A 144,179-nucleotide genomic window follows, 5' to 3' on the forward strand; every position below is an offset into this window, starting at 1 on the left:
TTACCATGTGCTTGGCGGAGGAGGACTAGAAATGTCCTTGAACAGTAATAATAAATACCACATCTAGTTATTTTGATTAATATTTCCATTTTTAAGGAGTGCTGTTTTCTGACCTGGTTCTCAAATTAAGGGCTCAGTCACTCAACAAATACTTAAGTGTCAACTTTTTCAGTCTACTTTGCCAAGCTCTGTGGAAGATACAAAGATGAAAGAAGTATAGATCTAAAGACTGGTATAGAATAGAGTACAACAGTCTTCTTAATAGCACTTGGTACTTCTGCTTCATAGTCCTTAGCAAGTGGTGATTAATTATTTCTATAACTATTTGTGTAATGCTGTCTCATCCACTAGATTATAAATTCTATATAGGATATGGGCTGTATCTCTTTTCCTGTCTATATTCTCAAGAGCAAGCACCACCATGCCTGATACCCAGTAGGTGATGTTTCAATGATTATGTACCGAATATATTATAAAAGAGGAAAATTCTTGTGGAAGTCAAAGAGGGAGACATTACTTCCAAACAAACTTATTCCTTATTTAGATCTTTATCTCCCTTTGTACTGACAGTATTGATCTGGTCACATTTTTGATTTGCAATAATGTCCTTACACAGGACAGACTATGCCTTTTTTTTTAACTTAATGTTATAACCCCAAGCACTAGCCCAGTGCCTGACACATGATAGGAGCTCAGTAAATATTTGTTGACTCAGTGAAGCAAAGGAGATAAGCCCTGAGGATGACTGAAATAAGTAATTGCCAATAGGCAAGCCACAGTTTTATAGCAGTCACTAGAGTGTACTTCCTTCAACCAGTCCATTAGTAACATATGGTTTAATCTTCTAAAGTGTGAGTGTTACACACAATTGCTTCTGATAATTTAGCAGATGAGTGTTTTTGTAATTGGACAAAATTCTGATTGCATCGAACACTAACTGGGCAATGGAGCTTTAGCAGATGACCTCCAGTGGCTGGAGACAGACCCTCTGCTGGAGGCCAGAGTGAAGGGTGATAAGAGGGAGGTTTGTCACATTCTATACATTTGGGGTTAGGTTTGTAACATGGATTTGTAACTCAATTCATATGTACTCTTTTAAGTTTTGATATTCTGTAATTTCTCTTAACTGAGGAGATGTAAAAATGTGTACAGTCAACCGTACTGTAATGAATACTCCTTTCTGAAGATGAGCATAGCACACAGATTATAGGCTTTTCATGCTAACGTGAAACAAATGCATAGATCACTCTGTACATGGGGTCAAGATGTTACTTATGGTTTAAATTTAATTGAGGAAATGCAAACTACCTTCTAATAGGCTTTTATAATATGTTGAACATATTTACCGTGATGATTCTCCAAGGAACATTAATCCTCTAAGACCTGGTTACATTTCCAAGATGATCAACCATTTTTCAAGGTCCAGGACAGCAATTACACCAAGTACAAGTCTGTAAATTGTTGTGCCATAAAAACCTCTACATATTACCTGGTTTAACAAGAGATTTTCAATATAAATTGCTAAATCATCATTATTATGAGCTTAGTTATTAAAATTCCAAGAGATTGAAAAAAATCTAACCATCTAAAGTCTTTTATTATTTTTGAAAATTTATTAGAGGTATTTATATGAAGTCAACCAAAATATTTTTTTAACCTTGACTTTAAATAGTAGGAATTTATGAAGATAATAGGATTGATTTTTCTTTTAAATCAAGGAACAAACGAAAAGAAATGCTTAAAAACATGAGACAATTAGACAATAACCATTTATATGAGCAGTGGAAACCTGAATGTGGTTACTTAGGAATAGTTCAATATCAAAATAAAGAATGCCAAATATACTACTTATTTATTGAGACACAAAAAAAGGCCTAGCTGAACAGGAAATTCTTGAAGCTCTGCCCAATTGCTTGGCATGGACATTGGAAAATTCTAAATCTGGGAAGTTTTGTATAATAATTTTTTAATATAAATAATAATTTGTTTTTATATAAAATAATTTGTTTTTATATGAAATCATGTATATATAAGTAAGAACCAGTACATTTGTTATTGTTGCTAATGACTAACAGGAATAAATCTATTACAATCTCTTTCAATTGGAGAATGCCTATTAGACGTATGGCAATATTCTTTTCACCCCTTGGGTTAGGATTTTGAAAATACTCTTGGAATCTTTCAAATACTAAAAAATACTAAGAATGCTAAAAAATGCTACTGGGATTTATTGTATCATAAATGCAGCATTATAAGAAAGGGAAGCCTGGGTTCAGGCTACACGATTCATGGACATCATAATTAGAAGGATACAAAATAAGCTGTCCAGACTGAAAATCAGGAGATTGGAGTCCTACCCCAAAGCTCACATAATCCTCTTCTGGGATCCTGGATAGGGTCACATCAAAATGATCCTTGGTCCTTTCATCTTCTACTCCTTAAGTCCTCTTTCCCCCAACTATGACAACCACAGATTGTATGGAATCCTCTTTTGACTGGAGTTCTTGAAGAGGACTGCCGTGTGGTGGAGAGGAAGGATCCTCCCGGGCAGGAGTGCTGGGTATTCCTTTATCATCAATATAGTAGCTCAGTGACCTGAAGCAAGTCACTTCCTCATTTCTGAGCTATTTCCTTCATTCTAAAACGAGGTAATTGGACTAAATGGTCTTTAAAATCTCTTTCAGGATAGAAAGAGACTAGGCAGTGGCATTACTTTCAAAGGTAAATGATTGTCAGCTGAGCATTTGCTGATGTCCCACTCAGAGAAGCAAGCTGTCACTAAATTCTGCTACACAAACTGTGGTCTAGAAATCAGCAGCATGGGCATCCTCTGGGACTTCGCTGGAAATGCAGACTCCCAGGCCTCACCCCAGATCTACGGAATCAGAATTTACGTTTTTGCATGATCCTCAGATGGTTCACAAGCACATTCAAGTTTGAGGAGCAGCTCGATCAGGTTTGTGAATGTTGATGCCTGCTCAGCTCTGCTTTGTGTCAAAGGTGAGAGCGAGAGAAGGTAGCCCAAAGCCCCAGCCAGTTTCCCTTAACCATCTGCAGGTCTCCCAGCCTGAATCCTTTCTTGTTTGATGTGACAAATTAAGCAGAGTTGAGTCTGCTCTGTACCTGGATAAGACCTCCTGGAAATGTCAGGTGAGGGTGGCCTTTAGTTCTCAAAAGACACCAGCTCTTGTGTTTCCTCTGGATCTTTACACTTGCTTTCCCTCTACCTGGGGCACTTTCTTTCACTCCCCTTTTCACTTGAGTAACTCATATTGTTTCTTCAAGTCTCAGTTTAGATGTCATTTCTTATTTCTAACTGCCCTCTTTTCCCACATGCCCATCTGGGATAGATTTCTCTTCTGTATGTTCCAACCTATCTCATTAACAGAGAAATTGGGGTGCGTGCATGCATGCGTGCACACACACACACACACACACACACACACAATCTATTTACTAGTGACGCTGTTAACTTACATGGCTCATACAGACCTACTCTCAGACTTTTCAGAGGTCCTTCCATGCTGAAAGCAAGAGCAAGAAAGAGACTCCTCTACCCCATCCATGGGGCTAGGACATAATAGATGGAACCAAAGCATCCTAGTGTTCTATAACATTATTTTATCATTTAAAATTTTATAATAAATGTTGGTATTTTGGAATCTTTTAATGCCAAATCTTAACATAAAATATAAGATTGAAACATACTTTAGTTGATCTACTGGGGGTGATGCAGGTGTAATTTTATTTTATTTTATTTCACTTATAACTATTATTATTTTTGGCTGTGTTGGGTCTTCACTGCTGCACGTGGGCTTTCTCTAGTTGTGGTCAGCAGGGGCCACTCTTCATTGCAGTGCGCAGGCCTCTCGTTGCAGTGGCTTCTCTTGTTGTGGAGCACAGGCTCTAGGCGTGCAGGCTTCAGTAGTTGCAGCACGCGGGCTCAGTAGTTGTGCCACGTGGGCCCTAGAGTGTGCAGGCTTCAGTAGTTGTGGCGTGTGGGCTCAGTTGTTGTGGCTCGCGGGCTCTAGAACTCAGGTTCAGTAGTTGTGGTGAACGGGCTTAGCTGCTCCGTGGCCCGTGGGATCTTCCCAGACCAGGGATCAAACCCATGTCCCTGCATTGGCAGGTGGATTCTCAACCACTGTGCCACCAGGGAAGTCCTGTAATTTTAATTTTAGTTCATACAAACTTATAAGTTGATATTTTCCTGAAAGAAATATGCGAATGAACGGATGATGAGAGATGGGGAGAGGGATACAGCTGCAGAGGGTGAGAACTAAGAAATGATGGGTGGGATAGCAGTCATATGGAGAGAATTTCTGGGGAAAACCAGAGATTTTAAAAGAGATTTTAAAAGGATGTTTTCCCATGCAGTGTAACTGTCTCCTTCACATCCTCACAGATCCATAGTTTTAGCTATGTATGTAGCAGTGCTTTTGGAATTGGATATGTTGCCTGCATTTTGCTTTTGTTTGAAGTGGGAGTGAGCTGGGAATGTGATAATTTCCTACAACTGTTTTTAGTAGTACAAGGAGAGGGCACAGGTACCCCAGGGGTGGCCCAGTTACATATTTTCATAATAATGGCTAATATTTATTGGGCAGCTACCACGTCCTGGACCGTGGGCTAAATATTTTAACGCATTTTCTCATTTAATTCTTATAACTCTACGAGGTAAATGTTAGTGTCTAGGAATTGTCAGCATTTTACAGATGAAGAAACTGAGGCTAGGTGGTCAATAATTTATCCAAGACCACAGAGCCAAAGAGTGCCAAGGGAACAGGAATTCTCACCCCCAAGCCATGCTGCCTCCTTGTGATAGTGCACCAGAGACCTGCACTCAAATGGCATCGATTAAACAAGCTATGCTATTTGGGTTCATTTCTTCAGGCAGTTGTGATTCTATCTAACTTTCCTGTTATCTCATGTACATTAGAAAAGTCTTTTCCATAGCAATATTGAGTAAGGGTTAACCTTTTGAGAAGAGTTAGACCCCAGCAGAGTCATGGCTCTACTAATCTTATTTTGCACATGGAGTTTGGAATTAGCCAAGAAACTTAAAAGATTAACCCTAGGAATCATACTTTAACACTATATATGCTCATGCTCTGTCTACCCAGCCACAAATTTTCTATCGCAGGTTTGTCAAAATATCAGAAGGGCTTAAGGAAAACAGACAAACAAACAAACAGACTTCTAGGTGTTTCCGTTTTCTATCATTTGGGGGAATTGTGATGGTCTTTAACAGACTGGAGAGAGTCCTCAAGATTACTAAAATAATTTTGCTGCTAGATAGATGAGAACCTTGATTAATGAAGTATTTGTTTAACAGGCAAGGACAAACCACCTGGGTGAAATGTGTTTACTTATTTCCATTTTAGAAAAGGCTTATCAGCTGCTTCTAGGAGATTGTATACATGAGAATATTCAGTCCTTTTTGAAAGCAAGTGGGACTTCCCTGGTGGTCCAGTGGTTAAGACTGCGCTTCCACTGCAGTGGGCACAGGTTTGATCCCTGGTCGGGGAACTAAGACTCTGCATGACGTGCGGTGTGGCCCAAAATAAAAAATAAAAAATAATAAAAAGACAGCAAGTTCTTTATCCCTTTACAGATATCTCTAGAATATTTTTTCAGTATCATGCTGAAATCTAGACATACTATGCCTATTTCATGTCTTTGATAGTGCCAAAGAAAGAAGCAAAGAGCTTTAACCATTTTTGAATTAAAATTTTTTAAATTTTTTCTTCCAAGCTGAACTGATTTACTTGCAAGCAAGAAAACTCATATCAGTAAAGAAATTCACTGCATAGTTCATAGTTCACTGAGGGGAAATGTCATGGTTTCTGAAGTGTTAGAAATGGAGTTTCCTGGTTATACTCTTTAAGTATTGAAAACATACCCTTTGGATAGGACAGAATGAGTCCCGTGTTGGCTGATGTTTAAAGCAGTCCATTGTCATTGGTCAGGAGAAATACTTCAGTTACGAACAGTAAGGATCTAACGTGCAACGGCTCCTCAAAGTTCATATCCTTCAACAGTTTTAGCTTGTTTCAACTAATGCTGAACAGCATTTGACTTTAATATTCCCTAAGTGCTGCTGTAAGTGAAAAATTTCCCCTTTATAATAGCAATTCCTATGACAAAAGAAAATTGAGGTTAATTTGGCATCTTTTTTTCTTTTTTCATTTTTGAGTCCATGTTGGCTTCTAATAATTAATATGTCTGCTGGAGGTCCAGCCATCTCAACTGAGTTTCAGAAGAGAGGGAAGGGAAAGAGAGTAGATCCTCCAGCTGAGTCTGCCTTTTTCAAGGGACTTTCCTGAAACCCCACCCAATGACTTTCTGCTTACTTTCTTCTTGGCCACTTCTGGTTGTAAGAAGTCTGCAGCCTTTCACTTCTATAAAAGTAAGGTTCTGTTAGTAGGAAGAACAAACTGGACATTGGATAGGCAAGTAGATGTTTTTGTCTCAGGGAGAAAGAAAGTGCAAGGATTTGCAGATGTGGATATATTTTTTGATGTAAGAAAAGGACATTGAATCGGTTAATATTGAACAGATTTGGAATTTCTGTGACAAGTTCATCATTAGAGAAAAAAGATATCTGCAGAGTCTAAGAAGAATGGTGGACGATTTGGAAGAGTGCTACTAGAAAATGAGGAGAACCGCATCTAAGTGGGCCGGCATGTAAAAGAATGTTGAGCAGAGCTAAGGGCTTAACAGGAGTTGGAGATCATTAATTTGTCCTGGTATAAAACTGAGTAGCTGTGGGATTTTTTCTGTTGCAGTGCTCAGCAAATCAGATACAGGAGCATGGCTAAATTCATTTAACGCTGTGTGTATGTTGGATGTGGGGTTGCAGGAGCTAGTAAAACTCAAGGAAAAGAAAAATTATTTTGGTAGAAATGGACAAGGAGGTTCTAAAGGAGGTACGGGATTTTTATTCAGGCCTCAAAATGCAGGCAGAAGTCTGTTGGGAGGAGAAGGAATACCAAGAAAAAGCATGGCAAAGGAGACGGGATCAGAGGTGGGAATGAACAAGACCTATTGGAGACACAGTAAACCTATTTGGCTGAGTGAGAGGGTTAACATAAGGCAGTAATGGGAGGAGGATGTTGAAAGGGTACATCTGATAAAGATCGGATAAAGTGCAAATTTTTCGTCTTGAATTCCAAGCCGTATCTTCCAGGCAATGAGGATCTGTTGAAGGTTATTGTGCAGGAGAGTGATTTAAGATTCATGGGGTGCCAGTGTGCGGTAAGGATGGGAAGGAGAGTGGCTGTAGGCAGGAAAACCGGTTTAGGAGGCTGGCAAAGGAATCTAACATTTGGGAAACAATGCGTGGAAAAAAGGGGACTAAGAGACAACAGACAGAAAGTCACTATCCTTTGTGGTCCCAGCTCTTTTCACGCTCTTTGCTCTCATTCGTGAACACTTGTACACGTGTTTATCTTACCCCAGTGGCTCCTTCCCTTCCCTTCCTTCCCCTTCCTTCCTTCTTTCCTTCCTTCCTTCCATCCTTCCCTCCTTCAACAAATACTTATTGAATATTTACTGCTTACATACTGGACATTGTACAAGGCACTGAAGATTCCAAGAAGGAAATTTTATTCTCCTGGGGAAAACAAACAAGTAAGGGTATCAAGTGGAATTTAATAGGAGACCAAGTAGAAGTGTGTGTGCCAGGTTTTAGGGGCACACAGAGTAGAGGCCCCTAATCTATTATGGCAGAGAAGGTGCTACTTGAACCTGCCTGGAAAAATCACAAGGAAGTCACCAGGGGAGCAGGTAGAGAAAGGAGCAAAGGTGCAGCAGGAAAGAGGGCCTTGGGCTTCAGGGGCGGCTGGTGGCTTGGTGAGCCTGCATCACAGTGTGTATATGTAGGAGTAAAGGGCCGAGAGGTTCGAGAAGTTACCAGAGCCTTGTGTGTCCTGATAAAGACAGCAGGTTCTATTCCAAACATGTTGGAGGTCCCTGAAGGATTTTACACAGAAGAATATTAGCCTTTTTTTAGAGTCATTGAAACACAGGAGTTAAAACCTCAGACTCTGGAGTCAGATTGAGACCAGGGTGTTACTCATGGTTCAGCCACATGGGGGCTGTGTGACCTTGGGCAAGTTACTTAACCTCTCTGCTTCAGTTTCTTCTTCACTGAAATTAAAAAAAAATACTACCTGCCTCACAGGTATTGTTGTTTTTTATTTTCTGAGAGTTAAATGATGTATCATTTGTAACATTCTTAGCACAGTGCCTGGCACATAGAAAGCCCTCAAAACTGATAGCTACTTTTACTAGTACTCATATCACCTCTGGCATTGTTACTATTATAAAAACTGCTCTGGGAGTGGTGTGCAAGATGAGTCAGAAATACGAGATAAACTGGAGGAAAGGGGATTAGTTACGAGCCCTCTGGAATAATCTAGGGAAGAATATTTGTTTTGTTCAACACCCAGCTGTCATTCAGAAGGAATAAAAAAAATGTAGAATAAATGGAAAGACAGACAAGTGGAATTTAGTGATTGATTAGCTCAAAGAAACCAGGGAAAGAGTAAAAGATGACTGCAAGGCTTCAAGCTTGGGTGGCTGTAGAATTCTGGTGCTATCGACACAAGGAAACCCTTTCTCTCCCCACCCCTTGCCTCAGGTTTCTCAGGCCATTGCTTACCTGATGTCTTTGGATGGCTGGTTTCTTTTTTCAATTTCATTCACTAGCTCAGTGACTGTGCTGTACAGGTCTGCCACTGTCTTTTTCTGGAATGCCTTGTCATAACCATAAAGGAGGCATATTTGAATTTAGAAACTTCAAATTTCTTAAGTCTTAAACTCCACTTACAAATTGGTTTTGAATACATCTCTCTAGTTGCTTCCAAATCTTATTTCATATTCTAGATCATGTAGATATCTCTGGAAGGACTTTAGCATCTATGCCTCTGTTTAGGGGCATTAATAGGATCCTACACTTGTTACAATTAATGTTGTGTTTGGAACAAAATATTCTTATGGCTTCTCAATATTATATAATCATTATTTTCTCTTCTGTTTTATATTGGAATTATATTTTCGGTCCCATATCACAAACAAACAAACAAACCTGGCTTGGCTTTTGGCTTTTCTCTTCCTGCCAAATTAGTACTTTCTACTCTGACTCTGAAGACAGTTGGAGAAACCTAGAACATGAGATCTTGTTTTAACCAAATGATCTGTCTGCCATGAATGCCTGATTTTAGTACAAGGAAATAGCAGGAGGGGCTAAGGCCATGGTCCTCAGGTTGTCTTTCTTTTCTTCTTTTTTTCTTTTTCTTGAGTTCAGTTATTCTGATTACTAAAAATGCCTTGCTATTTGACAAAGAACAGGAATTTTGAGTTTGTACTGGGGTTAGGTTAGCCAGGTTAAAGGCTCCAGCAACATTTAGAGAAATTGTTTTTAAGAGAGCAACTTGGTAATAAAGGCCTTATACCAAAAGAAGTGACACCTCATAAACAAGTCTGCAGGGTTCTCTACTAGTGAAAATGGCCTTGTGTTGACCCATCTAAACTTACTGCCTAGGTGTTCTTTGGGATCCAGGGCACCCATTTGTGAGACAGCTGCCCTGAACTAGGGGAAGTAGAGCAAAACTCACTGCCTATCGCGATGGCTGCGCTGATGTCAACTTCATTAGTTCCTGAGCTCCTGCCAGCGAAGTTAGCAAGAACTAGTGCAGACCTGGAGTCAGAGTTGAATAGAAGGAGCTTCCACAGCAGCTCACATGCAGCCCTCCTACTCTTTCTCTCCGCTGGTCACCTAGTCTGTGCGTGTGCGTGTGCGTGTGTGCGCGTGTGCGTGTGTGTGTGTTTCTGAAATAGTACATGAAGGATGGGAAATTACATGTCTTTGTGGGAAAATGCAGTGTTTCGGTTTCTCACCGTTTTAGTCAGCTGCTCTTGTATTTTTCCAGACTGTAAATGTATTTTGAGGCTATTAAAATCTATTCACAGTGATTAAAAAAAAAGGTAGGAACTCAATGGCTCTTTCCCAATTGCCCTTTTGTCCAGTAACAAATACCCACTTTAATTTTCCATTTTATTCCCCTTAGTGGTGGCAAAACTATCCTACTCGTCCTTATGGAAGAAAAATATCTCTGCCTTTAATTTCTGTGCTGGTAGCATAGCAGGACAAAATGCTCCCTGTGCTGGCCTATCTGTCCAGGAGCATGATTTTTTTTTTTTTTTGCAATACGCGGGCCTCTCACTGTTGTGGCCTCTCCCGTTGCGGAGCATAGGCTCCAGGCGCGCAGGCCCAGCGGCTCCGCGGCATGCGGCATCCCCCCGGACCGGGGCACGAAGCCGTGTCCCCTGCATCGGCAGGTGGACTGTCAACCACTGCGCCACCAGGGAAGCTCAGGAGCATGGAATTTGACAGCTGCTTTTAAGAGTTTGGCTCCCTGGTGAGGGCGCTAGTCTCTCGGGTGTGGGAGAAGGGAGAGGTAGAGAGGACGGGAATTCCATTTAGATCACAGACACAAAAGAACCAGGAAGTAAGAAGAAATTATTACAGTCTGTTCCTAGCTCAGGATGTTAAAGGCAGAAGCCTGGGCCGGTTGGTTATTCATTGGCAAAAAAGAAAGAGCAGTGGGGGTCAGGACTGGTCAAACCACAGAGACAGACCTGACGCGGGAGAGAGCTGCTGGCAAAGGTAAGACGTGGAGATCTTACCTGGAGTTCACCTCTTTCGCTTGGTAACTTTTTCTTGGGACAAGAGGCAGGAGGACTCTTTTCTGTTCTCAGACGTTTGTCTAAATAAAGCCCTCTCAAATTTATTTTTGTGGTGGGATTCCTAAGCAGACAAGAAGAAAAGTCACTCTCTCACCGAGCAGCTGCCCAGCTCCCACCAGGTTTTGCTCTAGGGCAGCAGCTACGGGCACAGAAAGCAAGCCGGTGAGCCTCTCCAAGCAGGTCCGCCGGACTGCTGGGAACCAGGGCTTGGTACACGCTCCCCAAACCTGGAGGACTGGTGCTGATTTCAGAGTTTCCAGGTGGAGGAAGAGAAAGTGGATCTGCAGAGAGTAAGGGGAGAGGGAGAAGCCCCTCTCCCCCACTGCCCACGGGGGCGCCATGGGTAACATCTGCCTGAGGCTCCGGACGTACCTGGAGCCCTGTCTCCCCTGCTTGTCTCAGGAGGCAGACAAGTCGGTGGTGATTCAGAACCCGTGGACTGTCTGCCCCCCCAATCCTCCCCGGCCGCCACGTCCGGAGCCCGAGAGAAGCCAGGGCCAGTACTTTGTGGCTCTGTTTGATTACCAGGCTCGGACCCCAGAGGACCTGAGCTTCCGCGCGGGCGACAAGCTCCAAGTCTTGGACACGTCCCACGAGGGTTGGTGGCTCGCCAGGCACTTGGAGAAAAGGGCAGACGGCTCCGACCAGCAGCTGCAGGGCTATATTCCTTCTAACTATGTGGCTGAGGACAGGAGCCTCCAGGCAGAGCCGTGAGTAGTACACACATTTTATTTCTCAGCTCTCTGAGGGCGGGTAATGAGGTTTCCTTCTTACCTATCTGCAAACCCACTAATTTTCAAAGAGCTGCCTAGAAAGCATAAGGAAGTACTGGCAAGAATCTTCTAATTGAAACACACCTCCCCTGCTAGGTGAGAGTGAAACTGGAAGGTAGCTGTTGAAATGACTTCTATTAACAGTTTGTATACCCACAGGCCCTGGGTGCATTTTCATCAACATAAACGAATGGTGCATTTAATGCTCTATCTTTTCTTTGGCTGTAAAATAAGTCATGCCTCACTTTAACATAGAACTGCATCTCATTTGCAGGTATATCATAGATCTTCCTTAAACTACACTTGCAAATCTAAAGTCCAGCTCTCTCTTTTTTTAAACTTTTAGAAGCATCACCTCCAGTTCTGATAGGCACACACAGGGGTAACTAATGTAGAAGGTCACATTTAGAAGATGCTACATTTTCCCAGTGAAATCATGACTGGATATTTTTCTTTGAGTCCCAGATATGGAGTTATGCTACCCAAATTATGATATCTTTTGGGTTTTATTATGATTAGAAACTAGTCAGCTACAGATGTTTAGGAAGTTTTAACAAGAAAAATAATGACATTATTTCTCCAGAGAAGGAGATTAAGACTTTACCCTGATATTTGAATAAATCCTATGAGTTATAGTGGAACCAAGGAAGAAAACTTTATGTACTTATGCACGTATCCATCCGTCCATCCATCCATCCATGCAAGTGTCAGGTGGAGTAGTGGCATGGGGGGAGAAGGGGCAAGGTTATGCTAGTGGTAGTTGAATATAAAGTAGATAAAGCAAGATCTTGACACCATTGTCATACTTGGGGTCTGGTGTGTTGAGAAGCAGGCTCAGACTGCTACTTACACTAAACTTCTTGCTGCCTGGTTCCAGTGAAACCTAAGACTGGGAATGTCTCTCAGGACTCATTTTATAGAGTGGGTCCTTAGTAGAGGAACCTCTGGGGATTCACTCATTTTCTCATGTGTTTTTTCTTTTGATGTGAGCTGCAGCATCCCTTACTGGCCCAGGTAATAAAATTGTAGGAAGAGCCATGGTGCATTGTTGCTGATTTCCAAACTCAAATTCAAATACAAAAGGGGGTTGGGGGGCTTTTGAGATTCTTTCCAACACCAAGGGCCTGTAAATGTTAGGAAGTGTCTTATTTTACACCTAGATAGAAATCTCTTCCATTCCTATACACTAACAATGAAAAATCTGAAAGAGAAATTAAGGAAACACTCCCATTTACCATTGCAACAAAAAGAATAAAATACCTAGGAATAAACCTACCCAAGGAGACAAAAGACCTGTATGCAGAAAACTATAAGACACTGATGAAAGAAATTAAAGATGGTACCAACAGATGGAGAGATATACTGTGTTCTTGGATTGGAAGAATCAACATTGTGAAAATGACTATACTACCCAAAGCAATCTACAGATTCAATGCAATCCCTATCAAACTACCAATGACATTTTTCACAGAACTAGAACAAAAAATTTCACAATTTGTATGGAAACACAAAAGACCCCGAATAGCCAAAGCAATCTTGAGAAAGAAAAATGGAGCTGGAGGAATCAGGCTCCCTGACTTCAGACTATACTATAAAGCTACAGTAATCAAGACAGTATGGTACCGGCACAAAAACAGAAATATAGATTAATGGAACAGGAGAGACAGCCCAGAGATAAACCCACACACATATGGTGATCTTATCTTTGGTAAAGGAGGCAAGGATATACAATGGAGAAAAGACAGACTCTTCAATAAGTGGTGCTGGGAAAACTGGACAGCTACATGTAAAAGAATGAAATTAGAACACTCCCTACACCATACATAGAAATAAACTCAAAATAGATTAAAGACCTAAATGTAAGGCAAGACACTATAAAACTCTTAGAGGAAAACATAGGCAGAAAACTCTATGACATAAATCACAGCAAGATCCTTTTTGACCCACCTCCTAGAGAAATGGAAATAAACACAAAAATAAACAAATGGGACCTAATGAAACTTCAAAGCTTTTGCACAGCAAAGGAAAACATAAAGAAGACGAAAAGACAACCCTCAGAATGGGAGAAATATTTGCAAATGAAGCAACTGACAAAGGATTAACCTCCAAAATTTACAAGCAGCTCATGCAGCTCAATATCAAAATAACAAACAACCCAATCCAAAAATGGGCAGAAGACCTAAATAGACATTTCTCCAAAGAAGATATACAGATTTGCAACAAACACATGAAAGGATGCTCAACATCACTAACCATTAGAGAAATGCAAATCAAAAGTACAGTGAGACATCACCTCACACCAGTCAGAATGGGCATCATCAAAATATCTACAAACAATAAATGCTCGAGAGAGTGTGGAGAAAAGGGAACCCTCTTGCACTGTTGGTAGGAATGTAAATTGATATAGCTACTATGGAGAACAGTATGGAGTTTCCTTAAGAAACTAAAAATAGAACTAGCATAGTACCCAGCAATCCCACTACTGGGCATATACCCTGAGAAAACCATAATTCAAAAAGAGTCATGTACCACAATGTTCATTGCAGCTCTATTTACAATAGCCAGGACATGGAAGCAACCTAAATGTCCATCGACAGATGAATGGATAAAGAAGGTGTGGCACATATATACAATGGAATATTACTCTGCCATAAAAAGAAATGAAATTGAGTTATTTGTAGTGAGGTGGATGGACCTAGAGTCTGTCATACAGAGTGAAATAAGTCAGAAAGAGTAAAACAAATAACATATCCTAACACATATATATGGAATCTAAAAAAAAAAAAAAGGTTCTGAAGAACCTAGGGGCAGGACAGGAATAAAGAGGCAGATGTAGAGAGTAGACTTGAGGACACGGGGAATGGGAAGGGTAAGCTGAGACAAAGTGAGAGAGTGGCATGGACACATATACACTCCCAAATGTAAAATAGATAGCTAGTGGGAAGCCGCCGCATGGCACAGGGAGATCAGCTCTGTGCTTTGTGACCACCTAAAGGGGTGGGATGGGGAGGGTGGGAGGGAGACGCAAGAGGGAGGGGATATTGGGATACAAGTATACGTACAGCTGATTCACTTTGTTATACAGCAGAAACTAACATAACATTGTAGGAATTATACTCCAGTAAAGATGTTAAAAAAAAAAAAAAGAGAATCGGATCTTGTTTTTGTCCTGATCCATCGTGGTCACAGAGTGGCCTTTTCTGATGTTGGTATTCTGTGACGTTGTTTGTGTTCAAGAGGAGAACACCCAGGCCTAGTCATAAGTGCCAGGCAAACTCCTGGACGCTAGGGTCTGCTTTTCTCTTTTTCAGCCAGCATAATACAGATGCTGCTAAATGCTGTAGAGTCACACAACTGTCTGTCATGTAGCATGCACTTAAAAATAATATCTTGGGCTTCCCTGGTGGCGCCGTGGTTGAAAGTCCGCCTGCCAATGCAGGGGACACGGGTTCGTGCCCCGGTGCGGGAAGATCCCACATGCCGCAGAGCGGCTGGGCCCGTGAGCCATGGCCGCTGAGCCTGCGCGTCCGGAGCCTATGCTCCGCAACGGGAGAGGCCACAACAGTGAGAGGCCCGCGTACCACCAACTAACAAAAAAAAAAAAAAAAAAAAAAAAAATATATATAAATAAATATATATCTTAATGGATGAATGAGGAAACAAATACGTGGCTGAATGTATGCAGACGTAGAAGAGACAAGTCCTGCTTTGGGGATAATCACACCTTTCTTTCTTTCAGGGTTCAGCTCTCATGACCCCCTTCCAGCCTGCCTCTGGAGCTTGTACTTTTATCGTATAATGGCTAGTTGTACAACTTCTCTCTTTCATATAAGACTGTGAAGTCTTTGAGGGCAGGATACTTGTGTTTCCTGTATCATGCCTGGAAAACTATTTAAAGCAGTGCTTGTGCTCCAGCGAATTTATAATCTCAGGAGGTGAGACTCTCTATTTCCTCTTGAAGTTGTAGATTCTGTGTAGTAGAAGCACTCTCCCATTCAGTTTTACTCAATGCTTATTGACGGGACAATTCAGCACAAATTGTTGAACATGGCAGAAAGGAAGTAAAAGTATATTCAGGGAATGGGAAGTTGTACAGTTTAGTTGAAGCATTTACGGAGAGAGCAAATAGAAATCTGGAAAAAGAGGTTGGGACTAGGTTTTGGAAAAGACCATGTGTGCCACGTTAAAGAGTTTGGGTTTTGTCTGATAGGGAATAGATGGAAGTAAGAACTTTGAAAAGGCAGTGATGAGGTGAGAATGGAATGGAGAGGAGAGAGGCTAGGGAGGAGTAGGGAAGTTGTACCAAATGTCTTCAGCATGAGGTTGTCAGGGTTTAATTTCTAATTGTGGTACTGTTAAAAAAAAAAGAAGAGTAGGAATATGAACAATCTCATGAATGAAAAATCAAGAGGACTTAGGGGAAGGGAAATAATTAGCACTTTTAAGTACCTTTGATGTGCTGAGCACACAAAACCATATATATGAGCTAATTTAATCTTTATAATAGCCCTGCAAGGCAGGTTTTCTTATCACTGTTTTTAGGATGAGAAAATTGAAACTCAAATTTAAATAAATCCAAGAGCATTCTTATCTGGTAAACAGTAGAGGCAAAACTACAAATTAGATGTAGAAGAGAAAGAGAGAGAATTAAAAATGTTATTTGGGACCACGTGAAATAGTAAGAGAAATATACATTTCATAAAGTACTTCTTATTAGGGGGTGTGGTTGAAACAGAAAAGCTGACAACACATTCGCTTTTAGGCATGTTGAATGTGAAGTACTAATAAGTCATCGCAATGACCATGTCCAGGAGAAATGTAGAAATACAAAACTTTGGGCAAAAAGAAAAGTCTATTCCGTGAAGATAGATTTTTGAAGGCATTCACACCGAGGTGTTGTAGATATTACAGGAATATAAGAACTGCAGGGCATTGTAGGCTTTGCAAGGATTATGAGAACCATAGTGTGAGACTCTAAGAAACAGAAGGGGCCAAAGATTAACTCTTTAGAAATGCCCGTCATTTATGTGAGTAGATGCGGTGAGTAGATTGTAGTAACGGCCCAGTTTTTTATACCTCCTTACTACACACTCTCGGGTAGTCTCCTCCCACACAAAATCTTCGTTGACCACGGAACTTGCTTTGGCCAATGGGACGATAGTAAACGTGACAAAAATAGAGATTGAAAATGTTGGGGCTTGCTTTCTTATTGCTCTTGGAGTTCTGTAACTACTATGAAAAAACTCAAGCAAACCTCCTGGAGGAGGGAAGACCATGTGAAGAGAAGCCCTATTTTGTCCCAGCTGACTTACCAGCTGAGTGGAGACTCATGATCCCAGCTAACGTCAGTGGAGCCCATCCCAAAGTGCGCACCTTTAGATTCCTGAGTTAACCAAACACAGTCAGTTCTTCATATCTATAGGTTTTGTATCTGTGTATTCAGCTAAATGTGATAAAAACTAGTTGGAAAAAAAAAATCCAAAAAGTTCCAAAAAGTGAAACTTGAATTCACCACATGTTGGCAACTGTTTACATAGCATTTATGTTGTATTAGGTATTATAAGTAATCCAGACATGATTTAAAGTATCTTTAAGGGATGTGCGTAGGTTATATGCAAATAGTACACCATTTTATATAGGGGCCTTGAGCCTCCACAGATATCAGTATCCTGGAACCAATCCCCCTCAGATAAGGAGGGAAGACTGTAGTTGTTATGAAGCAAAACCTAACTCATACAGGGAAGAAGAGCCCCTGAAGGAAACAATGAGCATCTTACTCAAAATAAGAAGATAAAATGTCAAGAAGGATGTTTTAGGTCAAATGCTAAACAAAGGTCAGAGTAATGAGGAAGAGGTAAAGACCATTAGATTTGCTGGAAGATTACTGGTGACACTAAAAAGCAGTTTTATAATGTAAATACAGATGATGTCATTCAGTAAAGAGAGTGAGTGAGTTATAACAAGGAACTTCATGCTGTGTCTGGGACTCTGAACTGGGAGGTTTAGGCTGGGTTGAGCCATAGAAAAAGTATTGTATGATAGGGCTCTACACGTGGGACTTGGGTCCATCCTGAGAACCTGAGCCGAGGAAAAGCAAAATTAAAAGAGGCGGTGGAGCTTAGCTGCCTCCGTCTCTGAGCAGAGTATACAGGGTCCTAAGGACTATGTCTGTTTGGTTGGGATTTACCAAAAATTTCACCTTCTCTAGGGCATCAAAGTTGGTAGCTTTTAAACATCCTCTGATAAGTTTAGATATTTAGATTTAGAAGTTGGGGCAGAGTGAGGATAAGTCAAGGGTTTATCTTTAGTGCAGTTGGGCCTTCCCAAAATTGTTGGCAAAATTAAAGAATTTTTCTCTTGAGTGCTATCCTCCCCAGTTTTGGGGTCATGTGGAAAGACTGAGCTTAGTTCAAGGTCTTAAAGTACAGGCAGCAAATATATGTAACTTTTAAAGAAGATTGTCTGTGAAGGTAAGCCCTGTTGTCTTCTATGATATACTGTAGTTATAAGATATTCCTCGGTTTAACTTCAGGCTATTATCATGCAGAGAATACAATGATGTTTCAGATAAAAACAATAGAAAAGTGACTCAATATCTTGTATCTGTGTTAGGCAGTAGTTTATAGGAATCAGGCACACATTGGTGTTGATGCTGAATCACTCTGAACTCTGTACTACCTCTTATTAAAAGCCTCACTTTAAAAAGCAGTAGTTTAGGAAAATGGAGAGTCATGCTATTGATTTAGCAGGTCCTGGTAAAATGGTAGAAAACAAAATAGTTACATGATAATTAATGGAGATCAAAGGATCCCAGTAGACGATTTTTCTCTTATGATAATTTTGGTGCTTACTGAAACCCCTGATATCTTTTAAGGCAAAATTGTCCATTTTCTGAAAATTTTAATGTTAGAAAATATTCTAGTTTACCGATGGTTTTTAAAAAAACAACAACTTTATTTTTAAAAAAAAAAATGTTTGATAAATACGAAACAATATGTGCAACTTTAAGGTAAGATTTAAAGCATGATGCTTAATGAACGTCCATTTAACCAGCTAGCCTATGACCTAGACTATAACTAACAATGAGCCTATGAGTTCTTCCCCTCCCCCATCTCTATAGTAAAACCTTTTCCTACGCAATGTTGATAGCAATTCAGTTTCTAATAGTGAAAGGCTGGAATCAATCCAAATGTCCATTAATACGAGAGGGATAAATTGTGGTTTATTTATTCAATGAAATATTATACAATAGTGAAAACGTTGAAGTGAGTGGCATGCAACAGCATGGATATGTTTTTGAAATATGTTGAGTGGAAAGTAAATTTCAAGAGATGGCATATAATATGATTCTAGTTTATAAAGTCTGCAAATAAAACCAAATAATATATTGCTTAGGCATGTATATTAGTAAACTATAAAATAAAGTAGGTGAATGATAAATAGCTATTTGATTTATTTATCTGAGTATTGTAGATTCTATGCTTCTGTTGAACATTTAAAGAAATGATTAAAAGAATGATTTTCATGATTCAATCATGAAAAGTAAAGGTAACAAATATTCTGGCCAAAAGTTCAAATGTAGATATTGTGATTGATCAGATATTGTTTATGACTCTGCCCTCCTCACAATACTATTTTCACTGAATTATCCTTTAATATTATCCTCCTAATATAAGAAAGACATAAAAAAATATAGCTTTGGGGACTTCCCTGGTGGCGCAGTGGTTAAGAATCTACCCGCCAATGCAGGGGACGCGGGTTCGAGCCCCGGTCCGGGAAGATCCCACATGCCACGGAGCAACTAAGCCTGTGAGCAACTACTGAGCCTGCGCTCTAGAGCCCGTGCTTTACAACAAGAGAAGTCCCTGCAATGAGAAGCCCGCACACCTCAAAGAAGAGCAGCCCCCGCTCGCGACGACTAGAAAAAGCCCACGCACAGCAACGAAGACCCAATGCAGCCAAAAATAAATAAATAAATTTATTTTAAAAAAAAACACACATAGCTTTTGCAATTACTGTTGTCATTATCCACTCTGACTTTTTTTTTTTTTTGTGGTGCGTGGGCCTCTCACTGTTGTGGCCTCTCCCCTTGTGGAGCACAGGCTCCGGACGCGCAGGCTCAGCGGCCATGGCTCACGGGCCCAGCCGCTCCACGGCATGTGGAATCTTCCCAGACCGGGGCACGAACCCATGTCCCCTGCATCGGCAGGCGGACTCTCAACCACTGCGCCACCAGGGAAGCCCTATCCACTGTGACTTTTAAGATACTCCTTCCCCAAATTCCAGTGACAAGAATTCTTAACCTTAGACCATGGACTCCTAAAGGTTACAGAGAGGGGCTTGAGACAGTCTATGAACCCTCTGAAATTGCATATAAAATTTGTGTGATGTATATTTGTGCATTTTTTAGGATAAGGGGTTATAGGTTTTATGATATTCTAAAAGGAATGGTGTTTAAAAAGTGTAAGAACCTGTTGTAAAATTAGCACAGGCAAAGTTTGTTTGTTTCTCTTGAAAAATTGATTTACTTCCTTATAGCAGATAATAAATTATTAATTTATTATACACCACATTTTTATTCTTAGCTACGAGGAAGCTCAGAGTCCAGTTAAATGCTTGTTCACAATAACTGTATTTGACCTTAATTCTGGCTTATTTTCTTCCTTCTCTCTCTCTTTATTTTTTTGAATTCTTTTTTATTTCTACTTTCTAGAACATAATATTGAGTTTTGTAGGGGTCTGTTGTTATAACCTACTTTAATACGTAAATACTGATGATCAGTCTAGACATGTTTTATGATCTTAAATTATAAATAAAAATAATTTTATATCTTTATATACTAATTAAAGAGTACTTAAAAAAATTCTGTTTCTGAGCTTTGTTGAGCGACTAGTTCTAAGCCAAACTGACAGGTTGTTTGATAGAATACAATTAAAGACTGTTGGCCAAAAACCTACCTTGCTACTCCCTTACTTCGCTCCCACTTTGCTTTTCTGGCTCTAACACTGGTTGGTGCTGTTTCCCCTGCCTCTTACTTGTTTGTTTCATTTCTTTTCAATTTCAACCAAGGGCACACATCTTTGTCTGCTGGAGAATTTGATACAACCTCCCTGCCATTTCTCCTTGTTTCCGGGATTGCAGTCAGCTCGTGTTTGTGCACATGTGTAGGATTCATTCTGGTTATCTCTTGATCTGCAGAGTGAGGCAGAAAAATGCCCTCACTAGAGGCTTCAGCCCTGTGTAAGGCCCACATGCATTAGAGGAGAAACACACAAGGAGCCAAGAAAAAAAAAATAGAGACAAAAGGAAGGAAGGGACATAGTAGTTTAAAATGTCGGTAAAAAAGGCAGATGAATTTTTAATAAACATCAGAAAAGGAGATGTAAGGAACAAACCGAAGATCCCATAAGCTAAAATAAAATAAAATAAAGTAAAATAAAGTAAAGCTAATGTTTAAGGAATACAAAGTGAGAGTATGTGAGAAATTAGAGAGAATAGGAAAGAGGATTGAGGAGCAGACAGACAATATGGCTTGGTTTGTAGTTGAGGGAAGACTAGGCAAGGATACTTAGCATTTCCATGCTAAGAATGGAAGTATGTCAGACAAATGTGTTCTGTAGGGAAGTTCATGATTCTAGGCTTATAGTATTTAACTGTATTAAAATAAATATCCCTGGAGCTTTTGCTTTTGTGTTACATAAGCATTTATACTAAGGAGACTATAGCCAACGTAACTTTTCAAAGGCAGACTTTCTGTTGGGTCCATCCATAGTGAAGAAAATAAAATGCTAATCATTGTCACTGAAAGTGAGTTAAACCCTTTTCTTCCCTCATTCTGTACCCTCTTTCTACCACCCAAAAGATATGTTATGTTTTAGGGTTCATCATCTTTCACAATGTAAAAAGAAAAGAACCCACAAAAATATGCGTATTCATCATACAGAGAATGAAACCAAGTGACTTCATGGACCTAACAATGAATTGGCCTCCTGCCTGGACTGTGGGCAATTTGGATGAAAGCAAATTGATAGTTATATAAGAAGTCTTTTACATTCACTAATGGAAAATTGGCTGTATAGGCAAAGTGGTAAAACAGAAGACTTCTGTAGGGAATTAGAGGAAGTTAACAGCCTTGCTTGCTCCCACTGGTTGAGAAGGTCTCACAAAGAAAGTACTCCATTAGGGCAAACAAGAAGGATTTATTATTTGCTGATTTAATTGTCAAAGAAATACTATGTTCATAATAGTAAAACCAACTGTTGTTCTGCTGACATGTTCACATGTAGACTATGAAATCTTTTTTTGAGAAAATAAAAGAATAGATAGCTGAACATTTATCAGGGAAGGTTTACATAAGCTTCTGCACAGTTCCAATGATGACTTTTCCTAGGACAGAGGTCACTTACTTTGCTTACCTTATCTATACATTTACATTTGCAGTTAAGAAGACTAATATTTTTCTTGTAAAGCTATTTCATTTATTTAATGCACAAAATACTATTTTTTTCCTTTTCAAAGGAACATTTTCAGTTTGACTTTGAAATTAACTTAATAGAAGCTAATCTTCTTCAAATGCAAAGAAAGAACATCTCCCAGGAATCTTTGCTTAACAGTTCTAGGAAGATAAAATATTTCAAAAAGCATTTCGTTTTAACATTCTAAGTGCATTGTTGCAGCTGACAGAGATCACTGAACATGCTTAGTGGTTTAGTTTTGTATAGGGGTTGTTATGAGAAAAATGATCCCAACTTGTATTTCAAACCTATGTTCTTATCCATTCGACATATTTTAGTAACTTTTGGTTATTATAATTTTGTGCCATTGTAAAGAAATAGGAGTATAAATAATATACAGTTTAGTTTGATCCAGCAGAAAGTAAGTATATTTGCTAAGGGTAACCCAAGTAATTGGCAATGTTACTGCATTCCTGGAGCTTAACCCATCTGACGGATCTCAGTCCCAGCTGAAAGAGGGGAGCAAACTATCCTTATCACTGGAGGTTTTGTCATGGAGAGAGGCTTTGTCCAAGCTAAGAAGGTAACTTCGTCATTTCTTCTTAAACTGTTTTTCTATTTTTAGAAACCAAGTATTTGGTCAGACAAACTTATTGAAAAACAGCAGACAGATCTCCTACTGCATGTCCTTTTTCTGTCCAGACACTTTTCCTAGAATGGAAAATCGAAATGAAATCATGTTTAATGGAACTTAGAGGTAATGGTCATTGAGAAAGAGAGCCAGATGAAGAGAAAGAAAATAGATGGAATGAAGACAAGACAGAGGAGATGAAGGAGAGCATAAGGAGGAGAAGGCAATTTCTATTACAAAGGAAAGTAACAAGTGTCAAACAATCACTGAGCATGTTCTTCTCTACTGTTAATAGAAACCACAGAAACAGACATTCACCCTGCTCACTATTTATTTGTGAGAATTTGTTGCAACACAAAAATTCATTACCTGTTAGCTTAGCCACTAATATTGAAAAAAAGAAAATCAGTACAGTGAAGTATTAAGGAAAACCTTTAATAATAGCTCGATTAAGAGGTCAATGAGTTGGAAAGCTTGATTTTAATGAGTGGCTACACAATTTACATGACAATTTCTCTTGCTTCTACCTTTTTTGATTCAGTCATTTTGTTACATTTAGTTCAAATGTATTGACTATCATGCACAATACTTTGCTAATCAAATATGTTAGCAGATTATAACTTTGAAACAGAATTTTTCAATCAATGTTATTAGGTGAAAAGTTTCTGGTAGTATGTATTTGGTGGGTGCATAGGAGTGAATAACGGCTGAGGGGGCATATTGAAAAAGAATTAGCAAGTTTAGAATGTGCCTGAATCTTAAGCGTTCTGTAGGTTCAACTGAAATTGAATCTATGGATATTCACTTCTTATAAAAATTCTTGACCTCTCTTAAGGTCACCACTATAATTTAAATTCCAGTTAGTAAAGAATTAAATTATTTTTCAGAACTAATTTCCTCTTGGAAAGCTATGCAGCAGCAAGCAAATAAAATCAACATTCTTAACTCTTAAAAACAACCCTTAACTCCTCTCCCCCTCGGGCTATTGCACATAATCTCTTCTCTACAGCTAACCTTTGAAAAAGTTGCCTTTACTTGGGGTCTTTTTCATTTTTTTTTCCCTCTATCTCTCTCTCAACCACACTCCTTTTAATGTTTTTACTATATAAATTTTCCAACATATACAAAACTGTAGAAAACAGTACCCCGTGTCTCATCACTCAACTTCCACAAATATCCTTATACTCCTTTTTCCCACCTCTACTCCCACCCCACCATGGGTTATTTTGAAGGAAATCCTAGACATCATATAATTCTATCTGTAAATTCATTTGTAAGTATCTCTAAAATATATGAAATACTCTTAAACAAACAAACATAATTGAGTATAATGATCACTCCTAAAAATATAAAATAACCCTAATATCATCAAATATCTGGTCAGTGTGAAACTTCCCATAGTTTTATAAACGTTTTCTTAATATTTGGTTTGAATCTAAATTTTTGTGGATTTATTTTGTGATTTGTTTGTAGATCCAAGTAAAGCCCATACATTACAATTGGTTTATTTGTACCTTTTAATCTCTCTTAACTTGGATTCCTTTTCTATGTTCATCCTTGGTACATTCCTTGAAATGTATTTCCTTTGCTTCCGAAGCTGGATTTTGTGGACTGATTCTCTCTTAAATTGACTGCAATTAGACTTTATCACTCCAGGAAGCTGCTCTTATTAAAGGTCACCAAGAAACTCCACATTGCAAAATCCATTGGTCAGTTCTTAGTCTTCATCTTAGTTATCTTACCAATACTGTAATATTTAACACACTTGATAACTCCACCATCCTTAATACACTTCTTTTAATTGATCTCCAGGATACCCAGTCACCTGGTTTACTCCCGCATAACTGAGACATTTGGGCTGGCACCCTCTCTTCTCCCAGACCATTAAATATCGGAGTGCCCAGTCCTCTGACCTTGATCCTCTTCTCTATCTGGCCTCATTTTCTTGGTCATCTCGTTCAACTTGAGACATGTATACTTGACATCACTATATCCTAATGGAAGTTTCCAAATTCCAGGCATTTCCAACACTTCCAAAACTGAGCTCCTACATTCCTCCTATGAACCTGTCCCACTGTCTTCCCCAGCTCTGTCAATAACAACTATGCCTCCATTTGCTCAGGCCAAATATCTTGGAATCACCAACAGCCATTTTCCTTTCAGACCTCACTTCTCATCAGTCAGAACATCATTTTGCCTCTATCCTCAATAAATATCCACAAATCAGTACCTTACCAGCCCCTGCCATTGTCTGGTCCAACTCATCTTGATCTTTCAATCTGGCTTAGTATGATAGCATCCTAACTGGCCTCTCTGATTTGACTGTTGCCTTAAAATATAATCTATACCCAACCCAGCAGGCAGAGTGACTCTGTTAAAATGCCAAAAAATTAAAATTACTTCCCTGCTTGAAACTCTCCAGCAGCTTCCTGTCTCACTCAGAGCTAACTCCCAAGTCTCCTTGCAGTGACCCCCCCCATTTCTACCATTACCTCTCTGACTTCACTCCTCATTTCTTTCCCTTCTACCTCTGCCACATGACTTTTTTTGGGGGGAGGGGGAGTGTGGATCTAGCTGAAAATGATTTTGTAAAATTTTGTTTAGAGTCTGGAATTTGAATTATTATTGCTCATTAAACTTGTAAGACATAGGGAGAAATAAAGAACTTTGTAGGTGTTCTCATAGATGCAATAACTTGCTCTACCCTGAACCGTTGATATACAAGGTGTGGCCAAATTACTCCTAAATCATTAATTTTGATATTAAGGGAGAAGAAGTCTTTCTTGGTCCATGAATATGTATATTCATCCTAAGAATATTGGAGAACATAACCAGTTTCAGGTCTATTGATCGGGTACGAAAGACTATTATTTTCACTTAGATTTTGGAATTGAAGAGTGGCCTTTTAATTAGCTTGTGCTGATGTTTCATCTGTGTTTGGCATTTCAAACTGATTCTCTTTAATAAGGGACAGCCTATATGCCACTGTATAGTTTTGAGAACACAGTCTTTCTTGCTCATTGATGCTGAGGGCAAAAGGGGAAAATCTGGGAGTTGAACAAATTGGTCTCTTGTACTAACATCAGCAAAAGGCTGTGTTATTACTAAACAGGTATTTAGATTTCAGTCCCAGGCATTTTAAGATCCTTGACATTGCATTTGCTTTTCTCTTATTTATGTCTTTATAGGAGAATTTTTCTTAATGAATTCAATGCAAAGTATGCACATCTAAAAATAGCTCTAAACACACAAAAATAATGAGTAATTCTGTTGTCATCATGTAAAATTACCTTCTGCATCTCAAATGTTTCTCCTTCCCGTAAGAAATTAAACACAAACATGAAAATATAAATAAATATGTTCTTGCTGTAATGCTACTTGACATTTTAACTGTAATTAAAAGGACTTCGAATATTAACCAACATTAATTAACAATGTAAAGTGCCTTAAGCATGAAGTGTAATAACAATGCTGAGTAGATTAGGCACATTCATCAATACACTTCATGCTTATTAAAGATTTGTTTTTGAATGCTGCATTATTAAACAGGTTTATTATGCCTACTATATGAATCTTGAGTTTCTGCTATATTTGTTCTGTAGATATTACTCCTTCCTGAGGCTGTTGTGGTGTTGAGGACAGGCTCCATGGTCTGAGTATGCAGGGTGAGAGGCTGGAGGTGTGGTTCTGGGAGAAGCAAAGCTGCCTTGTTTTTGATTTTGGTTATGCTAGTATTTTATTTTTCTTAAGTCCCAAAGTGCACGGGAGAGTTGAGGGGGGAAGCAGAAAGGAGGGAGAATAATACCTCAGGAGTCCCACAAAATGCTATTTCTTTTGGTGTGGTATGCCTGGCACTCTATGATATTGCTAACTTACTTCCAGTGAATCCAAGAACTTAGCAAAAGAGCATTCCCCAGGTGGTGCTATTTGTGGATTCTGTTCACTTATAATGTCTATGCCGGTAGTTTTCATTCAAGCAGCTTGTGGCTAGAATGGCTTTGTGCCTTAGCTGCCCATCCTCTCATGACATTATGTTGCACAGTCCCTGCCTTGGACACTTTTTATGAATATTATAATGATTTTCAGTTTTCCTTTTTTGTAGATACTGGCAGGCTTCTCCCTCGACCCCTGATCCTACCTCTGAATAGTTCTTTTTGACCAGTGTCTCTAACTACCCTGACTCACTCCTGTACATTAGCATTAAACGAAAAAAAAAAAACCCTCAGAAGTTCTTGTTTCACTTTGAAGTTTTCTTCTAATTTTTAAAAATCTTAATCTTTTTAATCATATTTTTTCTTCTTTAAGCCATTAACATTTTTTTGTTTACTGAATCTGTTGCAGACCTATAATACTGGATTAAAAATCTTGTTTTCCCTTTTAATTTCAAGTACTTCTTGCTTTATGTTATTTTGATTTATACTATTTTATACATATTAACATATTTTAATTTATCAATTACAATGACCTTTTTATTCTGATGCTTTCAAAAACCTCCAAAGTCTACTTCTTCTAAATTAATATTGTTTTTTCAAGATTAAAAAAATTAAGTGGGGCTTCCCTGGTGGCGCAGTGGTTGAGAGTCCGCCTGCTGATGCTGGGGACACGGGTTCGTGCCCCGGTCTGGGAAGATCCCACATGCCGCGGAGCGGCTGGGCCCGTGAGCCATGGCCACTGAGCCTGCGCGTCTGGAGCCTGTGCTCCGCAACAGTGAGAGACCCGCGTACCGCAAAAAAAAAAAAAAAATTAAGTGGATAAGCGTCTATCTAACAATCTACTGTTATTATTTCTGTATCTTTTTACCTTTGGTGCCCCAAATAGTAAAACATGCAGTTATATTTGGTCTTTTAAACCAGTCTTAAATTCTATGACTTGATGGACCATTTAGGCTGCTTATATCCATTATTCATTATATAATATTCATTTGCTTACATAATATTTATTGTTATAAGTATTGTCATTTATCATCCTATTTGACACTTTAAAAATTATAGCTCCTTGTCTCTTTTCTATCGAGGGTCTTTCTTTGGGACTGTTTTTATTTTGCTCTACTAATATGACAGATGGAAGTTATTTCATCTTAAAGGGTAGAAGTGTTTAAACACTGCTAGATGATTTAAATATGTTTTCTCATTAGTCCTTTCATCATGTAATTAGTAATTATTATCTACGACACATCAATCAGTTTAGGGTGGCCCATGGCCAACTCTTTAAGGCCTGATCCTATCCCTGTGGGAGCACATCACTCTGCATAAAGCAAACATGATGGCCGTGTCCAATACTTTCTGAGATTTATTATGAACTCCTTATCATCTCTTCCCTACTCCATACCCTTATTTCTTGTGCCATATTGATACCTTTCCTCTGTTTCTCCAGGTCCCAAGTCATGGCATCCTTTACTTACAGGCTGCATTTCCCTTCTTCTGGTAAATCACTTGTGAGGATTATCTCTTTAATAGCTCACCTTTTGTCTTCTCAAGATCTTTCCTTTTCTGATTATTCTTGTGGGAAGAGTAGCCAGTTTTCTCTAACTTGAATCCCTGAGAACTTGGCTCCTTGAAGGACCCATTATTCACATACCTGACCCTTTTTCATCAGTGAAAACAAATCTTTATCTATCTGTCATCTATTATTTTCTTATGGTAACTGATGTTTGATCTACTCTGGCCCCTTTATTGTCCCTATTATGCTTTGACTATGAATGTGGGAACTACTTAAACGACAACAGCAACAACATCAAATTTCTGGGCACTGTTACTCAAGAATTACTCTAGGTGCATCTCTTCTTCAGTCACTTAGAATTTCCTTACTAATCAGTATGTCTTGCTTGTCATCTCACTGACTTCAAACATTTTACTGGAAAACTGGGGCACAGGAACTGGTGCCCTGTGGGTTTTTCTCTGTCATCTTTCCAGAAGTGCATGTTTATCTCCTCCTTGTTCTTTTTCTTTACCTTTTTTTTTTACTTTATCAGTATATGTTATTTTTGCTTGCTGTTCAAATTTGGTTCCTTGAAAAGAGTAGCAGCTCAATTTCAACTAATAATTTGGATACCTTTAAATATACCACACAGTTGATATTTTGACATCTTGTGCCACAGTAATTCATAATTGCTACAACCATTAATGCCTGCAGCATAGATAAAATAAACCTCAGTTTCTTCTTTCTAGGTCTTTTATTTATTAAACAAGAAAGCATATTAAATTATATACAAGTGGGATAACTGATTCCACTCTGAGCTTTAAGAGACTGGGCAATTTATAAACATCAGTTTTATTTATTTATTTTATTTTATTTAATTTTTTTAACATCTTTATTGGAGTATAATTGCTTTACAATGGTGTGTTAGTTTCTGCTTTATAACAAAGTGAATCAGTTATACATATACATAAGTCCCCATATCTCTTCCCTCTTGCGTCTCCCTCCCTCCCACCCTCCCTATCCCACCACTCCAGGCGGTCACAAAGCACCGAGCTGATCTCCCTGTGCTATGCGGCTGCTTCCCACTAGCTATCTATTTTACGTTTGGTAGTGTATAATCAGTTTTATTTTAATTGAAATAGAGTTGATGCTGTGCCAATCTCTGCTGTACAGCAAAGTGACTCAGTTATACACCTAGAGACATTTTTTTAAAATATTCTTTTCCATTATGGTTTCTCCCAGAAGATTGTATGTAGTTCCCTGTGCTGTATAGTAGGACCTTGTTGTTTATCCATTCTAAATGTAATAGTTGTAAACATCAGTTTTTAAGTTAAACATTTTATTTTGAGATAATGGTAGGTTCACATGGAGTTGATAGAAATAATACAGAGAGATTCAGTATATCGTTTCCCCTCTTTTCCCTAATGGTAACATCCTTCAAAACTATACTGCAATATCAGAACCAAAATATTGATATCGATGTAGTCAAGATTCAGGCGGTTCCATCACCACAAGAATCCCTCTTCTTACTCTTTTGTAGTCAGCCACTGCCCTGCTTCTCACCACCCCACTCCTGTTCCCTCCAGCTCCTGGCCCCGTCCCCTGAAAACTACTAATCTCCATTTCTTTAGTTTTATTTCAAGAATGTTACATAAATGCAATTATACATTTTGAGATTGGATTTTTTTTCCCACCCAGTGTAGTGCCCTGGCAATTCATGTAGGTTGTTGTGGGTATCAGTAGTTTGTTCCTTTTCATTGCTGAATAGTATTCCATGACGTGGATGCACACAGTTTGTTTAACCATTCACCCACTGAAGGGCATTTGAGTTATTTACATGTTTTGGGTATTATAAGTAAAGCTTCTATAAACATTCTTACTCAGGTTTTTGTGTGAACATAAGTTTTCATTCCTCTAGGATGAATGCACAAGAGTACAATTGCTAAGCATATGGTAGTTGCATTTCAGTTTTATAAAAATTAGCCAAACCGTTATCCAGAGTGGCTGCAGCATTTTATATTCCTGCCAGCAATGTATGAGTGATCCAGCTGCTCTGCATCCTTACCAACATTTAGTATTGTCATTTTTTATTTTAGCCATTCTGATAAGGGGTAATGATATCTTTTGATTTTAATTTGCATTTCCCTAGTGGCTAATGATGTTGAAGATCTTTTTATGTGTTTATTTGCCCTTTGTATATCCTCTTCCATGAAGTGTCTCTTTATGTCTTTTGCTCATTTTCTTAAAGGATTTTTTTTTCTACTGTTGAGTTTTAAGAATTCTTTATATATTCTAGACACTAACCCTTTGTCATATATGTGGTTTGCATATAATATACATATTTTCTTTCAGTCTGTAGGTTGTCTTTTTATAACCTTAATGGGATCTTTCACAGAGCAAAAGTTTTAATTTTGCTGAGGTTCATTTTATCATGTTTCCCTATTATGTATCATACTTTTGGTGAAAAGTTTAAGATCTCTTTGCATAGCCCTAGATTCTGAAGATTTTTTTAAAAATTTTACATTAGTGCATTTTAATTGGAGACTTACTTGCTGCACTCTTCTGAAGTGAAATCAGTAGTCTTGATTCCAAAGTCAAAAACTATGTAAATGAATAAATGTATGAATTAGCCATAGTCTATATCGCTGGAGTCTTTAAAAAATATTTTTGATGGTTTTAGCATTGTGAAGAAACACAAAGTGCCTCTACTGTAGGTACTGTCATGAAGGAAGAAGAGTATGGAATGATAGGACTCCTGCTCTCTGTGCCTTATAGAGTTATTGGTAGATTACCAGAATAAGAGGCATCCAATAGAAATGTAGAGAAGGAAGCTAAGGTCAGAGGTCATGCAGCATGTAAAACATATTCATTTCCAGAGAGTAAATGGCAGACTTTGGACTCAAGCATAAACCAAGAACTTTTAACTTGTTCTCCTAAGTGTGTTTACTGTCCTGTATTACAGAATCAATGTAACATGACTGATAACAACAAAGGATTATAACCCATGAAAGTTTAGTAATAGGTGAGAACATTGCTAAAAAATAGACTATCAGAGAAAGATATAATCGCATACCTTGGGTGTTTGGGCCTTCTAATAAGCCTGGTCTTTTAAAAAGGTCAAAATTATAAGGGTGTGGCTTGAAGCTTTATTATTTCTGAAAAGGGCTTGATTACTTTGAAAATATGTTCAAGGTTCAGGCATAAGTTCACAATGCCTTCATCAGTAGTGGTAGTTTCCTTTTAGAACTGAAAATTAAAATAATTTTTACAGTTAAATATGCATAGAGTTCATATATAGATTTTAAGATGAAGTTTATAGTCATTTTTCAAATAAAAGTGAAAGCAAACAATGTATTTTTGTTTACTTCTTGGTCTTAATATTTCCTTCCTAAAAAAACTAGCTAACTAGAAGCATAGCTTTGTATGACATATTGAAGATTAGATATTTACTTTCTTGACTTCAGGCTTTGAGCACCAGTTAGTCCCCTGAAAATGTGAGTATGTCTATACTGTCATAATCAAAGAAGCAGTGGCAGCCTGTGTGGTATCATTTGACAGATGTTATGAGGCTGCACTAATCCCAGCTTCTCCTTTTCATGGAGCCTGGAATTTTTTGCTGCCCTTTGAGTTAAAGCCATCTATGCAGAAGATCTTTTTTAAAAAGGTAAATATCTTACCAGGGAAGTAGATATTAATATCCTCAAGAGACTCACATTTCCATACCCATCCCTTACCTGAGAATAGAATCCTAAAGAAGCAGAAGCCAGGACAGTTATATTCATATGGGGCATCTAAAAAGGGAGGGTGGATATTTGTAGGTGCCCAAGGCAGCACAGATACATTTTATTAAAGGGAGATTTCTGAGGAGGTCAAACTTTCCAAGTGAATCTTTTTTGCAAATGTCAACCTACTTATTTTCAAGTATAACTAAGGAAATATTGGCATTATAAAAGCTACATAGTATGGGTTTTTTAAAAAGTAAGTTTTATGAAGTACAGATTACACACAGCAAAATGCATGGATCCTAAACTTACATTTCGAAGAAGTTTGATAGCTGTATACATACGCCCATATAAATAACACAACAATTAAGATGTAGAACATTCCCATTACCTCAGAAAGTTCCCTCAATGTCCTTTTCCAGACACTCCCTCTTCCCTTGCCCCTGGACAAACACTGTTGTGATTTCTTAGTTTTGCCCATTCTGGCACTTCACATAAGTGCAGTCCTACATTTATTTTTTTGTGTCTTGCTTCTTTTGCTCAATATAATGGTTTTGGGACTCAACCATGTTGTTATATTACCATTAGTTTGATTTTTAGTGTTAAGTCCTAGTTCACTGTATGCTGTACCACGATTTGCCTTTTCATTTTCGCTTTGATGGATTTTTGGGCTGTTTCCCATTTTTGCCCATCATGAGTAAAGCTGCTATCAGTTTTTGTTTTTTTTTTTGCGGTACGCGGGCCTCTCACTGTTGTGGCCTCTCCCGCTGTGGAGCACAGGCTCCGGACGCGCAGGCTCAGTGGCCATGGCTCACGGGCCTAGCTCCGTGGCATGTGGGATCCTCCCGGACCGGGGCACGAACCCGTGTCCCCTGCATCGGCAGGCGGACTCTCAACCACTGCGCCACCAGGGAAGCCCTGCTATCAGTATTTTTGTGCAAGTCTATCTGTGGACATGATTTCATTTTTCTTAAGTAAATACCCAAGAGTGGAATGGTTGTGTCATAGGGTCAATGTATGGGTAACTTTATAAGATATTGCCAAATAGTTCTTCAAAGTGTTGTACTATTTTACACTCTTACAACAACATATGAGGGATGCTTTGTATCTTGCCAGTGTTTGATATTCTTGGTCTTTTTAATGTTAGCCCTTCTACTGGGTATAAATATCTCACTGTGGTTTAAATTTGCACTTCCTTAATGACTAATGAAGTTGAGCACCGTTTCCTGTGGGTGTTGGCCAGTCTTATACCTCCTTTTGTGAAGTGTCTGTCCAAGTCTTTTGCCCATTTTTAAACCCAATATCTGGGCCTACTTGGAGTTCATTTCTATTGACCGCATTTTTTTCTTGAGTGTGGATCACACTTTCCTGTTTCTTTGCAATACTGCTAATTTTTGGTTGAATACAGGACATTCTTGCAGCTACTCTAGATCCTGTCACATTCTTCTGAGAATTAGTGGCATTCTATCTTAGTAGATAGTTAAACTTACTGGGCTTTAGCTGCACACTTTGCCTCTTACAAGGTATATAACTACTTGTATCTCTATCCTGTTCTTATTTCACCATTGACTGTGATGTTAGGTTGTGTAGTTTTTATTTTTAGTCCATTAACATGGTCAGTTACATTGAATTTTAAATATAAATCAACTTTCTTTATCCCCAAGTGGGAATAAGCCCCACTTGATTTGTGAGATATATATATATATATTTGGATCTAATTTACTAATATATTTTAAAGGTTTTGCATCTGGGCTAATGAGAGATATTTATCTGTAGTTTTCTTTTCTTGAAATATCTGATTTTGATATCACAGTAATTCTGGCTTTATAAAATAAATTGGAAAATATCCTTTCTTCTTGTATTTTCTGAAACGGTTTGTATGTAAGATTGATATTATTTCTTCCTTAAATTTTGGTAGAATTCACCTGTAAAGCCTTGGGGACATGGCGTTTCCTTTGTGGGAAGGTTTTAAATTATGAATACAATTTCTTTAATGAATGTAAGGTTATTAAAAGTTTATATTTCTCCTTGTGTTAGTTGGGTAAGATGTATTTATCAAGGGACATGTCTGTTTCATCCAAGTTGTCAGATTTATTGACATATAGTTGTTAACAATAGTCCTTTATTGTTATTTTAATGTCTTTGGGAATCTGTGATGGTCCCTTTAACTGCAGATATTGATAATTTGTTTTTTCCTTGAACAATATTGCTAGAGGTTTATACCTTTTATTAATCTTTGAAAAAAAATCAATTTTTGTCTTGTGGATTTTTTCTATTTTTTGTTTTTTCCACTGTTGTTTTTATTATTTCTTTCCGTCTGTCTCTTAGGTTCAATTTGTTCTTCTTTTTTCTATTATTTTTAAGGGGGCTCTCTGGTACAGTTTTGAAAAAGCACTAGGAAGATATGTATACGTTTGCTTAGAAAATTTATGTTAAAGAGTTTTGCAATCTTATTTTTGTTATCAGGGATTTCTTTTCAAGTGACATGATTACTGCTGTAATTTAATTTCAGTTAATTACATACAATGGACATGAAGATTGTAGGCAGCATAGAGAAATTATAAGGCAGAAAAATCCTTGTTTTTCATTTGTCAAATCAAACTCCTAAAAATAGCACTTTAATTTGAAAGTAGAAGTATAGTTATATATTTCAGGCAATATACAGCACTAGTCTTTTTTTTTTTTTCATCGTCTCTGCCTTATCAGCCACTATATGTGAAATTTTTTCTGCACCATTGACATATTGATCATACATGTCAATTATGAAACACTTCACAATACATTGCTCTTAAAATGTATTTCTCCAATTATCTGACATCAAAATGATGTATGATATGGTTAGGTAGTGTAAATGTTTTGACTTTTTTTTCTTTTTATACTGATCTACATGTATGTTTTTCCAATTATAATGTAAATTTGTAAAAGCAAGCATAGTCTCAGAGTAGGCCTCAGTAAATGTTTATTTATTTTAACGTTTTTCCTTTAGATATTTCTCAGCATTTAAAACATTTTAAAATTTATTTGTTTAGTTTCTAAAGAATATAAAGAATCTGATTTTAAAAGTTAGTTGATTATAAAATATCATTTTTAAAAACAACATAAAACCATTGAAATTTTTGTAGTTCTTTTTTTTTTACTCCAGTTTTCCCACCAAATATTGGAAACCCTGTGTTGAGTAAGTCTATTGGTGCCATTTTTCCAACAGCATTTGCTCACTTCGTGTCTCTGTGTCACATTTTTGTAATTCATGCTGCATTTCAAACTTTATTGTTATTAATACATTTATTACAGTGATCTGTGATCAGTGATCTTTGATGTTACTATTGTAATTGTTGGGGGCTCCACGTACCACATATAAAACAGAGAACTTGATAAACGTTGTGTGTGTTCTGACTACTCCACCAACCGGCTGTTCCCTCATTCCTCTCCCTCTCCTCCAACAAGCATCACTATTCCTTGAGACACAACTATATTGAAGTTAGGCCAGTTAATAACCCCATAATAACCTCTACGTGTTCAAGTGAAAGGAAGAGTTGCATGTCTCTTGCTTTAAATAAAAAGCTAGAAATGATTAAACTCAGTGAGGAAGGCACGTTGAAAGCCAAGATAGTCTGAAAGCTGGGCCTCTTGTGCCAAACAGTTAGCCAAATTGTGAACAGAGAGAAAAAGTTCTTGAAGGGAATTAAAAGTACTGCTTCAGTGAACACACAAATGATAAGAAAGCAAAACCACCTTACTGTTCATATGGAGAAAGTTTCAGTGGTCTAGACAGAGATCAAACCAGCCACAACATTTCCTTAAACCAAAGCCTAATCCAGAGCAAAGTTCTAACTCTCTTCAGTTCTACGAAGACTGAGAGAGGTGAGGAAGCTGCAGAAGAAAACTTTGAAGCTAGTACAGGTTGATTCATGAGGCTTAAAGAAAGAAGCCATCTCCATAACCTAAAAATGCAAGGGGAAGCAGCAAGTGCTGATGTAGGAGCTGTAGCAAGTTGTCCAGAAGATGTAGCTAAGATAATTAATGAAGGTGGTTGAACTAAACAAGAAATTTTCAGTGAAGATGAAGTAGCCTTCGGTGGGAAGAAGATGCCATCTAGGACTTTCATAGCTAGATAGGAGAAATGGTTTGAAAGGATGGGCTGACTCTCTTGTTAGGTAGGGGCTAATGTAGCTCGTGACTTTAAGTTGAAGCCAGCGCACATTTTCCATTCCAAATATCCTAGGGCCCGTAAGAATTATGCTAAATCTACTCTGTCTGTGCTTTATAAGTGGAACAACAAAGCCTGGATGACAGCACATCTGTTTACAACATGGTTTACAGAATATTTAAAGCTCACTTTAGAGACCTGCTGCTCAGAAAAAAAGATTGTTTTCAAAATATTACTGCTCATTGACAATGCACCTGGTCACCCAAGAGCTCTGATGGAGATGTACAATGAGATTCATTTTGTTTTCATGTCTGCTAATACAACATCAATTCTGCAGCCCATGGATCAAGGAGTAATTTCTACTTTCAAGTCTCATTATTTAAGAACTACATTTCATAAGGCAATAGTTGCCGTAGATAGTGGTTCCTCTGATGGATCTGGGCACAGTAAACTGAAAACCTTCTGGAAAGGATTCACCATTTTAGATGCCATCAAGAACATTTGTGATTCATGGGAAGAGATCAAGATATCAACATTAAAGGAGTTGGAAAGAAGTTGATTCCAATCCTCATAGATGACTTTGAGGGGTTCAAGGCTTCAGTGGAGGAAGGAACTGCAGATGTGGTAGAAATAACAAGAGAACCAGAATTAGAAGTGGGGCCTGAAGATGTGATTTAATTGCTACAATCTCGTGATAAAACATTAATTGATGAGGAGTTGCTTCCTAAGGATGAGCAAAGAAAGTGGAATCTACTTCTGGTGAAGATGCTATGAAGATTGTTGAAATGACAACAAAAGATTTAGAGTATTACATAAACCGAGTTGATAAAGCAGCAGCAGAGTTTGAGAGGGTCGACTCCAAATTTGAAAGCAATTCTGTGGGTAAAATGCTATCAAACAGCATTGCATGCTACAGAGAAATCGTTCATGAAAGGAAGAGTCCATCGATGCGGCAAACTTCACTGTTGTCTTATTTTAAGAAATTGCTACAACTGCCCCAGCCTTCGGTAACCACCACCCTGATCAGTCAGCAGCAATTAACATGGGGGCAAGACTCTCCCCCAGCAAAAAGATTACAACTCACTGAAGGCTCAGATGATGGTTAGAATTTTAAATCAATAAAGTATTTTTTAATTAAGGTATTACATTGTTTTTGTACACATAATGCTATCGCATACTTAATATGCTACAATGTGTAAACATAACTTTTATATGTACTGGGAAACCAAAAAATTCATGTGACTCGCTTTATTATTGTGATATTCACTTTATTTCAGTGGTCTGGAACCAAACCCTCAGTATCTCCAAGGTATGCCTGTGCTACAAGAAATAAGATTTAAAAAATGTTGATAATTATTAAAGTTGGCTGTTGGGTAAAAATGGGTCATTAAACTATTCTCTGCACTTTGGACTGTGTTTGAAAATTACTATAATGTAAAGTTTAAAAATGTTATGAGTATGTACATGGAAACTAAAGGAGGTGGGAAACTTGTGTCTTGTCATTGAGATTTTCTGTCTAAGAAAATATTTCTGAACATGGGTGGATCTAGGTTTCATGGGCCTATATAGCTTATATAGTCTGGAGGAGGAGGTTCTCTTTAAAAATAGAATTCAAAATTATGTAGACAAACTTTGGTAAGAAGGGGAATATTTATCAAGAACAGAAGGTGAAATCACTACAAATTATTTAAAGAAGCTGACAAATAATAAACATTATAACTATAGTAAGATATTAATGAACTACATTCTCTATAAAGTTTTCCCCTGCTTTTTTTTAACTTCATTTTCTTTGATTGGCTCTTCATGTGAAAATGATTTTGTAATATCATTTTCTATAGAAACAGTAAGTGATAATTTGGTTTTATTTTTGAGATGTTTAATCAATTTTTTGGTTGATGGTGTAGAAAAGCTGCTTTAAGCTTCATAATTCATTATTTGCAATCTCGTCTATAATTTTAGGATTGTTTTACTTATTTAAATATGTATTTGAATCTTATTTTCCTTTCCATTTTCTAGTTTTGATCCTTATGTAACCGAGCCTACCTCTGAACAACAAACAGGAATTCGTGTTTAACTTTAAAAAAGTATACTCTGTTATTCTGTGGGAACATTTTTTTAAAAGATTTTTTTGATGTGGACCATTTTTAAAGTCTTTCATTGAATTTGTTACAATATATTTTCTGTTTTGGTTTTTTGGCTGCAAGGCATGTGGGATCTTAGTTCCCTGACCAGGGATCGAACCTGCACACCCTGCATTGGAAGGCAAAGTCTCAACCACTAGACCACTAGGGGAGTCCCTGTGGGAACATTTTTAATAAGTTGGCTCTTAGTAAGTCAACACTATTGAAAGTGAACAGTACTTTGTATGGTATATAATATTTTTTAGGCAGAATGTCAAAGAAAGAAGGGTAAATATCCTCATGTGATTTTCTTTTTTTTTTTTTTTTGGTGGGAAATCAGTGAAGTTGAAGGGAAATTTAAAAAAGGAAAGTATATGATTTGTTACAGTAGTCCAAAGCAATGGTTCACTCTGTTTAGCATTCTCTCTGGGAGATAGCTACAAGAGAACTTATCTATTCACAATGAAAGGGGTGTGTCCCCAAACATCCTGTTTTCTACTAAGACCACCTTGTGGGGCAGTTTTCTAAGAATTTAGGTAAAATTTTTAAAATGTCTTTTTATAATAGTTTCAACCTGATACTCCTTTTTATGCAATCGTTTCTTTATATTTCTGACCCACTCTGTAGAGTAAAATTTTGATTTGAGAACAAGTCCACATTTCCTACTCCACATTCTGCACAGTTTTAGAGAGGTCATACCTAACTGCTTTGGACATCTACCAACACACTGGCACTGGTTGCTCTCTGCATGACCCGATCAGGTTATGCAATTTCTCCCGGCTCCAGTTTCCTCCTCCACAAAATGGGGATATTGAAGCACCTGCTCTGACGACCCCAAGATTTGCCGTGAGAATGAGTGCCATGACGTAGGTGATGACACTGTGAATTGTGAAGTGAAATCCAAATGTTATCCTTATGGTGATTGTTGTTATTGTCACCTTTTTTATAGGACTGTGATCATCTGATTGGCTATGAGGATATTCATGACTGATAAAATCTGACTTATTCTTTTGCTCTCTGTTCCAAACCTTCAGACAATTCTCTCTATAATAATGATCTATTTTTTGAAGTTATTTGGTCAGCTTTAACTTTGTAAGACTCACTTTAATTTGGTAAGACTCATATCCCCAAATAATAATTTGTTCATTCATTCATGGTATTTATTGAGAGTATATATATATATATATATATATATATATATATATTTTTTTTTTTTTTTGCAGTACACGGGCCTCTCACTGTTGTGGCCTCTCCCGTTGCGGAGCACAGGCTCCGGACGCGCAGGCTTAGCGGCCATGGCTCACGGGCCCAGCCGCTCCACGGCATGTGGGATCTTCCTAGACTGGGGCACGAACCTGTGTCCCCCGCATCGGCAGGCGGACTCTCAACCACTGTGCCACCAGGGAAGCCCTATATATATATATATATTTTATATATATATATATATTTTATTGCAGTACGCGGGCCTCTCACTGTTGTGGCTTCTCCCATTGCGGAGCACAGGCTCCGGACGCTCAGGCTCAGCGGCCATGGCTCACGGGCCCAGCCGCTCCACGCATGTGGGATCTTCCCGGACCGGGACACGAACCTGTGTCGCCTGCATTGGCAGGCGGACTTATTGAGAGTATATTTAATACCAGGTGTTGTGCTAGGCTCTGAGCATTGCAGTGATGAGCAGAAAGATAGGGTTTTGCTCTCTTGGCACTTACAAGTATTGTAAGGAGACAAGGATTTCCTAGCCCAAGAGGCTTGAGCTGCAATCCAAAGGAGGAGTAGGAATTAAATGAGAAGGAGGTGTCTCATATAATAAATCTACCATCACTCATTCTCGCCAAAACCTGCCCCTCATTCTTATTGAGGGCCCCAATCCTGAAGCTCTAGGGTATTCCTGTCCTGTGCTCTCATTCCAACAGCAAGTCTTTTCAAATGTGTAAGATTTAAAAATCTCTTTTCTGGGACACAACTGACAGGTCAGAGTTTAGTGTACTCTGTATTTCACTGAGTTCTTCAATTAATCCCAGGCCAAGAAGTTAGCATAGTGTTTTAGTAGCTGGAAAAGTCTTTGTATCACCCAAATTATGAAATGATACCTTATTGAATTGCAATTGGCTAATTAGTAAGGTGGCCATCCACGCAGGGCATATTTCAGCTTCTTAGAACACATACTTGTGTACAAATAGCTTATGTGCTATTTATAAGTAATATTTACATTGTGTATCATTGGAGTTTATCCCCTATGAAGATACTTTGAGACAGCAAATATTTTAACCTAATTCAAGAAATTCATTATTTTAATAAAGTTGCATTATTTAAAGCATAAATTGTAACTGGACGAAACTTTGCCCCTTCACCCTTATGCTTGGGTGTGTCTTTGTCAGCAAGAGAATGCATAACTACATCTCCACCCTCTGATATGGGCTATGGCGTGAGAGACGCTCTGCCCAAGGATTTGATGTGCTGAAAAAAATTCTATTTGCAAAACTCTGACTGTTGGTGCTGATGAGAATCAAGACCTGGAGTGGATGGGCCTTTATAGGACAGAATAATTTAATGTCTATTGGAGTATCCAGAAGGAGGCCCAGAACCAAATTGCTTTGCATACAAAAGCAGAGGGTATTTTGTTGTAAAAGCAGGTGGCCCTGGACCTGAGGGAAAAGAGGTGATGGGAAATTTTCTCCTCAGGGGAGAGGATATAAATTTCCAAGAACAGAGATTTCTGACACATGTTTGAACTTGTTTTCCATTCTAGATTGTACTTAAATCTTTGCTCTTCACAACTTTTGCATAAAGTTTGGACTGAATTTATAACTTGTTGGATGGGTTGAAAATGAGAGAGTGAAGTCCAGTGTGGGGCAGAGTAGACCCGAGAGAACAAAGGTTTGGGGTCGATGATACAGACATAAGAGAAAGGCTTTCCACTCAGAAAACAGGGCTGTACTTCTCAGACCATGGTACCTGGTTCCAAGCCTCTGAATTGTGGGCTGGGCTTTGGAACCTGCAGCATCCTGAGCTCCACCTCAGGCCTGGGGGCATTTGCCTTGTACACATTCTTCCTGGCATTCTTAGGCAAACTGGTGTTGGAAACAGGCCCTGGAGGAAGTTAAGTGGCCCTGGTGTGTGTGCGGCAGGTGAGGGACAGTTTTGCTTTTCTCAGCAACCTTTCCTCATAACAGTTCCCAGGAGTGAAGCTTTAATATACTTGTGCAACTGTCTTTTCCTCTAACTCTGAGCAAAAACAAGCAGAAAACCAATTTTCAGGTTCAGAAAAATCCTCCAGGGCTGGCAGAGCCTTCCTTTTGTTTCCTGACAAATAGCTTGTTGACACTGAAAACAAAAGGTGTATTTTCTGCCACTGCTTCTGGCTTTCCTTTTGACAAGGTTTTGTGGACGTGTTCAGCTTCTACCATTTCAAAGTCCAGTGGTTGGCATTTACATAGGTTATAAACTTTGGTTATTTATGCTAGCATTATTATTGGTTATTATTTATGATATCATCTTTAGTGGGTAGCTGGGTGCACAGGGTCAAATTATTAAAAAAGAAAAAAACTGTTTTTTCTGACCTTTAGTGAACTCTTTGTCTCACTCTTTGTCTGCCTGGGAACACCTGCTTCATTTAAACCCCTAAAAAGGCAGTGAAATTAGTGCACATCTGTGATGGTAGCTGCAGGCATACACACACACACACACACACACACACTTACACATCCACATCCACATATATGTGTGTGTCTCTGCCACATATGGATAAAGATTAGTAGAGATTTTGTTTTTCATTGTATGTTTGCCAAATGTGAAAGACAATTTCATTTAAACATTTTGATTTTTATATGGATTTAAGAGATATCTATGAACAAATCCTACATTATTTATTCTATTAGAATCAAAAATATTATTTCTGTTCTGTGTATAGTTATTTTTCATAAAATGGTGCTCTTGCCTTTAAACATATTGCTCACTTTTCTTTGGCTAACGAGCCATTGCTTCCAAGAAGACCCTTGGAGGATACTCAGAGCTCCTGGTGTTTTGCATTTCCATAAACATCAGTGATAGAAATGAGTGGAATTGATGGACACTGTTTATTCCTTAATTAGAAAAAAAAACTGCTGATAGATCTTGGCCAAACTGCAGTTGAAAAACCTGGATATTGGCTTCAATCCTAGAGTGGATTATGATCCTCACTCATTTACTTCTCTCAAAGATTCAGTTCAGTTTTTCTCCACAGCTCTATTTATTCTGATTACTTTGACTTTAGGAACACACAGGAAAACCCTCTGGAATTACTGCCGCCTACTAAGAGTGATTTTAAAAATGCACTCTCCCTCTTCCTTCTTTTGCTTCTTTTTTCTTTCTCCTTTGCACTTATCACCTTCGAACACACTATGTAGTAACTCATTTATTTTGTTTATTGCTGTCTTTCCCGATTAGTACGTGAGCTCCACAGAGGCGGCGCTTATTGTTTCTTTCATTGACTGCTGTAATTCTACCAACTAGAACTGTGCCTGGCACAGTGTAGGTGCTTGAATGAATGGTTGCAATTGTTGAATGAAAAATGAATGAGTGAATGAATTTTATGGTGGTAGACTCTGGTTATAGCTTTGTCACCAGCTCTTGTGTGAACCTGGAAAAAACACTTAGCCTTACTGAGGAAGATGAGTATTTTCTGTCACAGGCATCACTGAGAATTTAATGAAATGATGGATTCTTTTCCCAGAAAAGTGCATGTACTCTTTCAAACACATTTACAGTGAGTTTCAAAGATTTACCCATGGGCCCAGATAAAAATTTCTTTCCAGCTCTAAACTGATCAACTCTCCTGTGTTCCTCCCACAGAAGAATTCTTCCTTGTTCCCACCCTTCATACTGTCATCTCTTAAATTTATTGTTTAAATAATTTTTAAAGAACAAGTCAAAATTTTCTATCATTTTTGCTGGTGTGCCCCAAACTTAATATTCTCTACCATGCTAAATCTTAAATGCAATATCTTATCCTCCTAATGAACTTTTTGAATTTTGCTGAAGATCTACTTCTTCCATGGAGTTAGTAGTTTCCACATGGAATTACCTATAAACATCAAAGAAATGGTTTTCTTGTTTCTTCCTTTAATGGACCCTTCTCCCCCGCTGTTGCCCACCAAACCAATCTGCTCACAGACACCTTGTTGGTTCTTTACTTGTGCACATGCCCTTGCCCTTCATTTCTTTGGATTTCTCATCTTTTCCAAATCCGTATTCACTTAAGAAAATACACTTAAAGTGTATTTTCTTTAAGAAGGCTTCCATCGCTGACTCACTGTTAGTTGTTCATATCTCTGGCGGTACACCCTTGGTGATTAAATGTTCTTTTTGTTTTATCACTTTCTTTTTGAGTTATTACTCAGTTAAAAAGGTCTTTTATCCCACCCTCAATACTCTAAGATTCTCAAAGGAAAGGAAATACACCCTTCTTTTCCTCTTTTGCTTTTTTCACCTGTTCTCCATATAGGTATTATGAAGTAAATATTACTGATATATTTCAGCTTATAAAGCACATAGAAAATTATATCAATATTACCCTGTAGGGTAATAAGAAGGTTAAGATATTTGAAAGATGTTTACTATCTTTTATTTGGATAAAGGATTTAATGAAAGTAAGGGATGACACAGTACATCCTTTAGTGTTAAAATGATAAGTACCACGGCTGAAACGTGGACGTGAACCTCTGGTTTTGCTGGTGTCTGTTCTAATAGTGGGCACCTGTGCTGTATCAGTCATAAAATACTTTGAATATCACCTCCGATATTGGCAAAAAAGAAGACAGATACTCCTCATTTTTTCTTTTTGTATGAGAAACCTGTATCCAGTAAATGCAGACTGGGCTGCAAGTCCAAAGCATAGCATTATTAACCCATCCAGAGCAGGTGCACACAGGGACTACCAGCTGATTAGAGTCAAATGTTTGGTCTTGTTTATTCCATGAAAGTGGTCCCAAAGAACAAGTTATTTTGTAGCTTTTTAAAGGATACTCAGTGGCTTAAATAAAGTGGGATGAGATAATATCATTCATGACACCAGAAATTAAAATTCTTTAAAGTTAAGTGAATTTAAAAGTTCCTTTTATTTTTGTCTTGGAATGAGAAAGGAAATGATTCATGAAAGTAGATAACTATTTTTTTGGTAGGAAACTAAGTGGGGCTGTCACTCTGAAATTAGTGACCCATATAACTTTTAAAAATAAACGCTACTACCCCAAAGCTTATTGATATAAGGAATCCGAATGAACATTTGTGGTGTTTTGTGAAGTAAAGCATTTCCCTAGGAATTATAAAATCAACTGCATATACTTTCTTTGGATGGGACAAAGGTAGAAACTATTTAATGGTTAATGCTTTCAACTCTAACCCATATTCCTCTAGTTTCTAGGACAAACATTATCACAAATGTTGTACAAAAACAAAGCAGACAGATTAAAATTTACACTTTTATCTCAGGCTTGATGATTGGAAATACCATGATATATGTGCACATCTTGTTTTTTATTTTAAAAGAGACATCAATATTAGCTTTTACTTCCTTTTACACAGTCGGGAATTGTTGTGAAGCAAAAACACTGCCTTGAGATTAAATGCCCATCTGAACTTTGCAGTATTCTTTGTAAACCTTTTGTGAGGAATTGCATACTTTTGATGACTAGACTCAGGGAAGTGGATTCAGGTTACAATCAGATTCTTTCATAAACACACGGTACATACCTTCCTCAGTGGGGAAAGTACCAATTCACCTTACTTCCTCCCTAAGAAAATTCCTTCAAAAGCCCCTTTTGTGATGACTATAAAGGTGAATAATAGCAACAAAAAAGCTTTATCAAATGACCCACGCAAGGAATTTCCTGTTTCCTCTGTGACTGCAAGTCATACTTCAGATACTGGATGTGACATTGTCAGTTTATCACACACGGTTTTCATGTGTGCAGACCTGACATGCTTGTGTTTTGGAGAACAGAAGAGTCAGCCTCAGTTTTGGTCTCTACATTCATGTGGAAGTGTTTTTCCTCTTTGGGAGAAGAGAGCGGTCAGATTGGAATCTGTGGTCTGAGGCCAATTAACATTCGAATCTGTGCTGCAACTGGCCCAGAGCAGATAAGGCTTCTCTCTTAAGTGCTTTACCCTCCATGCACTGTGGCAAGCACAGATAAAAGGTTACGTGAAAACACAGGTGTTATCTAAAGTCCAACATTCAGTATAAACCAAAAGACTATATAAGATGCCCACATTGAGGTACAATGTGTTAACTGTTCATCAACAAGTGTTTATTTAACTGCTCCAAAAGGCATATGTGGGTTATCAGACTCAGTCTCTGTGCCAGGAAAGCCTGCAGCCTCAGGTGAACACAGGGAATAATCTAAAAATAAAAAGTAAAACTGTGCAGCACTAGCTTTTGTGTGCTCCATTCCAAACCAGAGGGGTAGAGGCTGAGAACTGTGGGAATCGTGGGTAGGCAGGTTTAAGTAATGCTACCACCGACAACGGTGAGAGGATGTGTTTAGCTGGAGCACAGTTGATGTAGGGAAGATAAGATTGAAGAAATGGATGGCATCTAGATGGAGGTGGGCTTGGAATTCCAGGTTAATAAGGATTTTCGTCCATAAGCAAAGGGAACCCTTAAAACTTTTTTTTTTTTTTTTTGCTGTACGCAGGCCTCTCACTGTTGTGGCCTCTCCCGTTGCGGAGCACAGGCTCCGGTCGCGCAGGCTCAGCGGCCATGGCTAACGGGCCCAGCCACTCTGCGGCATGTGGGATCTTCCCGGATCGGGGCACGAACCCGTGTCCCCTGCATCGGCAGGCTGACTCTCAACCACTGCGCCACCTTAAAGGGAAGCCCACCTTAAAACTTTTTTAATGTGTATGTACCAGTGAGATGTCGCAGGTCATATTTTCAGATGATTAATCTAGTGGTGGTGGTGTAAGCAAGGGGGAGAGAGACTGAGGTGATGTACATACAACTTGTAGCAACAGTGCCTGGCTCCTTGTGTGTGATCTGGAAGTGGAAGCTATTAAGATTAAAGATAAGAGATAGCAAAATATTACCAGGGTCCAAATAGTGATGATGCATTGGACAAAGTTTGTGGTGGGGAAAATGGAAAGGAAGGAAAGAATAAGAAAATACACGGAGCAGTATTATTATTATTATTTTGTCCTTATCATGGTAGGGGAGTGGGGAAAAGTGACAGCGTTCATTTACTGCAAGCCAAGGGGGATGCTGAGCCTAAGGAGATTTTTATAGAGGGGAAGGGACATGATTGCCTGGACCATAAGGAACTGGATATTGGCTTTCCTGGCAATGTTGCTGAAACACAGATCAATGCAGGCGAGCCATATAGAACTTCCATAGCTCGAGGGGTTATGATTCCAAGCCTTACATTTAGGCACCATAAATGGCTAAATGTGATTATGAGCGTACCCTGCAAACTGTAGTTATTTTGCAAAAATGTTAGTGTCACTGATCCTCCCAAACCACACTGGTGAGGACAATAGGTGGGTTTATCCCTGACAACGTGTGTAACTGTGATGACAACAATAAAAATACCCCTAGCCTGCATTCCACCAGGGGAGGCGCCCAGGGCACTTTCCCCATGGTGGCTATGGGTCAAGTTGATCTACCCACTTTCCCACATGGAAGATCCATGTGTTTTTCTGGGACTGGTTTTAGGAGTTTGTTTTTTTAGGGTCTGTCTACTGTGGTTTAAGGCCAGCTGTCCTGGATTTTAGGGAGACATTGGGGAAAGAAATTGTTTGTTAAATTTTGTAAACCTTAGCCAGCAGTTACTAAGGATGGGTTTTCCCTTTTAAAAAACGTAGGAGGAAATTACCTCCATCTGATTGGAATTATGAGTGTCCTACTGCATGCCAGTCAGTGAGGCAGCAGAGTGGATAGAATAAGACTCCAGTAAATGAAATGAGGAAACATTCGTGGAGACACCACATCTATTAACAGGTTGATTTCCCTCAATTTTGATTGACATCTATATTATTTAAACTTTTTTTTCTTTAGGAAAAATGTAATACATACACACAATCAAAAAATAAACTGTACAAAACAGTGTTGGGTAACCTTCCACAAATGTTTTATAAATATTCAAGAGTGTGTATAAACACATCCTGCTTTTCTTTTCTTTACTTAATTTATTTATTGTTTTATACAGCAGGTTCTTATTAGTCATCCATTTTATACACGTCAGTGTATACATGTCAATCCCAATCTCCCAATTCATCGCACCAGCCCCACCCCCCGCTGCTTTCCCTGCTTGGTGTCCATACGTCTGTTCTCTACATCTGTGTCTCAATTTCTGCCCTGCAAACCAGTTCATCTGTACCATTTTTCTAGGTTCCACATATATGTGTTAATATGCGATATTTGTTTTTCTCTTTCTGACTTACTTCACTCTGTATGACACTCTCTAGATCCATCCACGTCTCTACAAATGACCCAATTTCGTTCCTTTTTATGGCTGAGTACAACTCCATTGTATATATGTATGACATCTTCTTTATCCATTCGTCTGTCGATGGGCATTTAGGTTGCTTCCATGTCCTGGCTATTGTAAATAGTGCTGCAATGAACGTTGGGGTGCATGTGTCTTTTTGAATTATGGTGTTCTCTGGGTATATGCCCAGTAGTGGGATTGCTGGGTTAGAGGGTAATTCTATTTTTAGTTTTTTAAGGAACCTCCATACTGTTCTCCATAGTGGCTGTATCAATTTACATTCCCACCAACAGTGCAAGAGGGTTCCCTTTTCTCCACACCCTCTCCAGCATTTGTTGTTTGTAGATTTTCTGATGATGCCCATTCTAACTGGTGTGAGGTGATACCTCATTGTAATTTTGATTTGCATTTCTCTAATAATTAGTGATGTTGAGCAGCTTTTCATGTGCTTCTTGGCCATCTGTATGTCTTCTTTGGAGAAATGTCTATTTAGGTCTTCTGCCCATTTTTGGATTGGGTTGTTTGTTTCTTTAATATTGAGCTGCATGAGCTGTTTATATATTTTGGAGATTAATCCATTGTCCGTTGATTCGTTTGCAAATATTTTGTCCCATTCTGAGGGTTATCTTTTCGTCTTGCTTATGGTTTCCTTTGCTGTGCAAAAGCTTTTAAGTTTCATTAGGTCCCATTTGTTTATTTTTGGTTTTATTTCCATTACTCTAGGAGGTGGATCAAAAAAGATCTTGCTGTGATTTATGTAAAAGAGTGTTCTTCCTAGGTTTTCCTCTAAGAGTTTTATAATGTCCGGTCTTACATTTAGGTCTCTAATCCATTTTGAGTTTATTTTTGTGCATGGTGTTAGGGAGTGTTCTAATTTTATTCTTTTACATGTAGCTGTCCAGTTTTCCCAGCACCACTTATTGAAGAGACTGTCTTTTCTCCATTGTATATCCTTGCCTCCTTTGTCATAGATTAGTTGACCATAGATGCATGGGTTTATCTCTGGACTTTCTATCTTGTTCCATTGATCTATATTTCTGCTTTTGTGCCAGTACCATATTGTCTTGATTATTATAGCTTTGTAGTATAGTCTGAAGTCAGGGAGTCTGATTCTTCCAGCTCCTTTTTTTTCCCTCAAGACTGCTTTGGCTATTCGGGGTCTTTTGTGTCTCCATACAAATTTTAAGATTTTTTGTTCTATTTCTGTAAAAACTGCCATTGGTAATTTGATAGGGATTGCATTGAATCTGTAGATTGCTTTGCATAGTATAGTCATTTTCACAATATTGATTCTTCCAATCCAAGAGCATGGTATATCTCTCCATCTGTTGGTATCATCTTTAATTTTTTTATCAGTATCTTATAGTTTTCTGCATACAGGTCTTTTGTCTCCCTAGGTAGGTTTATTCCTAGGTATTTTATTCTTTTTGTTGCAATGGTAAATGGGAGTGCTTCCTTAATTTCTCTTTCAGATTTTTCATTGTTAATGTATAGGAATGGAAGAGATTTCTGAGCATTAATTTTGTATCCTGCAGCGTTACCAAATTCATTGATTAGCTCTAGTAGTTTTCTGGTGGCATCTTTAGGATTCTCTATGTATAGTATTACGTCATCTGCAAACAGTGACAGTTTTACTTCTTCTTCTCCAATTTGTATTCATTTTATTTCTTTTTCTTCTCTGATTGCCATGGCTAGGACTTCCAAATCTATGTTGAATAATAGTGGTGAGGGTGGATATCCTTGTCTTTTTCCTGATCTTAGAGGAAATGCTTTCAGTTTTTTACCATTGAGAATGATGTTTGCTGTGGGTTTGTCACATATGGCCTTTATTATGTTGAGGTAGGTTCCCTCTATGCCCACTTTCTGGAGAATTTTTATCATAAATGGGTGTTGAATTTTGTCAGAAACTTTTTTTGCATCTATTGAGATGATCATATGGTTTTGATTCTTCAGTTTGTTAATATGGTGTATCACATTGATTGATTTGCGTATATTGAAGAATCCTTGCATCCCTGGGATAAATCCCACTTGATCATGGTGTATGATCCTTTTAATATGTTGTTGGATTCTGTTTGCTAGTACTCTTTTTTTTGTTTTTTGGCTGCCTTGGGTCTTCGTTGCTGTGCACGGGCTTTTCTCTAGTTGCGGCGAGCGGGGGCTACTCTTCGTTGCGGTGCACGGGCTTCTCATTGCGGTGGCTTCTCTTGTTGCAGAGCACGGGCTCTAGGCACGCGGGCTTCAGTAGTTGCAGCACGTGGGCTCAGTAGTTGTGGCCCATGGGCTTAGTTGCTCTGCGGCATGTGGGATCTTCCCGGACCAGGGCTCGAACCCGTGTCCCCTGCACTGGCAGGCAAATTCTTAACCACTGCACCACCAGGGAAGCCCTGTTTGCTAGTATTTTGTTAAGGATTTTTGCATCTATATTCGTTAGTGATATTGGTCTATAATTTTCTTTTTTAGTAGTACCTTTTCTGGTTTTGGTATCAGGGTGATGGTGGCATCATAGAATGAGTTTGGGAGTGTTCCCTCCTCTGCATATTTTTGGAAGAGTCTGAGAAGGATGGGTGTTAGCTCTTCTCTAAATGTTTGATAGAATACACCTGTGAAGCCATCTGGTCCTGGACTTTTGTTTGTTGGAAGATTTTTAATCACAGTTTCAATTTCACTACTTGTGATTGGTCTGTTCATACTTTCTATTTCTTCCTGGTTCAGCCTTGGAAGGTTATACCTCTCTAAGAATTTGTCCATTTCTTCCAGGTTGTTCATTTTATTGGCATAGAGTGCTTAGGATGTTTTGTATTTCTGCAGTGTCTGTTGTAACTTCTCCTTTTTCATTTCTAATTTTATTGATTTGAGTCCTCTCCCTCTTTTTCTTGATGAGTCTGGCTAATGGTTTGGCAATTTTGTTTATCTTCTCAAAGAACCAGTATTTAGTTTTATTGATCTTTGCTATTGTTTTCTTTGTTTCAATTTCATTTGTTTCTGCTCTGATCTTTATGATTTCTTTCCTTCTGCTAACTTTGGGTTTTGTTTGTTCTTCTTTTTCTAGTTCCTTTAGGTGTAAGGTTAGATTGTTTATTTCACATTTTTCTTGTTTCTTGAGATAGGCTTGTATAGCTATAAACTTCCTTCTTAGAACTGCTTTTGCTGCATCCCATAGATTTTGGATCATTGTGTTTTCATTGTCATTTGTCTCTAGATATTTCTTGATTTCCTCTCTGGTTTCTTCAGTGATCTCTTGGTTATTGTTTGGGCTCCATGTGTTTGTGTTTTTTACATTTTTTTCCCCGTAGTCCATTTCTAATCTCATAGCATTGTGGTCAGAAAAGATGCTTGGTAAGATTTCAGTTTTCTTAAATTTACTGAGGCTTGATTTGTGACCCAAGATGTGATCCATCCTGGAGAGTGTTCTGTGCACACTTGAGAAGAAAGTGTAATCTGCTCTTTTGGATGGAATGTCGTATAAATATCACCTAAATCTATCTGGTCTATTGTGTCATTTAAGCTTGTGTTTCCTTATTAATTTTCTGTTTGGATGATCTGTCCATTGGTGTAAGTGAGGTGTTAAAGTCCCCCACTATTATTGTGTTACTGTCCATTTCCTCTTTTTTTTTTTTTGTGGTATGTGGGCCTCTCACTGCTGTGGCCTCTCCCGTTGCGGAGCACAGGCTCTGGACGTGCAGGCTCAGCGGCGATGGCTCACGGGCCCAGCCGCTCCGTGGCATGTGGGATCTTCCCAGACCAGGGCACGAACCTGTGTCCCCTGCATTGGCAGGCGGACTCTCAACCACTGTGCCACCAGGGAAGCCCCATTTCCTCTTTTATAGCTGTTAGCTGTTGCCTTATGTATTGAGGTGTTCCTATGTTGGGTGCATATATATATATAATTGTTATGTCTTCTTCTTGGATTGATCCCTTGATCATTATGTAGTGTCCTTCCTTGTCTCTTGTAACATTCTTTATTTTAAAGTCTATTTTATCTGAGTATTGCTGAGTATTTATCTGAGTATTTATCTGAGTCTATTTTATCTGAGTATTGCTACTCCAGCTTTCTTTTGATTTCCATTTGCATGGAATATCTTTTTCCGTCCCCTTGCTTTCAGTCTGTGTGTGTCCCTAGGTCTGAAGTGGGTCTCTTGTAGACAGCATATATATGAGTCTTATTTTTGTATCCATTCAGCAAGCCTGTGTCTTTTGGTTGGAGCACTTAATCCATTCACGTTTAAGGTAATTATCGATATGTATGTTCCTATGACCATTTTCTTAATTGTTTTGGGTTTGTTTTTTTAGGTCCTTCTCTTCTCTTGTGTTTCTCATTTAGAGAAGTTTTTTTAGCATTTGTTGTAGAGCTGGTTTGCTGGTGCTCAATTCTCTTAGCTTTTGCTTTTCTGTAAAGCTTTTGATTTCTCCTTCGAATCTGAATGAGATCCTTGCCAGGTAGAGTAATCTTTGTTGTAGGTTCTTCCCTTTCATCACTTTAAGTATCATGCCGCTCCCTTCTGGCTTGTAGAGTTTCTGCTGAGAAATCAGCTGTTAACCTTATGGGAGTTCCCTTGTATGTGATTTATCATTTTTCCCTTGCTGCTTTCAATAATTTTTCTTTGTCTTTAACTTTTACCAATTTGATTACTATGTGTCTCGGCATGTTTCTCCTTGGGTTTATCCTGTATGGGACTCTGCGCTTCCTGGACTTGGGTGGCTATTTCCTTTCCCATGTTAGGGAAGTTTTTGACTATAATCTCTTCAACTATCTTCTCGGGTCCTTTCTCTCTCTCTTCTCCTTCTGGAACCCCTATAATGCGAATGTTATTGTGTTTAATGTTGTCCCAGAGGTCTCTTAGGCTGTCTTTATTTCTTTGCATACTTTTTTCTTTATTCTATTCTGCAGCAGTGAATTCCACCATTCTGTCTTCCAGGTCACTTATCCATTCTTCTGCCTCAGTTATTCTGCTATTGATTCCTTCTAGTGTAGTTTTCATTTCAGTTATTATATTGTTCATCTCTGTTTGTTCTTTAATTCTTCTAGATCTTTGTTAAACATTCTTGCATCTTCTCGATCTTTGCCTCCTTTCTTTTTCCGAGGTCCTGGATCATCTTCACTATCATTATTCTGAATTATTTTTCTGGAAGTTTGCCTATGTCTACCACATTTACTTGTTTTGGGGGTTCTTATCTTGTTCCTTCATCTGGTACATAGCCCTCTGCCTTTTCATCTTGTCTGTCTTTCTGTGAATGTGGTTTTTGTTCCACAGGCTGCAGGATTGTAGTTCTTCTTGCTTCTGCTGTTTGCCCTCTGGTGGATCTATATTATTTAAATGTTGATATTCAGTAACACTGCATAAATTCTCATTTTTGTTTTTAAAAGACACATTGTGACTTTTTTTGTAAAATAACGTCCAGTTAATCACCTTATAGCTTTCGTTAACCTTTTTGCTTTAGTAAAATGGTCTACTGCCACCTGGTGGCAGCATGACCTAGTGAAGACTGGGCAGGCAGAACAGCAAAGTTAGTACAAATACAGTTAGAGAAGTGAGATCATGTTCACATATTCACTCATGTTCTGTCTTTACCTCAAATCCATCGTGTCTAAAACCAAATATATAATTTCTCCCTTAAATCAGTTCTCTTAAAATAGGTGCTATTAAGCGTGAATGTGGCCAGGCATGAAGCACTTTACACACATTATTTTTCTTCATCTCAAAAGAAGCCTACAGGGTAATGATTATTACTCCCACTTACAAATGAGGAAATCCAGGCATAACTTTCCCAGTGAGATGCTGTAGCTCTTACTTGTTGTTACACTCTGCCTTCTGATGTGCTGCTGAGTACATTGTCCTCCAGTCATGCAGATTTGAAACCCTGGTGTCATGTTTGATCTTCCATCTGTTTCACTGCTCATCTATAATCACCCATCCCATATTCCTTTGAGATTTTTCTTGTAACTATCAATTCTGACTGCCAAAATCTCTAGTCCAGATCTTTATGACATGTAGGCTTTTGTAGCATATACCTGGTTGACTTCTTTCATTTTTTTGTGTATAAATAAATTGTGAAGTGATATAACTACATCTTATCGTAAACATCCAATTATAGAGAAGAATGCAGAGTAAAAAGTGAAAGTCTTTTGTCATCTATTTTGTCATCTCTCCCTAATGTCTGGAGAAGTAAGCACATATAATTTTTGGTTTGTTGGTTTTTAAAATATAAATAAAACTATAATATTCCTAGTACTCTGCAATTTACCCTTTTTCATTCAGCAGTATGTCTTGCAGATCTTTCTGTGTCCATGCTACAGAATTTACACACAATGGACACTCAAATGTTTGCAGAATGAATCTTAGATTTCAATTACATATTCCTTTCATCTAAAACAGGCAGTGTACTTTTTGCTCCATTTTCACCTAACTGAAGCATTTTTCTCCAAGGTTATAGGTTATTATGGATCTCTTCTCGTTTTTGGTTATTCTTAATCAAGATCTCTTTCATGGCAGGTATGGCATAGTAATAAAGATTATTTTCATTAAATATCAATAAAATGTGTATGTGAGTGTGTGTAGTATCATTTTATTGGATAATTTTTACATGTAAGTGCCAAATCCAACTTATTTTCAGATGTCTTGTGTAAATTTCCAACTTCTTTACTATTTCTGTACCTCAGTAGTTCTCAATCTTTGGTGTGCATAAGATTTACTGGGGAACTAATTATTAAAACCCAGATTTCCGGGCCCCACCTTCAGTTTCTGATTCACTTGGTATGACGTGAAGCCTGCAAATTTCCAACAAGTTTCTGTGTGATGCTGTTTCCGATCCACATTTCGAGGATCACGATCTATAAGACTCTCCCCTGATGCTTTCTGCCTCCTAGGATATCCTGATCTCTTGTCAGCACTCACTGTTTACTGCACAGAAGAACTACAGCTTAAAGAGAGCGTTGAAAATGGCTGTGGCCTGTGGACAACGAGGCTTGGGGTGTACGTGCCCTTCCAGAGTGGGACCAGCAGGGGCTCTAAAGGCAGAACTGAGGAGAATGACAGTTCTGCCCATGGCTCAAACCACAAATTAAGGAACGGGTTTCTCCTGTGCAGAGGGTGGACCGAACTATCGGTTGCCCACTAGTCTGTACAGCAGCACATGCTCTAGCGATCACAATCTATAGCAGACGCATCATCTTTGAGTATGAAAGATGGCATTATAATGCCACTACATCCAGAAAACAACGATTTATTTTCTTCACTTCTTGATGGCATCTCAGCCAAGTAAAATTCCAGGTATTAAGTGAGCTGATGCATCCATTCAGATAGTTACATGTATTTCATTCTTATTATCAATTCATTACTGGTGTGATTTGCCTTGTAAAGTGATTGTACAAGAATCCAGAATTCGGGGTGGTGGGGGTGGTGGTGTGATGCATTGGGCAATTAGGATTGACATGTATACACTGATGTGTATAAAATGGATGACTAATAAGAACCTGCTGTAAAAATAAATAAATAAAATTAAATTAAAAAAAAAAAGAATCCAGAATTGGTGAGACAGAAGAGAATTTAAGAAAAAAAATTCATCACACAGTTCCTCTCTACAAATGTAGTAAAATTATTATATCTTTAATCATTTGATTTACAAAATCTGCTTGCTTATACATATATTAGGCAGAGAAAAGACATCATTTTATAAACTAGATTATCCAAAATACAAATGTAATGTATATATGTACAGCTTATCTAATGGAGTATTTATTCTTTAGAATTATGAGATATATGAGATATAATTGTACTTCTAAGAATTTAATCTGTTAGATAAATTGTAATTCTTGTAAAGGTTTACATATTTATATTTGGACCAAACATTTTAATGATGCTGCATAATTAATGCACTAGAAATCAGGAAAATGCATGGGGTTGATAAGTATATTCGATCCATGTTGCTTCTTTGCTTGAAATATTTGTGTGAAGAAATTTTGCCATTGCTGGAAATGGAGTCTAAAAAAAATTGCCTGAGTATTTTAACTATTAGCTTTCACTAAGCATGCTATCCATAAAAATATCTAATGTTTTTCATGTGTTTGTTTAAACTTTATATAAATATTATAAAGGTATGTATCATTCTTCAACTTCCTTTTGTCCCTCAACAATTTATTTGTTTTAACTGCCAGATAGGATTCCATTTTATATCCATAGTTAAGTTTATTTATTCCCCTACAATGGGCCTTTAGGTTGTTTCCAACTTTCCATGCTAGAATTCTTCAGTGAATGTGCTTGTGGTATATTTCCTTGAGCACACAGAGTATACAATCTAGAAGTGAAATTAAGTAGCATACAAATATTCAGCTTTACTAGATATTGCCAGATGTTCTCTGAATTAGTTGTATCAAATTGCATTGCCACTAGTATTATATAAAGGTTCTTGTTTCATGTTTTTTCCAGTGCCTGAATGTGAGTTTTAAATTTTGTCCAGCCTGAAAAGTGTGAAAGTGCATTTCATTTTTTTATATTTAATATTCTTAATATTCCTAATTACTGGCAATAGGCAGAGGCTGTACTTCTTTCCTTATTTTTATTAGTTATTGGGTTTTTCTTTTCTGTGATCTATCCAGTTATATACTGTGTCAAGTTTTTCTACTGTGTTGTCTTTTTTTTTAGTGATTATAGGTCTCTATATAACCTGAATACTAATCTTATCCTTGTTTATATGCTCTGCAAATACCTCCTCCAGGTCTGTGGCTTATAGTTTAATTTTATTTCATGGTAATCTTGGTGTTGCAAGTTTTTAATTATGGTGTAATAAATATTATTAATCTTTTCCCTTAAGGCTCGTATGTCTTCTTTTTCTTTTTGTCTGTGGAAGAAAACTTCCTTAGTCTAATAGTCTCAGAAAGTTTTAGAATGTGCCTTTTACATTAGTTTTTTTTTTTTTTCCGGTACGCAGGCCTCTCACTGTTGGGTCCTCTCCCGTTGCGGAGCACAGGCTCCGGACGCGCAGGCTCAGCGGCCATGGCTCACGGGCCCAGCCGCTCCGCGGCATGTGGGATCTTCCCAGACCGGGGCATGAACCCATGTCCCCTGCATCGGCAGGCGGACTCTCAACCACTGCGCCACCAGGGAAGCCCTTACATTAGGTTTTTAATCTATATAAAATTGTTGTGTATGCTATAGGTAGCAGCAATTAATTTTTTTATATGGATTATGATTGGTACCAGCATCATTTATTGACTAATCCATCCTTTCATCACTAATTTGTATGTTTGGGTCTGTTTTTTATTATGTTCCATTATTCTATTGATATTTACTTATTTCTGCAATAGTGGAAAACATACGTTTCTATTTTTCTGTGAATTCATTCCATGGCCACCTTGGAATGTTTCCAAGCCTTTTAAAATTTCATTTGGACAAACAATAGCCTGTGGACATTAATTTGGTTCCTGATATTGAATCAATATGGTAGTCATTAGTGTAGTCTACCAAACCTTTCCAGTTTTCTGCCTTCAGGGAAATAGTAGGATTGCATTTTCTACTCTCTTTGGATTTAGTATGAACATACAACTTATTTCTCAGTGGGCTCATTCTTGAGCAGAAACTTTAAATAGAAACTCCAGGAACCAGCCTGTGATGTGCCACATTTTCCAATCCAGCCTGCCTAGTCAATCGTGGAAGCATGGAGATGGAAATTCTTTGGTGGACATAGAGATGGACGTGGCACAGATAACCTTCAGTGGACGTGCAGTTGAGTGAAAAACAAATCTTTGTTGTCTTAAACCACTGAGATTTTTGGAGTTGTTCATTGTTCCAACATAATCTGGCATTTTCTGGCTAATATAGTTAATATTGTGTAATTTGCAATTTGATGATTGGGAAAATGGTAAACAAACATCTTACTTTTGTTAGAAGGTAATTATATTTTAATGTCTCTTTTTTTTCAATTTCTTCCCCTCTTCCTTCCAATTGTGTCACCCTTAGTGCACTCATATTCCCCAATACCCATGACCTGTCAAACCAATTGGAACCAATTTTTGAGGGCCTCTCCCAGCCTGCAATTTCTCACCTGGCCTGTATTTCTTCCCTCAAGCCTACATTTCTTCTCTTTGAGTGTTTACATTTTTAAAAATGATGCCTAGAAAGATAAATGTTTTACCTGAAGTCTTTAATGATAAAGATCGACATTATGACCCTACAGTGAAAGGTCATTAACGCAAAGCTGGCTGTCTCAGCTTCCTCTTATCACATTAGTGTCTGCTGACTTGGTATATGTTTTAAACTGGTTCTGATATTAAAATCCATAATTCTTTGTTGGGGTTGATCACATTCACATTTACTGACTCTTGTAGTTCTGGAATGTTAAGGATAAGAGTGTAAAGATGAGAAGTGGAGGGGACACTAAGAAGATACTTCCCAGGCAGAAGTATCTTTTTTACATAATCTCTCCACCGATGAACATTTCCTTTTAAACATGCAAAACCATCTTATATTATGGGGGTCGGGGGGGTTGGGCAGTGATGGAGGGGAGAAACATGGGAATTAAAACCCGGAGAACTACATTTTTACTGTTCACACTTTGATGTGAAACATATGAATTCCTGGATTGGAATGTTTGCCTCCTAACACCTAGAAGGTGTTAGGAGCGGCAGCGGACAGTCTGATGGTGATGTGAATAGTTTTAGAGGGTGGAACATGGCAAACTTACCGTGTGGTGGGCCCACTCTAGAAGCTTTGGATTTGACAGGAGAACACAGGGTTTCTCAGACAGAATGCAGGTGTGAGAAGACATGTGGTAGCAGAGGCATCAGCTAAATTTCTATTTTATAATATATTAAAGACTCCTGGTGAGTGTTGCAGACATCCAGAAAAATCATGTCATCAAGTATCAAAAACTACCGTTTATACCTGTTATAGTTTCACTAAAGAGTATAAGCCCTTCTGATATTGGAACTTTCTTGCCAAACTTCTTGCTCCTTAAAAAAAATGAATGTTGACTGGTTAATTAAAGTTTATATCTCTCTCTTTTTAGGTGGTTCTTTGGAGCAATCAAGAGGGCAGATGCTGAAAAACAACTATTATATTCAGAAAATCAGACAGGTGCTTTTCTAATCAGAGAAAGTGAAAGTCAGAAAGGCAACTTCTCCCTTTCAGGTATGGGCATTGTTCTGTGTGATTTAAATGTGGATTTGAGAGTCTGTAGTCATGAACCTTCTGTGTGAACATGGACATGTTAATTTTAAATTTGCCTTATCTGTTATCTTCACAATAGTACCAAAATTAAATCTATTGACCTACTCAAGAGTAATGTAAAAATTAGCAAAACAATTTCTGTCTGTGGCTAGATGTGACTATAAATGTTTCAAATACACACACTCTAGGTATGAGATGAAAAATATATGGATCTGCCTGTGTTTTCTCACTTTTGCATTATCTAGGAGCCTATCCATTTAGGGAAATGATAAGCAAGGAGCAAAGTCTAAACTGTTGTCAAAATTGATCTTGCCATAATACCCATTTTTTTTTCTTTTTGCATTTCATTTGTCTTTGCCTGGTAAATAGAAAATGAATTGAAATGCTGAATGCAAATGTGCTTAATTAACCAATGACATGTAACATTTGGTCAAATGTAGTTTTCCAGCTGAGAGTCAAGTGCATGTTTACAATACCCTAGGAAAGAAAAAGCACAGGAGACCTGAGAATTATCTTTAAGTGTTACAGGTGCTTATATATTAGGTAGTCATTAGTTAGCCAAAAGCTAGATTAAATGTTTTAGATTCTAGCATTAAAAATATAGAAGTAGAATATTTCCATGAGGAAAGCAAAGAAAAAGTAGAATTAACTGAGTCATATCTTTGAATAATTCCCAGGCTACAGTGACTATGCTGAACACTTTCTTAGTAGAATATTATGGAGCAAAACAGCTTTACAGGCTTAGAACAAAATTACAAGGATATTGGCTGTTATGTGCCGAGAATACTGTAATGCTTGCTTATGGGTTTAGCAAGCTTTGTAGGCCCTACTTGGAGACTAGCATAACATTATAGATTCCTTTTCAATGAAGTCAAACCATTTAGAGTCTTTCAAACAAATTATCTGATTGCTGTGTATTCACTAGGGGACAAAGTAAATGCAGACCATTATGTCCTACCGAAAGGATAATTTTCTTATTAGCCAGAAGGAGGACTCTACAGGAGAAAAATGGAAAGAAAAGGGTCTTCGATATAATCTACATTAAAACGAACAAACAAGTGTACAACCCAGTTGCTGACTGTTGATTACCACTAAGGATCTTCAGGTATACCAGTCATGGATTTATTTCTCAGGGCAGTTGTCTCCTAATCAGTCCGAATTGATGGTCTTCAATTTTGCTGACAGTTATGCTGCTAAAGGAAGGCAAATAATATCCCTTTTCTATCTCTGTCTTTCCCACGTGAGTTTTCCTTAGAAGTATTGTCTTTATTCCTCAGGCAACAGTGGCTCGCAGCTGTCAGAGAAGCGCTTCATGAGGGGGGCATGATTTATTGATGCTGTGGCAGGGCTGCCGAGAAACAGCAGCCCAAGGTTGGGGTGGGTGCTAATTGGCTTGTTGTGATCCTTGCCTGGCTGTCAGCTCTTGTGAGGTCTGAGTAGAGAGTTGGGGAGAGAGTTAGGGCTATGACACCTCTCATAACGGCAAGACACTAATTAGCTGTGAATTACAGCAGTGCTTTTGGATATCATGTATTATACGTGGTAGCCAGAGAATCCATCTTCATTAGATGCATGACAGGTAGTTTTAGGGGCTTTACTGTTATTTGTCATTGGTAGAGAATTGTTTTTCTGATGAAAAATATAAAATTCTGACTGCATGTCAACTAGTTTGGCTATTTCTTGACTTCAGTCAGTTACTTTAAAGGAAATTATTATTGTTATTGCCATTAATGTAAATTTGATGTTTGGCATTCCATAAGCATTTATATTGTTGCTTAAAGTACACTTTCGGAAACATACACCTTGAGGGATAAAACTGAATTTCAGGCGAGTTTTTTCAGAAAGGATTTTGCATTGCACATTGTAATTTTACTTTAGGCAGCTCTGCATAGGAAAATCTCTAGAGTAATAGAGGGAATTCCGGATTCATCCTCAGCGAAAGCTTTTTAAGAGCGAATGATAATAGATTGTAGTTGAAAAATGACAGAGGACATGAGGCAAAAAAGTTCATCAGCAGTGTTCAGGGTGATGCATCTAGTAGCTGATATCATTTATTTATATACTGTCTATTTCTTGAACAAATATTTGAGTGCCTAGTCTGTGCCAGGCTTCTGCTGGGTCTAGAGCAGCAAGGAGAGTGAGGCACAGTCCCTGGCCCCAGTCTCCAGGAGGGTGATAACACAGCTGTCTGGTGAGACAAGAGGGGGCAGGGGCCAAGTCTCAGAGAGGAGTTAGGAAGGTTTCACAGAGGAGGCAGCACTTGTGTTCAGTGAGTGTCACAAGGTAGCTGTGTGGGAAGGATTATTCCCGGTAAGGCAAATGCACAGAGTGGAGGGTAGGGAGTGGGGAGGACAGTGCAGGTGTGTGTGTGTGTGTGCGCATGTGTGTAGATGGGGAGCAGAGGTGGAGGAGAGGAGGAATGGCCAAAAATGAGCCTGGAAAGGAAAGCTGGAACTAGACTGTTCAGGGCCTTGTATACCATGCTGAGGAATTTGGAGCTTTTTCTACAGGTCCCAATATAGAGGGAAGTTTTAGGCAGAAAGTGACTCGGTCTGACCTTTGATGACAGAGTAGAGAACAGAACAGATGAAAGATTTATAGATAATAGTCTGGGGAGGAGTGACGGGGCAAACACAGAGGCATCACTTGCTGCTGTCTGAAATCACAGGTGTGAGACAGAAGTCAGTCAGCGTTCCGCGGAGTAGGGCCAGGGAACCTACACTCAGCCAGCTGCACTAATGCTCCTCTGTCCCCAGAAGCCTCACGGCCCCTCTGTTGCTCTCCTTTTTTTATGGGGCAAGTGTGGGAATGGCCTTAGGACTCTCGATAGCAGTCTTTGCTTTGGTGCTAAGAAGTGAGTTTGGACATCAACTATTTGCAGGGTGGTTTGAAAAGCCCAGCACCTCTGGACTTTGGCACCATGCGAAATTGCAGCTTCTCTTTTGTAGAAAAGGAACCATAGGGCCTGTTGGAAGTTGAATTCAGCTGCAGTCCTTCTTGCTGGCCATAGGGGGCGATGGTGGGACAGGCCCAGTGGACCCATTACCATGCCATCTAGAAAGAGCTCCTGGGGCTCTTTGCTAGAGAGTCTTGTTTATCTCCACAGGTGATGGCTTGATCCAGGGCAGTTTTGGCAAATAGAGGGTAGGGCATGGAGGTGAGAAATATTTAGAAGATAGAGCCAACAGGAATTGGTAGTTGATCAGAAATGGGGTAAAATAAGGGAGAATGCAGAATCTAGGATGACTTGCAGATCTCTGACTTGAGTGATTGGGGGATAGTGGTCAATTGAGCCAAGATGAGGTCCATGGGAGGAGATACTTTCAGGAAGAGAGAAGAGGGGACCAAAGGAATTAAGTTCAGAGGTGTTTGAAGTAATTGCAGGAGGACATACAAGGGGCCATTATCTCTTTTTTGACTTGTGTCTGCTGATTTTGAGCTGAGAACTCACTGTGATACATCTCCATTACAGTGAACATGTAGGTCCCATGGAACGTGCAGGACTTTTATAATAGTACTTCTTTGATTGCTATGAAGTCTGTTCTTGAGAATATAGGTAGGTCTCTGTAGCAACATAATTTAATTTTAAAATAAATATACTAGAAGTTTTAGAACGAAATAAATGTTTTATCCTTCAAAGGAATAGACTGCTGTTGTTCAAAGTATTGCACAAATGGCAGAACTCCCTTTCCAGAAAGGATATCACTTTATGTTAAAGGCCTTAGCTGGGCAATTATATGTTCATTAAGTGCAGCTTTGATACGTGGAATTGACCAGAGTTATCTGAAGCCACTTTCTGAATAATCTGGATGATTAGCCTGAGCAAAACCATGGACTTGTAACTTTGTAAATATTTCTGCATACCTTGTCAGTTAGTTCTGAAGGCAATTCAAAAAGTAATGAGAATAACAGCAGCTTCATTAGGGAAGATGTGTACCTGTTCATGTTGACCTTGTGTGTATCCTTCATGTTGAACTTACATATTCAAAGAGTCTTTTATATTTATGAGTAACTCTTTCACTGTAGGTAAAAGTGTGCTTCTCAAACTAGGTTATACAGTCCTTGAGCCGAAGCAACATACTTTTATTGCTTCTGTTTCATGCTTCTTCTCTATCTCCATAGTTCCTAGTACAGTTTGTAAAGACAGTAGATGCTCAAACACTCACCTCTTTACCCTGTCATCTACCAAGAGCAAAGATAAGCAAGGCCATTGTCATATTCTTAAACCTCTGAAGTCTGGACCATGTAAGATCACAAATAATTCTCTTCCTTGCTGTGTTTCAGACTTATTTTAGAAAGACAATTTCTCACCTTAACAGGTTAGTTGTTTCCAGGTAACAAGACTTTTGTAGAGGAGACAAAATTGGAAAAGGATGTCACTTGCATTGTGGCCCTGTCTCTCTCCGCCTGGCACAGGGTTCAGACCCAAACTCACTTTCCACCAGCCACTGAGATACCATTATTGCTCCCAAACTTTTTTAAGACCTGCTGATTCATTCTAATCTGATGCTGACCAATGGCAAAAGGCTGTGTGTTTCATTGTCAGTCCTCTGAGCCTCCATTTATTCTTCATTTAAAATGAATGTGGACATAGTGGCCATAAGAGTGTGTCAGGAATTCTATTACTATTAACCATGGATGTAAATACAATTGTATATCCCAAGGAGGGGCAAGTATTAAGTGGTTGGAAAAAATTGCTCCTTGAATTTATTATGCAATGAAATGTCTATGGATTATGGGAGCATTTTGATATTGGTTAGAGATGATGTTTTGCTTTTTAAAAAATACACAAGCTGCAGAAAGAAATTTTTGTTAATAACTCCAGTACCTCATATAAAATGTATTGAATTTTAAACATGTCGGTGCCATCTTAGATAATGCCTTTTAATTAAAGTCATAATTTAGTTGTGTTCAACTTAATTACAAATATCATTGCCTATAATAGCAAGTGGCTTTTTGGGTCAGTTATCATATATGCTGCCTTTTCTTAATGTTACTACTGATAAATTATATTCAGATGTTTTAAATACTCTATAAAGTTAAATTAACATTTTATTATGTAGTACATATATCTGTGTTTGTGTGTGTACACAAACATACACACACAGATGCACAGGCAAAGAACTTTTTTCTCTAGGGCACTGCTCATGGAGAAATCTTCTATTTTATTGAAAATCCATGGCTAGCATTTCTAGAAGTTGCAGTATTCTTTAGGGTGCTTGCATTGTTTTTTCTTTTGCTTCTCTGTGAACACCACATGTTGACTCATCTAAGTTTTCTCTTCTCTTCTGCTTACCTTATTTTGTTTATTAAAAATATCTTTTCTGTATGAGTAGTTTGAGCTATTTGGAGGCAAGCACAACAAAGAACTGATGCATATTATTGCCCTTTGAATGTAACTTTATAGTAATCAATTCCAGATATTAAATAAATGAGAAGTTGATAAGTCATGTGGAGGTTGGTGAAATTGCTACCTTTTCATACTTCATGACATATTCCATTCTCTTATTTTTTTTCATTTTATTGGCTGCCAAATTAAATTGATCCTTTATTTACATTTTGTCCAATGTTGTACTTCAAATGAAGATAGCAGCTAGCTAACAGTCATTTAAGTTAGCATCCCCTTGAATAGAAATTCAAGAATATACATAAGAGATACAGAATCAGAGTAGCCCTGTAAACTGAGTCTATCAATCAATGATTTGTTAGACTCTAGGTAAATATTCTCCCAACTTCAGTGTGAATACAGGTGAACTGACATATAGGAGCAGACTTTGACTTTTGCATCCGTCAGGGCTAGTCATAAAGAAGGTGCGAGGATACTTTGACCCCTGCTCAGTGTGTGCCCCTATCTTAGAGAGGCAGGACATGCAGATACCAGGAAACCAGGCAACCACTGTTTTAGAACCGACTTAGTGATTTTGGTCTTCCCTGGGCATCTGTGCATAGCCTCCCCCAACCCTGCCTTTTCTACATCCAAGTGGAACAGAAGCTTCCAGCACAGTAAATGTTATAAGGGCAGAAGATGACAGATGATGACTGTGTGTTGCAAATTAGGTGACGTTAACCTTAAAGAAAGAAGGAAATAAGAACTCTGTTCTCCTGTGATTGTGTTTTTCATACATTCTTCTGGTTAAACAAACAACTCAGCATTGCTACCTTAGTTTGGGCTGCTATAACAAAATGCCACAGACTGGGTGGCTTAAACAACAAATATTTATTTCTCACAGTTCTGGAGTCTGCAAGTCCTAGATCAAGGTGCCAGCAGATTTGATATCGGTGAGGGCTCTCTTCCTGATCTGCCTTCTTGTTGTATCCTCACATGGCAGAGAGAGAGAGAGAAAGAGCGCTCTGGTCTCTTTCTCTTCTTATAAGGGCACTAATCCCATGATGAGGATTTCACCCCCATGACCTCATCTTAATTACCTCCCAAAGACCCACCTCTTAATGCCATCACATGGGAGATTAGGGCTTCAACATATGAATTTGAAGGGAAAACATTCAGTCCATAGCAATTACAAAGGACTGGATTCTATTTCTTATGGCAGGCATGCCAAGTGAGTAGGAGAATATCCACCATTCCTCCAGCAAAGCCACAGGAGCTGAACATTTGCTAGACATCGGAAGTATGGTTAGAGGCTTGGTGTGTTAGCAGCCCTGCTGTGCGTGTGCTAAGAGAAGGAAATGTACACTCATCTAAGTGGATGGAAAGGAGGACCAGTTGCATATGTTTTTCTCCTGAGCATCAAATTTCTTTGCATTCAAGGATGAGTATAATAAAAACAAAAGTCATGAGATTCTGGATGCTCAATAACAAAATTTTCCAACTTATGTTCTAGAACAGGAATTCTTTGGAAAGTCAAAAGCATTCCATAAGACAGAGGGTTCAGGAGTTAAAAACATTTGAAGAACACCTCATATTATATCTTCTCTGCCCTGACTCAACAAAAGCACATTAAAGTCTCAGAAGTCCTACAGCCAAGAAAGTTAGCTTTTCAACCCAGAGTTTTCCAAATTACTTGATCATAGAACCATTTCTTCTCTCAAACATGATTTGGGAAAAAATAATTGTATAATAGATGATAAACAATAACCTGAAGATGTAGAGAAAACTCATTTTTTGAGACATATTCACTAAAAGGAACAGAAGAAAAAAATTGAAAGCATTTGATTTGAAACTATAAAATACAAGAAAACACAAACTATGAAATTAGGCATCAAAAGGGGCATGAAAAGGCAATAGATGGGAGATAGGAAGCAGAAAAATTGTCACTTTAGGGATGTAAAGAGCAGACTTGAGATGCTCTCTAGAGAGAGAAGAGAAATCAATGAAAATATGTAAGGGTAGATCATGCAAAAACAGGAGACATTTCTTTGACATTTAGTAGAATAATTAAATGGAAGCAACAGCTAAAAATGTAGTAGAAGAAAACTTTCCTGAGTTAAAAAAAATCTGTGCTTGTAGATTAAAAGTACTCCTAGTTGTTCTAAGTAGCATAAATGAGAAGATACATACCTAGGGTATCTTTTCAAAATACTTTAATATCAGGCATAAAGGAAAAATTCTCTGAGCATCCAGGAAAAAAAAATTACAAAACAATTCCACACCATTAAATACCAAAACTCAATATAAACATATAGAGTCTTTGTTTCTCCCTAACTTTATTGATAAAGTTGAAAAGATAACTATGTCCTTTCACCTAAATTCATCAGTTGTTAACACATGGTGACATTTACTTTCCATCGTTCACATATCTATATATGTCTCATATATGTAACATATATGTAAGTTGCAGGTATTATGTCACTTCACCTTTAAAAGCTTTAGTATTAGTATGTATGTTCCAGGAATAAGGACCCTCTCTTACATTATTACAACCCCATTATTAACCCCCCAAATTTTCACACTAATGCAATAATATTATCTACCATAGAGTACATACTCAAATGTCTCCAAATGTCCTTGCTAGCCCTTTGTTTATTTATTTGCTTTTTGATACAATAAAGGATTATGCATTGCATTTGGTTCTGTACATAAAAAGTCAATTTTCAACAATATTGGCAAGAATATTTTGAATTATTTTTTAACCATTCATGTATTCATTGATTCATTCATTCACCCATTCATCATAGAACTTTCATTTGTGTTTGCTATATGGCATAATTGTGTAAACAACTAAGCAGTTCACACTATAACATGCACTTGATTATTATGCATATAAAGCACTAATATGCAAAGTGCTTTAAGAATCCAGAAAAGAGAACAGTTATTTTCTGAAAGGGATTAAAAAAGGAGGGCATTACAGGGAAATGAGACAACAGTCAACACTATACCAAATAGTGAGTAAGAGTAAGTGGAAAATAGCATGCATAAAACTTATTTTTCTCTTTAGATAATGTTCATTCTTAAGAATCTTTCTTCCTTTGAAAAATCAGGTGATGCTCCTTAGATTAAAAATAAATCATTTTCTGTGATGCACTTTTGAACCCTTTAAAAAATAAAATGGAGATCTGTAAATTGTTCATCCCTTGCCACCAGTATGCTTTAATAACTAACAAGGTGCTAGATTGTATGTATTATAAATGCGATCATGATAAATTCAATGTGGGTTATATTTTTGGATAGCAAGACATTGCCAGACCTGAGGTACCCGACCAGTTCTCTCTGGGTCTTGGGCTTTGATAATATATAAATTTAATGATCTCAAACTGGGAAAAGGGGGAAGGATTAAAAGCAGAGTTGAGCAGTGGAATACAAAAGGAGGCACAGATAAGGAAGAACATTTGAGGCATGGTGCTGAATTTTGGGTTGAACAGGAAACTAAGACATCTCCGCTCTGGAAATGAAAGTCAGAGACCAGCAGGCCTTCCAATTCCTCCTCCTTACCACCAGGCTTGAGCAATTTAGTCCATTTTATACTTCAGGGAAATAATAACTAAATAAACGTTTATATTTCAAGGTTACCTGATTCTTAAAGTATCTAAGCAATTTCTTTTTGTTACTCTAAGTGGCAAATACGTGTTATTGAAAAAAAATTGTAAAATTAAGCTTAACCAGAATATTTCACATGGTGTTTATACAAACAGGGACATTGTCTGCAATGCTGAATGCTATATGTGTACCTTTATTTTAAAACCAAAACACCATACTGGCTTCTGCTTTCTGCTCCCCACTCTACAACTGCAGCTACTGAGGGCTTTCAGTCAAACATGTGCCCCCTCTTGTGGCGTATCAAGAAATAGCATGCCATCATGGAAACAATACAGTAGTTTAGATTGTCTGTTTTCATGACCCATTAATTTATAGGAAGGGGAAGAATATCTGATTTTAGTTGAAAAGAAGTTTATAATTTTAAAATACCTCTAGCAACTTGTACTGAAAATATTAAAAACATCTGACTGGCAGTAATCTTACTTTATTAATGTCAAAAAATTGACCAGGGTTTACATTTTTCTTAATGATTCAGGTATCTAGTTTCTCTGTAGTGAAAGTTACATAAGATGTGTTCATAATGTAAAAAGTGAATGAAATAAATACAGTCCAATTTAATAAAAGAGTAGCTCTAATTTTAAGCTGTGTATTTAAAATGATATATGTATATTAGCTACTTTCTATTTGTCAGCATTGCATCTATCATGAAGTCATTTCTAATGCATTTTAGAAATGTGCTTTGCATTAAGCTATTAGGCGCTTTGGCACAGGGATTACAATTTAAGAAAGTATTCTGTTGTCTTAAAAGCCTATGCATGGCAGAGACTAAATTTATTTCCTTATTTGTTTCAGCAGGGCAGGGACTTTCCTTAAATCCTCTCTCATAGCTATCTCCCTTTCACCTGCAGATGCTTTAAAAACGGTTTTGCTAGAAATAAAATATGCAGGAAGCAAAAACATAAAAGGAAAGAAGCAAAAATTATTTTCCTATTTTCATGTAATTTTAGTAAGCATCATTTTCTGTATATCTCTATGTGTATTATCCTGAACAAAATGATGATCCAGGCCTTAAAGAACTTGGGATTCATTCATTCATTCATCAAATACTTATTTAATGCGTACTATGTGCAGTTGGTATTCAGAAGGCTGGGCTATAGTGGTAAACAAGACAGTCCCTGACCTCATGAAGTGTCTATTCTAGTTGGCAGTGGAGGGGAGATGCCAACTAAATAGAAAAGACACACTCGTATAGGAAAGATATCTACTTATTTGTTGTGTTACTCTGGTTTTTACAAGACTAAGCAAATAGTGGAAATCAAGGAAAGCATTTTGATTTTCTTTCTTTTTTTAAAATTTTTATTTATTTTTTGGCTGCATTGGGTCTTCTTTGCTACGCACGGGCTTTCTCTACTTGCGACGAGTGGGGGCTACTCTTCGTTGAGGTGCGCAGCCTTCTTTCTCATTGTGGTGTCTTCTCTTGTTGCGGAGCACGGGGTCTAGGTGCACGGGCTTCAGTAGTTGTGGTGCTCGGGCTCAGTAGTTGTGGTTCATGGGCTCTAGAGCGCAGGCTCAGTAGTTGTGGCGCACAGGCTTAGTTGCTCCGTGACATGTGGGATCTTCCTGGACCAGGGATCGAACCTGTGTCCCCTTCATTGGCAGACAGATTCTTACCCAATGCGCCACCAGAGAAGTCCCACACTTTAATTTTCTATACAGACTAATGGTAGGTTGGAGTAGAAATGAGGATTGCTTTCTTACATTGGAAATTTGAGAGAAATCTGGAAGCAGAATATTATGCTAAGATTAACTCAGTTGGGAAGATGAGGTCATCAGAGTGTCAGTTGGATTCTCCCATTAAACAGTAATAAACTCTGCAGCCTGGGTATGGCGCTCTCCTTGGAAGGGCGAGGGGGGAAGGGGAGGACGTACTGTTCAGACTCTTTAAAGCTTCTGCTAGGATGTGCCATATATTGTGTTTGCCCACACTCCAAAGCAAGTCACAAAGCTGCATCCTAAGTTCATGGGATGGGGAATGATGCTCCACCTACTGCAAGCCATTGCAAAGGCCAAGAGAGAATGATTCACTGACCTCATGTCTCATATAAGTAAATGCAATCAAAGGGCTCAAAATCCAGTAGGAGAGGTACAGTATAAATTACAGGAGCAATACTGTGAATGAATTCAATAGCAGAAGTCGATGTGCAGTGGGATATGAAGGGCCAAGTGAGCTGCTCTGCTTGCTTGAGTCTAGGGGCTTAATGGAGGAGGAGACGCCTGAAATGGGCCTTGAAAAATGAACTTGTCTATAGCACGTAAATAGAGTGACATCGTAGTTGGAGTAAATAGTCTGTGCAAATGCACAGAAACAGAAAACACCATGGTGCATTCAGGAAACTACAGATAAGTGTTTAAACGTTGAGGGTAGGGTGCAGGAGAGAATTCCGTTAAGGCGTGTGAACTTTAGGCGATGGAGTGCCCTTGAAGAGCTTTAGAAAGGAGAATAACAAATTCAGATTGTGTTTTAGAAGAGGACTCTGGTGACTGTGGAAGCTGGATAGTGATGCAGGACACAGGGAAAACAGTGTATGAGCTTACTGCAGTGAGCTTACTGCAGTGGTCCAGAAGAGAGACTTCAAGGGGCACGCCACAAGGTGATGGCAGTGGAAAGTACGGGCTGCCAGGATATAATGCTCGGTCAGAGATGAGAAGTCAGGGAGAGAGAGGATTCGGTGTGATCCTCAAATCTCTAGCTTCACTGTCTGGGTTTCAGGGTGGCAGTGCCATTCACTGAGATAGAATATTCAAGCTGGGGAGGAAACTTGGGGAATAAGATAATGTGAATTAAAATTTTGACTTGGTACATTTGAGGTGCTGGCAGGGAAGTTGAGTGAGCAGCGTAGCAGAGAGAGACTGGGGGGTCATTACACATTCAGTACAGTCATCAGAATCCAAATGTCTGCAATATTACTAAGAATCGTTGTGAGAGCTGATATGCTGGCCCAGGTGAGAACCAATATAGAAGGAGAAGATGGAGGCAGAGAAGCCTGAGAACCAGTAAGAATAAGAAAAGTAGAATCACTGTGTTAGATGGAGGAATGTTCAACCTGTGTTTCCCTTTAAAGGTGTCAGTTGCAGAAATAGACCTTCTCTGCAGCATTATCCTCATCTCAAGATTAAATAGTACCAATAAGCCTCCTTGCTCCCGGAGCTGTGAGCAGTGTCTTGTGAGAGTTGCCTAAAAATACTTGCTGTTTGGCAATAGAAGGAGACAGTTGGTGGAGGGATTAAGAATGTGGTGTGGGATTCAGAGTCTCGTTCTCTGGTTTTGACTCACAGAATGAATATTTACCTGCTTTGTATCCAGGGGAAAAGTACTTAATCTCCCTCGACTTTAGTTTCTCCTCTGTAAAATGATGAAAATAATATCCATATCCCTTAGGGTTGGTATGAGAATGAAATAAAATACTTCACAAAAAAGCACTTAGCACGGTGCTTGCTTAAGGCAGGTGCTCAATAAAAATCCAGTTGCTTTTATGTTTATGCATCAAGAATACTACCTTTTTCACAGAAAGATGGAGGTGTTGGCCCACCTTGCATTGGAACGTGTACTTTGAACTGTTTTTCTGGGGTAGTGGTGAGTCATCCTGGGTACCCATGGTTGTTAACCTGGTTCACCCCTGAACTAGTGAGAGTCATTAGGAAGATGGCTGGCCAGCCTTCAAAGTGTAGCCTGTGACTAGGAGATGGTTTGTCTTTATATGAAGTGTTACGTGAACATGACCTGAACTGTGTAGGCCGGAAGTTATGACAAATGAAACCAAATCTAAACAGACTTATGTAAACTTTGCCTAATACTTGTCCGAAATAAATAACAGGAATATATCTTATATCAAGGGTCCTCATTTAATATGATGAAATTTCCAAGAATGAGAGCTCTCTGCTTTTGGAAACGTGAAGGAATAATGAGCAAATTACCAAAAGCTGTCTTGCATATGTAAAAACAATGAAAAAATGGAAGGACACAGTATTCTGCTGTGAAAATCAATTAGCTAATACACGAGAAGGTCCTTTGTATTTTCACAAGAAGATAAAAATTGATTTCAAGGTATTTCAATTATCATCCATTACATATCTCCAGGACTTTCATGTTCGCTCTGTTTAGCATGTCTCCTCATTACCGAAATGGGGTGCAGAGAAGAAGAGAGATTCAGGGACTGAGTTCTCCTTCATAATAGAAAAGGCTTCCCAAGAGTTTGGGAAGAGTTTGATAGGGACAGGAAAGATGGCATTCTAAAAGTCCTAAAACATTCTCCTGAGAAATTAGTAAATTATTACTTGAAAAAAAAGAAAACAACTAAACAAAACAGGAAACAAGAAATAAACAGTTAAAGGTTTCTACTATTTCTACTGTCATTCACAGGATACCCTAGAAGACTAGACTTGGATTCCAACCCTGCAAACAAATAGTAGTTTATTTTGAAACTCTAGACTCATCAGTAAAAGAGGAATTTAGACTAAATCATCTTTAAAATTTCTTGTCATTCATATATCGTATTCACCTTCCGTTGATAGAATAGTAGGACTTGCAGAAACTGTCTAGTCTCATATTGCTGTTTCTGAGATCTCTTATAATTTGAAACTTCTAAGGGGAGCATCAAACCTCCCATGAACAGAAACCCCAGAGAACCAGCCTATTCTGGTGTTGGACAGTTCATTTCATTAGAAATTCTTTCTTATGTTTAGTAGGTGTGCCATTTTATTTGATTATTTATCACTAAATTTGTGAATGTGTTTATTTACTTCTACGAAAGGATTTAAGTTGGCTTACGTTGCTGAAACACAGTGCAAAATACAGCTAAACATAAAAAAGGCAAATCAATGAAAAACAACAGAGAAATAGATCTTGCTGAGCCTCAAATGGGAGAAAAGTATCACAGTTTAGAAATCAGTTTAGCTGGGAGTTCTCTGGCAGTTGAGGCAGAAAGGGAACCATATTGTGCTTCTCACTGGGTTATGTAAAAAGAGATGCACTATATTTTAAGCGTTAAGTTCAAAGAGAAATGAGTTCATGGGGGTCTTTATATAAAGAATATCAAGTATCATTATAGTCAGTGTCTTGAGACGTATATGTGGACATTGTCTTAGGTAGTTAATTCTTATGTTGCCTCTCTAACAAAGTGGGAAGCATTATGTATATATTTTTATTTTAAATTCACTATACCTTCATTACAGTTGGTTTGGGAAAACAGAGTAAAATACTCACAAATCTGCCAATCTAACTCAGCTGTTACCATGTTGGCAAATTGAATCATCTTGGCCCTCATGCAATTATGGTTTTCACAAGGAACCTCAGCTGGGTTCCTTCAGCAGGAAAGGGCTCCAGGATGTGTGAGCAGCCGGATGTATCCTTATGTTTAAAATAATACTATTCTTTTAATTCTGTATCCCAATTATTTCACTTAACACATTTTATTTCACTTAACACATTATCTATTTTTTTCTTGTTACTACATAATTTTTATGATTATAGTTTTAACTCTTAATTTTCAGATTTGCTACAATTTTCCAGTCATTTAATGCTGTAAAAATGCTGCAGTGAACATTCTTATATGTATTGCTTTCCCTGTTTTGGCTGATGAACAGCAGTTAGTTTCCTATACAAATGTTTTCATTGAATTTCATGTTGGAAATGGGCCCACGTTAGTGGACATTATAAGAACCAGCCCTTTGCAATGTGTTAGTGTATTTACTATTAAGAATCTTGATGATGATATTGCTTATTACATTTTCTCTGTGTGTGTGTGTGTGTGTGTGTGTGTGTGTGTGTTTTATGAAGACCTATGTGAGAAGTTTCTCTCTCATTTCAGTACCAGCAATAGTGTTTTGGGTTTTTTTTTGAATAACAGTTTATTAATATTTTATTCAGGGAATCAGGTAACTGAATGAGTTTCTCTCATGGTTTTGAGCTGTCAAAAATGTGGAGAGCCAAATCTTTGGTCCACATCTAGCAAACATGGACGGAAATCTAAAGAATACCTTACATAAAGCATACCAGCCTTGTTCCTGGAGTCATCGTCCTTTCCTTTCCTTTTTGTCCACTTATCTTAAATTTCATTTTATTTTGATAATTTATGCAAGCCTTTGGATCTTTCTGGAACAAAGCAGATATATAACTAAATGAATGCGTGTAAATACTTGGATTATTTCCTTAGGGTAAGTTTTGAAAAGTAGAAGCACTGGCTTTCATGTCACATTAAATCTTAATCCAGTGAAAGACTTTCTGTAGGAAACTGAGATAATATAATCCACGGATGTAAATTCCTGATGATTTATTGCAGATATAATACTGAATGAGAAGTTAAGAGTCCCAAGAGGAATAAAGAGTCAAGTTGTTTCCTAGAGACTTTCTGTGCAATAGCAGATGCTGCAAATGCTATTTTTATGTAAAACTGTGGTAGATGCTTTTTGATTATATGAGAAAATATTGAATGTTATAATTATGTATTAATTAAAGTGATACTCATCTTCATAAGATATCATATGTATAAACAGCAAAACTGACATTTTGTTCTGAAAATTTAAGAGCCAGCTTTGATTGGGGTTTGGCCTGTTTTAATAAGGAGTTAGACCATAGGGGTCTTGAGGATAAGACCAACAGTTTTCTCAAACATATCCTAAGTATTTGGACAGATATGAGGTTCAAGCTCATGGATTTCCATGCTATATAATATGGAAGAGATAGTTGATTTTTGCACGTAAGGGTAGTTGATTATGTTGTCTTTGACTATAAAAGTACCTCAGCCGGTCTACTGGACCAGTAACAATGCTGAAGACCTCAGGACATGAGAGCTATCAGATGTATCTTCAAATAGATTTTTTAAGTTTTTTGAGTCACCTAATGTAGACATTCTCTTAATGAGTCTTCTCTTAACCTAGCAGCTTAGTAGTCAAACTTACTGACTGATGTCCACAGCACACTGAATATGCCTGGCTGGGAGACAGATGACCTTGGGGACCCAGTAATTGAGTTTTATGCATGAAGAGAGTCAAATCTGTTTGTTCCTTTTGGTTTAGTGGATTTTTTTTCATCAGAAAAGAACAAGTCTTCCACATGATACCACTTTAATATTTTGAGACAGGTGTAATTTCTTCTTTCAAAACTACTCATACAGGAATTCTATTCTGTTTGCTGTAGAACAAAACACAGTGTAAAATGGGTGTGTGTGTTAGATTCTGTTTTAATGGGGGATACAGTGTAATAACTCAATTTAATGTTATTTACTTACTGGTATAGAACTATCTTAACATGATTTCTAAAGCAATGGTATAGGAGGTGTTATCATGATTATAATAGTTTTGAAAAGTACAAACCACCCTTCCAAAGAGAAATCAAATAAACAGGAGTTTACATATGTAGGAGTTCTCTCACACAGAATTAATGGCAGTTTCTTCACTTAATATGTTTGGTAGCCACTATGTCATGTAGCCTTTATTGTGCAAAGAGTGGAAACTTTTACTTTGGACGTGGCTCTCTTGTTGACAATGCTATTTGATAATACTGATATTCTAGTATAGTACTCACACATTGCACATTTAGAAATGTCTATCATCCTTTGTGAATAATGGCACTCAAACTATCCCTGTGAGAGTATATAGATAAGATCATTATTTTCATTTTCTAGATAAGGAAACTGAAATGAAATTCCTTGCCAAAGGTCAAAGAACAAATCACTGGGAGAATTAGATTAGGGCAGTGAGTTCTTGATTTTCAATCCTTTGCTTAATCATCTAAGTCATATTGTTTTACCCAGAATGGGAACAGATTATTTTCAGTCAGTAAGAATAAGGCTGTGCCCAGATGATGCCAGAAGACTAGCTGAAAAATGAAAATCTGCTCAATCATTTGTTTATCTGTAAAATGCCAAACTACATGTTATACTGATATCTTTCACTAAGCCTAGTAGGTTGTCTCATGTTTTGCAGACATAGCCTCTAACTTAATGTTTATATTGTACTAAAATTAACTTTAGTTAATTTCTGGAGGGTCTGTCTTTTAAAAACTTAATTTTGGAATATTATAATTATTTACTATGTTCTGAATAATATGTTAGTCGTGTGGTAAATTGAGGAAAAAAGCTCTTTGAAAGTGTTTTTTGATGACATCTCACACCTTTGTGTGTGGTAGACAAACTCTTTTCTATCATCAGAGACTATGCGATAAGATCTCACCATTAGGAGAAAGCTGGGCTTCTACGTCTGCCACCAACTCCTTCTAAATTCATTTGGGCCTGGCATTTAGGACTGAAATCATAAGACTCCATCTATATCACATGTATTCCTGCAGAATCAGTTACCCTGGACGTGAAGGTGGTCAAATAATCAGGTGACCAGTGCCATGGTCCTTATAGAAGGTCATGGGCAGAAATAGCTGAATTCTTTCAATGTTCAACAAACCTTTATTGTATTCCTCATACATACTTACCTGCATCTCTGCAATATATCCTAATTCTTGGACGTGTTCTGGTAGATTAAGCAGTTGACAGGTGAAACATTCTCCCCTAGGTCAAACAGCATCAATGAGAGTCAAGATGTAAACTCAGGATGCCTGGCTTTCAGTAGCTCAATTCATTCAACTGTGATGCTACTGAGTTTGTTGAGGGATGATTCCATTATATTTTATATAACGTTTACATGTTTTGCAGTTAAACTACTAAAATGCTTAACTAATCTGAACTCACAGTAATTCACAATAAGAATAGCACAAGCATTATCATTCACTTATAGCCTGTAGAATTTGGAATAGGTTTGGTTCAATAATAAAGATCAAAGCAAACCAGAAAAGGAATAGAAAATTCATTTCTCCTTAGTTCTGAGACCTTCTGAATTCAATCTTTATTAAGAATGACAGTTTGCAAATGTGTGGACTCACTAATATCAAATTTAAATCACTTTAAAAAACCCACTTATTTTGGATTTGATTACTCAGGAATACAATATTAAAAGTGCCTTCATCCTGACTATGGTGTATTGAACTTCCCTGATGTAGCTTCTGTGATCTAATTTTAAAATTTTATATATATATATATATATATATATATATATATTTCAGTCTTGGCTAGACTGAAAACTTAAATGAACTGCATATAAGTAATCTATGATGCTGGTCAGAGATGGAGTACTTATTCCTGTGTTATGTTGCAAAGCTCAAGAAATTAGATATAAACATGAATGACTGTCCTCTAATAGTATTTATATGCTGGGGCTAAGTTTGTCTTCCTCTATTTAAAAATAAAATTCCAGGGAAGACTTGACTTAAAAGTATTTGTATAATTACCTGTTTAATTTTGCAGCAGACATTTCAGAAGCTTACATTTCTCTTCAAATCCAAGAGTTAGTGACATCATTCATTCATCTAGCAGATGTTTATGTTAGTTGTTACTCTGTGTCAGGCTCTGAGTAGGTATTAGTTCAAGACACAGAGTCCCTGCCCTTCACAGAGCCGCCTCCACTGAGATAAATCCACCATCACAATTAAACTGGGTAATGTGATAGAAAGGAGCTGGGAGGAGTACATGCAACAGGGTGATGGGGAAGGCTGATTCTGAGGATATGAATTGAGACCTGAAGAGGGGCTGGCTACTAGAAAATTCATAGAAAAAGCATTCAAGTGGTGTTCAAGACTCCAAGGTGAGAATTACTTTTTTTTTGGTAATGTGTAGTTTTCACAATTTGTAGTTTTCTGAAAGCACTACAGAAAGAAATGAGAATTCAGAGAGAGAAAGCAACAGCCATTAGAAATGTTGGAACATTAGAGTGGAAACATATGGAAATTTGGAGTTTTCTTAAAGCCTGCTCTTTTAATGATGAAGAAATGGAGGCCCAGTGACATTGCCATGTTTTGGTCACATACTAGTTAAATTGTAACCTGGGTCTCCCATCTTCCTGTCTATAGCTTTTTTCTATTAAACAAAATTACCTTTATTGTGCTTGACAACTCCAGATGTATTGAAAGTATTGGTTTTTACAGTTGAGAGTTTAGACCTTTATCTACAAATAGTTGGCAAACATTTATTTAGGCTTTCTTTATGATCAATGGCAATTGCCAAAGCCATATTAATCATTGGGATTTGCATCCCTTATTAAGAAAATCACAAAGAGTATTTTAACCTTTCAGTCGTCTATTGACTTTAGTTTCTAGCTTAGAAATCATTAAGTCTTTTGTGATGCATTAAAAGGGAATTCCTAAGTTTAATTTCCATGTAGTCCACTTCAGTTTGGAACCAGATATGGTCCATCTTGATTAAAAAAGGAGAATTTTTTTATTGCTTCCCATCGTTTCCAATTATAGATCTGTTGGCTTGCTAGACACCTCAGTCATACTTTATGCACTTTTCTTTTTGATAAATGGCAAACGAATTTTCAGGCCAACAATTTATATAAATTGCAGGTATAATTTATACTTAGCTACCTTTCTACTTCTAATATTTTTATTACTTTGTGGAGAAATGAATTGGGGCTAATATTGTTTACATCTCTCTTTGATTTTGTTTGTTAGCCTTTTAATCCATAAATGGAATCTGTAATGAGCTTAGCTCTGTATCCTAATAAAGCCCTTCTTTTTGGTGATGATTATATAAGGCAATTAACATTGCCCCAAGAGTTATAGTCAGTGGGAATGGTAATTTGACAGATCAGAGAGTACAACGATGTGTTCCAGACACTTAAAAAATTGTAATTTAAGAACCTTATATTACTTTTGGAGGAGCTAAATGTTTGCCTGTTCTCTGCATTTTATTATAAAGAACCGAAAAAAAATATTCTCCTGTATGCAGATGAAATGCTTTTTTTCAGTTTTATTGAGGTATAATTGACAAATAAAATAAAAAGGTATTTAAAATGTACAACATTTTGATGATTTGATGATGATTTGAAATATATATACATTGTGAAAGGATTCCGCCTTCCCACATCGAGTTAATTAACATATCTATCACCTCACATATTTCTCTCCGTTTTTGGTGAGACCATGTAAGTTTTACTCTCTTAGCAAATTTCAACTATATCATACAGTGTTATCAACTTTAGTCACCATGTTATATACTAGATGCTTAGAACTTACTCATCTTATAGCTGAAGTTTTATGCCCTTTTACCAACTTCTCCCTTATCCTGCTCTCCCCAACCCCATTCCCAGGCAACAATTTTTCTACTGTTTCTATGAGTTTAATTTTTTTTTTTTTAAATTCCACATATAAGTGATACTACACAGTATTTGTCTTCCTCTGTCTTATCTCACTTAGCACAATAGCCTCAAGATTCATCCATGTTGTTGCAAATGACAGGATTTCCTTCCTTTTTTAAGGCTCAATAATATTTCTCTCTCCCTTCCTCCCTCTCTCCCTCTCTTCATCTCTACCTGTATTTATATCTATATCTACACATAGATTTTGCTTTCTGAGAACACTGTTTATTTTATTTTAGTGTCCATGTTATAGAATTTCATGGGAGGAAATTCTCCTTTGTCTCTGTACCAGAAAGAACTGTTTCTAAACATCTTTTGTGATTTTATCTTATGAACACTGTGGTTTCTGAAACTGTTTCCTTCTTTACATTGCTAGAATGACAGAGTCCATTTTATAGCTTGTTTTAAACAAGTATACTAGGCCTCAAATCAAAGTTTATTTTTGGTACTAACTGTACTCTTTTATTTTTATATTTCCTTTAAAATATGATTCCACATTCTTTTTTCCTTTTTAGTCTGCTGTATGTCCTTTATAAGCTTCCTGAAGTCTTTTCTGAAACAAAGTTGAGAAATAAATAGAATCTGTTAAGATTTTATTCCATGCATTGAAACTATCGTCACAAAATAAGCAAATCTCCTTTGCTTTGGCAAGAAGTTTATTAAAAGGACTTATTTTGGGTTCCAGTTTTAGACAATGGGGTTGTGAAACACTACAGAATCAGAAGACTGGATGAAGGGGGCTTTTTCCTTACCCGGAGAAGAACCTTTTCGACACTGAATGAATTCGTGAGTCACTACACCAAGACAAGCGATGGCCTGTGTGTCCAGCTGGAAAAACCATGCTTAAAGGTGAAATGCTTTCAAGCTGTGTTCCTTTATTTTTGAAGTTAATTTTATTTCCCTCAGGTGTTGGAGTTATTTGTCATGTGATATGTCAGCTCAGAAAAAAAGGTCATTGAATACCCAAGTCATGGATAGGCAAGCTGTGACCCCTGAGCCAATATGGCCCCACACTTATTTTTATAAATAAGCTTTATTGGAGCATAGACATGCTCATTCATTTACAGATTGTCGTTGCTTTTTTGCTATAATAGCAGAGTTTAATAGTTGAAACAGAGACTATATGGCTCACAAAGCCTAAAATATTTACCGTCTCATTCTTTTCAGAAGAAGTTTGCCAAGTCCCGACCTCAAGCAACCACTGAACACAGAAAATATTCATTCTTTGCACTAAGAAACTAATCTGGTATCTTGTTATTGCAGCATTTAATGATATGGCTGGAGGGAAAGAAAATTCTGGAATACAATTCTTACTTAGATGATCTGTATTCAAGATTATTAACATGAAATGACCAGGTTCATTATCTGGTTGTCTGCATATAGATATCATTTAACCGTTCTAATAGTTTGATTGTTTGGCCTGGCTGTTTAGTGGGAGGAGGTAACATTTATAGAATTAATCTATATCTATCATTAAATTCTGTTGTTTGCATGTTTTACCTAAATGTGTTTAAAGTTAAGTAGTGGTCATACACCTCAGTGGGGCAAGCCTTCAGCTCCACATCAGAGTTCAGGTCTCATGTACTGTCAGTGGTATAGCCAACCCTGTGGTTTATACCTGGATGACCAGTGAAAGCTTCCTTGTGATGCCTGATTAGAATTCTACAGACAAGTAGAAGCTGAAGAATTCTGTCCCGTATGCAGGGAATTTATGAGCTAAATCCTGAGACGTGAATAGGCAATTTTGGTATAAGTATGTACATCTTAGATGGTACAGGAATGACCTCACAAGAGTATCTAAGCTTATGCTAAGAAATAGTTCAACTGATAGAAAGATATGACTTAAAAATTCTTAGTTTAACCAACATTGTTGAATTCTGGTAGGGAAAAGGGTTTACAAAGCATAGGTGACCTTCTGTGCACTCAAGATACTGATGACTTAGTGGAGGAGATAAGATAAATTTCTAAAGGCAGATGACAAACTAGACTATGCACTCTAGGAGAGCAGAGACCTTGCCTATTTTGTTTACAGAATGGAACCTAGTTGGTGCTTGAAAAATATTTATTTATTAAATAAATGAGTAAATGAGTGAACAAATAAGTAAATGAATTTGAAAAAAGATGAAATTAATTATGAGAAATTTTGTGATACATGTGGTAAATGCTATAGGCCAAAGAGTTGGGGAGATAATTGTGGATGAGATGGAACTTCAGTTTAGCCTTCAAACTTGATTTATGTAGGCAAGGAGGCAAAGAGAACTCCCACCACATAGGTGAGAGGGTGGTATTTGGGTGTCATGTGGGACAGATGGACAGCAAGGTGCCCAACTTAGCAGGATTTGGGAGATCAGCTGGAAGAGGCAAAGATACAGATTCTACCACAATTGCTTTCCATTTAAAAGTAATTAGAATAAAATTTACAATATTTTGTTTCTAAAAATGACGTCTCTTTTTAAAAGTACCTAGACTGTTATTTTCAACCAAAAAATTGTTGAATATAACTTTTTTCTTACGAGTATTCTAATTATTCTGTGAAGCAGATACAAGTCCCAGCTCCCTTTGATTTGTCATATAAAACCGTGGACCAATGGGAGATCGACCGCAGCTCCATACAACTTCTGAAGAGATTAGGATCTGGTCAGTTCGGCGAAGTGTGGGAGGGCCTATGGAACAATACCACTCCGGTAGCAGTAAAAACATTAAAACCAGGTACGAGAACAAGAATGGCAAAGGTTAAATGGCGTATGTTGATACTTATAAGCTCAACTTGCCACTGTAAATGTCCAAGAGGTCATGGGACAGCCAGTGTGGGCACCAAGCGAGGGTTATAATCACTTTCTGTAGTGACCACAGTGATCTATCCCAGCACCTGAGATTTTCAGAATTACTGCAGGTATGATTATGATTTTGAATCCTAATCTTATTAACAACTGAGACTAAACTTTATTGTCCAATCTGATCACTTTTTTCCAAAAAAGAAGCAGCTAGCTATCCATCCTAACACTGCTCTCTAAGGAAGGCCTTTTGGAGGTCAAAAGAGAACAAAAACTCAGATTTCTTATATTAAAAAATAGCGCCATGATAGTTTTCTTTCCAAGAGGAATAATTATTATTGATTTACAGTGTAATAGCAGCAAACAGCTTTGGTGATTGCTTAAATGTCTTCACTTCACTGGGGCCATTAATCAATCTTCTCAGCTATTTATTGCTTAGCAGACTACCGCGCAATAAAGACGAGCCTGAAATCAACTCCCACAGTAGCTCTGACAGGCAAAAATTAATATTTAATGTTGCATTACTAGCTGAGTTGAGATTGGGTCTCTTTTGCTGTGCAGCTGGTCAGCTGTAACCAGCGTAGCCAAGGAGTGCTCTGAGCAGGCTTCCCCTGCAGAGGCTCCTGACGTACCATGGTTTCAGCTCTAGCGGATGGTGTGATCTGGCAATGATTTAAGTGTCCTGCATTCCATGAATCTGACGGCTACCCAAAGCATCAACATAGAAACATATTGTAGATAAATCGTCTGAATGGAGATCATAATTGCTGCTATCACTGGAAACATCAATCAGATTGTTTGGGGGTGGGGGAATGATCCTACTATATCGGTAACTAACCATAGGCCAAACTAATTATAATAACCAAAAGAGGTCCTTTATTATGGTTTGGATGCCTCTTTTATTCTTAGCTCCATTTTGCCACAGTGATTCAAGACTTTAATCCTATTTGATTATGTGGAGCAGATGGAAGTGAGGGAGCTCAGCAAAAATTGATGGAGAACAGAATAGGCCATTTCCCCCCATTCTCCCTCTGTAAGTCCTTGCCTCTTCCCCTCAGCCTGTGAAGAAATGCTTACAGTTGATCTGTCTGGTTTTCCTAAGAATATGCCTATTTTTAATAATAATACAAATATAGTCAACACTCATTAAACACATATGTACCAGACAATGCTATTATCCTGACAATGATTTTATGTCAGTAGGATTATTAACCATGTTTTAGAGATGAAGAAACTGAAGTTCAGAGACATTTGGTAACTTGTTCAAGATCACACAGTGAGCTAGGATTTGTTCGAGCCTGGGTAGTGAACTTCTAGACTCTCAAAAGGCATACCAAAGGATAGATTGCCTAAATGCTTTATGTGAAATGATCTGCAGGTCACATGTAACTCTTTCTAACTGCATATTAATAAACAGTCAGAGTGTTAGCTTGGAATGCCAAAGCTTATCCATACCTGGGGTTCAAATATTAGCTGTGAAGTCTTCTATCTGAGAGAATGAGGAACGAAACAGACTCTTTAAGCATCAGTGAAAATGATATTTGCACTATCCATAGTGAATACTGAGATGTGAAACGACAGTATTCCTTCAGTTACAACAATGGCTCTGAAACATCATATCCTAAAAGAAATAAAAGATCTTTAAATGACTAATGAAAGGTAACTCCAGGTATTCTTCTTTCTCTTAGGTTTTATTTGACATTAACTGTTGATTCTTGGCACTTTGCATGGTGAGTCAGAGTTGAGCCATTTAAGTGCAATTTAATTGTAGATGAGTCTTCAGAATAGGCTCCAATATCTCCCTTAACATTTGGTCAAGCTATTAAAACCAACTGTGGAGATATTAATACAGGAGAAAATGTTGAATATCAGCTTCAAGAGGAGGAAAAAAACACTAAGTTTTGGGAGTGGCCCTTGAATGTTTTCTACTGGGCCTACACTATGGATATATGTCCTTGCAGAATTAAAGACATAAATATGGCAGAATATCATTGCTTTTTAGAAACGTTATCCAGCTCTTCCCACAGTGGGTACCAAGGACAGGGCAACTATTAATCTTCTCTGCATCCTGGACAGAAAAACTCACTGCAATAATCAAACATTCAGTGTCTTCCAGTGTTCATGTTAATAGAATGTCTTCTCTTTGTGTTCCTAAGATGCCTGCCTTGTTTTATCAACTAGACTGTCAGTGTTTCCTTTTCCTTCATTTTTCACATGGACCTGAATCAACCTCTCTTCACCTACAGGTCATAATACATAAGCTGCACAGCCCTGATGCGCCAACACATCAGTTATTAGGTTGCCCTGGTTGAACTGATTCTCTTCCTTGATAAATCTGAAGATTTGTGACACTCATGCTCTTACTTTACTGAGAGGCAGGAAGCAATCTTGGTGATTCCCACCAGGCTTCTGTGAGGATAGGAATGCCTCAGTAACATAAAGTGATTTCTCCTCTTCTTGTTTCAGGTTCAATGAATCCAAATGACTTCCTGAGGGAGGCACAGATAATGAAGAACCTAAGACATCCAAAGCTTATCCAGCTTTATGCTGTTTGCACTTTAGAAGATCCTATTTATATTATTACAGAGTTGATGAGACATGGAAGTCTGCAAGAATATCTCCAAAGTAAGCTAAAGACTTAATAAAAGGAAAAAAGAGGAATTTAGTTTAGCTAGTCCTATAAATGTCAATTTAGCAAGGCTTCTATAACCCAAAGGATATCTACTATGGTATATCTGTGACAATGAATGTCTTACCATTGAATTGCTCAACTACTCTTTAATAGGATATATACTGTGTACTCAAAGGGAGGAAAAATATTTATGTAGTGGAAGAACAAATTGTTCACCATAGACATATCAGAGTACTTAAGTGTCATGTGGAAAATTGAAGAATTGATGTTTTTCACGATGCTTTGTTTCCTACAATAACTAATTGAACATTATCAGTCATGGACCAGTATTTTCTATGGCCCAGAATTAAGGGACATGGAATGCTTTCGGGGGAAGGGAGGGAAAGGTACCCTCATTTTTCTCTTTGCCAGTTTTGGACAACATTGTGCTTGTTGGAATTTAAAATACTTCCAACCGCTAGGCAACATTAGAATATTCAGACTAAAAAGAAGAAATATACTATTACTTTATTTTTACATCTGCTTCCTGTAGTCTGAGAAGACTTAAGGGCACTGTAGAATTTTGATGTTTATTACAAATTAATAATTTAATAAGCCACAATATTATAAGCATTAAAGTGAGATGTTCAAAGAAGTGGAGATCAAGTACTGAGAGAATAATTCATGCTTTAAAAAGAGGCATTTTCTATACTTTCTTGGAATGTCAGAGTGGGACTGATAGAATGTATAGAGGTAAAGGGAGGTGAGAATAATGGAACAAAGATATCGGAAAGATAGGAGTATTCTCTCATTTCAGGGTGACTTGTGAAGCTGGTGATATTAAATTGCAAGACTAGATAGGAACAAAGAACGTTAAGACTTGCTAAGTGCTGTTAAAAACAAAAATATACCTAGCTCCCTTGCATAAAGATATCAAATTTAACAGTATTAGATTGTGTTACCCACCAGAGAGAGACTAACCTCAGCCATTGACTCCTTTTGCTTTATTCCCAGGGACAAAAGTACAGGAGCCCTTTCAGGTCATCTCTAACGAAAATGCTTTGTCAAATTAGAAACATTCGCGCTGTTATATCTCACAGTCAATGCTCAATCCTCAGATCTATCAGCAGTATTCAATTCAATGGACACTGCCTCCTTCTGGTAACACTACCTTCTGGAAACACTACCTTCATTTGGCTTCTGGGACACTTCATCCAATGTCCTTTTCTCTTCCTTTCTTGCCAGTTCTTCTCAATCTATGTGATTTCTCTCATCTCCCACACTTCTCAATATCTTGGAATTTTCCAAGACTCTTGCGACATCACCAGATTCCTTGCTAATCTCAACCAGTCTTATTGTTTAATAACATTTATGTATTAACAAATTGCCTAAATTATATCCCTCCATTACTTCAGAATCATATATCCAACTGCCTTCTTAGCTTCTCCACGTGAACACTGTATCAGTCTGGATAATATGGGTATGATGCGGTAACAAACCCCTCCAAATCTCAGAGTCTTAACACAGGTGTTTATTCTTGCTCTTGCTACATGTGAGATATAGATTGGCTGGTGGCTCAGGTCTTTTGATCACCTTGGCAGCAGCAGGGGATATGACTGTTCTCATTCTGGCTCTTAAAGCTTCTGACCAGGAGTGACAGAGGTCATTTCTGTGCCCTTTTCATTTGGTTAAATCAAGCCAAAGGGAGTAGGGGAGTACAGCCCTCTAAAGTGCTTAAAAGCAGGAAAAAACAAAAGTTTGCAAACAGCCCTCATTTCTACTGCATATGTCTATTAGACATCTCAAAATAATTTGTCCAAAAACTGATCTCTGATATTATCCTCAGTAATCTGCACCTCTTGTGGTCTTTCCTTCTCTGACAATGTCAACACACAGGCCTAACATCTTGGAGTCACCTCTACTTCTCACATCCTATATCTGACCAACCAGCAAATCCCACTGGCTTGCTTTCCAAATATAGCCAGGATTTTACCACTTCTCAACACTCCTACTCCAGTCCCAGTCATCGTCAACTCTCTCCTGGATTCTGCAGTAGCCTTCTAATTTGTCTCCCTCTTTTGGTTCTTGACCCCTTCAGTCTCTTCTCAACACAGTAGCTGGAGAGATCCTGTTAAAATGTAAATCAGGTCACGTCCCTCCTCAGCCCCAAACCTTCAGTGACTCCTTGGTTCTCTCTGTGTAACCCATAAAGTCCTGCCTGACCCGGCTCTCCATTACCTCTCCGACCCCATCTCCCACAGGTTTGCCCTGGTTCACTCTGTCAACTACACTGCCCTTCTTTGCTACTCTTTGTATCTTCCAGATGTGCTCCGCTGCAGGCCCTGCGCACTTGCCGTTTCCTCTACCTGAAAATTTTTCCCGTTACTTATCCGCACAGCTCATTTTCTCACGTCCTGAAGTCTTTACTCAGGTATTCCCATTACAGCGAGTCCTTCCTGGGTCACCCTCTAAATTCTGAGATTTAATCTCCCTTTGCTGACTCTTCGTATTCCTCTTTCCTGCTTTTTGTTTTCTCTTCCTAGCTGTTAGTTGTCATATAATGCATGACATATTTATGTAGCTTATTTTTAGTGTCTTCTAAAATACAACTTGGAGAGGACAGAGATTTTTCTTTGTTTTAGTGCTAGAACGGTGTCAGGCACACAGAAGGTGTGCACTAATTGTGTGTTGACTAAGTGAATGAATAAATTAATGGATAGATTAAGTCAGGGCCATCCTGAACCTAATACAGTTGGGACTTGTTTTGTGCTTGGTATCCGCTTGCAAAGATACGCTTAGTATATTGCAAACTCCTTTGACATTGAGGATTTCTGTGGTTTGTTGATGTCTTTTACTCAGGGTTGAGCACGAACTCTGTCATCTTCTGGGTTGAACTATCAGGGTCAAGTTTACAGAGACCTTCATTTGCCCGGATACTTAGCAGCCAGGGGGAGTAATGAAGGCATGCTCATTACAGACAATCCCTTCCCAATCAAGAGGATTTGATTTCAACAAAATGATCTTAAAATGTATCTGCCAGTCTTAAACATCCCATAATGATAAATATTATTAAGCTGAAATGCTCTTGAGTAATGGAACATAACTGAAAATACTTCCTTGCTGCAGATGTAAATTGTCACAGCTCTATGAACGTTTATATCAGTTTTGACATCTGGCTGCTGTATTAGAAGTGTGCTCTGAGGTTGTCTGCAGTTCCTAGGCCACTGTACTTTTCAGGGCAGAAAATATGTTACTACTCAGTTTCCTTCACTATTGTGCCTGTCAGAGAAAACCTTTTTATATCCACCGTAATAGGATTAGATGTTGTATTTGATAGCTGAAATAACACACATTTTTCTATAGAAACATCTTTGTAGTCCCTAAGCCTGGCTGAATATTTTTTTGTAATACATTTTGCCAAAATGGAAAAGGCTTGTCAAAAAACTTTAGCACTAAGGGTAATTGATGCCTGGTATTTCTTACTGAAGTTTAAAGAGGATAAATATCTGCATTTTTTACTTTAGCTGGGCTTGTTTTCTTTCCAATAAATACTTATAGACCATCTAGTATATGTCTGTATATTTTCTTTGTTTTACAGATCAAGTCCTAGCATGTTGTTCATCATTCTCACAGACAGTTCAGTTAAGTGGATTGAAGCAGACAGGAATGTTTTCACTGAGATACCCTTTAACTGAACACAACTCCGTAACTATTTGCTGTCTGCATGAATGGAAGTCTCTTCATAGCCCCTGACTTTGGGTGCTCAGGAGTGTAAGGTGGATTTTAGGGAGGCAGTACAGAATAAATTTATGACGCATGAGATTTCAGCCTCCAACATATCCTGGATTGGAATCTCTACTCTATAAATTATTACCTGTTCCTCTGAGTGGTAGGAACACCTATCAAACAGGGCAAAATACTTCCTATAGTTGTTCTGAGTATTAAATGAGGTGATGTACTAGAAAATCAACCATATGGGATAGTGGTAGGAGAGGAGCATATATATTTTAATTTTTTTTCCCTCTAAAAATCACTATATAGCACTTACTGTGTGCCAGGGATTTTTCTAAGTCCTATACAAGTATTATTTGAGTTCATTCTTCTAACAACCTCATGAACTAAGCATTATTATTATCATCCCCATTTTGAAGAACCTGAGGTATGGAGAGATTAAGTAACTTATTCAAGGTGGTTGAACAAGAATTCAAACCCAGGAAATCTGGCTCCATAGTCCATGCTTTTAACCATATACATAGCACTGATATTATTCTCCTAATATCCACCTATTATTTATTGCTGCACGACAAATTACCCCAAAACTTAGTGGCTTACAGCAGCAAACATTTATTATCTCACAGTTTCTGTGGTCAGGAATCCAGGTGCAGCTGAGCCGGGTCTTCTGGGTCAGGGTTTCTCACAAGGCTGCAGTCACGGTGTCAGCCGGGGTTCCAATCATCTTTATCCATTCATTTCTTGATGGACACTTAGGTTGCTTCCATATCATGGTTATTGTAAATAATGCTGCTGTGAACTTTGAGGTGCATATATCTTTCGAATTAGTGTTTTTATTTTCTTCAGGTAAATACTCAGGAGTAGAATTGATGGATCATGTGGCAGTTTTATTTTTAATTTTTTGAGGAATCTTTATACTGTTTTCCATAGTGGCTGCACTAAATTAAATTCCCACCGACAAAGCACTAGGGTTCCCTTTTATCCACATCCTCACTAACACTGGTTATTTCTTGTCTTTTTTGTTTTTGTTTTTGGCTGCGTTGGGTCTTCGTTGCTGTGCGCGGGCTTTCTCTAGTTGCAGTGAGTGGGGGCTATTCTTTGTTGTGATGCGTGGGCTTCTCATTGTGGTGGCTTCTCTTGTTGAGGAGCATGGGCTCCAGGCACCAGGCTTCAGGAGTTATGGCTCGCGGTCTCAGTGGCTGTGGCTCACGGGCTCTGAAGCACAGGCTCAGTAGTTGTGGAGCATGGGCTTAGTTGCTCCGCGGCATGTGGGATCTTCCTGGACCAGGGCTCGAACCCGTGTCCCCTGCATTGGCAGGCGGATTCCCAACCACTGAGCCACCAGGGAAGCCCCTATTTCTTGTCTTTTTGACGATAGCCATTCTTACAGGTGTGAGGTAATATCTCATGGTTTTGATTTGCATTTCTCTGATGATTAGTGATTTGAGCATCTTTTCATTTGCCTGTTGGCCATCTGTTATGTCCTCTTTGGAAAAATGCCTATTCACGTCCTCTGCCCATTTTTTGATCAGATTGTTTATCTGTTTTTGATGTTGAGTTGTATGAGTTCTTTATGTATTTTGGATATTAACCCCTGATTTGATATGTCATTTGCAAATATCTTCTCCCTTTCAGTAGACGGTCTTTCCATTTTATTGATGGTTTCCTTCATTGTTTGAAAGCCTTTTAGTTTGATTTGGTCCCATTTGTTTATTTTTGCTTTTGTTGCCCTTGCCTGAGGAGACAGATCCAAAAAAATATTGCCAAGACCAGTGTCAAAGAGATAACTGCCTATGTTTTCTTCTAGGAGTTTTGTGGTTTCAGGTCTTACATTTAAGTCTCTAACCCATTTTGAATTTATTTTTGTATATGAGAAAATGGTCTATTTTCATTCTTTTACATGTAGTTGTCCAGTTTTCCTAATGCTACTTATTGAAGAGACTTTCTTTTCCCTGTTATATATTCTTTGTTGTAGATAATTGACCATGTGAGTGTGAGTTTATTTATGGGCTCTTTATTCTGTGCCATTGAGCTATGTGTCTGTTTTTATGCCAGTATCATACTGCTTTGATCACTATAGCTTTGTCTGAAGTCAGGGAATGTGATACCTCCGGTTTTATTTTTCTTTCTCAAGATTGCTTTGGCTATTCAGGGTCCTTTGTGGTTCCATACACATTTTAGGATTATTTATTCTAGCTCTGTCGGTATTTTGTGAGTATTTTGATAGGGATTTCATTGAATGTGTAGATTGCTTTGGGTAGTTAAAATGGACATTTTAACAATATTAGTTCTTCCAATCCATGAACACATAACATCTTTCCATTCATTTGTATTCATTTGTATCATCTTCAATTTTTTTTATCAATGTCTTATAGTTTTCAGAGTACAGGTCTTTTACCTCCTCAGTTAAATTTATTTCTAGGTATTTTATTCTTTTTATTTGCTTGTATATGGGATTGTTTTATTGTTTTCTCTTTCTGATAGTTCATTATTAGTGTATAGAAATACAACAGATTTCTGTATATTAATTGTGTATCCTAAACTTTTACTGAATTCATTTATTAGTTCTAATAATAAATGAATCTTATTTATTATTGGTATTTTCTGTATATGGTATCATGTTATCTGCCAATAGTAAAAGTTTGACTTCTTCTCTTCCAATCTGAATGCCTTTTATTTCTCTTGTTGGTTGCTGTGGCTAGGACTTCCAATACTATGTTAAATAGAAGTGGTGAGAGTGGGCATCCTTGCCTTATTCTGGATCTTAGAGGAAAAGCTTTCAGCTTTTCACTTTTGAGTATGATGTTACCTGCAAGTTTGTCATAAATGGCCTTTATTACTCAGAGCCTATTTAAATATGCTGCTTGTATTAAAAAAACACACACACTCACACACAAACTGTGCTTAGGTCTTTCCCATTTGAAAACTTCCCTTGATTCCATTTATTTCATTTTTTTAATTGCAAAAGATGACATACATGTAGAAAGGACATGCATGACTTATGTCCTTTCTACATATATATTTATAATGTAATTATAAAGCGAGCAAGTAAACAACTGTGTAGCCACTATGCAAATCAAGAATGAGAACATAGCCAGCAGCCCAGAAACTCCTCTACTACCTTATCAATGACAATCCCTCACTATCAGGAACTTCATGATAATTGCTTTCCCTTCCTTGACTTACATTTTTCTCTGCTAGCTTCTTCTTGTCTTCCCTTCTTGACTAGGTTTTTGGAAATTGACATCTCCTCTTGCTATCTCCACATCCTCAGCTCCCCTTCAGCCCTTAACCCTTTATACTCCATCTCCAGCGAGACTCTCTTCCTGCAACCAATGTTTCCAGTGACTTCTTAATTATTATATTGTAGAAATGCTTTTTAGTTCTTATCTTGCTGGACTTATTTGACAATGGTAGTGATTTTCTCTTCTCAAACCTTTGACTGTTAGGATGTTCTCTTCTGGTTCTTCTCTCATTCTTTAGGCTGATTCCTCTCAGTTTTCTTGCAGGTTTATTTTTATATGCCCACTCTAAGTGTTGGCATTTCTCATGATTCTATCACTTTCTAGCAATCTCACCCACTTTTAATGTTTAACTCTTGCTCCTAGACAATGACGGTTAAATCCATCTTTCTAGCTGCATGCTTTCCTCTGAGCTTCAGAACCATATGCTTGTCTTCTTTTAGACATTTCCTCTTGGGTAATCCGTATGCATCTCTAGCTTAACAAATCTTAAACTGTTTAATTCTGATCAGACAGCAGCAATGATAGATAATAAGAACAGGTAGGCTTTACTAAGTTCTTCCTAGGTGCCAGGTACTGTTTTAAGTGCTTTACATGTATTATCTCATTTTAACAAATAATACCACAAGGTGATGATCATTATTGCTGTATATATGGAGAAACTGAGACACAGGAGTGTTAAGCAGCTTGCCCAAAGTCAGGAAGAAATGTAAGGCAGAGCCCTGATTCAAATTCTGGCACTCTAGCTTCAAACCAATCTTCCTCACTCTTGTACTGTAGTTGCTCAAGTCAGGAATTGTGTCTGGGACTCTTGACCATAAATTCAATACATTTTTGGTAATATCTGGCTTATTCAGATAGAGATAATGATAATTTGGATTTATATGAGACCTTTTCAGTTCTCCAGAAATTTGAAGACCTCTACTAACAGCGTGGCATCTAAACACTTATCCAGGGATGGCTGACCCCATTTCACAAAGTCACCACAAAATAACACTAATCTCTCTAGTAATGATCAAACTGACTCAACTACATAAATTTCCTATACTTAGTTATATAGAATCAGCAGGAGGAGAAACTATGTCTACGAAAGGTATATCATGCCTATACCTTCTCTTCATAGAGAGATGAGCAACCTATTCTAAGAATAACAGGCTAAGAAAGGAAAATGTAATGCATGCATCAAGCTTAATGGAGTACAAATGTAATATACTCAGCTTATAACTATGTAACATATATAGAACCTTCATTATTTTGTGAGCTAGTTTTTAAGAACAATGTGATGGAAGAATGAGAACTTTTCATTGGTTCAGCCATGCAAATTAGTATTATTTTTAGGGTTAAAGACTAAAACAACTAAGAAATGTTTCAAAGAAATCCAGAGGCAACCAAGTAACAGTTTCCATGAAGAGATGAGTCAGTGATGTGTGGTATTAAAAATGGCAATACCTGGACTCTTCCGGATATTTATAGCTGTGTTTGGATCATGTGGTACTGTTGCTCCTTTCTCCCAATAATGCTCATTTAGGGAAGGGAGGGCCTCAGCTTTGAAATGTGTTTGAGCTCTGAAACTTGTTGCCTCATTAACCCTTCGCAGGAAATGGAACGGTTTGTACCTGTTATATTTATTTTCTCTCAGTGCTATGGCACTTAATCCCACTGATAGCTCATTCATCAAAATTCTTAGAATTTGCTTCAATAGTTCAAATGTTCTCCAAAGTGAATCTCTTATTTTCTCTTTTTACCTAGATGATGCTGGATCAAATATCCATCTGATGCAGCAGGTAGACATGGCAGCCCAGGTTGCTTCTGGAATGGCCTATCTGGAGTCCCAGAACTACATCCATAGAGATCTGGCTGCCAGAAATGTCCTTGTTGGTGAACATAGTATCTACAAAGTGGCAGATTTTGGACTTGCAAGAGTTTTTAAGGTAGATTTGGCTTTGTTTTAATTAGTTGGTAATGGGTCAAAAGGCTAGACCAGTATACTAATAGATTTACTGTTATTTTTCGATATATTTCTCCAAGTTCTATTGGTCCATAGACCATTTCAGGATCCCAGGGCTCTACAGACAAACTACTTCCTATTTCTATTTCTTCACCAAAGAGAAAGAAACAGAAAAAACGATGATCAACCAGATGGGAAAGTATGTAATTAAGTTTGCAGTTGAATAAATGATCAGTTGTTCAGTACCAGTAGCCTCTGTTTGTCTGCCTCTATTTCTCTTAAAAAAGGCAGCACACTTTGTACAGAGTTACCCTATCCATTGTTGCTCACTTTATGCCAGACCAATATGCATGCTGCCAGGCATGCTGCCAAAATTCTTCAGCAAACCTTGGCTTTTAAAATCCTGCCACCCCCGCTCCCATTTTATGACATTAGGCCAAAAGACACTAATATAGGAGATATAATATTAGGTGTTTTTTTCTGAATTTAATTTTTTATTTCTACATTGTATCGTAAAAATATGAGTGTGAGGCATGACACATAAGTAAATGATTCTCTTTTGATCTTTATGAATTTATCATCTTTTCTCTTTGTAAATTAATTAGATCCCCAGTGAGTTGATAAATTAATTTAAATCATTTGGACCCTACTTTTCAGTATTAGAAAATGGTTACATGGTAATTATCAATGTCAGTGGCTCTTCAATACCAGCAGTAAATCAGAAAACAGGCTTTGCTTTCACTTTCTATATTTGCTAAAGACCAGGTGTAAAGCCAGTGTTATCACAGATGCATTTCCCATATGTATTACAGTGCTCCTTCCAGTGCTACTTTTAGCACATAGTAGGCTCTCAAATAATATTTCATTAATGAAGTCCCGCAGATTATTCAGTCTTGTGTGTCAGATTTGGAATTTGCTACTGTAATTATCATTTGAACTAAACTCATTTTGAATCTTGTCCCTCTAAATTTTAATGCAAAGCAAGTTACAGACGAATGAGGGTGACCAAAAAAGAACCCCACTTTAACCTAGCTTGATTCCTTAATGCATTATCAGGTAGATAATGAAGACATCTATGAATCTAAACACGGAATAAAGCTGCCGGTGAAGTGGACTGCGCCTGAAGCCATTCGTACTAATAAATTCAGCATTAAGTCTGATGTGTGGTCATTTGGAATCCTTCTTTATGAAATCATTACTTATGGCAAAATGCCTTATAGTGGTGAGTAATTAATTCTGAAGTGGGCCTTTCTGCTGCAGGTCACTTACTTAGGTGTGACTTTAACTGCTTTGCCCAGACTTAGAGGGCAGAGTTATGAGGCTGACCACACCATGTGCCTGTGGGAGCATAACAGATAAAATTTGATGATGATGATTTGCCTTAATGAGTTGGTTTATTGCCTCCTTCTCCTTTGCTCTTGAATTGCAGTCTTACAGACATTACTTGCTGTAGGATTTAGTTTAGTCTCTGCAGCCTGGGAAGGGGATGGTAGACTTCATAGTTTCTCCGGGGAAGACAGTTTGCTTTGTCCTCTAGAGTGTCAGTATCTATGAATTTAAGACTCTGATTTCCAACTTGTTTTTTGTTGGTTCCATTTTATATTTTTTAGGTATGACAGGTGCTCAGGTAATTCATATGTTGGGTCAAAACTATAGACTCCCTCAACCATCTAACTGTCCATTGCAATTCTACAACATCATGTTGGAGTGCTGGAATGCAGAGCCTAAGGACCGGCCAAAATTTGAGACACTGCATTGGAAATTTGAGGATTATTTTGAAACAGACTCTTCATATTCAGATACAAATAACTTTGCATGATGAACACTGAAGAACATCAAATAATGAAGTAGCAACAGAGTTCAATAATCAGTTCAGAAATACAATCATATTAACCAACTGTAAAAATGAATTTATCTTGACATATTCAAGTGATAAGGTACATTTGGCCATATAATACAAAAAAGATTATATGTGTATTTTATCAACTGGGCAATACTGCAGGACAGTCTGAGATGAAATATCATCTCCCCACTGCCTGGCAAAATCAAATGCACTAAACAAAGTTATTTTTCTTCTTAAAAGAGACACATTTCTATTTATTGTTTGAAATGCTGTTCAAGAGGATCAACAGATGATAGCGAATTTTTACTCAGTGACTGTTGTAGCATTTTCCTGTTTACTGATTAAGGTGGCTATTCATTATTCCTCGGATTGCTGAATCCCATCAGGCTGTTATTATGAAGGAATCTGATTGCTTTGCTGCACAGCAGGACCTGTGCTTTGAGATTTTTTTTCTCTTTTAAAATATCCTGTATAACTACAATGATGGCAAAGACATGTTAAATGACTTGATTGTACTTGGAGTAATTGCACATATTTTTTTCCTATGCATAAAAAAATGAAGCAGCTGTTGAGAAAAAGAATTAAAATCTCTCTCATTTGGTAGAAGGAAATGATGGAATTTTTCTCTACCTCAGTATGTGTCATCTGAGATTCATCTACATTAGTTTTAATCTCTTAATGCTAAGAATCAGCTTGCAAAGTTGATGAGTTATTATCTTGGAAATATGCAAGAAACATCTAATAGCCTGCCAGATCTGAGAAATAAGTATCAAAATAGTTTAGGAAAATGAGAGGAGAGCAGTAGGATTGCTAAGGCCTGGGATTTCTGAATAATTTAAAAAATGTACCTTTGCTATATAGGCTACAAAACAGGCCAAACTCTGTTTCAGATCTAGAGAGTAGGAATAAGGAATAATAAAGTTTCATAACATTGGTTATGAAACTGTATTTTTTTGTCTGATAGGACAAGAGAGTTTTTACTCATCTTAAGTTTTCATTAACCTTTGTAAGAATGTTATTTCTTCTTAAGCAATGGGTATATCAAGTTCTGTGCCTCATTAGATGATTAGGGAGAGCTCTCAAAGGGGGTTTCAAAATCAAATATATATTCAAAGATCTTCTAATGTAAAGCAGTATGAATGAAAAAATGCATAAGAAAATTTTGAGTATATTGAGAATATTTTGAGTATCTTCTTTCATCTTTCTTTAAAGGAGAAGAAGAGCAGTTTTAAGTGGTTTCGGAAACCCCAACACAAAGTAGATTAAACACTAAGTAAATCTGTATACTCTGTAACTGGAAGACAGGAGTTGTTAAAAAGGAGACAGCAGGCCCCAAATGGAGTCACTTGTGCTAAACCCCATATCAGCAAACCAAGGCTGAATACTTAAACTAATTGCAGTTTCAGCATTTCCCAGAAATGTAATCTTTAACCAGTCAACCTGGAATTACCTGGCCAGCATGATAGACCCCTTCCATCCCACTTAGGAGGGCAGGAGGGCGACCTCGTCAGAAACAATGCATTCTTTGCTAATGACGTTCTTTTCCCACCCCCTTTCTCCTTTTAAAAACCCTTGCTTTTCTACAGCATGGCTGAGCTCCTTTCTATTTGTTAAATGGGATGCTGCCCAATTCACGAATCACTGAATAAAGCCAATTTGATCTTTAAATTTACTCAGTTGAATTTTTGTTATTTAACAAGATAGAGAGGACTCCATGCACAATACCATTAACAATTCAATGATGTTAACAAAGACCCAAGTCCTTTCCCAACCTTCCCTCTGCCATCGGCATTGTCCTCATTCCTATGGTCGTAGATGGCTCTCAAAACCAACTGGGGTTCCCTCTTCTCTTCACCCAGCAGGAGAAAATGGGAAGCCTCTCTCTTTGCATTTTCAGCTTACATAAAAATCATTCTTTTTCAGGCTTCCCTGGTGGCGCAGTGGTTGAGAGTCTGTCTGCCAATGCAGGGGACATGGGTTTGTGCCCCAGTCTGGGAAAATCCCACATGCTGCGGAGCGGCTAGGCCCGTGAGCCACGGCCACTGAGCCTGCGCATCCGGAGCCTGTGCTCCGCAACGGGAGAGGCCACAACAGTGAGAGGCCCGCATACCGCAAAAAAAAAAAAAAAAAAAATCATTCTTTTTCTGTTCAGGCAAACTGGGGTCATGTGCCTAACCCTAGACCAATAATAGACTCTTATGTGCTGGCTGAGAATAAACTCTGCCACACTGAAGCTGGGAATATGGTTACCTTTTCTGGAGACAGGTTGGGAGTTTGGCTTATCTGAATAAAATTAGAGAAGATTGGATCCTGGGTAGGTGTCCATTAAGGAGAAAGTCCCCTGAGATGAAGTATCTATACTGTACATATAAAATAGGTGTATGTATGTGTATATACACTTAAACTTTTTTGAAACTAAAATGGGTCCTATGGAGCTAACAATCATAGAGCCCCTTGATTCCTTTATGAACAGCAAATATTTATAAGGGAAGGTCAACACTAATCTTTCTAATTAGTTGACTATGTATAGGACAAATTCAATTATTTATTTAAAGTCATAGAATCTAATGCAAAGAGCAAATTTTAAATAACGAGTTATTAAAAATTAAAAGAAAATAGCTCATTTTCTTTGAGTTTATTTCTTGGAGTTCAATCCTGCTTGAACATATACAGAAATGAATTAAAATATTCCCATTTCATTGTGAAAATTCAACTACTATATAATTTACTTTTTTTGGTAGCTGCTAATAACAACAAATTTTTTAGTAAGATCTGATTTTGAAATGTAAAAAGAAGGTTATCCTTTCTTGTTTTTGTACTACCTGAAACCTGTTTGACTTACCACATTTGATTCTTGGAGACATTTATGTTCAAGTTGCTGTCAAAGCAATCCATTATTCTTGTTTTCACCTGAGGGATCACAGAGAAAAATAATGGATTCAGTTAGGAGAAGCAGGAATAGATTTTTTTTTTAACTGACATAAATTTCTTTCCCTGTATAGAATAAAAGGATCAAGAAAAGGTAAGTTGAATTTTCCTACAACGAGCCAGCTCTTGTTAAATTTACGTCCCCTAAATTGTAGCAAAGCACTTTCTATGTAATGTTTTATTTATGTAATTCAGTTATTTGGAGGTGGTGGTGAGGGAGGTGAGTACATCATTTCCTGTGGTATTTCAAATCTCTTTTGACAAAAACCTAAGAATTTTTACAATAGAAAAGAATTCAAAATTCCATTAAGCCTCTTTTAAGAAGGTTATGAAGGAAATAGCTTTACATTGTCTAAGGTCAAAAGAGACACAGAGTACAACTTCTAATAGTTTTGAAAACTGAATATTGTGTCATTAAAAACAAAGATAAAGTCTAAGTGACCAGCAATCTGCAAAATGGGCTGTGGCAATGGGTCGTCTTAAAGGACACCGAAGAACAAGACATTGGGAAATATCAGGCTGGGCGCATTCACTCACACATTTTGCTCACAATGTGTGTCTGCATGGTGACTGCATGGATGACTGAACTATAGCGGGCCCAAACTCCTTCCATTCTCTGATGGCCCAATGGGAACCATTGCCCCTGGAAGGATGCCAACTGTCACCCAGCTGGTGTTTCCTGGAGGAAGCAGGGCTCAGCTGGTGACCCAAGGCTTTGCCAAGCATCTGCCCTACCTGAAATACTGTTTTTCATGGTGTACTTGAGCATATGGTTTCTGGTCCAAATGGCCTGGTTGGTAGTGTGTTTTGTGCTGACTTTTCAGGACTCTTTGCAAAGATATATTATGTGAATTACAATGGTGATACTTTGGATACTTATTCAGATTGTGTGAAAGGCCACTTTAAAAGAAGTAAATGAGGCTTTTATACATGGGTATTGGAATTGCCAGTGGGTCATCTGGAAATGTTCAGTTCTTGTAATTCCTGGCATCATTACAGAGAAGTTTTGATCTATAATCTTCAACATGATCCCCAAATTCCATGGAGTAGGCTAAAAAAAAAGAAAAGAAAAAGCTGGAAAGTTTGATGGAGAATACTTACAAATCTTTTAAATCCATGACCCTTGAAATATTTTAATTTTCACAGTGTCATCTTTTCACTGCTTACATTGCCCCATTAAACTCCTTCAGATTTTCCTTTTTTATATTAAGGAACTGATAGTAAAACTCTTAAATTATTTATTATATTTAGAAATGAACTGGAGAATAAAAATAGTGTACAACCCTGAATCTCAGAGACTTTAACAAGTTTAGCTTCAACCTGCACTCAGATGACACTATCTACATAGGAGTTATAAGATTAAGTTATAAGGAGAGAGACACCCAATTATTTCCATTTACACTTCTTGCTTGGGTAGTTAATCTATCAGTCATCTAAAGCAGCTGACTGGAATGTAACATCTTTTTCATCCTCATAGAAAATAATCAGCTCTTCCAGAAAAGGGTAGCAAATCTCGAAGATGCCTTAAGTATCTAGTTAAATGTATTGCTGTACAGGAGATTCAAATCATATAATATAATAACCATGGACTCGTATGTTAGGGGAAAATGGTTAAAAGCAACTAAAATTGCTTGGTTTGGAAGAAGCTAAATATTGTCTTGTAATAATTTCTTGAAATTTTAGAATAGAGGCTTTAATTGTACTATTTGTGAAGGATAAAATTGCTTGATATTAGCCAAATTATGTTTAATTTTTATGGCCTACACAATTTCAGGGTAAAAGATATGATAGCTTTTAATCATTTTTCGAAATCTACATTTAATTATAGATTCAGAAAGTGGGAAACAAAGCAGATTAGCCAGATTAATATATTTTAAAGATACTTCTGAGATTTTTGTCTCTAAAAAATGTGTATTTCTATATTGTACTCTTTAATAATATTTATTAGGTACAATTACATGTGAATGTATTACACATGCTTAATTTGTCTGTGTAACAAAAAGGATAAAAAAGACCTCTTTTAATTGTACCACTTGTTATACTGCTATTACTTACTTTGGTTCAAATGCAAGTATTTAATTTAAAAAAAAATTTTATTTCTGTGTTCTTTAAAATACTAAGGTAAAGGCTTTTCTTGAAAATATATTTTACCCTAAGTGTTCTCTTTTCATTCACACTGGGTTTGTTTATTATGCTAGTTATTTCAAACTGATTATTTTTAACTTGACTTTTAAAAGTTGATTTTATTGTTTCAGAGGTCAAGTTAGTTGTGAATCCACTACATGAATTTAATGTATTTCATAGCAAGTAAACTGTTTCCTCAGTTGACTATATTAAAAGAATTTACATTTGTATGATGGGGAAAGTCTGTGAATCTTAGGAATATGGTCTTGCTTATGTCACATATTCACTAAAGGTTGGCTGCTTTATATCACCTTTCTCAGAAACCCAAGCAAATGGAGAAACTACCAGCTCTTAAGTTGTTGGTTGCTCTGGCAGTGGGAATGAGAGTGCTGGTGGGTCTCATGTTGGCAGCTAAATCCTTGGGCTTACAACTCATTGGCCACAATCACAGGGCTTCACCCAGACTCAAGGAGCGCTGGATGTGCAATCCTACCATGTACCCAGATACAGGGCACAAGAGATTCTCGGTAAATAGCACTAACACTATCATACTGCATTAAAATGTCAAGTAAGTTTTAAGAGGTATTGTGTGGTGGAAGGTCATGTACACCCATTTATCCATTTCTTTTCCTTAATTATTTTATTCATTTGTTCAACAAACATATATTGATTACCTGTTAAGTAGCAGACATTGGGCTGGATGCTTAGATAAAATTGTGAACACGAGAGAAATAGACCCTGCTTTCCTAAGTTTACAATCTATCAAGAGAGGCAGATCGGGATATGTGAATCTCAACTCATAAACATATACGCACAATTTTACTTTCTCATTTTCTTCCTAAGAATTAACTTATTGTCTGCAAGCTGCTACCCAGTATCCATTCTCTCCTTGCTCCTTAATAGCAGAACCTGTTTTCCTGGATCCCAGCTAAAAGATCACATTTCTTAGCCTCTTTTGCAGCTAGGGATGCCTAGGAGATGTAAGAGAAAGTTGTTTGGCAAGACTTCTAGGAGTGTGTGAAGTGAGGGGGAAAGGCACAAATTAGGGCTAGCCAGGCAGGTCCTGCCCCAGTCATGGGGGGCTGTGTAGCCCTGGTTAGTAATCTTAATCTTCCTGGACAGACATTGATAGCCTTTAAATTGGTAGCATAATCGAATTTGAACTTTTAAAATATTATTTTCATAATGTATGGAGAATGGATGTGGGGAGACAATCTAGGAAGACTGATTGGAGGAGCGATGATACTGGGTCAGGTGAGTGGATGGCAGGAGACAGAGAAAACAATGAACACACGTGAGACACTGGAGGTAGAACCAGCAGCACTTGATAACTGTTTGGTTATGTGGATGAGGAATGGTTAGGTATCAGGGATGACCTCACATGTCCTCTAGGGGAAACTAGATATGACATAACAGAAAAGAAGCAGGCAAGGGAGACGATGATCATTGGAGCTAATTAACTGATCAGTTGTCATGACATCCAACTTGAGATGTTAAGGAGTTGAGTATTTGTACCTGGAGCCTAGAAGTGACGTACAAAGCCAACTGTAAATTTGGGAGGAGTTGGCATAAGGGAAGGGGACCACTGAAGGAGAGAATGGAGAATGAGGAACAAGAAGGGTTCAGCATTAGTCCCTGAGGAGGTGGGACATTTAAATTTAGGTGGAGAAGAAGAAGCCAGAGAAGTGGGTGAAAAATCAGGAGTGTCTTCACAGAAGCTAAGAATTAAGGAACAGACAATTGTATTGCATGTTAATGAGAGGTCAAAGACCTTGGAAAGTGAAGGTTTTCCATTAGCTTTTGGCCCTGGCAGTCTTTCCCCATGTGTGGTCGCGAATGTAAGAGAGAGGCAGCAGCTCACCGTAAATATGGGATTCGGGAGGCGGGAGTGTGTGTTTCTAAGAATCAGGAAGACAACACCTTGTTTGCATGCCGTTAGGATGGTTGTTGGAATTTATCTTAGCAGGAGTAGAGTACATAGTGTAGAAACATTTTCCAATTCAAAGAAATCTGAAAGAACAACTGCTGTCTTGCTCACTGAATTTGTATGAATTTTATAATACGAATATTTCGTTGTTAAACGAAATATCTTTGCCGTAGGGGAACTAAGGCCTGGAACCTACAAAAACATGTTTTGAACGAATACGTCTCTGTTCCAGGACCATTTATTTTAATGAAAATTTCATGGTGAAGTTTTCTTTCCTGTTTCTTCAAGATTGATCTAGTTTCCTAATATTCTGTGAGTAGATAGGTGGCTTTTCTTTGGAAATGTAAGTTTTATCTGGATTAGAGAAACAGGGCAAAGAAAAAAAAAAAAACGAATTCAAGTAATTCCAACTAAAGTATCTATTCATTTTCCTTCAATATGGATGTCAGGTCTAATTGTTCAAAATGAAACAATATGGCTTATTGCAGATGAATTATGAAATCCATTTAAGAGCATGTTAAAATAGTGTCAAAGAGGTGATAAGAAAGCTGGAGTTTTAATATTTCAGGGAGAAGACATATGAACCACCCCAAAGAATATAATTATAAGAAAGAATAAGAGGGAAAAAGAAAGGAAAATAAAGCAAAGAAAGGCAAAGCTATTTTAAGAAAACATATCGTCAAAGTCTTAGGAGAAATTGTTCTTCCTTTATTTGGTTAATTGGCTTATGAATAATGCAGAAACATTCTTATTTGGCTTTAAAATATCCTTAGTTCAAACTCTAAGTTTTAGGACCTAAGTCAGACAGAAGGGATTTTGTAGTAAAATCTTTCCTGGGCATTATCAACATCAATCTATTTTCATAGAACTGCAGAATGTTAGAGCTGGTAGAAACCTTGGAGATCATTTGTCAGTCTCTCAGGAGTTCTTCTCCATCTTTAAACTCAGAAGCAAAAATAATAAAATAAAAAACTAAAATAAAAACTCAGAAGCAAAAATAATAAAAAGAGGTATTTAGTCATTTGAGAGAGGTTTTCCTTCAAGTAAAACTGCTTCATAGACTCCTTAAATCCTTGCAGAATTATTTGCAAATCTTCAGGAAAAGACTTGGCATAAATAAAATTGTTTCAAGTTAATTGTCTCTTCCCTGTATTTTGGAGAAACTTATGGCACTTAATTTAGAGAACAGCAAAGATACACGTCAAGAGTTGATTTTGTGGCTGCACATTAAAAATATTTTAAAGCATGCAAGTTGTGCTATGTTGTGCAAATGGGAATGGGTGCCAATCTTAAGTAACAGCCAAAAGTCAAAGCAGCAGGATAATTAATTCCATAAGTTCTCAAGCTGACCAGCAGGTGGGGGCCCAGATTGCTGCCAAAGAGCTTTTGATTGGCAGAGAAAAAGAAAAGGGACCTTAAAATAATCTAAAATGCTCATATAATATTTGGTCCATGTGAAAAAAATTACTGGAAGTAAACTCACTTGATCGTAGGTAACTATGCTCAGACCTGCAATGAAGACATTGATTACAGATTACAACACAGTGCTCCCAGTTTTGGAGAAATGCAAAATTACATAGTTCACTTCTCACCGAACTGTAATTATCAAAGTAACTGAGTGGTCCTCACCAAAGTAGAGTTACTGGTACATAGCCCTCATGAATGTTTCTTTTTCTATATATAGGTTCTAATATTTCAGCTCTTATTTTTATATGTATTTTTATGATGCACTCAATATCTTCCCACATGCCCAATTATATTTCAAAAGCACTGAAATCTTTTTTATATATCTTTGCTTGCTTTCTTTGCTTATTCACTCTTTTAACAAAGAAGTATGAATAGACTTCTGTAAAATTAATTTTAAAAAATTACTGGCATTTGGATTTTGTTATTAATACAAAAAGTAAAACATTTTCAGTACCAACTTGCAAAACTGACAACTAATCATAGTTCATTTTTTCAACCATAGGAGAGTTAAATGATTGTTATACCAGTGAAAAATTGTGCAATTTTTCCTACTGTGGTTTAGAACTTTTAGTTCACAACACAGTGAAAATGATATATTGTTTGTGGCATTAACTCTACTTAATTTGGAACCTTAGAATAATTTTACTTTCTTCCATTAAATCTTTAATGCATTTTCAGCATAAAATTTAAATGTATTAATATGTCAAATATTGATTCTGTGTTAACCTTTTAAGGCTATCTAAATTACATAGATACTTTTTGGTGGATCCGAAAACCAGTTGATCCGTACTTTATTATCTACTCAATAGTATGATTTTAAGTTAATTTGTTGACTAAAGAAGAATTACGTCCTTCAGGTTCATTCCATTATGATAATAACATTTTTAATACTGTGTAAAAGACTTAGGAAGATTCACGTACTTTTTCTGAATAAGTGATACAATTGTATTTTCTGTCTCATTTTTGACATTACATGGCTAAATTCTGGCAGTCTCTTCCATGATGAGAAGGTTTGAAGAAAGGGAGGCACTACTTGATTAATGCTGGAAAAATGCCAATGGAAGGTTGACTTTACATCTTGTTGGTCTTATTGTTTCTCGGGTAAGACGGATGAGAAAACACAGAATGTTAGAACCCCAGTCTGGTTCTGACAGAATGCTGTGCTAAGAGAAAATTTGCCTTTGGGCCCATTTAAGAGAACATTTGATTTACCTATGGAACAAGCTTTCAGTAATACCTTTATAACTACTAAGTGGTTTCAGGAAAAGACAAAGCTTCCTGAAAGGGCAAGGGTGGATGCTTTCTGAGGAATTCAGGGATTTTTTTCTTTATGCATCCCACAGGCGTTGTCCTATTTTCCCTACAACATACTTCCTGTGTTTGGCCCAGGGTAGGAATGAGATAAGAGAGAAAAGGAGAAAAAGGGAACTAGGAAGAAGAAAAAATGTAGTTAGCAGCAAGACGGTGAGCTGGTGGGAGAAAACTAGTTCTTTCCTCTTGAGACGTAGTAGTCAGATTTATAGTATCTATTTCAGTCTCAGCCAGAGATTTACTGACAGATCTTTGCCAAATCAAATCACTTAATTCTATAAGCCTTTTTTTTTTTCTCTTGGTAAAATATTATTGTTAGTATTTATGAATTGCAATGAGGATTTCATAAATATAAAGCCATGAATATTTCATGACGATCTTGAGATATCTGGATCTAAGTATGTGTTATCAAATACAGCCAACTCTCAAATATCACTTAGTGGGTAATGCGTGGAGAACTTAGTTTGGGACTGATATCCCCTTGCCACATAATATATTTCTGAGCTGTCGCCCTTCACAAGTTAGTCAGTGTGTAGTTAAGGAAAGCAATCTAATTTAATTTTAGTCTGGGCAGTAAATCTCCTGCAATGAAGGTTGAGATGTAAGGAGGTTGGGGAGTGGTGGAGGAGGAACTGATCTGGGCTTTCATTCAATCATCAGTCCAACATGTAATGAGCATCTGCTCCACGTGAGGGACTCGGTTAGTGTTTGGGAGTAAAAGTATGAACAATAGAGGAAGCCTGGTGTGGTTATGAGCTAAGGCTTTGGAGCTAGATTTATAGAATTCTGGATTTGGGTTACTAGTCCTTAGCTTTGAGCATGGTACTGAATCTCTTCTACCTGTTATCTGTAAAATGAGGATAGTACCTAGGTCAGAGAGTTGTTTTGAAAATTAAGTGAGGAAAGCACGTGTAGTGAGTGGTGTCTGGCACATGCCTGTGCACTCAATACATACTCAATACATGTTAGCTGTCAAGATCAGGTCTCTGTCCTCCAAGATAGTCATCTATGGGGAATTTGGGTAACTGATGACTACATAACATAGTGTGGTAAGTGGTGTCACCCAGACATGCATGGGCTATTAGGAAGGCTCAGGAGACACACTGAAATCGGACTAGAGGGTTAATACAAGTTGGAAGAGGATGTCAACATCCGGTTTTGAAGGGAATTGCATGCTAACCTAAGGACCTATATTCTAGTCTGAAAAAATATGGTATAGAATTTACAAGCTTCTAGTATGAGTTTCAAGCTCGGGTGATATTTGAAAACTGACTAGGTTTTCAACCTGTGACCTCTCTCTTAAGACATGAGAGAACTTAGTTTTACATCTTTGGCTTTTGACCCTTTTAGTCCATCAAATATTTCATTTAATTTTTAGGGATCCCTTTATCTGATCAAAATTTTAAAAATTAGTTTTATGTTTGACCTATTTTTATCTACCTTTATTAGCCGTATTTCTCAATTTATTCTTTACATTTTATTCCTATTTAAAAAATGTAATCTCTTTCTTTAGAGGATTTTGGAATTTCTTGGCCCTCATAAAATATGTTTATTTGCCTCACATTTTCCTTCCAGTCTGGAATATATTGTGGAAGAGGAAACACTGATTTAGGACAGGTGGCTCCAGGGTAGCAATGCAGCACGTAATGAGGTTTGGTAGAGAGAACTCAGTATGTGGAGGAGAAGGCCTGTTCCCTAACTCTGTGACCTTGAGCTGACTAATTAATCACTCTCAGTCCCATTTTAAAAACTCTTAAAAAATATGTGTATCACATGGAATAATGAATATGAAAATGGCCAGCCCACCAAAGATACTGAACAATCTGAGTTGCATCTAGTTCGTGTTCATGAATAGAACCCCACCTTGCAGTTTACAATTATTTTCTTGTCCTAGAGGAAGCTGGCCTCACACTACAAATGACCAAATCTTAGCATAGCACTGGCACACAGTAGGCAACCGATATATAATATTTGCTTGAATAAATTAAAAAGTGAGACAGCCAAAATCTCCACAGCTAAAGCACAGCTTCTGTCTTCTCAGCAGGTTGCAGGTATACCCCAAGAGCATATTGGAGATGGTGTGGTTTGCTTACACCTGGATTAGCTGGTGCCTGGTGGTCAAGTGGTGAAACTTTCTGCTTCCAGTTAAGATATCATGCAGTCGGTACCATAGAGTAAATGTGAATAATGGAGCCTAAAAGCTCCATGTCAAAAGACATTTTCCAGTATTCACCTACTCACAATTCTGTTTCTACAAAAAATCAGGTGATAATAAATCTTTTTATTATTATTATTTTTTTTTTGCAGTACGCGGGCCTCACTGTTGTGGCCTCTCCCGTTGCGGAGCACAGGCTCTGGACGCGCAGGCTCAGCAGCCATGGCTCACGGCCCCAGCCGCTCTGCGGCATGTGGGATCTTCCCGGACCGGGACACGAACCCGTGTCCCCTGCATTGGAAGGCGGACTATCAACCACTGTGCCACCAGGGAAGCTCGGTAGTAAGTCTTTTCTTCAAAGGTTTCTACAGAGAGTCACAGGATAGGGTTCCTGATACATTTATTAGAATACCTGCTTGCAGGATAATACAAACAATGGATTAAATTCATTTTCGTACCGGGCTATTTTACAAGGATTCTTTATCTCCATTCCCTTCTCTCAAACAAGTTACCTGTGGTTGGGATCAATAGAATCCAAATTTAGTATAAAGATGGATCATCTCATTTACATAAACTAGCTGAAAGAAGTACTTTTGTTGTTTCTATTTTCATCCATGCTAAGAATGAAAACTAAGTACACATGGAACCTGCTGTGGATGATATCTGTTTGCCAGGTTTGTGACTTAATAATCTGAAATGACTTGAAAGTCAGGATAGGAAATGATCTATCAAATCTTAGACTGAGAAGTTTCCACACTATGGGCTGGTTCTTACAAAGAGCCTCCTGAATCATAAAGGAAAATTTCAGGTGAAACAAATTTATCATTATAATCTAATTCAGGTACACTCAGGCTAAGTCTTTACTCAGGTTCCCAGGATGATTCACTATTAGTGCTTTTCTCCATTCTGAAGATACATGTTTTAGATCAGGTTAAAGTGATTATTCTTTCATTCATTTTCATCCAGCAACTATTTATTGAATGCTTATTATGTGTCAGGTATTTTCTAGGGATAATGGGTCAAATAAAACAGAGCAAGTCTCTGCCCCATATTCTAAGGAGGATTTCATGCTTAACCTTACTATGACCCAGTATTCCTGCCTGAATCCTGCAGTTTACATAATCAGTAGGGTAGTATTATGGGTATATAAGGGTGAAATGGAGCTAAAATGCTTCTGATTATGTAGCTAATCTTCAAAGTTCTAAAAGACTCTAATTATCTACTCACACTGCCATATATGTTTGAGTTGGCCCCAAAACCAAATTCCAAGGCCTTGGTGATTGAAATTGGTCTCAACTGCCCTATGCTTGGAAAACAGAGAATTGACAATCCCATCTCCTGGTTAAATAAAGATTATCAGATTTTTTTTATCCTATAAAATTTCTAGACACATTTCCGGTAGAACTCATATGAAATGATTTAAGTACCTACATTAAATTTTTTTTTTTTTTTTGCAAAAATTGTAACATTTCAAGCTTAGATTATCATAGTTTACATTAGGGGAGCTACAGCAGGGCACTGTTGTCAATTATAGGTCTTTTAAAAGAGAAACTGAAAATACAAATACTACTCATACAAATACAAGCATTTCACTCAGTTTTTCTATGAGGGTCCATCTGAGTTTTGTCAGTTGCAGTGTTTCTGTAGCTGTAACAAAAACAACAATATCTCTGTGTGTTTTTAATCATCTGATCAGTAGACGAAAGCTGAAAAGGGGCTTATATCTTTTTTCATGAATCTTTGCTCCCCTGCTTTTCAGACTTCTCTGATAAAGCAGGACATTTTGATATCTACTTACTTCACCTTTTCCAAGTTTGCTTTTAAGGTTAGTGAGAGTAATTTGCTTAGTGATATGGTGATTGCAATCAATTGATTTTCTCCCTCTTTTTACTATTTATCATTTTTCCTCACCAGTGGACTCAAAGGCAGAACTCTACATTCTAATAAAGTCAAATAAACACCACAAGCTTCATGATGGATGAGAAATTTGTCTCAGGTGAAATGTGGGATGGGACAGTTTGTTATTGAAAATATTCATGGGTAAAATTATAGAATCAGCATATGAAAAAATGGGTGACCAGCAGCAAATATCATGCATGTTCCTTCCTTTAAACACCCTTTCTTGGTCCCTAAATATGGGCATTTCTTAAGATTTGCTCCTGGATTTTCTTTTCATTTCTAAATGTACTTCTGCTAGAATTCTGGTCTACACTTTCGGCTTTAACTGTCATCTCTACGTAGATTGAGCAACTACTAGGTCTCACTGGACACTGTGCTGGTTATTCTCTGCTTGCCCTTGAGCTCTTCTCTGCTCTGCTTTGTTCTATGAGAGGCTGATTGCCATAGACTGCATTACCCTAACTCCTTGCCCTGCATTCTGGTTGTATGTAGACAATGGAAGGATGGGAGGAAAGTGAATTAGGGTTATTATTTATCTTCCCTCCTCACTGCTGAACCTCGATTCTGGCTTCAGCTCTTGTTGGCAGGCCCCTTCTGTACCACCAGCTCTCAGTGAGCTCAGTGTAACATCATTTCCTCCGCTTTCTCCTTTGTACCTGGAGTTAAGGGCAGTTTCCTTCCATTGCTAGTTTATGTGACTATCTCTTTTGAGTCCCTTAATCCTGCCACACACTTTGTATCCTGACAGAGGCAGCCTCTCACTGGGTACCTGGAATCATGGTAAGTGGTTAACAAAACAGGTACTGTTTTTGTCTTTGTGGAATTTAATGTCCTAGTCTGTGGGCATAGTCGATAAACTAGCAAACTAAAAGTAAAAACGACAACTACCGTTTATAGTAAAATTTATGGAAGGGGCTTCCCTGGTGGCTCAGTGGTTGGGAGTCTGCCTGCTGATGTGGGGGACACGGGTTCGTGCCCTGGTCCGGGAAGATCCCACATGCCGCGGAGCGGCTAGGCCCGTGAGCCATGGCCACTGAGGAGCCTGTGCTCCGCAACGGGAGAGGCCACAACAGTGAGAGGCCCGCGTACTGCAAGAAAAAAAAAAAATTATGGTAAGAACAAAGTGGTGTAAAAAACAGACAGGTGTGGGGATTTGGAGGGTGAGCTAATTTAGACATGGAAATATGTTCCCGTGGGGCTAACACATGAGGTAAGACATCAGTGATTAGAGGTAAGCTAGCCATTTGAAGGGCAGGAGAAACAAATCAGCAAATACAAAGAACCTGAGGCAGAAAAGAGGTTAGTGATACTTTAATCGATATCTAAGTAGAGGACCTCATATTTAAAATCTCTTCTTACATCTTAAGCTGTTTATAGATGTATATTTATATACTAAACAAAGACTTAGATTGTACTTGCCAAGTGCCAGACACTGTTCTAAGTGCTTTATATTACCTCATTTAATCTTCATTAATATCTTAAAAACAGGTGCTATTTCCTCCACATTATAGAGGTGGAAACTGTAACACAGAGAAAATATGTCCTATTGTCATCTCAGATTTGGCAGATCCGGGACCAATTTTATTATTTCTCATTTTTTCAGACTTATTTATATTAATGGAATTCTCATTATTTCAATCCCACGGGGTACAAACTTTGATATTGGACTTCTCTTTTTTTTTCCATTCCTCTCATTCCCTTTATCAGGCATGAGCCCTTGTCAATTATTCCTTCAACACATCTCTTATATGTGTCACTGTCTTTCCATTATCACCAGCAATGAATGCCCTAATGCAAGCCCACTTCCCCCCTAGATCACTGGATTACAGTAGCATCCTCTGATTGTCCCCCCTCCTCAGAAGGGGAGGGTCTGAAGAAGCTACCAGATTATTTCTTCCTAGAAAAATCAATTCATCATGTTAGTCCCCTTTTAAAAAAAAACTGCTAAAGTCCTCCCAATTCCAAGCAAAAGGACCCATCATTAGAGCGTGTGGCAATCTAACTTGGTTCTCTTTATCCTTAATCCCCTGTTCTTTCATCGTGGGTCTTCTGTACCTGCTTTTCTGATTTCTCTACTCTTTTCTGAACATGAAGGAAACAGAAATTCCATGTGTACCTCTGTCTTCAAGCACAAATCAGGTGAACATGTTAGTTGCAGGGGAAAACGTGTTAATCTGGGAATCTATTAATATTTGGAAGATTCAATTAATATATATTACAAAAAGATTACACACATGTGACTGAGAACACATTTATAAATATGAGAAATGACTCCCTCTTCCTGCATCCACCATGCTGATTAAATAACAAGGTAGTGTGTTTTAATTGTTTTTGTGTGTGTGCATGTAATTATCACAATTTCATTTTCTTTAGTCAGCAGTGCTTTTGCTAACTTGAATGTTATATTTAGCTATGAGGAATGTATTTAAGGAAATTAAATCAATTCATTTAATATAGTATATTTACTGAGCCGTTATTATGTGAAAATTCTGTTTTAGGAGCCATAGGGAATAGGAGAATAGGATATGCTTTTCCCCCCTAAAGGACCTTAGAGACCACCAGAGTTCAAAATGAAGCTCATACAAGTTCACCTGGAGGGTTACTAGCGAATAGTGGAAGGAGCTGTTAGAGGAACCCAGGCACCAGGTAGGTAAAAATCACTCATTAATTGACACGGTACTTGGATTCACCACTTTGTAATGGAGTTTGAATTTCTTTCCCTTTAGCCCAAAGATGCTCTCTGGTTCAGTGCTTAATCTTCACTTATACCTTTTAGCATTAAGAAACTGCCAATATTTGTCTGAAATTAAGAACTGAGAAATCAATGTTTTTAAAAAGTCCATAATAACCAATCTCCTAGGGTATTTACTCACTTTCAGAATCACTTCTATTTCAATCAATGCAAAAGCTCTGGATTTATTATCCTGCCTCAAGAGCTAGTCCCTTTTCCCCAACATGATATGTTCTTGTGTCTGCATAACTCGGTCTGGAATAACGCCCCAGGAGTTCCATTCTGTGGTGGCTTTTGTCGTTCTCTGTGGACAGGAGAAGGAATCTCAGTATTTCAAATCCTTTAGAACTCTTTGGGGTGGCCATGTGCACCCCGATTTCAGTTCTCCTTTGAAATCTCCCCATTAATATAAGTGGTATATATGCCTCTTAGTTTTTCTCATTGTCTAAAACAATAACTATAGGAACATACACACTTGTCACTCCCAAAGACAAACATTAGCTCTCACAGACAATACAGGTTAAACTAGGGGGGTCTAAATTCAACTGTGTGCTGAGGCCAGCTAGGAAAACCAGGTGAGAGTGGGGACACAGTGTCACAGGGAGAGATGGGGACTGTGACAACCTCTGCTTGCGTCCATCTTTTTGTTGCTACACGGGAATGAGAGTCTTCAGTCTTGCCATACAATCTGAATTATGTCAAGAGGAGCTAGAAATCCATATTTTTAAAATAAAAAGACATAAATTTTTAAGTATTGTGATGATAAATTTTATGTGTCCACTTGACTGAGTGCCCAGGGATTTAGTCAAACATTATTCTGGATGTGTCTGTGAGGGTGTTTTTGGATGAGATGAACATTTAAATAAGTAGTCTGGGTAAAGCAGATTGCCCTCCCTAATATGGGTAGGCCTCATCCCATCAATTAAAGACCTGAAGAGAACAAAAATACTGAGTAAGAAGGAATTCTTCCTGCCTGACGGGTTGAGCTGGAACACATGTTTTCTAGCCTTTGATTTCAAACTGAAAAATTGGCTCTTCTTTGGGTCTCAAGCCTGCTGGATTTAAAATTGGAACTTGCACAATCACCATCAGCATTCCTGGTTGTCAGGCCTTTAAAGTTAGATTGGAACTACACCACTGGCTCTTCTGGGGCTTCAGCTTGTCTCCATAATTGTGTAAGCAGCCAATTCCAACCTCTTTCCCCCCGCCGTCTCTCTCTCTCTCTCTCTCTCTCCATATATATACATATGTGCACACTCATACATACATACATATAGAGCCTATTGGTTTTGTTTCAAATAAAATAAAACAGAACAATGGCCTGAAGTCCTTCATGACATGCCTGAAAGCCAGTGCCATCATTTCAGACTTTATATTAAATCTGTAAGAGAACAGGTAAACATTTCTTAGCTGCTCCACACTTTTCAAAGTTCATTGCATCTCACAATGAAGATATGATTTCAAGTTAGTATGTAGAACAGTGCTAGTGATTTTATTAATCTTCCTTATCCCTTTTAATGATCTCTTTTTGACCTTTCTAAGGCCTTCTAGGAATAAGAACTACCCTGTTTATGGGCCACACACTCGTCAGTGACACAAAACCCATGCCAAAGCTTACTGGGACTAGTAAATTCTTAGATCAGACGCCTCATCCTCCTTAGTCCCCATTAGAGGAGGTATTAGAGAAGCAGGGGATGGAGTTTCATTATTCCAGTTAGGTAAGTAAAGAGACTAGCAAACCAAACCATATACATCAAAAGGGTTGTTGATCTTGAAGGTAGTCTCCTTAAAAACTAGACTTTTAAAATAAAGATTCTGCCATTTATTCAAATAATATTTTTATTCCTCTTTCAGAGTTGCGTTTTAAAACAATTTCACAAGGAAATTTTCTACAATTAAATTAGTTACTCTTTGTGTTTGACTAAAAACATGAACAGCCAAATTAAAAAATTCACCTTTTCAAATAACTTTTGGTTGAAAGGTGAATTTAAATATACCCTCAAGAAAAAAAAAAAAAGATTTGCTACCCCTAAGACTACATAAAAGAATGCACCATAGACAGGTGGCTAAAATATTTTAAGCAATGGACATATCACTGGAATAAATGCATATTATGCAAAGATGGCTGCTCCGAAGGGGTCCCATGGAAGGGCTTTGGTGCATTTTATTAGAACTCAGTCTTGTTACTCAAAGCAAGTGTTGCAAACTCATTTGAGTGACTTGGGTTGGGAATAAGACAGCAGGAAATGTGGTGAGTTTAGGAACGAGGCTCTGGCAAGAGCAGGCAGCTGCTCTTCAGCAACACCAGGTGTTGTCAGGGAGGCTTTGAGCCATGTGTTCTCAAACTGCTGGCATTTCAACATCTGTGGAGAATGCAGAGGAGTCTGGTGACGTGGGGCTGACTGGTACCATTGGTGGGCATGTTTCAGTCATGTGGCGGCCAGAACAAGGGGGGGGGGGGAAGTAGAGACCCTGAGGGCAGATTGTGCATTTGCATTTACCTGTGAAAGGAAGAAAATAAATTAGGATATTAGCAAGGCCCAGTGGATTTTCCTTAAGGTGTATGTAAGTGGGAAGGAAGGATTCTGAGCGTAGGATATGAGTAATGTGAGTGGAAAGGGAAGGGTGAAAATGTTGTGGAGAGCAGGACTGAGGAACATGGAACCAGGGAACTTGAAAAGGATTAAGCCAAAGGTCCAGGATGAAGGGAAGGTTATGGGAATGAGGAAGGAGATCTCATCCTCTGAAAAAGAGATTTATTGTGGTGGAGTGAGATGATCGATTACTTGGATAAAAATAGAAAACATACTTATCAAATCTGTGCATTCTACCAATCTGTGAGGAATAGCTAATGTGATTAATAATAGAGTTAAGATTCAAGAAGTCATGTGGGAATGATGAATTGAAACAAAATTAAGTTTAGTGATGATAAATGCAAAATCTTCCCTTTATACTGAAATAAATCATTTAAAGTAAAGAAAGGAGAATAAATGACTTTATACCATTTCACATGGAAAAGATTAGCATTCTACTTGATAAAAAGCTTACGTATTAGTAATACCAGAAGGGTAACATAATTGCTTCAGAGCTAATGCAAACCTAAGTTTAATGAATTGGGAGCATACAGGGTCCACCTCAGGAGAGTCTATAATTATGATATGTGAAAGGTCTAAAATTGGGGCAGAAGGAGCAGTCTATAACTGGGGCACTAATTAAACAAACTTTGATATATCCTTATAATGGAATACTCTGTAGTTATGAAAAAGAATAAGAAGGCTCTCTGTGTACCAGTTAGGAAAGATTTTCAGAATATATTGTTAAGCAAAAGATGAGGGTGCATGATAATATATATAGCTGCTACTTCTTGTCTATGAAATGGAGAAAATAAGAATAGGTAATCATATTTTTAAAGTTTACATAACAGAATTCCAAAATAATAAAAAAAGGAATTAAAAAATGTGGTTACACATAGCAGGCTGAATGGGAATACAGTAGACGATGACAGGGTAGGAACCGTCACTGTCCAAATTGGAGAGGGACCCTATCCAAAATTATATTCTTCCTAATGATGGGGTTTGCACTACATTTATCTGTTCTTCTTCTGTAGTGTCTTTAATAATACTTGTCAGGTAGAAGGCTATCAACTAAATATTTGCCAATCAAATGAATGAGTACATGAATGATGACATGAGATGACAACTCTCCTCAAACGTACAAATGACTTGTGTCAAATAAGAATTAGCCCTGTTTTTAGTTCTATGTGATCAAACTAGAACGAATGAATGAGAGTTATGGGAAGAGGAAAAAAAAACCAGTTTGTTCTTTCAATAACCATTTTTGAGAGACTATTTTGTAGTGGGTACTAGAATTATCAAGCAGAATAAGACATGCTTTAAGCTTTCAAGAGGGTCGCAGTTTAGAATCAGGGTGTCAGGCTCAGAGATAAGTACATTATAACAAAACAGACACAGTGCTAGAAGCAGGCATAGAAAGTGTGGAGAGTGCTGAGTAAACCTGGGATGAAGGGGTATGTGTGAGTTTGGGGTGGTCATAATTAGTTTCCTGGAGAATGGCATGGCTGAGCTCGATCTTAAAATAAAGAAGGGGAGGGAAAGGAAAGGGGAAAGAAGGGATAATCCAGGGAGAGGGAAGGCAAGCGCAGAGACTCAGGGCAGAGGAGAGTGGAGTGTGTTGTGAGGAACATCAACCAGTTCATCTTGGTGGGAGCATGGAGCTCAGAGCAGGGAGGCAGGAGATGTGACAAGAAAGGGACGCAAACAACCTCGAACTCGGTATATTAAAGAGATTTCTAGCAGGCTGCGTCATCTAAAAGCAGGAAATGGTCCTCAGTGGAGGTTTTCACGTTCAAGCCCAGGCAGGCTACATGACCTCTTGCTAGTGCTGTAGAAAATAAAAGAGCAGGGGCTCAGAATTTAAAGTAGACTTTTGTCTTTTAAAAGAACTACATTGCAGGAAGAGAGGAGGGTGGGGATGATGACATTTGAGTTCCCTGACACATCAGAATTGCAGGTTTTCTTTTACACAAGTGCTACTTGTGATCACATCTACCATTGCCTGCTGGTTAGCAGGAGAGGAGGGTGTCATGACACTCAGGGAAAGGAGAGGAGACCTCATGATACTAAGCAGTGGGGAGAAGGTGGATCTTGGAGTAAACTTGAAAAAGGTTGTTTGCAAAGGGTGTTGATAACATGCATTTGAAAAAACCTTGTAACCAGTAAAGCATTAAGCAGCTATCATTTTGTTGAGGCTTAACTTTCTCTAAGGACTCTCATATAGAGCGGTCTTATTACGGAGAAGCTGATTTTTTTTCTTCAGAAAAGACAGTAAAGAGAAGAAATCTAAGCATAGTGTAAGGGGTTGGACTGGATCGTCATTTATGATACTTTACAGTCCTGAGTTCAGAATGTGAAAGATCGCAGCCTTAGGACTGTCTGGCCTCATGTCATTCTGAGAAAAAATCTTTTTGAGAGGAAGGAAGGTTTTTTGTTTGCCTTTGCTTCCCACGACTTACTACAGAAGCTTGCTACCTAGTAGGGACATGTGCTAAGTAGCTTCTATAAATCTTAATACACAAACACACACGCACACCTTTACAGATGCAAAAGCTGAGGAGCAGCAACGTTAGGTAACCTGCCTGAGATCACACAACCAGTCAGTGGTGGAACACACAAGGTTTTCTAACTCCCAAGCTCATGGTCAGAGACTACTGTACTGGCAGATTTATTTGGCTTCTTCTATTATTCATTCTTTTTCTATGTATTTTAGATTTTTAAAAAAAAATTATTTATTTATTTATTTATTTTATACAGCAGGTTCTTATTAGTTATCTATTTTATACTTATTAGTGTATACATGTCAGTCCCAATCTCCCAGTTCATCGCACCACTACCCCCTCCCCTGCTTCCCCCCTTGGTGTCCATACTTTTGTTCTCTACATCTGTGTCTCTATTTCTGCCTTGCAAACCAGTTCATCTGTACCATTTTCTAGATTCCACATATATGCGTTAATATATGATATTTGTTTTCCTCTTTCTGACTTACTTCACTCTGTATGACAGTCTCTAGGTCCATCCGTGTCTCTACAAATGACCCAATTTCATTCCTCTTTATGGCTGAGTAATATTCCATTGTATATATGTACCACATCTTCTTTATCCATTTGTCTGTCGACGGGCATTTAGGTTGCTTCCATGTCCTGGCTATTGTAAATAGTGCTGCAATGAATATTGGGGTGCATGTGTCTTTTTGAATTATGTTTTTCTCTGGGTATATGCCCAGTAGTGGGATTGCTGGGTACTATGCTAGTTCTATTTTTAGTTTTTTAAGGAACCTCCATACTGTTCTCCATAGTGGCTGTATCAATTTACATTCCCATCAACAGTGCAAGAGGGTTCCCTTTTCTCCACATCCTCTCCAGCATCTGTTGTTTGTAGATTTTCTAATGATGCCCATTCTAACTGGTGTGAGGTGATACCTCATTGTAGTTTGATTTGCATTTCTTTAATAATTAGTGATGTTGAGCAGCTTTTCATGTGCTTCTTGGCCATCTGTATGTCTTCTTTGGAGAAATGTCTATTTAGGTCTTCTGCCCATTTTTGGATTGGGTTGTTTGTTTCTTTAATATTAAGCTGCATGGGCTGTTTATAAACTTTGGAGATTAATCCTTTGTCTGTTGATTCATTTGCAAATGTTTTGTCCCATTCTGAGGGTTGTCTTTTCATCTTGTTTATAGTTTCCTTAGATTTTAAATAATTTTCAAAAGCTACACAAAGGAAACAGGGTGGGATTCTTTCCCCTTAAATTAAACCACAAGGTCCTCGTGCTTGTTAAGAAGGAATCCCAGGGTAGCAGCCTGCATCCCACAGGGAGCCCGTGTCTGCTTTAGAGATTTGTCTTGTAATTTGGAGAATGGTTGAAGCTGACAGTGTAGTGAAAAGTGTACAGTCAGCTTCCTGACATGGGAAGAAAGCCTGCTAAGAGGTAGTCTCCCTGGAGCCCCTGGGTGCCAAGTGTGGGACAGAGCTAACAACTTCCAGAGGGATTTGGGGCCAGCCCTTCCTCTCCAGATGGCTCATTGCAGGATGGACGGTCCCACAGTGGGGGGCTGTGGACGGGGCTGTCCTGGAGGCAGGAGCAAGCAATAACAATGAGGAACCCTTCTGATACCAACTGGGGCACGCTATCCCTGAAAAAGAAGGATCTGAACTACTGTCGCCTCACAGCAGGAAGCTGCCTCTCACACTGCTCAGCTGGACTCACCCGGGCACTCCTTTTGATGTGAATAATTATAAAAGCACTAGATACAATCTTGCATATGTTTCATTCTTTGGCAAAAGTGTTTATACTAATTACTAGCATTTTTAGGGTGTGTCATTGTAGCCAAACACTTGAGGTGAATGCGTTTTTTTTAACCTCATAAGGGAAGCTACAACACCCTACACGTGTGGTCCTGTATTAATGAGTTACCGAGAATATAATTTAACTAATTTTGGCTGTTTTCCTCTTCTGTGTGTTATTTCCTTCCTACTTCCCTGAGCGATTGGGCTTGCAAAGTCTGCAGCAAATGGAACCCTGTAGCCATCATTTCTCTAACAAACAAGAAGAAAAATCAAATATAAACCCACAAAGTTGGTTTCCCTTCACATATCTATGATTTTCTGTTTTCTACCTTCCTCCTACAAATAAAATCTAAGAGAAACATAATACTTTCCAAGAGCTTTTTTAGTTTTTCTAAGATTGTAATTATGATAACATTAAGTTTTACCTTCTGTTGTACGTCTAACCTCAAAGACCTACACTTGCTAAGACATTAAATTTAACACATCTGGAAACCATTGTTTGACTCCTTGTTTCACTGTTGCTCGTTCGGCAAACAGCTGTAACACTTTACACTTTTTTTGCTACTGGGCGGGGCCAGCCCGCCCCCTGCCTACTCCTCCCCCACCCTTCCGGTGGCGGACCTGGCGTCCCAGGCTTGAAGGCCCCGGCGAGCAGGCCGCCTGGAGACGCGGGGCGAGCGCGGCCGTGTGGCCCGCCCTCCTGCCGCAGACACGGTGACCCTTGTCCAGCTTCCCGACGCTAAGCCCTAACACCACCACACTGCTGGCGCCCGCCGGGCCTGCGCCCACCTTGCTCCTTACGCCTCAAGACCTGCGGAGGAAGAAACTACCCTCCATTTTTGCAGGTGGAAAGCCAGGGACCGGACAGGTCACATGACTAGCCAAGGTCACACTGAACGGGGACAAGGGCAGCGGGGACGGGCCGGGCTGGCCGCCTCCGAAGACAAGGCGGTTCGTCGAGGCCCACGCGGCAGCCCGCCTCCCCGCAGAGGCCGCAGGGGACGCATTGGGGCCGCGCTGGGCCGCCCGCGGGCGAGAGCTCCCAGCTGCAGACCTCGGAGTTGCAGGGTGACGACTCAACGCCAAGGCCAACCGAGAGCAGGCGGCGGAGGCGTCAGGTAGGCGAATCCGAACGAGGGGCTCGGAAGCGACACCTCTCACTTCCACAGCAATGTCCTTCCAGACTGAGGGAGAAATGGACCGATAGTGTATACTTTTAAAGAGCTTTTAAGACATACGTTATGTGCTCATTAAAATAATTAGTCCTATTTTGTAGGAAGTTGAGTGACTTGCAGGTTGGCAGATGGTAGGTGGAAGCTGGTCTCTGATTTGTAATTTAGGGCTTCGATCATTGCGTTTTCTTGTTTTTCTGAGAGAGAAAATTTATCTCAGCTCCTAGGAACCCTTAGGCCATTTTCCTCTCAATTTATGGCTGCTTCATGTACAGCTATTTAATACAGGGGGAAGAAGCGGAGGGTGGAATTAGACGAGTATCTCTGGAAGGGTTGGTCCTTGACTGATTTCTTCTGCCTCCCAGGAGTATTGCTCTGGTCACTGTTGTTCAGTTGGAAGCACTATTTCTCTCAGAGTTGGTTTTTTTGAGTTACTCCACAGGAAATAAAAAGGATCAGGAGAAACTGAAAGGTCAAACAACCCCCTCCTAAAAGAAGTGGGGAGTGTGACAAGAAGACATTACTCAATCCTCCCGAATTTCCTGGGTCTCTTCTGCCATCTTCTCTTCTACATCTTCTCTCATCCCTTTCCTAATTCTCTTTCCCCTTTCCTTCGGTGTTGATATCCATTTCTCACTTTCATCGGCTCTGTGAATCTCTTGCCCTTTCCCTTTCCCTTTCAGTCTTTCTGTGGTATTTACATTTATATCTAGAGAGGGTATGACATTGGCTCTAGGTAGAACAAAGGATCTTAGTCTGTTTAACAAATAGTTAAGGAGTCAAGAGCTTAGTGGCCACAGTGTCACGTCATGCTTGTCTGTGTCACTGTAATGAACAGTAGTATCTCTTCCTTTTACCAACAACTCGTTTAGCTAGAGTGGGCAGTGTAGTCAGGATATAGCTCTCTATCTCCATCTCCAACTCTATTTGCATCTGCATCTCCACCTCTCCTCTATTTCTGTATCTTCATCTATGTATCCATGGCTCTCTCTCTTTCACTCACTCACTTGCTTTCTCTCTCCTTCCTCCAAAATGAAAAGGAGAAAACTATCAGTTATATTTTGATTTTACACATCTAAGTAAAAATTTATTTTCTTATTTGTCCCAAGGATTTGTAAAATAAGAGTAATATAATGATACCTATAACCAGTATGTTGATATAAAAAAGTAACATTTAATAAGAAAATTAGAAAGTGTTACAGTTTGGCCGGGGATGCTGAGAGATGTCTGATTCCTGCCAGACAAAATTCATCTGAGGAGATTCTTAATTATAAAGGTCCAGATATCTGGGAGTCACTGAACTTGAGACTTTGTCCCCTTTCAACAAATTTTATGCTGAAATTTATGGAAAATTTCCATACTGCATAGTGATATTTGTTGTTAAAAGTCAGTTATCAATTTAGAAGACAGTAATATGACAGCTTTTCCTATGTTTTTTTTATTAAAGGAAAATATCAAACACTTGTGGTAGTCAAGCAATTAGGAAAGACTGGGAGCAAAATGCTGAGTGGAGAAAACTTCAACAAGAAGTAAACTGTCTATATGAGTGGGAAAAAGGACTATTTACGTTCTTTGTGTGAAAGTTTAAGGCAATAACTGGAGGGAAAAACCCTAAGTACTTAATACTAAAATTTATACTATTAGTTTAAGACTCTCAGAGAGACAGGAGGTCTAAGATTAATTACAACTTTATATTAAAACTATTGTGGCAGAATTGTCAGTTGCCTACCCAATATCCACTTGTCCTTTTCTTTATGCACTAAAAGAAATTTTATATCAATGGGTGGCTATCTACCCAGCTGAAAACCATTTCTCAGCCTCCCTTTAGATATAGGTGTTAATGAGCTATAAGCAGGAATCTTTATAAAGGGTACTTACTCAGTAACAAGTGCCTTTTTTGTGCCTCTTTATCTTTACTTTTACCTGTGTGTAGACATGATAGATGGAGAACAGTGGCTATCTTGTGACCACAAGGTGACCTTCAGGATTGGGGCCATGGGACTGGCAGGCTGATAGAAGAGCCTAGGGTATCAGTTATACCTTGGAGCTTCCATACTAGCTTTAGTCTGCAGTACATCAGAAAAATTATCCCATTTATACCTATGAGTGTATGTATAGTTTGTGTATTTCATGTGTGTATATATGCACACATATATCGTAATCAAACTGGTTGATTCCCTCAGTGTTTCTTCTCCAACTTTCAGCAGTCTCCGTCACATTACACTGTTCTACCTTTTCTTTTTTTCTGTGAGCTTATCACTTTTTCACTGCTCTACAGTTTCTTCTGTATTATGTGTATTGTCTGTCTCTCTTAGATAAAATATCTGCTCTACTAAGGCAGGGATCACTGTCTGTTTTGCTCGCTGAAGTACCCAGAGTGCTTAGAACAAGGTCTGGCACGTGGTAGGTGCTTAGGAAATATTTACTGGATGAATGGATGTGCTGCTAATTACAAATAATGTCAGTGAAATACTTGGCAACATCGAAGAATAAATGGTAAATAATAGAGAACATAACCTTCCATGCATATGTGGGTTATTTGTCCCTGGATTTTGTGTGTAATGTTGGTTATTAAAACTTGAGAAAGCATAAGGGGCTTGGTGAAGGACTACAAAAGGACAGCTAGAGAGGGCTGGATTATGAAGGTGGACTTTAAAAGATTAAGGTTGCTTAGTTTGGTCAGCCAAGCTGAAAGGAAAGTTAACCAAAGTTCAAAAATTCTGTATGGAAGTGAAGTGCCCTGTTCATCCCTACCCTGCCCTCTCCCTCCACCTCCACCAGGCAGAGTTAGAGGCCCCTCCTCTGTCCTTCCCTTCTCTACTTTCATGAGAGCTGCCTTATAGAACTTCTGAATGCTTCACTTTCTAAGGCGCTCTCTGTGAAGCTGGTGTATTAATAGGTGTTATGCAAAGAAAAATCATGTAAATAACTTTACATAAAGTCTAAGTAAATAATTTTGGATTCTTAGTAAGTAATTTAAAAGAGCTAAGGCTACTTAGAGTATACAGATGACTTTTTGGAAGTTACTATCTATGGAATAATCCCACCTCCCATGAACCTATTTTGGGGTCATTCTCAGAAAAGTGTACTAAAATGGAGAAGCCATGAATCTAATTGAGTTTATCAATTTATGTTTTTAATTAATGAGTTAAACTACAAAAGAGAAAATAAAACATTTCCCTATAGAACGTTGGTTTTTAGTATCATAACCATCACTAACCCACTTATTTGTAATCTTTCTCCTTTGGCTTACTTTTCATATTTGCATAAGGAGAGAATGTGAAAAATCACATTGCCCATTTTTTTAATGCCAGTATGCCAAAACATTTATCTGTAAAATTATTTCACCACATGTCTTGAAGTTTGTTTCTATAAATGCCCTGATTTTGCATTTTTATAGGCAGTATCCTAAAGGAAGATATTGTGGCATTAATTAACCTTTTTTTTGAGAAAGTATAACATGGCTGGGTTTGTATATATGTGCAAAGATTATTTATATAGAAATGGGCTTAGGGAATAATGAATTCATATCGGAGCATTGTGGTATGTTTATCAAAACAAATATGCTATTATTAAAGTTGGGGACTTTTTGGATCCTCATTGGCTACAACCAAGGAATGATTCTGGTTTCTAGGGGTGATTCTGGTTTCGACAGGTGGTTCTTTGCCAGTATTCTTCATGATGGCCTTCACGCAAGGAAGTTGGGCCCTACCTATAAGGCAGTACTCTGAAAAGTCATTATTAGAAAAAGGAATGGCCCTTTTGCCAGCTAAGGAAACTAATACTTTTTATCCTTTATTCCCCTCTAGTCACGATGGATAAACACACTAATTCACTGTGTACAAAGGGCATGCAGCTCAATTATTTACTAGAGGCATAAATTAAATGCTGAGCATAGTTCAGGAGGCAGAGCATCTTTCTTTCTTGAAAATGTAAAAGGAGAGAGAAAAGCTTTAGATGCTTCTAATCTTGCCTGTTCATATTATAGTGAACAAATCAGGTTTAATCCATTTCACTGTTGGGCTTTAAATTTTCATGTTTTCTCTCTGTTTTTCAGTAGAAGCTGGCGTGCAGACCAGCCATAGTGCTTGTTTGTTTTTATCAGAACAAATGTCTCCATTCCCACCAAAGGGCTTGTGTATTCTTTACCCTTTCTCTTCCAAATGACCTGTCAAAACTCAGAAATGTCATGTTAATGTTTTATGGACAGACTATCCCAGCTGCTTCAGGAAATGGCAACATCCCTTCAATAATTTACATGGCATTTCTGCTCTACTTCTTCTTGTGTCTGTGAAGTTTCAGCAGTGAAAAAGCAGACAGCAGTAGGGCTTCTAGGTAGCATATCTATCTCTAGAGCTTTGTCCACTTCTAGTCCTACTTTTTCCTTCTTAAATAAAAAAGTCAAACAATTTCCATTTTCCAGGCCAGTAGGAACCATCAGTCCATTCTCACACAGGGGCTGTGTTTCAAGTTCATTTTGTGGTTCAAGTTTCACACTTGTTTGTACCTGTTGGATTTATTAACTGTACTTTGTAATTAGCAACTTATTTTACATTAACTTGTTCATTAAGGGTTCCATCCATAAATATCTTGGTTCCTCATCTTGAAGAAAATGTCCTGGCTAAGAAGGGAGGGCATATTTCTTCTGTGCCAATTTGATTTATTCATCTAAACTCTGGCACATTAGACTCAAGTATTTTTCAAGTGTAAAAAATATTATCATGAACAAAGTTTGCCTTTGGTTTAAATATGGTGTGGTGGAAAGAACAAAGGCTTTGCAGCCAGGAGGCCTCGAATCAAGTTCTAGTTTTGCCCCTAACCTAACCTTTTTGGAATCATAATCAAGGATCTCTGTTTCTTCATCTGTGAGGTGGGAATTCTTATACTTGTCTGACATCTCACAGGACCTGTGTGAGGACAAAATGAGATGCTGTATTTATAATGTTTCATAAATAGAGGATCTTTAATCAGATCCTTTCACTCTGTGAGTCTGGAGCTCTCACACATATTGACCTTTGTATCAACCTTTCCAGGCCTTGGTGCTCTGAGTCAACACAAGTCCAAGTGGGCAGGGCTTATTAGAAGTAACATAACCTCGTGGCTTCTGGAAGTGTGAAAACGCCTCCCAAACAAGAAAGCTGTAGCAGGGTGAGTGCAGTTTGGTGCAGTCTTGTGTCAGAGAGTATGAAATGTGTTAGATAAGAGAAAACCATTTCTGCTAATTTCCTTCCAATTAAAGGATGCCCTACACCAAGGCCTGGTCATCTTTTTCTGAACTCTCATTCTGAGGCATTAAAAGGCATATACTTTTCTGAAGAACCTTAAACTTATAGGTCTTTGGTAGATATTTTTTAAATAAAAGGGCATGTGCTTTTGTTTAGGGATTAATTTCCAGGGCAGGTTAGCTTCTATGCATAATCTAAAGTCTTGGTTTATAAAACAAAAATCTAGCATCCACCAAGAGGTACATATTTTCCATCTTGAAGATGTATATTTGGAATTTTACTTTACATGTAGATTCTTTTTATACATAGCACTAAGTATCTATTATGGCAACTGTATATAAATTTGAATGCATTATCTTATGTTCTGGTATGTTTAATTGCCCTGCATCTAAATGATTTGTACATAGTTTCAGAGATTTCCCAACTTTATTTCTTATATTATAATATCTCCCTTACCAAAATGGGTTATTGCCTTGAGGTGGGGATAGTAAGTAGAGAGGCTTAACTTACATACACAGCATTTATAGTCTGCCTTATAGTTACTTTTGAGCTTATCTTTTCGTTCTTTTTTTTTTGGCTGTGTGTGCACCATGAGGGATCTTAGTTCCCCGAACAGGGATCGAACCCGCACCCCCTGCATTGTCAGTGCGGAGTCTTAGCCGCTGGACCACCAGGGAAGTCCCTTCTGAGCTTATCTTATCTTTCCTTTGGTGCAGGGGATTCAATCATGTTTTCATAAGTCACATAATTACTTGAATATATTAGTTGCTGAATAGATACTTGTAGAAGGAATAAATTACTGTACTTTGTACTGTCTTGACAGAATGATTTCCTAAATGATTTTCATAATCTTTTCCTTTCAGCACTTTACTATGGCAGACTTAAACCATCTAAACTCTTGGGCCTGTTCAATCGAATTCATGAGGCAAGTGATTTCATGTCTCCAGGTATCAGTTTCCTCACCTGTAGAGTGAAGATGCTGACATGGGCAATTCCCAAGTTACCAGAAGCTGAGTCCATTGTTTTTCTTATCACTCAACTCAATGCCAGCTCCCTGATTTAGATGCTGTTACTCCTACCTGGAGTTTCTCATGTGCATTAGGGCACACATGTAACCGTATGGAATTAATGACTTTATCATTCTATCTGTGTCAAATTTCCCTAGAACTTCCTTGCACTTTTGAAGTAGAAATTAGGTGGAAGCAGGAGCGTGAGTGTATGTGTACAGAAATTGGAAAATGTTTGCAAAAATAGGTATTTGTTGTCTGTAGGTGGACTGATTTTTCTTAACTAACTGAAGAAAAGGAAATCAGTTTGTTGAACCAGCAAAGGATGATTTGCAGCTCTTGAGAATTCTCCAACTGTCTGCAGGTTAGGACACAGACATGGGAGATCCCCAACATCTTGGAGAAGATAGTTGCAGAGAGTAGGGAACCTATGTACAATTTGGTGGGGGGAGTGCGGGTGGATATCCTTCTTAAAAATATGTGATGCAGGGACTTCCCTGGTGGTCCAGTGGCTAAGACTCTGTGCTCGCAATGCAAGAGCCCTGGGTGTGATCCCTGGTCAGGGAACTAGATCCCACGTGCTGCAACTAAAGATTCTGCATGCCACAACTAAAAGATCCCACGTGCTGCAACTAAGACCCTGCACAGCCAATAAATAAATAAATAAATATTATAAAAGAAAAGAAGAGGTCACAGGGGAGCATGTTGCTGTAGAGCTCTAGTACCTATAAGTCCCTCCAGAGCACTCCGGGACCTCTTCCTAAAAAAAAAAAAAAAATGTGTTGTAAATAACATTATTTATTCCAAGGAAATTACATTTACCAGTTAACCTAAATATGTTGCTAAGTGATGCGAGCGCCATAACTTAAGTTTAACGTTTTTATAATGGAATATATGCTTATAAATACAGTTTATTATTTCTCACTCATAGTTATTTTTCACTCAAATAGTCCATGGTGGTGTCTTACTGCAGCACCCTCCTGCTCACCATTACGATGGAGAGGAAAGCATCCCTGGGGGTCATCATAAGGATGTTTATCCTGCATTGTGTGGGTGCGAAGGCTCTTGTGTTGCAGAGTTCCAACTGTTAACTCTCAATTTTGGTATTGGCTTAAAGAAGGACCACCCCCCATCTGCTACTTGCAGAAAAAAATAAACCAGTTTCCATTGCTGCATGTCACCAGTCAGGAGATGTTACCACTGTCTTTAACTGGGCATGATCCATAAAAATTATTTAATGTACCAACTAACATTGTAAAATAACCTATTATTTGATTTTTTGTTTTATGATTTATTAAAGAAACAAGCAAACAAGAGACTTTGCCTTTCCAGAGGGAAATAAAGTGGATACAGCTACCAATTTAGGTATCTGTTGAAATAATAAAATAATGAAAAAAGTTAAACCTAGGTGAAGAATATTACCGGTCACAGTTACAGAAAGTGAGGCATAAATATTAGGTATTAAGGACTTCTTGAATGCTAAAACACATAGTTGTGACATCTCCCCCTTGAAGGAAGCTGGGCACTAAGAAATGTGCTACGCTTTTGGCAGAAAGTTGCTGGCTCAGTTACTGAGTGGTTTGGTCCCAGCTGTGGGTTGATTGATGGCACTGCATCGGAGAGCACTCTTAGGGGAGCTGTTTACCTCCATCTTCCATCTGGAGCTGCTGGGATATAGTTCACTGTGATGATGGCTACTGAATGAGCTGCACTGGCAGGACCTCGGCAACAAGGAAGGATGGTGGCTGGGGAGCGGGCCCAGAATCAAAGGATGTCAGGGTAATGAATGGAGCTAAGCACAGAACAGCCAACGCTTCTCAAACATGATGGGGTGGCAATTCAAAAAGAAGGATGGTGCACAGCTTTTAAAACTACAAATCGGGGAAATATCACGTTCCTTTGTTCTGTTACTTAGAGACGTTACTTTCTAGAGATTTATTTCAAATCAAGGAAACATTGTACTTATGACTGAAATACAGTGACTTTGTTGACAACTACCTATTTAAAATTCATTTGACCACATTAGATTATAAACTTCTTTTAAGGAAGGTATTTAATATTTACCTGGGCACATTGACAACCAGTAGAAGAGGTGCGTTCTTGATCCACAGGTTCTCTAGGAATCTGTAATTATTATGTATTAGGAAAATGACAAGAAGTAAATGTCATATATATATATATTTTTTTCTTTATTTAATGGGAGACAGTACAGAAAAGTCCATAAAAATAGTACAGAAGTGATAGTACAGAAAAGTGTTTGCAAGAAGTGGATGCACTCAAACACACACTCCACCAACCACAGGTGTAGGTGGAGTGAGTGCTAAGTATTGCAGGGATTTGAGAGGCTATTGTAGAGGTGAGGGCATGTCTGGGAATGAAGCCAGCAGGAGAGTGTCTAGAAAACCTCTGTGGAAGGGAGTTGTAAGGAGAGATTGCAAGGAAGGAGAGATGTGAGTGTCTGGGTTTTTTTTGCGGGGGGTTAGTTTACTCTTCTGCTTGTGGTTATGTATTATCCCTCTGGCACTCTAGTTTTGCACAGTGTTACTAATATCCTTTCCTTTTCATGATAAAATCCATTTCCTAAACTATGCTGAGAGTTACTGAGCATGGCATGTAAAATATCCCAGAGATGAAAAACGTAAGACTTTTAAGAAGAGTGAATACTTAGGCTAGATCCTGAGTCGGGTTTGAATTGGGGCAGTTTGGTTGGTGGAATAAAATTTGTGAGCATTACTTGTAATTTGATAAGAGATTATTGCAGTGATGAGATCAAAATGGTAGTTGAGGGAGGTAGAGTTAGCTGCGTTGAGTTCCCTAGGATTATTTTCTGGAAGGAAGTTTGAAGGAAGGAAAGATGGAGTAATGAGAACATAGCTGAAGTAGCTACACATCTTGGTTCTCACGCAAACAAGGAAGGTCCAGTCAGAGCGTTGTATCTGTTTGTCAGCACTTTCTTTTATGAAAGTTTTGTTCAGTTTGCTATTTGGAGTTCGTGGATTGATTCTGTGATTCTCACTGTCCTGGCTATGCCATGTATTATCACTTTGTTCCCCATTTTTGCACAAAGTTAATATAATACTTCTGTTTTTTTTGCGATAAAATCCATTTCTTAAACTATGCTGATTAGGTAAAAGAATGTGCTTTTTGGAAGCAAAATTGCATTGTGTATTCTTTTGCTTTGTAGGCAATATTTTTTTAAGGCCTGCACTCATAGACACTAAGATTCTCATTAACTGAGGCAAGTACAAACAGGCGCAAAATAATTAACACTTGAAAATCAGTAAAATTACCAACTAGGCACCTAATTCGTGTCCACTGCTTTGTATTTGACTGCTTTTTAATCTCTCCACAACAGTACCATGATGTAGGCATTAAAATGGATTGAGTAATTTGCCTGGGGTTATGTGGTTAATGAAAGGATGAGCAGAGATTTGCACTGGGCTCTCTGAGTGGACGCCCACCTTTTACCCATTACTCAATTTTGCTTGGATTTTCTATGCTTGATTATCTAGATGTTGAGTTTCTCAAAGTTTTGACATCCTACATGCTGCTTTGTAGCTAGCTGCCCCAGGGAAAATGAAAAAAGGTAGAATATAAAATTCATCAATCTTGTTACTTAGTATAGCTCATAAAAAGTTTTGCAGAAGAAGAAATGGAAACAAATGCCTCAAATTAGAAGTGTATAATTGTGTAACTATTATTTAAATTTTTAAATTCTGTCTCTGATGTAGAAAATTGTGACTCAAAAACAGGAGTTACAATGTAAAACCTTTGCATCTAAAGTCAACATTTTAAGGGAATGAAAGTTTCCCATTCTTCCTTATGTTCCCATAAAGTGTGATTGACACTTTTATTAGCTATAAGTATTGCTAGATATACTAAACATTATTCTAAAGCATTTAGCTCAAGTTACAATGCTTTTTTTAAAAAGAGATTTTCCTTTTTAAATGTGCTTGCTGTTTCTGTTTACTGTTAACTTCTGAAAAATTTATGGAAAATTATTTTCTGAAAAGAATTATGAAAAAGTTTAAATTTGGATCTGTTTAGTGTATTTGAGTCAGACATTTGTTGTGGGCTGGATTGTATCATCCTAAAATATATGTTCAGTTCCTAACCTTTGAATGTGACTTTATTTGGAAATAGGGTTATTGCGTATGAAATCAAATTAACATGAGGTCATACTGGATTACAATGGACCTTAATACAGTGACTGTGTGTTTATAAAGAAAAGAAAATTTGGACACAGACACAGAAAGACACATAGGGGAGAGTGCCATGTGAAGATAGAGGCAGAGATTAGAGTGATGTGTCTGTAAGGTAAGAGACACCAAGGATTGCCAGCAACTACTACAGTCTAGGAGAGAAGCATGGAACAGATTCTCCCTTAGAGCCTCCAGCAGAAATCAACATTGCTGACACCTTGATTTTGGAATTCCAGCCTCAGAACTATAAAAGAATACATTTCTGTTGTTTTATGCCACCCAGTTTGTGGTACTTTGTTCCAGAAGCCCTTGGAAACAGATACAAAAAAATCAACAACAAAGTGCATTTTTCTCCTCTAGCAGGTATTTTCTTTTTCCAGTTTTACACTTTTTCCGTAATGATATCAATAAACTCCTAATAGGGAACAACCAAGAAGTATACATATATTCCTTAAAAAATTTTTATTGAAGGCAAAACATTTCCTAGTATAAAGGCATTTCAAACTTCATAGCACTGAGTGCATCTGGACTACATTTTGTTTTTAATATAGCTACAGTGCTTTTGGGAGGAAGACTTTTAAGACTCTCAGCAAATTTCAAATATGCAATACAGTATTATTAACTATTTTCACCATGCTGTGCGTTACGGTTTTATTTAAGAATGGCAAAGGAAGACTTCCTGGTTCAAGATAAAAGGATTCAAACCATTTATGTGAATTCTTAGGCATCAAATAACATCTACACAATAAGATGTAGCAGATGTGCTACTGTTAGGAATCAATGTGTGATCCTATCTCTGAGAAAAGAGGAGTGTGTTGGGCAAAAGGATGGTGGGCACACGCCAGCAAGGAGACACTCAGTTTGAAAAGTTTGAGTCCCTGCACTTGACCAACCTCGCTTATATTTTGTCATTTATAACTGGGAAAAATATCCTTCACTTTAACGTTTGTTTGTTAAATAAAAAACGACTAAAAGTAAAACTCTAGATAACTATAACTATTATAAAGGATAAAGTCATAAAAATGATTTAGAAAACCCAATACTAATTGGGTACTGTATACTTTGTGCTTTTGCCTATGTGGTCTTGTTAATCCTTTGGTAAACCCCGTGATATACAAATACCATGGACAATTTCCCCTGGTTTTTCAGTCAAGGAAACAGCATCAGGGATGTTTAATGACTCAGCTGTGGCTGCAAAGCTTGTTATTTGCAGGGTCAGGGTCCTAACTTGTAATCCAAATCTTCTGACTCACATAGTCACCAGTTGCCTCTTTTATGCTAAACTGCATTGAGATGACCTTCTGTCTACTAATCTAGAATATAGAATGTTTATGAAACATCCTGGCTGAAAGAAGGCTCAGTGAAAGAGATGCAGAAATGATTTCTTACCTGGGGACCAGAGGCTTGGTCTGAAGGATCAGATCAGCTCTATGTAATTCAAACATTTATATGAACTTGAGCATTTTACAAAAGGATCTTTTTTTGAGTGCCTTCATCTGCACTAACTAAGGAGAAGTAGAAATAATCAGCAGACATAAAATGAACAACATGCAGTGGGTTCCGATATCATTTTTCAGTTTTTACTCATGAAGGGGTTGCAGAAAATGCATCACCCGTGGCTGAGATTTGTCTGCAGCTGGTCCTGTGGGATCCTCCACAGCGTACCTCAGGGAATTCCACTCCTGGCAGGGCAGTTTGCAAGGCTTCAGGCATTTTACTAAGCCTCAGTATTGACATTTGCAGTGGACCCAACTGCAGAGAATTGAGTACTGGGTCTTGACCAGTTGACACCCACAATGGTGGCATAATGGCAAAATGCACTTATTATCCATCATGCCCTAAATAGTGTAGGCGCATGTTCACAAATGCCCTTTTAACCCTCTACCCAAGATAGAATGATTTACAGACCCTTTTCTGTCCTCAGCTTGTCTGTATATTCTCTTATTTCCTAACCAAAGAAAGCTCACCTGAGATTTTTGCCCCAGCAAAGATGTATTGACATACAAAAATACCTTCCTTTTTTCTCTTCTTTCTCTTTCTCACATAGCCTCTTTTTGGCTTTGTTGTGCTTATAATAGACTTTTCCTTACTTTTGCTTTGGATATGTCTCTGCAGGAAGGATGTTTCTGGTCATTGCAGTCAGGCTGAATTAACAAAACCATCTTCTGGGGGTTCTTAGTGGGTCATTACAACTGAGTAAGAGGTTCCTTTTGCCATTCTGAAGTCAGTTTGCTTTTTTATATATTTTATATGATTCTAAGTCCATCTTAGACACGATATTTCTGTTTTTTAAATTCAATATTCCATAAGAACATGTTCACTATTAAAGAACTTCTTTTCTTACAAAACGTGCAAATTTTCAAAATGCCATACATTAAAATAGAAGATGAAGCAGAAACTAGGACATAACTTTTTTCCCTCTACTCAAAATTGTAGCATGGAGAGTCCCCACTAGAGGGTGTCATTGAGCTGTTATGGTGTATATGACCTGCTCCCACACAGGGTTTATTGCCTGGCAGTCTTGCCTCTTGAATGGATAATGTGGATAGTCTGATATGCAAGGGAGGAAGTAGTGATGCTTCATGGTCCTAAGATTCTACGTGTCCAAATGGAAAAAAAGAGAGGTTTTGTATATATTTTTAAATTTGATGAGCAAACTCACGAGATAACCATTCTTCACAAACAGCACATATTTGTACACACATTCACACATAAAACAAAACTTCACAAAAGCCTAAAGACACTTGGCTTCAGTAGAAATATTGTTTTCTCTAGAGTTCAATGAATCTTAAGACCTGAGGTCATGCAGATTGATGCATTTTTTACCAGGAAGATTAACAGAAACGTTTCCTGAAGCTTTACTGTGTGTTACTTCCCGTTACCCCTAATTACTAGGTTTGACTGTAAAAATTCCCATCTAGATGCTTCTTTTTCATTTCCTATCTCAGATGCCTTCATTTTCCATGCCACTCACATCAGAAACCTAGGGGTCAGTCCCAATTTTTACTTAACCTCTAACCTCTTTGGACTAATTAGTCACTAAGTCCTATCTCTCAAATATACTTCCTGTCCAACCTTAGCAAGATTGAGTAAGTTCAAGCCTTCAAGAACTCAGACAAGCCTATAACTAGTACCCTCTTTTCCTCAAGTCTCTCTTGTCTATTCACCCTCTATTTGCCGTCTAGAGTTAACTTTTAAAAAAACAAATCTAGACAGTGCAAAGTGACCTTGTTTTTCTGTGTTAGAGTGTTTTCATTATAAAGCATTGTAAATAATTTTTAAATAAAAATACTGCATTTGGCTGTAAAGAAAGATGGACCACATAGCCTGGCATATAGCAAGCTCTTGATAAATGTTTATTTATTTATTTTTTATCAGTTCTCCCCGCCAAAGCCTTTGCCATTTTATTGTAAGTGTTAGGTGATATGTTAACTTATTCTTCATTTTATTCCCAGGGCATAGCATAATGTCTGAAACATGGCTGAGCTTAATAATTATTGATTGAATGAAGAAAAGTGTAATTTCAGTTATCTACAAATATAGACTTTCTCCGTTTTATTGCCTTTCACATTTTCAGTGTCTTAATTTTTGAAGATGCTATTATCAGATAAAAATATACTATAATAGTTTAACAAATGTTACCTAACTATATGAAAGAATTAACCCGTGAACATATTGCCCTCAAGTTGGCAAAATCCCTAGCACATTTTACAAACACATTTCTTTTGAAGTCCTAAAGGAGGTAAAGTCTTAACCTGCCTGTAGCCGGGCATGGTGAGGGGTGCGCAGAGCCCCTGAAACTCCTGAAATTCCTCCTGATACTTAGTGCATGTGGCCTATGCATTGTTTTTGGTGGTAGGAGTAAGGAGGAGAGGTCCATTGCTTTTGTCAGATTCTCAAAAGAGATCTGTGACCCAGACACGTAATAACCACTGTCATAGAAGGTGGCAGGCAACAAAGTAGCAGGGGTTCCGAGGTTCCACGACAGACTAGTGGGATGTATTCTTCAGCAGCGAACAATTTTGGAACATGTCAAATCACACAATGAAGGTAATTGTCACACACTTAGGACTGAACTTTGAAAATAAATTAAGTGAAGTCCATGGCCTTGAACTCAAAGTACCTGAACCCTAAGCACAAGCCAACAAATAAAACCGTTAACTCACAAGTCTTAATTTTGTTCATGCTTATTCAGAGTGCCTCTTGGGTTTATTGCCAACACTGCTGGGGTTCACACAGAGCCTGTCGTGTTCATAACCTTGGGTTTTGTTTCTTTGGTGTAAGTCTCCAGACTTTTTCTTTCATTTACGTGTTTTCAGCGTGATGCCTATCATTTTTTTATTTTTAGAATAGAAATCAGAATAGATCTACAAAGAGAACTGTGTAGCTTCCCTGTTTTAAAAAGCCTGAGCAGAGAAAAAAAATGAGGTGCTATTTGACCTTATAATAGCTTTTGAAAAAACATATTTGTTACATGTTTTATCATGCTCCTTTTGAACTTTGAACTTACTATGTAGATAGTGTAGCTAAAACTCAGTAAAATATTGGAAGATTCAACTTGGATGAAATATAGATTCTAAATGTAAGGTCATAAGCAATGGGACAGGAATGGGTAAGGAACCTAGAAACAGTGAAGAGAATGCCAAAACTACCCAGAGCAGAAGTTTTAACTAGCACCTTTGATCTCAAATTCCATACACATCGTTTGTAAGTACCAGGCTAGATTAGAATCTAGGATCCAGTCCCTGCCCCGGCTCAGTAGGGCGTATGTTTCCATTAGCCCAAGGCAAGCCTAGTTTATACCCATTGCCCTAGAATCTTACTGTTTCCTTTTTCACTCTCAAAAGTATCTCAGTTTGGACAGCAAATTCTATGGACTTGCTCTCTGCCACAGTGTTAAAAGTCTACTGATGCCTCTATAATTGCGTACGTATGCAGTCCTGATTAAAACTGAAAGGGAAAGTGAGATACTGGGATGGCCAGGCATTATGCTCCTTTTGTAGAGGCATTAGCTCATAGCCTAGGGAAAAGGCCGTAGATTGTGTTGCCTTAAAGGTTCAGCATTATGATGGAGACATGAAGCATGACTGTGTAGAATAACCTGACCTCATCATTCAGCGTGTTCTTGGTGGACAGCCCGTGGCTCAGTGGTCTGTGCAAAGGGATTATGATCAAGATCTTGTCCACAGAAAATGGAGAAATGCCTCAGTGGCTACCACGGTCAGGCTTTTTTCTTGTGATGTATTTCATTTCTGCATGTGTGCACGTTTGCTGAATTAACTTAGAAGAATTGAATCTGTGATGAGGTTGTGGGACCATAGGTGACCTCTGGTGCCCCAGGTGGTCTGATTGATACGGAATGTGTTTTAATCCAAATTCCTGATTATCCATTTTTTGCCCTTTGTGGCTTTTGTAAATAAAAAGTAGAACCCTTTGTTAAAATGTATCAAAATGAATGTGTTGCTAAACACTTTAAAAATAACGCCCTCCTTGAAATAGGTTAATGAGCACAGCAGCTTTTGGATAGTTGGTGCCTTTCTTTCTGACTCTTTACTGTTCAGATTCCTGGTCCTCTCCTTTTTCATTTCTGACTTCAAAAAGAGACATTTTGGGCTTTTGTATTTGTCGATTGCTCGCTTATTAGACTCTGCCCGAGTATCTGTGGCCCAGGTTTGTGAACATCCTTGGTTCCGCTTCTGGCTGTGATCACGCTTGTCCCTCAGCCACTCCTGCAGACACACGAGGCAGACACGTGGGTGAGTAGGATGTGATTCCTCCTTTGTTGGAAACTCTTTCTTAGAGCCATTTTATTTATTTATTCTTTCCTGTGAAACTAGAAACAAATTGTACACTTCATGTCATTGGAATCCTACTTACCTCAGAGTTTTCACTGCAAGTTTTCTTCCTTCCTTCTTTTTTTCTGTTTTGAAGAGAGAAATCGCTCCGGACGCTTAATGTTGTTTTTACTGTCACTGGAGTTCATGTAAACTAAAATGTAAATTCCTTGCAATAAACCTTAAGTCACAGTCTCTTTTCAGAAACAAACTGCATGTTGACACAGAGCTTCTAGTTGTAGGGACTGGATTTTTAAAATAAATAGCTTTTAAACTTGCTTGAGTTAAATATGGGTTTTGAACAGGTTAGTGTTGTTTTGTTTAGTGCTCTTTTGTTTTCTTGAGGTGTTTCATCCATACTTCACATTCTACCAACAGCCAGGAATATATTCCTTTATTTTCTTTTGCTTTTGCCCCACTTATTCATCCTAGTCAATATGTAATGGCTGTAAAACCTGTGAGTGAGCAATGGCCACATGTGCAAGAGTGTTTCAGGAATAGAAGAATATACAGGAAAAGAACAACTAAATGTGGGAAATATTGAGTGATACTAATCTTATCAAGTGATAAGGGGTGTGCTCTTTTGATGAAGGGCTGGCTGATGTTCATTGAGAAACTCTGAGAGGTGGCGGATACTGAACGGTATTCCCTAGTATGTTTGCCCATGGGAATCTTGTTTATGGGTACTTCTTTGGTTTTGAATATTTCACGGGAGCAGTGGCCCATGGTAGGGATTTGGGGAAATGCTCTGCTTGTCCTACAGAGTGAAAACAGATGTGGTAGCTGCATATGTGTGGATACCTCTGCGTGTATCCGTGTCTGGCTGTGTGTGTCCGTGTCTGGCTGTGTGTGTCCACGCGTGCACGCATCTATCTATAATGACTTCCTGTCAGCGGGAGGCACTATTCTGTTGGCCCCTATCTGGATTGATGCCTGCATGGGGGATGTGTCCCTCCATGAGTGGATGTACAGGTGAGTGTAGATGGATCTACTTTATGCCAGTAGTTCCTGTGTAAGACAAGGGGAGAATCAGTTTTCAGCATGACTGGTTTCAGGCCAGTATAAGATGGTGACTGGCATTAAGCCAGGATGACTATTTCCATACCTAATTACATATACAGATCTGCTGGCATGTAGGGTTTATATTTTAAACATTGCGAGAAAGTTAACTGTGAGCTTAGAGTGGAAGTTGAAGCGGTGTTGAAGGGAACATATGTAATTGAGGTGCCGGGGGCTCCAGTACCATGGATAATTGTAGCTTTGTTGCATAATGTATGTGAAATTTGTATGGACTAGGGCAGGATTCTTCCTATTTCTGGATTCTCTTTTGTTTATATGGGCAATGACACATCAATTATCACTGTTCAAATCACTTAGTGCTCCAATTACCATTCACTCCAAAGTGTGTGCTTTTGACTTCAGTGCCTAGGTCAGAGGGTAACTTGGAAAATTATGTTTGGCTAATGGCTAAGAGCTCCCTCCCACTCCCATTTTTTGATAACAGTGCTGTCCTTATTGTATGCTTCTGTACGTGAATAAAAATACAGAATTGCTTCCAAGGCGAAGCAAGTAAGGTATCTGACACAAGGGCTTCCAGTGCCTCATCTCTAGTGAAATCTCAGTGTCTGCTTGTACTTAGAACTCCTTTGGGTCTGTGACAGATTATATAATCACAACTGAATCCCGAGAGGAATGCTTCCCAGATTATCACCGTTTTAAAAGCAGATCCATGTCACAAAGGAGGCAGAGTTAAAGTGACCTGAGTGGAAGCTGACAGGTCGTGAAGGTGAATTAGCCACTGGGAGGTCAGTGGGTGCAAATCGCCGTAGGGGTCGGTGACCACGGAGGGAAAGGTCTCTTCTGGGTTAGCTGCTGGGCCAATTAGGTGCTAATGGCGGCAGAGAACTATTCTTTTGGTGGCATAAGAGGCCCGCGGAGATCAGTGTCAGTAGGATCGCAAAGATGAGCATTTTGTCATGATATGGAAACAATAGATAGTTTTAACCTTCTTTTACAGCATGCTACAAAAGCACACAAGAGCTAGCCTGTCAATGAAAATTTTACTTTTCCTAAGGACCTTTGCCTCCATAAAAAGCAATATTTCACCTCTTCACTATTTTATCTTTGTGTGTTTTCCTTCTCTTACCATTATCCTATTCAGCCACATGCAATTCAGTTTGCCCGTGCTTTATAGCAAGAGTCTGGCTTTGAATTATATTTTCTGACTGATCCAGCCACCCTTGGAATATTGGATATGAATTCCTCTAGAAAATAGTTTGTGCTCTCATCATAAAGAAATAACATACATGTGATTAAAATTTGGCAAATCTATTATAAAATCACACATTTTAAAAGGCAGGTGGATTATTTTATTAAATTAAAGTCATGGCATTATTTGAATAAAATAGTAATTATGATGCTATAAACAAATTCCACGACAAAACACAATACTTAAAATTTGTGGTGTTTACTATCTGGTAAGATTCAGTAACATCAGTTTGAAGTCCTAGGAGGTTTGATTTTAGGTTCAGTCCTGGCCAAGAGAGTAAACTTTTTAATCTCCTTTATCTATTGAGTGTCTTTCGCTTTTATACCATCTTGGCACTAAGCGTCACAAAAAAGAATCTGACAAGGACATTAATCTGACAAGGAGTAATTGTAAGTATGAAACAGATTATTTCGAATGTCAAAAAGGACCCCCAAAATGACAGTGCTTAGGCAAGAGGAATGAATCACCACATACATACACACACACACACACGCACGCACATGCATGTGTATACACACATTATACATTGAAACAGACCTTTTTGGTGGAGGGAGAGTGGCCCTTTTGACTACCCTTTTAATCAATTCCATTAGTACACAGTCTACTCCATGTCCTCATTCTGTACAAATTTTTGTAGTATTTTAAAAATAATCCTTCTTTTATCTTGGAAACTTGTAAAATACTGGATAAATGTATTAAATCTTTTTAGTAAACTGGGGAGATTTTTTTTTTAATTCTAATTTTTTGAAACTATTAATCAATATATAGAAATAGTCTCTTCTACTACAACTCAGTTGTAGTGTTTTCAGGAAAACACAAGTTATTAAAAATTGCATTATAAAAATAATAATTTCAATGAGGAGAAGAGGGAAAAGTTTAAGTGCTTTAGACCTACAATAATGAAGTTATTGTTTTCTTTCAAAAATTTCAATAGTGAGGGACTTTTAAATAGCTCTAAAGACCTCTGAGACCTAAGTATTAGGGAGCGAATCCAGCATTTGATCACATCCATTTCTGCTCAAAACGAATGGAGAACTTCCATTCACTTTTAATACCTGTATCCCTCATTGTTGTGAAGAACAATACACAACTCACCTCAGTTTCAACAGCCCCACTGCAACAGAACTTTCTACCTAGCCCTGACCCTAGTAAAACTGATTTCTCATCTACTGTGGTTAGCGTAATGCAGAACATCCATAATTAATCTCTTCTATTATATCCAGTACTTGTTATGAAAATAATAATCTGACAGGGAGACAACTTTTTTTTTGGAATGGAAGCAACCGTTCATGATAGGCAACATGTGGTATGTTGGGTCATTCCAGGAGGTATAGACGATCAAGGCTTTGCAAAGACCATTGAAAGTATTCCCAAACTGGACTCGAGAAACCACTAGTTTATGTGTCTTGGAAGAGGGTGATGCCTTGTGTAACTTACAGTTCCTTTTCCCTTTGTTGTGTTTCACAAGCTTTGTTGTGTTTCTTCTTCACCCTTTGTCTCGTGAACTGTTCATCGTATTCACTTCTGCTCTGCTTTTTTTTTTTTTAACTTCAACAATAAAAGATTTTTTAAAACTGAACTTTGTATCTCATTGACTTAAAAATTTTTTTATTTTACATTAGGGGATAGTTGATTAACAATGTTGTGTTAGTTTCAGGTGTACAGCAAAGTGATTCAGTTATACTTATATATGTATCAGTTCTTTTTCAAATTCTTTTCCCACTTGGGTTATTACAGAATATTGAGCAGAGCCTTTACCTTTGGGAGGTGAGCGTGTGGACTTGTTTGAATCTTGGTAAGGAGCATCTAGAGACCACAAAGAGGAAAACGAGCAAATATGGGGGAATGGAAACATTGGGACGAGAAATAGGAATGAACAGAGGTCTGAGAAGAGGGAGAAATCCCCAAGCCAACTCATCATTTTCTTTATATTTTGTGGTGAAGAATTTGAGGGACCTCCTGTGCTCAGTTCATCACTTGCTATCTTTTTTTTTTTTTAAACATCTTTATTGGAGTATAACTGCTTTACAATGGTGTGTTAGTTTCTGCTTTATAACAAAGTGAATCAGCTATACATATACATATATCCCCATATCTCTTGCCTCTTGTGTCTCCCTCCCTCCCTATCCCACCCCTCTAGGTGGTCACAAAGCACCGAGCTGATCTCCCTGTGCTATGCGGCTGCTTCCCACTCACTTGCTATCTTTGGATGCCCATTTGTTTTCTGTGCTTTTGACACACATTTCATCTTGATTTTTCTGTCTTCTTTGTTGCTGGAGGCTGCCTGGGCCCCTCTGTGCTGGGCAGCACATAGTCTGCTGCTTTGGCACTTGCTTGTCATCTTTATGTGCAGTGCCATAGGCATTCACATCTTGTCAGCCGTGTCACTACGCTGTACCTGTCAGCATTACAGTTGTCACCTTCTAGATAGATGCCTTTGGAAACTGGTTAACATTTCACTTTTGCTTTAAACCATGTAAGAATGTCATCTTATGGACCAGATAGAAAAAAAATAAATTAAGAGATTAGAAAACAGAGAAAATGAAGATGACTAGAAATAAAATTTTCCTATTAGAATGCTGAGCTTGAGGATTATTGAAACCAAAATGGATTGATGAAAAGTAACCCTAACATACTGGATCCAACTTAACTCTGTTAAATATCTTTCCATAAAATTACCATCTTGTGTATCTGTATTCCACACAATCAAGTCATATCTTTCAATCAAATGTTTTTGTACTGTCCATTTATCTAGAAGAAAAAAAGTTAAGTATTAATAGTGATTGCCTCCGGATGGTAAAATTATGGGTAATTTTGTTGTTGCTTTTAGAGATGTTTCTTTAATGTCCAAATTTTCCACTCTGGGCATTAAAAGAATGCTACTCTATGATTATAAAAGAAATGCTTTTATAGTCATAAAAAATTTAAGACACAAAGTCGATAAAGAGGCATATACACAGTCTATTGTTTTTGTCACATGCTTGTCATCTTCGTGTCTTGTCGACTGTATCACTACTCAGCGCTTTTGAGTGGGGGATAAAAACAGCAATAAACTGTTGTGAATCCCCTGAATCCATCTTTTTGCCAAAGATGGTGTAATCATTCATCTCCATAATATTTATGGAAGACTATCAATTTTCTCACTAACGCAATTTGCTATTAATTGGACTGCTGTTTCCCTCAGGCCAATAATTATTTTATTTATCTTTACTTTCAAGACCCTCGGTTAGTGTATAAGATACATAGAAAAAATAGTTGTTATATAATTTGAATTACTTTTGGGGATTTTCTCAGTCTAGAGTACTTTTACAAAAAGAATCTGTATACTTGAACTAGTATGATCCACAGATTTTATAATATCTCCAAAGAATTTACTAACACCTGGATATTATATATTTATCTTATGTATTTATTGTTTGCTTTTTCTTCTCCCACCCAAGTCAAGTAGAAATAAAGTAAAAAGTCAAGTCTCAAGATGGCAGGGCCATCATTTGTTTATGTGCCAATTCTGTAGCCCCTGTGCCTCAAATAGCACCTAGTAGGTACTCAATAAAAATTTGTTGGATGAATGAATATAGTATCTTTCTTCAAAATTATAAATTAAGAAATGTTTACAGCCAAAAATTAGCATATATAGAATTGTATAATAAAGACAATAAAAATCACTCACAATTCAGTTACTCAGAGATAATCACTGTTAAATATTTGGTGTATTTCCTTCCAAGATTTTTCCATGCCTGTAATATAAATATGACATTATAATTATAAAAATGAAATTATACACATATATACATATATTAGTTATGTAATCTGACTTTTCCCAGTTTATTTTTACTTTATTTTGGCTGCACCCAGCACATGTGAGATCTTAGTGCCCCAACCAGGGATCGAACCCACGCCCCCAGCTTTGCAAGCACAGAGTCTTAATCACTGGACCGCCAAGGCATTCCCTGACTTTTCCCATTTTTGGTATGAGATACACATCGTCATTTGTAACGACTGCATAATATTTCACTACAACTTTTTCAAAGTTTGCAACATAGGCTTGTATTTTGTGGAAAGGGCAGAGGCTTTGGAATCAGCCCAGGTTTGAATTCTGGCTCTTCTGTTTAGTACCTGTGCAAACTTGGGTATGTGACCTACATTTCCATGCTTTGGAGGCAGGTTAGGAGAAGAGAGCAGGAGAAAGAGGTGCTAGAGAAACAAGGAAGAGGGTAAAGGAGACAGAGTCCTGAAGAGGAGGGAGAAGGGAGGCAAACAGACTGGAGACTGGACCCTGCTGGATTCCAGTGTGAATCACACCCTGCTATTTCAAAGCAGTGTCTTCCTCCTCTGCTTTTTGCAATCATCTTTTTTGATGGAGCTGTGTGTTCAGAAGATTCTGGCATTGATATCTTACTACACTAGCCTAGTGCTGAGATTGTGAGGTGTCAGTATCAGCAAAGAGTGATTTACGGTCCCCCCAAATGAATGCCATTTAAGTTTTGTACTAGTTGCTTTTCTGCCTTAGTTATTCATATTCTTAAAGGAGCTCATTACAGGTCATTTCATTTGTCAGGGCTTAATCACCACTTGTCTTCTTTTTCTCCTTAAAACTTTTGTCATTTAGAACCACATACAATTTTAGAATCTATTTTTCTGGAGCATTAACTAGTAGATCACTTCTTTGGAGTTGTATGAACTTCCTAGTAGGTGACCTTCATGGTGTACTTTTATTTTTAAGAAGCCCAACCTTCCCCTTTCTTCCACCTCAGTCCAATCCCCAAAAGACCCCTCTCCCACCTTGGTCACTGTAATTTAGGGTCGTTTCTGAATCTTCAGTCCTCGGGATAAATGTTATCTTAAATCAAATAGCTATCTACCATTCCTTACTTGGTGCCAGGATACATTTTAGAGCCATTACTGTGTGAATGATTCATCAAGAAGTAGGCAATTAAAGTATACCCTTTATTTTAGGTTTTACTTTAGGTTCAGTGGCCTCACTGAGGTTCTTTTCTGATTGAGTTGTTGGCTGGTAAAAACTTCTCAAAATAGTTTGTAGAGGGAAGGATCTTAGAGTGAAATCCTACTTGTGCAAATGCTTCAGAGACATAGAAGTTTTTTTCCCAAGAAAACTTTGGCTCTTCCAGTAGAGGCCAAGTGCCTGGGCTCTAAAAGTTGATGTTTTATTTGGGAGAAAACATAGATCCAACTCTTGGACTTTTACAACAGAAACTTTGTCTCTCTTGGCTTCTTTGTTTTGTTTTTATTCTCAGGAAGGGAATGTTCTTCCCAAGAGGTGACAAAGTGGCAAAATGGCCACCAGCGGCTCCAGGTTTATATCCTAGCGGCTTAGTGATGCCAGTGGAAAGGAACCACTTTTCTGCAAGATCCTGTGACAGTTTTGGACTTATAGCTCCTTGGTCCAGCCTGAGTCATGCATCTATGGCATGGGTGGTGTGATAAACATAGACACACACACATATCCATGCACACCCACATAACACACACACACAACCAGATTGCTCCCTGGTTAAAGAAAGGGCTCATAATTCAAGCTGAGCAGACCAGATTTTTCCTGAGAATCTAAATCATTTTGTAGAGACACACAGCACAGAGGTAAAATATGATTAGGGAGGATTCATCCTTGGTAATGGCACCCTAAAAATGGCCCATCGGTTCTTGTTTCCTCTAGTAGCCAAAGGGCTGCTGGGTGGCAACCTTCTGGTGGTTCCTAGAAAATTACATTAGGCAAAACCAGAGCATTTTCAAACTCAGACAGCCAGTAGCCTTCCTCCACAACAACAACCACAAAAAATCAAACTATAGTGTTTAAAGTAAGAGAGAGAAAGAGCCAACTAAATTTTATTAGATGTGCTGACAGGAGCTTTTCAAGCCTAAAATTGTTTTTAGGACTTGGGACCCAGATAGAACGGCCAGTATTATTTTTCAGGGTTAGATTCAGAACATTTGTATCAAATGCAAGCCAATATTGATTTGATTAAAAAATTAAATAATTGTTAGAACTTGTGAGAAAAGCCTTAGATTAATAAATTTCAAACTTTTTCTCCGAAGCATAATTAAACTGACTATGTTAAAATAGCATGATAATAGGAGGAAATACA

General features: G+C 38.0%; 1 protein-coding gene across 1 annotated transcript; it reads left to right on the top strand.

The window, feature by feature from the left end:
- Positions 1-10,575: 10,575 nt before the first annotated feature.
- On the top strand, positions 10,576-96,630 carry FRK (fyn related Src family tyrosine kinase). The gene is made up of 8 exons (XM_027088202.1): positions 10,576-11,462; positions 58,481-58,602; positions 79,500-79,663; positions 81,355-81,523; positions 84,055-84,213; positions 92,923-93,104; positions 94,178-94,343; positions 94,732-96,630. Exons 1-8 carry the CDS (start codon positions 11,092-11,094, stop codon positions 94,938-94,940), a joined length of 1,542 nt encoding a protein of 513 aa, XP_026944003.1. The 5' UTR covers positions 10,576-11,091; the 3' UTR covers positions 94,941-96,630.
- The last annotated feature ends 47,549 nt before the right edge of the window (positions 96,631-144,179 follow it).

Source organism: Aethalodelphis obliquidens, unplaced genomic scaffold (assembly GCF_003676395.1).
Source record: "Aethalodelphis obliquidens isolate GAN/ISIS:26980383/991018 unplaced genomic scaffold, ASM367639v1 scaffold3, whole genome shotgun sequence".
Taxonomy (NCBI): Eukaryota; Metazoa; Chordata; class Mammalia; order Artiodactyla; family Delphinidae; genus Aethalodelphis; species Aethalodelphis obliquidens.

Excerpts from the sequence above, each read along its gene's own strand:
- FRK (XM_027088202.1), top strand. The coding sequence starts at position 11,092 with ATGGGTAACATCTGCCTGAGGCTCCGGACGTACCTGGAGCCCTGTCTC. Across the intron at positions 11,463-58,480 it reads AGGAGCCTCCAGGCAGAGCC|GTGGTTCTTTGGAGCAATCA; the intron begins GTGAGTAGTACA and ends CTCTCTTTTTAG. Across the intron at positions 81,524-84,054 it reads AGTAAAAACATTAAAACCAG|GTTCAATGAATCCAAATGAC; the intron begins GTACGAGAACAA and ends TTCTTGTTTCAG.